The sequence below is a fragment of the Halichoeres trimaculatus genome, unplaced genomic scaffold (genome assembly GCF_033239565.1).
Source record: "Halichoeres trimaculatus isolate MK-OKI-2021-1 unplaced genomic scaffold, fHalTri1.1 fHalTri1_scaffold_15, whole genome shotgun sequence".
NCBI classification, from domain to species: domain Eukaryota; kingdom Metazoa; phylum Chordata; class Actinopteri; order Labriformes; family Labridae; genus Halichoeres; species Halichoeres trimaculatus.
In genome coordinates this window covers 27480718-27594001 of record NW_027437193.1, presented here as the reverse complement: position 1 = coordinate 27594001, position 113284 = coordinate 27480718, and the positions used below count along the sequence as shown (strand labels likewise).

The 113284-nt window shown below is 41.3% G+C and overlaps 8 protein-coding genes across 10 annotated transcripts; 5 read left to right on the top strand and 3 right to left on the bottom strand.

Annotated features, from left to right (window-relative positions):
• Positions 1-1605: 1605 nt before the first annotated feature.
• Positions 1606-16650, top strand: wdr47a (WD repeat domain 47a). Of its 2 annotated transcripts, none has more exons than XM_074688199.1 (17): positions 1606-1894; positions 3470-3639; positions 3900-3983; positions 4134-4218; positions 6573-6704; positions 6845-7021; positions 7110-7621; positions 7714-7831; positions 11043-11224; positions 11977-12222; positions 12308-12368; positions 12600-12757; positions 14076-14242; positions 14364-14534; positions 14618-14749; positions 15065-15283; positions 15380-16650. In XM_074688199.1, exons 2-17 carry the CDS (start codon positions 3482-3484, stop codon positions 15520-15522), a joined length of 2745 nt encoding a protein of 914 aa, XP_074544300.1. In that variant the 5' UTR covers positions 1606-1894; positions 3470-3481; the 3' UTR covers positions 15523-16650. The 2 variants fall into 2 exon arrangements, with proteins under 2 accessions (XP_074544300.1, XP_074544299.1); XM_074688198.1 differs by having other exon boundaries at positions 1611-1894; positions 14073-14242.
• A 206-nt stretch (positions 16651-16856) lies between these two features.
• Positions 16857-30538, bottom strand: gpsm2 (G protein signaling modulator 2). 2 transcript variants are annotated; one of them, XM_074688200.1, is made up of 16 exons: positions 30313-30538; positions 29399-29437; positions 26967-27305; positions 23393-23614; positions 22635-22770; positions 22395-22534; positions 22184-22307; positions 21809-21924; positions 21340-21495; positions 21137-21245; positions 20913-21042; positions 18620-18696; positions 18349-18537; positions 18089-18248; positions 17816-18009; positions 16857-17708 (listed from the first exon to the last, which is right to left on the bottom strand). In XM_074688200.1, the coding sequence occupies exons 3-16, from the start codon at positions 27029-27031 to the stop codon at positions 17532-17534; spliced, it is 1995 nt and encodes a 664-aa protein (XP_074544301.1). In that variant the 5' UTR covers positions 27032-27305; positions 29399-29437; positions 30313-30538; the 3' UTR covers positions 16857-17531. The 2 variants fall into 2 exon arrangements, with proteins under 2 accessions (XP_074544301.1, XP_074544302.1); XM_074688201.1 differs by lacking the exon at positions 26967-27305.
• A 403-nt stretch (positions 30539-30941) lies between these two features.
• On the top strand, positions 30942-44134 carry aknad1 (AKNA domain containing 1). The gene is made up of 21 exons (XM_074688642.1): positions 30942-31117; positions 31911-32151; positions 33964-35090; positions 35173-35269; positions 35549-35697; positions 37436-37495; positions 37636-37769; positions 37869-38073; positions 38742-38920; positions 40058-40207; positions 40390-40528; positions 40716-40810; positions 40891-41096; positions 41288-41402; positions 41532-41714; positions 41821-41909; positions 42914-43018; positions 43128-43220; positions 43431-43542; positions 43640-43808; positions 43898-44134. The coding sequence occupies exons 2-21, from the start codon at positions 31941-31943 to the stop codon at positions 44066-44068; spliced, it is 3789 nt and encodes a 1262-aa protein (XP_074544743.1). The 5' UTR covers positions 30942-31117; positions 31911-31940; the 3' UTR covers positions 44069-44134.
• Positions 44135-50201: 6067 nt separating this feature from the next.
• Positions 50202-62278, top strand: fndc7a (fibronectin type III domain containing 7a). Its single transcript, XM_074688855.1, has 14 exons — positions 50202-50258; positions 50760-50778; positions 50960-51217; positions 53087-53347; positions 53893-54150; positions 54368-54622; positions 55604-55858; positions 56543-56800; positions 58692-58949; positions 59205-59459; positions 60343-60603; positions 60726-60755; positions 61084-61120; positions 61751-62278. Exons 1-13 carry the CDS (start codon positions 50202-50204, stop codon positions 61113-61115), a joined length of 2457 nt encoding a protein of 818 aa, XP_074544956.1. The 3' UTR covers positions 61116-61120; positions 61751-62278.
• Positions 62279-76992: 14714 nt separating this feature from the next.
• On the top strand, positions 76993-84969 carry LOC141804293 (uncharacterized). The gene is made up of 18 exons (XM_074688641.1): positions 76993-77002; positions 77076-77210; positions 77424-77684; positions 77807-78064; positions 78158-78424; positions 78519-78776; positions 78872-79135; positions 79224-79484; positions 79565-79822; positions 80651-80911; positions 80997-81254; positions 81368-81637; positions 81723-81980; positions 82197-82457; positions 82575-82835; positions 83642-83902; positions 84349-84606; positions 84686-84969. Exons 1-18 carry the CDS (start codon positions 76993-76995, stop codon positions 84967-84969), a joined length of 4344 nt encoding a protein of 1447 aa, XP_074544742.1.
• Positions 84970-87638: 2669 nt separating this feature from the next.
• LOC141804545 (uncharacterized) lies at positions 87639-98274 on the top strand. Its single transcript, XM_074689017.1, has 17 exons — positions 87639-87801; positions 87884-88147; positions 88243-88506; positions 90414-90671; positions 90763-91023; positions 91638-91895; positions 91983-92246; positions 92549-92806; positions 93548-93811; positions 93894-94157; positions 94278-94547; positions 94661-94921; positions 95019-95279; positions 95362-95652; positions 97240-97488; positions 97561-97614; positions 97804-98274. Exons 1-17 carry the CDS (start codon positions 87741-87743, stop codon positions 98082-98084), a joined length of 4083 nt encoding a protein of 1360 aa, XP_074545118.1. The 5' UTR covers positions 87639-87740; the 3' UTR covers positions 98085-98274.
• An 848-nt stretch (positions 98275-99122) lies between these two features.
• Positions 99123-104685, bottom strand: prpf38b (pre-mRNA processing factor 38B). Its single transcript, XM_074689388.1, has 6 exons — positions 104266-104685; positions 103565-103633; positions 103157-103308; positions 102234-102294; positions 100812-101047; positions 99123-100525 (listed from the first exon to the last, which is right to left on the bottom strand). The coding sequence occupies exons 1-6, from the start codon at positions 104473-104475 to the stop codon at positions 99856-99858; spliced, it is 1398 nt and encodes a 465-aa protein (XP_074545489.1). The 5' UTR covers positions 104476-104685; the 3' UTR covers positions 99123-99855.
• Positions 104686-105329: 644 nt separating this feature from the next.
• LOC141804469 (EEIG family member 2-like) lies at positions 105330-113212 on the bottom strand. The gene is made up of 11 exons (XM_074688911.1): positions 112449-113212; positions 111047-111167; positions 110726-110755; positions 110215-110331; positions 109778-109824; positions 108172-108272; positions 107839-107934; positions 107528-107720; positions 107211-107347; positions 106466-106529; positions 105330-106193 (listed from the first exon to the last, which is right to left on the bottom strand). The coding sequence occupies exons 1-11, from the start codon at positions 112592-112594 to the stop codon at positions 106151-106153; spliced, it is 1095 nt and encodes a 364-aa protein (XP_074545012.1). The 5' UTR covers positions 112595-113212; the 3' UTR covers positions 105330-106150.
• Positions 113213-113284: the final 72 nt, after the last annotated feature.

Below are 113284 nucleotides of genomic sequence, written 5' to 3'. Positions count from 1 at the left end.
TTTTTTTTTTTTTCACAATTTTTTATTGTTGGGTGAGCTGGATGGATAAACCTGCTGTATACATTTATCATCCAATATTCACTTCGTGAAGATTTATCTGTATGGTTATTGATAGATTTCTAAAATACGTTAAAAGTTAGAAATATGTCTGAAGTTGTTTTAAAGTGTTTTCAATCCATAGATTAGACCAAGGGTGTCAAATTCATTGTTATTCAGGGCCACTTTCAAACCAAATTGATATGTAAAATCATATCAACATACATACTAACAACTCCAATCCTTTCCCTTTGTTTTAGTGCAAAAAGGTGCGAGTTCTTTCTGAAAATGTTAGTGTTAAAAGAGCTACAAAACAGCATAAACAACCTGGTATTTCTCAGGAAAATTTGCATAATTTTAACAATTTTATGCCTTAATCTATCTACAGAGACACTACATTACTCTCTCAATTTAATTTGATTATATGACCAAAATAAGTTCTTGAAATCATTTCAAATGCACAGTCATTTCCATGTCTGTGTAGTAATTCTGATTACCTGAACTGACACGCCTTAAGCTTTGCAAAGCCACCCCACAGAGGGTCAGGTTGGACCCTGTGGTGTGTTGGTGTTGCCTTGTGTATTGCATGTTTGTCACCCCTGGATTAGACTAACACAAGTCCTATGGTGATTTTATTTTTATATTGTAAAATATTACATATCTCATATTGTTGGTTACAATTTCCAAAAGAAAAGTTTAAAGGATCCTTCTCAAAATGTCTGTGTACCAGCTGACATATTCAATTTACCTGTTTTATCCAATGCCAGTGTAAACATCTGTTGAGGGGTTATCTGTTCTGAGCTAGAGTCAGGACAGTTAGTTAGGTTTGAACCGAAATCTAAACTGGAAAATTGTTATTATCTCAATCAGTAGTTGTGGGGCCTTTTGAACAGTGCTTAATGTAATTTTTGAAAATCAAGATCCAGTTTACTGTAACAGCTCTCCTGGCAGTTTAAGGGTGTGGCTCTTGTGGAGTTTGCTTAGTCCTCTCCAGTTCTAGCCTTTAATCCAGATCATTTTCATAGAAAGATGGACAAATGTAAATGTCAAAGTGTAGTCTTCATGTATCAGTGGGCAGTGATACAGCAGCTACATCCACGACTTACAGTCTACAGTTTTACAAAGAAGGTCTTGTTTCTGTAGGCAGGCAGTTGCACACAATTCTGGGGCCTGTCTCTTATGATTGTATAGGACCTTTTACCACATTAACCCTGATTCATTCTTGTATTTTTGTGTGTACTTCTCATAAAAAGGACTCTGTGCACTCCCTTTTAAATCCTTGAGTCCAGTGCCCCACCTGCAGGGTGAAAAAAACACCACTTTTTTTAGATTTATTTTTTAATTTCTTTTTCTTTTTCAAATTGATTAATTTATTTTTTGCTTTATATTGCAAAACTGTATCAGCATGAGACAATGAGTACATGAAGTTAAACCATTACAAGGTATATGCTGAGCCCCCACCCTCACCATTGCTGCGCACGCCCCTGTTTTTTCAATAATTCGAATCAACCCATAAATTATTCTTTAGAAAAATTGTTCTTTAAGTGTTTTCAGCATCAGCTGTGCTTATCTGCTGTCATGTAGCGTTCATCCTGCTCCTGATGTGAGGTGTCTGGGGGATGGATGGATGGATGGAGGCGGTGCTCCTGCAGGCAGCAGGCGGCAGGCAGGCAGGCAGGCAGGGCTGGGCTCGGCAGAAGCAGCAGCAGCAGACCGCAGAGGAGCGGCGCAGAAAGATCCAGAGAGGAGGGGATACACACAGACAACACAGCCATACGAAGCGGAACCGTCGTGACAGCGTCTGTCCGCGGCACGGAAACTCCTGGAGGACCACGTTTTCATGTATTTTTAGTCCCAGGTGAGTGCTGTTAGCGGCATATTTGTGATTTTGTTGGGAAGCTGTCAGTGCGTACCCCGCCCGGACAGCAGCTAACTAGCGGATGATGCCTCACTCCCCTCGGCCTGGCGAGCTAACAGTCCCCCTTCAACCACCGACGGTCAAATTAGCCAGCTTTGTGTGAGCTCTTATGGTAACTAGTTGTATATTTCTTTTGCTGTAATCCGCTCTCTATATTCAGGGCTTTTTACTGCGAGCAGTAGCTTAAGCTTCTTACACTGTTTGACTTGGTGCCAGTGTTATTAGCTAACATCTCTCATGCTAGCTTAGCAGGACTGCAGTGCCCCTGAGCTGGAGGGTGTTATTTCTAAGAAAGGAGTTTAAAAGCTGCTGGTTCACACGATTCAAGCTCACACACCCTGCTGGGTGTCTATGTTTGTAATATAAACTCCAATCTGCTATGACAGTAAAGATAAGATGAACATCTCCTCTGTTAAGACAACATGTGGGAGACTGTGCATCCTGTCAAAGAGAGTTCAAAACCCACTGTTCTCCTGATTCAACATCTGCTGGCCCATCTGTAAACACCATCTGTTTATGTGACTAAAACTATTACAGACACTGTTTTCAATAACCTTTGGTCAATGGGAGGATGTTTGACTCCTTTTATAACACAAAAACAGTCAGGTGCACAGTGCTTTGGTTAAATCAAATGCAGGAGAGCATTAATACGATTTAGCCTAAGACTATTTGGAGAACACCAGTGTTTCACTGCTTTAAAACAGGTTTAACATGCAAGCAAGGGTTTGCTGCTAATCACAACACACTGCTGTGTTGTCAGGTTATACATTTAAGATCTCCTGAAGAAAAGATTAAAAGACTACAAGTCCTTTTGGCCAAGTATTTTGAGTTTGATCAAGCTTTAACAGAGATAAAATGCAGATTTATACACTCAGGATCATAATGCTCTGAAAACACTTTTTGGTTTCACCTGTGCATATTTAAGAATCTACATTTTTTTATGCTTTTTATAGGAGAAACTTTACAGTAGTTCTGGGAAAAAGGATATCTTTCTAATTTTTGATAAATCTGTGGTCAGTGCTTTCAGAATCATGTTGGACAAATTTGGCTCAAAGTTACAGGCAGATCTATACCCCACTCTTTTGTGCTATATCGTGATCTTAAATTCTCTCTGAGTTTCATGAATTTGGTTCAAAATTGTTAAAAAAAAAATTAAAATATGGTTTTATTTCAATCATCAATACAAAACCACCATTGTCTTAAGCATCTCCTTTCATTCCTGTTTAACTCTGTCATTTGTGCCTTGCAAAATATAAAAGAAAATAAACACTGTAAAAGGTTTTTTAAATATTAAGATTGCTGTTTTGTCCTTTTTAAAAGCAGAACATCAGCATACAATGAATTATATACACTGCTGTACCTGCGAGCTTATAATAAATTCACGGCATGAATTGTTGGTTACCTCTGGGTGACGTTGTGCCTGCAGCATGAAGCAACACAGACATCGTTTAGTTTTATTTTTCATGAACATTTAGTATTCTCCATGATTTGCTCACTTGTGATTCTCATGTGCAGCCCGTCGTCACCATGACAGCGGAGGAAACCATCAATGTGAAGGAGGTGGAGATCATCAAGGTGGTCCTGGACTTCCTCAACTCTAGGAAGTTGCACATCAGCATGCTGGCCCTGGAGAAGGAGAGCGGCGTCATCAACGGGCTCTACTCAGACGACATGCTCTTCCTCAGGTACATGAAGTTAACAGTACAATCTGGAAACATACATCTCACTTTTAAGCTCTGAAAACTTTGTACTGCTCTGATTTAATGTCTTGTGTCGTCTTTACGTGGATAGTGTTTCACCACACCTCTGCTGTCGGTGTGATCGCTCTCCCTGTAAAGCTGCTCAGCTGGTGTCACTACACAACAATAGTTTGAATGTTTAAAACTGAAGACATGTTTCCATACACAGTCTGATTAATCAATAAGAACTGTTTCTTTTCTTAAAGGCAACTGGTTCTTGATGGTCAGTGGGATGAGGTCCTGCAGTTCATTCAGCCTCTGGAGTGTATGGATAAATTTGATGGGAAAAGGTTTGTTTATTTACAGGTGTTTGTTTTCTTCTCATATATATTTGACTCTTTTAGTAAAGGTTAAAGCCCTCTGGAGTAAAGTTAAACACAAGCAACACTGACACTGAAATCTTTCTGTCACTTTTACAAACATCCACCGTGATGTCTCAGGTTTCGTTACATCGTGCTCAAGCAGAAGTTTCTGGAGGCTCTTTGTGTGAATAATGCCATGTCTGCAGAGGATGAGCCACAGCATGTAAGTCACCACTTTCACGTCTCAAATCCACCTCTTATCTGTGTGTTTGTGGTTTAGAAAGTCTCAAAACTAACAACACAGACTGGAATTCTCTGTCTAGTGCACAGATTTTTAACGGTGCATTTTTATCTTCACTGTGACTTTCAGTGGTTGTTGTGGATAACAAAAGGTTCAATCTTTAAGACCAGGAGAGGAGCAAACTGTGTCTTTTTATATTCATGTTTGCTGAAACCAGGACTCGGTATGCGACCTGTACAAACCTAACAGCGTCTCTGTCAGTACAGAGAGGAGCAGGCAGGATGATGACATTTGCATGCAGGGCGTGATGTAAGTATTGGCTACTCTGCGGTGGATTAGGTTAGGTATATGCGCAGCTCTGTCACCTGTTCTTGAAGACAGTCTGTTTACCACCTGTGAATCCCATCCACAGATGAAATGATTGCATGACAACAAAGCAGCCATCTGCTGCCTGCTTGCTTTCTGTCAGAGCAGCAGAATGCATCTGTTTAGGCTTTTTGAGTCCAGAGATGCTTCAGCCAGTACTGAATAACACTGCATTTACAAGATGAACATGTGGGAACTTAAAGTGTTTAAAATCAGAAGCTGGAGTGGAAATGTAATAGTTCCTCACAGCTTCAATTGGTCAGTCTTTGTTTAAAGGGGAACCAAATCACAGCAAATGTAATGTCATGATTCCTGTAGACATCTGTGATCATTATACGGGATGCACGATACCAATCCTGGTATTGGGTATCGGTGCAGCAGTGTATCGTTGCCCATCAAAGCTGTATCAATATTGGTGGGGAGGAGCCGATCCATGGTGCCGATGCTCTTGGATACTTGATTTGGAATGTTACCTCTGATGCACTTTCTTTGTTTTTTACTGAATTATCAGTCTACAGGGTAAATAAATATTACTTAAATGAATATTAATTTCTGCACATTCCGAAGTTTCGTTTTTACCAAACTAATGGTAAACATTTAAATACTTTATAGCTTAAATAAATATTATCTTCAGTAATTCCTAAAACTTATTTTTTGCCTTTTACTTAAAACATTACCGGTCTTATCCCACAGTGGGGCATGCAGGTTATTATTTAACACTGGTATCAGGTCGTCATCAGTCGATACTATTCATCTTCTGATTGGCTCACTGTGAGACATCACATCCACATGATATGCACATGATCGCAAAGCACAAATCACAGACCACTTTCCTCATGAATATTAAAACGCCTTCCCTGCTCAGCCAATCATAGACGAGTACTCACATGAATATTAAATAGCCCTGTGCAGCTGCTAACATAAACTTACTGCACTCGTTCGAATACAGCACTGTACCGAACCGAACGGCCTTATGGAGCGGTTCGGTACCGATACATGTACCGTTACACCCCTAGTTGATACCATAGACTGTATATAGAGTGGACAGCGTGGCTCCGCCATTCACCGTTGTACGGTTTTAAGCCAAAATTCCCTCGTCACAGGCGCAGCCATTGTAGCAGTCGTGCAGCCAGAGTCTGCGCAGTAGAGACTGTGAGGAATTCTGGGAGAATCTGAGTGGGGTCGGGTGACAAAAATAGTAATTTTTTTTTTCTGTTGAGAGTCTTATCACTCCTTGGCTCTACCTCCCAACATATTTTACAATCCCCCCCAAAAATTCACAAGAAAGGCAGCTTTCAATCATCATTTAAAGTGATGTAAAGCCTGGTTTTTAACCTCTTATAACTAAAGTTTGACCACAGCCCATCTGGAATGACTGGAGAGATGGATTTTTTGACCCATACTGCAGCCGGCCACCAGGGGTTTTTGTGGCGACCTCACTTTGAGCCGAGCAAGATGATGTCCATTTTTTTACAGTCTATGGTTGATACCCAAAGCCATCGGAACCAGTTGGATCGGTGCATCCCTATTATAAACCCCTGAATATAAAACAGAGTCTGCAACTTTTCACTTAGACTTTAATGCTTATATCTTAAAATCTGTTTTTACATTTTTTCTTCTGTTTTTTTTGTTTTATCATATCTTATTATTTTTAATCTGCCTTTAAATTAAATTTTAATTGTTTTCTTTTAATATCTTTTCTCTGTAAATCTCTTTGAATTGCCTTGCTGATGTGCTGAGGGGTGTAGATGCTGCTTTATTTGTCAGTGGTGACTTCTCAGTAGAATTACTCTCTGATCCTGCTCTTGTTGGTCATGAAGCTGTCTTCTGTAGTCTCTCTTTGTCTCCATTGTGTAGCCAGATTTCAGTGTCTTTTAGGAGAAACAATGTTTTCTATCTCTGCTGTGCTAAGATACATATCTTCTCTGTCATCTGTTCCCATCTGTTGCCTTTTTATTTTTCTTTTGCAGCTGGAGTTCACCATGCAGGAAGCAGTGAAGTGTCTCCATGCCCTGGAGGAGTTCTGTCCCTCCAAAGAGGACTACAGCAAACTGTGTTTGCTCCTGACGTTACCTCGCCTAACAAACCACGCTGAGTTCAAGGCAAGAAACGTGGACAGAAATGTTTCAGCAGTAAAGACATTTGACAAGCGCCACCAGTTCTGTTTTTTTTTGTTGGAAAATGTATCTTTATGTCTCCTGTCAGTGTGTGGGTTGCTTATTTCTCTGCTGTTGTCCCCCAGGATTGGAACCCCAGCACAGCCAGGGTGCAGTGCTTCGAGGAGGCCTGCACCATGGTAGCAGAGTTCATCCCTGCTGACAGGAAGCTGAGTGAGGCGGGATTCAAGGCCAGCAGGGATCGACTTTTCCAGCTTCTCCTCAAGGGAGTGCTCTATGAGTGCTGTGTGGAGTTCTGCCAGGTTTGCGCTGCTAAAGCTGAACATAGATTAATGTGGTTCAGGGAAATTATAAGCTTCTGATGACATCTTAATTGTATCTGATGTGCAGAGCAAGGCGACGGGTGAGGAGATCACGGAGAGCGAGGTGCTCCTGGGTGTTGACATGCTGTGCGGTAACGGCTGTGATGACCTGGACCTGTCCCTGCTCTCCTGGATGCAGAATCTCACCCACACCGTCTTCTCCTGCGCCTTTGAGCAGAAGCAGCTCAACATCCACGTGGACCGCTTGGTCAAGCCCGCAAAGACCGGCTACGCTGACCTCCTCACCCCTCTCATCAGCAAACTGTCTCCGTACCCCTCTTCCCCGCTGCGCCGCCCACAGTCCGCTGACACCTACATGTCACGCTCCTTGAACCCAGCGCTGGACGGGTTGTCCTACGGGCTGTCTGGACAGGATAAAAGAGCGAGTGGGGGGGATGTGCCTACAGGTAAAGGCGTCTCTCCCATGTCTCACTCGTTTGCAAACTTCCACTACCCCGGAGCGGGAGGGCAGAACCTGACCCGGAGTCTGATGATGGAGAGCTCAGACTGCCACAGCATCTTTGAGGAGTCCCCTGAAACGTATGTCTGTCAATCTCAGCATATTAATCTTAGAGGATGTTTTGATTTTTTGGTTTCCTGTTGGATGATCTCTGACTATTTTCTCTCCTAAGATCAAGGACGGACACACCTGTGGATAAAATGATGGGTTCAGGTGGAGCTCAGACTCTCCGTCCAGCCTCAGCCCCAGGCGAGGATGCTCCACCTGCTGGTGCTGCTGACAGGAACGAGGTGATCATCTCTTCTTTAACTGGTCAGACCTGTTGTCTGTGGCACGTCGCTGAACTAGTGCTTTCATCTGTTATTAGTTATTGTTTTGTTTTCTCCGCTCACTGGGTGTTGGCTGCAGTGACGCTCTATATATAGGCCAGTTGTGATTAATCTGTTTCAGTATGCTGTGTGTCTGAGTCATCATCCTGCAAGTCCGAGTTACAGCCAAGCTTCTGTCGAGCCTGACTGTATTTTTAATGAAGCTTGTTTTTAGTTGTGATCTGTTTGCTGCCTGTGATCCACTTAAACCTTTGTGTGAAATGAAGAAGAGCTTTTTAGTTTGTTTGTTAGGACTTATTGTTCTTTGTACTGCTCCCTTTCCTTCATAAGTCTTTCAAATTCCTGCTCCTTTTTGGCATCTTTCCAGTGAAAACAGAGACACGATATTTAATATAGATTCAATGTGCATTGCTAATTCAAATATTATTATAGTCTCCTATTTCAAAATCTTAACCTTGAAGGAGCTGTGAGGAGTTTAAAAGTGATCTTCCTTCTAGATATATGCCTGATCAAAATCCACACTTTAAAATGAGATTATCAGCACCAATATTGCTGTTTACAGGTTATTTCAAAATACTACTTCTCAGCTTGCTGATTGAGATTGATATACAGCACGTCTAGGTTCCCATGGCAACACCACGCTGGTTGATGAAGTTTAATAGAGAGAAGAGAGATCTGTGTTTTTCTCTGCTGAAAACGATTTCTGTGATTAATTTTGTAGTGATGGTGGACACTGGAGCCTAACTGTCAAACAGAACAAGGACAGAAGAGCAGAAGAAAGACAAACAGGAGAGAGATAGAGCACAGGCTAAAGGCTAACATATGGGCTAAACTGTTTGTGATAATTAGGGATGCACGAAATATCTGTATCAATATTGATATCGGCAGATGTGTAAAAGTGGGCTGATATTTATTCATTAGCTGCCGACCATTTTCAGAGCATCTTGAACAATATTTCAAGACCCAAATAATCTTGTTTTTTTATGACTATGTAAATGCCAAAACTACCCAAGAAGAGTGGACTCTATTCTTTTATGGCTCTCTTCCTGTTTTTGATAAAAAAAAAACAGACAAAAAATACATTTTTGATTGTGTTCATCCCGGGCACCCCATCCTTTGAACCTCTCCATGGTGTTTTTTCTCACAATTGCATTGTTCTTTCTCTCAGAACTACCTCGACACATGTAGGTTAACATCAGTTATCAGCCATAGCAGCATATCGCGTGTACAAGCGGCAGAAATTAGCTTCCTTCATAGGGTGGTTGGGCTCTCCCTTAGAGATAGGGTGAGAAGCTCGGTTATCTGGGAGGAGCTCATAGTAGAGCCGCTGCTCCTCCGCATTGAGAGGAGCCAGATAAGGTGGCTCAGGCATCTGATGAGGACGCCTCCCTGGTGAGGTGTTCAGGGCACATCTCACTTGGAGGAGACCCCGGGGCAGACCCAGGACACACTGGGGAGACTACATCTCTCGGTTGGCCTGGGAATGTCTCGGGATCCCCCGAGAAGAGCTAGATGAAGTAGCTAGGGAAGGGGACATCTGGGCTTCCCTGCTTGGGCTGCTGCCCCGTGACCCAACCCCGGATAAGCGGCAGAAGATGGATGGATGGATGGCCATAGCAGCAATATTAATATCGGATCTTGGTATTGGACAAAATTTTCGTATCGGTTCATCCCTAGTGATAATGTCAATTCCAACCCACAGTCAGCAGTTATTCTGCAGTGGTCTGTTCAAACTTGAGAGTCTATCAATAAAATGAAGAGTGAGGTTACGTTAGCTCTGATTGGTAGATGACTGGCAGGACATAACCAGTATTTACTGATGTTACACATTACAGACATGTCTTAGAGCACCAGACTGCCAGCTGAGCTAAATATAGCTGGCATCCAAACTATGCTACAAACTTACAGCGTTTGTTTGTTGTCACTTTTCAAACTGTAAGTGTACTGATAAATACCTTATCTTTGTGCGTTGTACTTGGTAAAAAGTTATCTTCAATCAAGGAAATTTGTTGCGATCCGATCTCCTTTTCATTCCCTCTTTAAAAGTCACGCCTTCACGACAGTGTGCCTGAGACTCCGGGCCAGAAGGTGGTGAGACAGCCCGATCAAAGCAGATTCTCCTCACAGCATCTTTAAGTCCATGAATTTGTTCACAATCATCAAGGAGTACTATTTCTTATTACTAAGGCAGAATTTGCCTGAAGTTAGTATTTATTTTTTAGATTGTCATCTGCATGAAAATATCAAAGAGATCCTTTTGTTTATGGCTCTGAGTACAGTGTTAACAGCCAATGCTTAAATATTATTCGTTATACTTTTAAAGTTATTACCTGATTAAATAAACTAACTTAACAGGCTAAGAAACGGGAAGTAATGAGAAAAGGATGATTGATTTCATGTAAAATGAATTTCTCTTGGTCGCTTATTACTTTGGATACCCTTTAAAACATCGCCATCATGACCAAAACTTGCCAAAGTAGTTGAAGAGTCCAGTCAGTTACAAAGGAGACAGGATGGGATGTTATCAAGAGAAGAGAAGTCCTGAGGGACTGGTTAAAAGGGACACGTGGTTTAAGATCTCAGGGGCATAAAAATGAGTCACTGAAGCCCTGGTGTTGCCTGTAAACACAGTGTTAACACAGTATCTGTTCCTGTCTGTCTCATGCTTTCTATTCTGGGCCCCATGCAGCTCGGTGTGAAGTTAGTGCTTCTCCCTGCCTACCCCGTCACCCTGGAGACACATAAAGAGGCCAGGAACAGAAGCAGACTTTGGGTCTGATCTCACTGTCACGCTCCTGGCCCCTCTGTCTTGTTTTCATCTGGGCCCTCCATCCTTTTTTTTTTTTTTGAGCACTGATGGCAGGGTGCCAGCGTCTGTCCTTCCTCCAAAAATACAGTAGAGTCTTCACGTCAGATATTCGGCTCAGGAAGCCAAAGACAGAGAGGGGAAATGACCTGTCATCAGCGCTCAGCCTCATACTCCCTCCTCTAATACCTGAACTGACAGAGGAACAGGGCAGAGCAGGGTTCATGTTATCACAAAGCTGCCTTTGTGAAGTGTCTGTTAGAGCTGGCAGTGACCTCCTCTTAGTGTTAAATTTCTGAAATAATGAAAAACGAGGTGAGATGATTTTTCTGTCTCATGTAAGATGTCTTCTTTATTCTCCTCCAGCTTCGTGACTCCACAGAGAAGTACGAGGAGTTTTACCGGCAGCGTCTTCGAGTGCAGCAGCACCTGGAGCAGAAGCAGCAGCAGAGGCAAATGTACCAGCAGATGTTGCTGGAGGGTGGGGTTCAGCAGGAGCCTCCGCCCAGCGACATGCAGCACAGCCTGACGGAGAAGTTCCTCAACAGGTACAAACACATCAGTCCTCTAAAGTCGTGATCACCTGTCAAACCGTTCGACTGATTCTAAGATCTCACTGTCACACGAGGGCGGCTCTGTGCAGCTTGCTAATTACTGCTTGGTTTTAATATCTGTGCACAAAAGAGAAGCAGCTGTCTGACAAGTAGACATGTTAAGGCCCTGATAATTATGAGTCCCAGGTGGCTTCTCCCTGCATGACAAACACCTCCCCCCAAAAAACCCGCCTCCAGTCCCCTTCTGTGGTGAAAAGCTACAGCACGTCACATGTTGGGACTGTGGACTCGTGTGAGTTATGAACAAATGTTACACCCAGAGTCAGCTCCAAAATAGCTCCAAACAACAAGTATGTGAGAAGGAAAAAAAACAGGGAATCGTTTGATTTTTTTTTATGTGTCAGGGGGACAAAAGCGCTTTGATTGTTCCCTCACAGCCCCTGCGGTCCTGCCTCTCCCCTGTCTCCCCCGTCTCTGTATCCCCTGCATTATTCACAAGGGAAGCTGTGCATAATGACATCATTACTTTAGTTTTCTTTGTCCTCTGCCCTTTGTTGTTGTAACTAGAAATAACTATCATGAAACCCATTCAGAGCACAGGAAATCTAAAAAGTGAAATTTAAAATATCCCTTTCTTTCAGAACAGATGTAACAAAAAAATTATGTTAAAAACCTCAAGTAAAAACAGCATGATTAGAAACAGACAAGTGTGAATATTTTGTACATTTCTGTTTGTGTCTCCTCAGATCCATCCAGAAGCTGGAGGAGCTCAACGTTGGGATGGAGAATCTAGGGGAGGATGTGAAGTCTCTGGCTCAGCAGTACAATGGGAACGGGAACCCGCCTGCCTCTGAGGACAACAACAATCCTCCATCTGTGACCCCTGAGCAGAACAGGACTAGAGGGGGTGGGGTACTCAGCAGCACCCCACAGCACACAGTAGGGGGCCGCACAGTCCCACCCCCTAATGAGTCCCCTGTCATCTCTCAGAGGTGCCGTGTGGAGTCTTTACGTGTTTCATTACTGATCATTGTCTGGGTGAATGTAAGCGTCACTGTGTTTGTGTTTCTTTAACAGCGGGCAGAAGACCAAAGGTCAGGAAGACGGCTCTCCTGGCAGTTTGTCCAGAAGCAAAGAGGTAAACACAAACATATAAAACCAGTCTAAATTAAAACCATGTTGGTTAAACCTGCTTTAAATAATTCATCCCTCAGTATGCTAATTTAGCATTTAGCTAATCAGATTATTACAGTCTAAGCTTAGACATCAAGCCCGTGTGAATTTCAGAGTGGGAAATAAAAGTAGATTATGCTGCTAATTATATCACATCTGTGCACTGATTAGTTGTTGTATGTTTGTGTTTTTTCAGGGTGAGAAGGAAAAAAGCCTCTTCGTCCCCGTGCACACGCTGGAAGACACCCAGGCTGTTCGAGCTGTCGCCTTTCACCCGTCTGGATCGCTCTACGCCGTGGGATCAAACTCTAAAACTCTACGTGTCTGTGCTTACCCAGAAACTTTAGACCCAAGGTAACAAAGGCTTTTTTCCTCCTCACGATTCCAGCAAGCAATAAGTGAACGTTTGACTCCAAAAACCGTGGAGAGATGGGGTCTAAAAATCAATCGTTGTTACTGAAAGTTTAAACTGTAAACTGGGTTAGAAGTAAAAGTTAATGTTTGTCTACACCACAAGATCCAGTCATGGATTTTCTAAAAGAGGATTTTCCTGAAGAGTCTAGAAGGTCAAGTAGATCTCTTCAAGATTTATATGTCCATTTTTGGCCTCTTTTTTTCCCACTAAAAAGTTGATACTGGAAGTGAGATTTGAAACATACAGATACCATTCTCACTCTTATCACACACCCTGTAACACTTGACCTCTTGTGATTATATTATATCCAGTGCTATCAAGCAATTAAAAAAAAAAATCTGATTAATTACAGGATTTGTAATTAATTAATCAAATAAATCACATATTAATCTTGTATCTGCTTTAGGTCCCCAAATAAAGAATCTGAATTCTAGGACTTTATAAAATTATAGTGCATGACTAATCAAATGAAAACATGAAGAAGAGAAGAGTTGTAAACCCACATTTTTCAAGGGGCAAATATTGAAATGTCTGTGTTTGCTGCCTTTGACGTCATTAGATATCAATTCGATTGCAACCTTCTTCTACAGAAGTAAAATATGTTTTTCAGCGGGGAGAGGCAGGGTTTGGCAGAGCTTGTCAATCAAAATCATGCTGTAAACTACTGTGGGTGAGAGCGGTGTGCTCTTTGGATGAGAGCTCAGCAGGGATATGAGGAGAAGATGTGAAATGACAGAGACATAGCGAGATGCCTCAAGTCAGAAAAGTTCTGGCAGCTCATGCTCCAACTGAGGATGTATTGCAGTAGTTCAGAGAGAAAGAGCGGCGCCATCGTGAGAAAAGACGACAAAGATCATGAAGAGGATCGAAGGATGGAGCGCTCGAGATGAAAATGATCAAAAAAAAGTACGTTTTGTCAGTTTTTTGGATCAAAAACAGGAAGAGAGACATAAAAGAGGAGAGTCCACGCTTCTTAGTTAGTTTCCGTGTTAACTTAGTCATAGAAAACAAGAGTATTGGGGACATAAAAGATCGTTCAAGGTGCACTGAAAATGGCTGGCAGCGAATGAGTTAATCACAATAATTTTTATAATGCATCAATTTGCGGTGTAATTAATTAATCTAACTAATATGTTAAAGTGACAGCCCTAATTCTGTCATTTCAAGATCATTTTATTATCGACTACCCTGCTTTGGTTCCTACCATTTAGCTCACCTTGTCTCTCCTCTCTTCTCTTTTTTTCCTTTTCTCAGCAGTTCAAGTCTAACAAAGCAGCCACTTGTCCGCTTCAAGAGGAACAAACACCACAAAGGATCCATCTACTGTGTGGCCTGGAGTCATTGTGGACAGCTTCTGGCGACAGGCTCCAATGACAAATATGTCAAAGTCCTTCCTTTCAGTGCGGAGACGTGCAACGCCACAGGTGAGCAGAGCTGAGCCTGATGATGTCATGTTTGTTGATGTGATGTGTCAGGTGTTTAGCGTGTAAAAGGATGCACAGGGGTTTTTTAGAAGGGTTTAATCTGTGTCTTTGTGTCCCGCAGGTCCAGACTTGGAGTTCAGCATGCATGACGGCACCATCAGAGACCTGGCCTTCATGGAGGGTCCAGAAAGTGGAGGAGCCATCCTGATCAGCGCTGGAGCTGGAGACTGTAACATCTACACCACCGACTGTCAGAGAGGGCAGGGTCTGCACGCCCTCAGCGGACACACAGGTACACACATGTCAGAAGGAGTCCTGAAGATGAAAACGTTTCCCTCTGATTACAGTGTTTCATCTTATCACTCTGATGTTCAGGTCACATTCTGTCTCTGTACACGTGGGGAGGCTGGATGATCGCCTCAGGCTCACAAGACAAGACGGTGCGTTTCTGGGACCTCAGGGTGCCCAGCTGTGTCCGAGTGGTGGGAACTGCTTTCCATGGCTCAGGTATAAGAAGTGTCTCTTGATCACACCTCCATCTTTGCATCGTACTCCAAAGGCAGTGTTTATGACACAAATAAAAATTAAATTAGATTATATTAGAGTCTTTTTTTGTCATTGAACATTGGTACAAAGTACGTAAGCACAGCAAAATTAGGGCACAGCTCTCCGCTTGGTGCAAAATATTTGATTAATAATAAATAAAACAGAAATATAAAAGTGTAAATTAATAAAAAATTCTGTCTATAACATCAGATCTTTAAAACAAAATGATGCTGCTAACAATGACGACATGTTTACACTCACTCCTTTCCTCCACAGGCAGTCCCGTTGCTTCAGTAGCAGTTGATCCAAGTGGCCGTCTCCTAGCAACAGGACAGGAAGACAGCGCGTGCATGCTGTATGACATCAGAGGAGGTCGAATCGTGCAGGTGTACCGGCCTCATAGCAGCGATGTGCGATCCGTTAGGTTCTCCCCAGGAGCGCACTACCTGCTCACAGGCTCCTATGACACCAAGGTCATGGTCACCAACCTACAAGGTATGTTCCACCTGCTGACATAGTGAAAGAGTGAAGAGAGCTCCTTCAGAGTTCCCCTTAGTCTCATGATCTGTGACCTGCCTGTTTGTTTTTAAGGTGACCTGACCAAACAGCTGCCCCAGACTGTGGTGGGAGAGCACGGAGACAAGGTGATCCAGTGTCGGTGGCACACGCAGGACCTGTCCTTCCTCTCATCCTCGGCTGATCGCACTGTCACACTCTGGACGCACAACCCATAACACACTAACCCACACACCCACACACAAAACCAGTCTGTAAATCAGAAGACACACATCACCCCTAAAATAACACTCCAGCTCTATCGACACTGTCACACCCTTATAGCTAAAAATCACACACACACACACACACGGACACACAAACAGGTGACCGAGCCTTCCCCGCCTGTCTGTAGAAACCAAATGGAAACAAACCTGTGACACATCAGAAGCACACACATGTTGCATGACTTCCTTTCTCCCCTCACACCAACAGATCATTGATTATTCTGACATCCATCATCCTCTCATGTGTCAACAACCTACATTCTCACTCCTTTAACACACCTGTCAGTTACTGCATGACCTTCCCACTGAAGAGCTGTTTAGGTGAGACAGGGCAGAGTGCTTTGTTCATGATGGTGCCTTCTTTGAGTTTTCATTACTAGAAAGGAAAAAAAACAATTTGTAGAAAACAAAACAGTCATTTTTTCAGGATCAAATTTTGTGAGCTCATTTTGAGACCATTCCTCCTTTGCATATCATTTTCTTACATCTGGTGTTACGCTGCTATTGTTTTGGGAAAACGAGAGTCGACTTTCTGGTGTAAAGTGTAAATCTTCAGTGTCAGTGGTGAATTTTCCCGTCGAGGAGGCTGAACCTGTGAATCTGTCGATTAGTCAATTGCCTTCCTGTTGGATGATGTACTCATGTCTAATGTTACTGCATTACTACAACTCAAAAAGTGTAAATTAAGCTTGCGCATTTGTTGAAATTTGAAGTCAGTATTGCTGCGCTGAAGCTGTTCATGTCTTGCTACAGCTTGCTTGCAATGAAAGGTTGTTATTTTGTCGGCATCAAAGGGAAATAAAGTGTAATTGTGGTTGAGCGCTCTGGCATTTTTCAGCTCTGATAAAGCTTTGATTTGTAACTGCTGTAATGATTTAACACCAGTAGGGGGCAGTCGTTGCTCATAAGAAGGGTTTGACCATATGCACAATGAAATCTGAGAATGGCTGTTTGGATATTTATTCAGAAACAGTATTTTGGGCATATGCATTGAATTCTTTTCTTGTATTTTACATCCGCACTTTGTCTTCTTACATTGATTTACTTACAAGATGCATATTTAAGTTTCTCTGTTCATGTATAGTGTATATTGTTTTAACAAATAAGGCCAAACTAATGCGTACATAGATGTATTTATTTCAGTTGTGTTTATGTATGTACAGTTATAATAGTGTGTTTTCAAAATGCTCGTGGCTCTTGTATTTAGCCTTTATATTTCTTGTTTTTAAAAGTGACTTAAATTAATTCAAGCTAACTCGAGTCTGCTGGTACGTTCAATAAAGTGTCTTTTTCATAAATGTATGTCATGTGTTTTGTTAAGTCAAAACAAGTTTTTTTTTTTTTTTTTTTTTACAAACGAGGCTTTATTCCTCATTGGATAGTGTACAAAATAGTGTATCGGCTGTACATGGGTTAAATTCATTCTTTTATCAGTTTGCTTATCACACTGCTTCCCTTTCCCGCCCATTCTGACTCAAAAAAACACCCTCAACATATGAACAAAATACATGGACAGAGTATTGTACCCTGTGTGTCCACACTGACTCAGACACCAGAGTTACAACCAAACACTTAGCAAAGGGACGGCAGGACCAAAACAATCATAAAAAGTACAATAAATACAAACATACCTACAGTTGTGTATTGAAAAATACACAAAAGATGAAATGAAATTAGCAGGAGGACAGATTCATGACAAACAAGATTTTAAAAAACACTTTGTCCCTGAAACTACGGAGTTTGTTGGTCTTGTGCAAGTTGTGCGAAACAAATCTTCGTATAACTTGAGATTTTTTCCTGGTTTTGAACTACATACGACGCTGACAGTGCTTTGTTATGTCCAGAGGGATAAAGGTAAAGAGACACCAGGTGCTCCTCTGACTGATCAACCACGGAGCTCTGATGTTGTCCACACCTTCATGAGATAAAACAGCGACCAGTCTCTTCCCTAAGTGCTACATTCAGTTGGAGTCAGGCCTGGCTGTGGAGTGTGACGCTGACGGCAGGGTGACGCGCTGCTCGTCCATCCGTTTGGCCTGAGAGCGCATGATGAGGCTGAAGAAGTCCTCGTCTGGGACGGTCGGCCCGCGAACAGGAGGAGGAGGAGGGGCACAGCGCTGGTCGTCCAAACGAGACCCCTGATGGGAGTGAAGGACAAGAGAGCTCCATGTTAGAGCGGAACTCATTAAGAAAACAGGGATGCCTATTTGTGTCTTGTACCACTGTATTCGAAGCTGTGGGATACCTGGCACTTCACGAGCATATCAAAGAAGTCGTCGTCAGGCTCTGCGTTGTCAGCGTTGGCTATAAGGTGACTGAGAACTGCCTGGTTGCTGCTCTGATTGAGCCTGAGGCCAGGCAGGCTTCCTCCTGCTGCTGCTGCAGACTCCTCTAACCGTCGGCCCGGGGCACCTGAGACGTTCGCAGACTCTGATACAGCTACAGAGATGAAGAGTTACATCAGTGCCAAACTTCAGTTTCAGTTGTGGAACTTTTGAGAGTAGATTCACAGACTTACATTTCCTGATGGCTCTGGGAGGCGACGCTGAACCACTGCTCAAAGATAACCTGCTGCCCTTATCTTGTATTGAACAGCGCTGGTCGTCCATGCGGTTGCTTTGGAAGCGGCTGAGCAGGTCAAAGAAGCCCTCCTCACCGAGTGTGTCCGGACTGAGCCGCTAGTAAAGCACAAAGACAGGAACATGAGGGAGAATAATCCATCTGCTTTGACAAGAGCTGTGAGAGATCACGAGGTCAGGGTGTGTGTGCATTGTGTACCTTCTGTGGTCCCTGTGCGGGGGTCTGGCTGCTGTCCAGGGTGTTGCTGGTGTCCTGAAGGACTTTACTAGAACCACCAGTCTTGTATTTCTTCCCACGCAGGCGGCTGACGAAGAAAAGCTTGGAGGACGCCTTGGCTAAGGAGGGTTTGGACTGTTTGGTCAGGATGTCGCTGTTCCACTTCTGACCCTACAAGACAAGAGGATGAAGATAAACCACACCATCATCTGCATACAACATTCCCTCTATGTGACAGGGGAGGTGTTCTTACATTCATCTTGTCTGGAGTGAGTTTCACCAGCTCGAGGTTCTCCATGCTGTGTCGTCTGCTCATCCTGGGCTTTGCTCCTAATGCACAGAAACAAACAGTGGGTTTACATGCAGTCATTAACCCTTTCATATTCAGAATACTTTCAATAACCTGGGCTCGTATGCATGACAGGCCATTAGCGGGGAAACAGACCGTTACTAGCAGCCAAAAAAAAAGTTCATTAGCGGTACGCATGAGCCAGGTTAACGGGTCAAAATAGCATTTGCTTTAACGGAGGTAGACCCCATCATTACAGGCACTAGTGGCAGGATTACAGGGCCTGTTCGGCTGTTTAAAGGCAGACATTGCGTAATGCGTGATCCTTTTAGACAAAACATGTAAAGACAGTGGACAATCCTGTAGAAGGGTGGCAATGTTTAGCCATACAGCAACTTTAGATTTAGGAAACACATTTTTCCAGTGAACAGATGAGATAACGGAGACAATCAAAGCCCTTCTCTCTTTGCTTTTGTACATCTGGTTCCTTCCAAGATGTGTGTAGTGACATGCTGGAGTTAATAACTTCTTTAAAAGTTATTCATCAAGGTACCGGGGCATTGCTGCGGCGCTTGTTCCTCAAAACAGCTTTCATAAGGTTGCTAGGCACCGCCCTGTTGGCTATGGCTGCCTTTTGCAGCAGCTCTCTCTTTTTTGTCTGTTTCTTGTTATTTTTTCAACTCTTTACCGTAATCTTTGTATTTGGACTGGATCAGTACATTTTTTGGCCATAGACACCAAACTGGTTTTGTTGTGATATTTTTGCTTTTTTTTTTTTTACCTGCATTGTTTACATGTGAAATCAGCTGTTAGCAGCCTGTAGCATGTCAGTGCTAACTGGTGTAAGGCCTGATGTCTTCCCACAAGGTGAGGAGAAGGAGGTGAGGACGACGTGCTGGTTCTCAGGTGTGAGCTAAGAAGTGACGACATGGACCTGTCCTTCCATTCATCGTTATTGAGAACGTAAGATCTATCTCCAATAAGATGGACGAGCTAGCTGTGCTAACCCAGCAACAGAGGGGACACCAGAAGGCAGAGTAGCATCATGCTATTAACAGACATGGCTAACAGAGCTAACACCAGACACCAACACCACATTGGAGGAGCTTCACCTGCTGTGCGCAGACAGGATCCAGGAGACAGAGACTGAACAGACTGCTGAAGAAGCTCAGTCCTGGACCCTGTGGAGGTGGAGACTGGCTGAACTGGACAATGATGAACAAGCTGTCATCATCTATTTTCTTATGGACATTTTTGCACTTTCTATACACTTTCTTACTTTTGTTTTTCTTGATTGCTGCTGTGACTTTAATTTTATTGTACTTGTTACAATGAAAATAAAGTTCTTTTCTATTCTATCAATCTGATTTTATTTTTGAGGTTTTCTACTGTGCGCTCAGAAACACCACACGCTTTTACTCTGAGTTCGCCAAACTTTCTCTTTCTCTTTGTTTACCTGATTGACTCACTCATAATAGCTGTTCGTCCATGTGTATTCTTGAAATAAAATCTCCATTTCTCAGCTTAAAAAATGTTTTTCTTGATCATCTCTCAGTCACACCGTTATCGCTCACCAGGTTTATCACTGTTATTGAGTGGTAGACATGTGCAGTTTGAATTTGTTTCATGGGGTTTTCCAGGATGTTACCCTCGATTATGATGTGATCTGCACCTGCGTCTCTTTCATGGTGTTATTAGTTAAATGGACGATTATTTGCAGTCGTGCATGCAGAACCTTAGGACTAATGGTCTGAACGTGCATACGGGCCCTGATTGCAAAAGGGCCTATAAACCCAGAATATGCTCACATTCTGGTTTTTAAAAACCCGAAAACCACCTCCAGGGTACTCCTTTTCTAACCCTTATATTTGGACATGTATACGCCTATCAGGATATCCCCATCCAAAGGAAGATTAGTTTGTGTTCTGCGCATGTTCTGTTTGCTAGGAATTTTAGTCTTTGAGTACAGGAAGTCTGCCTTTCTGCTGCTGCTGTTGTTGTTGTTGCTATGGATGCAGCAAGAGGAAGTGAAGATGACATGCATTACGTCATGATGTTTTCTATGCGTCGAGATGTTGCCCTTGCGTCGTTACGGGAAGAACTCTGTTTGCTCACCCATGTAAACGGGTTTTTCCGAATTTCAAAAAACGGAAAATTGACTTTAACCCAAATACTGACTGCATGTAAACATAGCCAAGGTTGCACGATCTACACAGTAAAAGCCTCAAGCTTAACATTATCACCTGAACCAACTCACCATGCAGGTTGTAGTCTATGTCCTTGTTCTCTGACAGTGTGGAGTTATTTGTGCTGTAACTCAGACCCAGAACCGTTTGGAGATCAGATACATTCATACGTGCTGTCAGCTCTCCGCTCCTGTCTCCAGTCTACAGAGACAACACAAAACACACAGACACCAGTTAGAAAGAGGGTGACTCTTTGACTAAAAGATCATTCACTGCGATCATTTGACTCATGCACCTCCTTGCAGATCTCCAGGTGTTTCTCAGCAAAGTGCATGGCCTGGTCATGGTTCCCCAGCGCAGTGTGAGCATTGCCAAGACTCCAGCATGCACGACCTTCTCCAATCCTGCATCCAGCACACACAGAGAGTGGAAATCAGTTTGACATCAAGCAAACAACTGTGTAAATGTTAATATTTGATTCTGGATGTGTCTGTGTACCTGTCGTTAAGGTCCTGGGCTATGATGAGGTGTTTTAGGTGGTAGTCGATGGCTCGCTCATAATCCTGGAGGAGCGTGTAGGTGTTGCCCAGACTGTAACAGGCCTGAGCCTCCACAGCTCTGTCCTTCAGCTGCCTCGCCAGCTGCAGCGTCCTCCTGACAAACAGACAGATGTGCTGCTTTAAAACACTAAAAACATGGGCTGCAGTATTCTGCATGTACAACAGGCTGACTCTTTCTCATGTTAGACACAATGAAGGGAGGGCACTCTGCATTTCTGATGTCATCAATAAGATGCTAATGGAGGAAGAAGCTGATGTAAATTGAAGATCAGTGCACGCCTGATGGAGCATTTCCCTTAAAAATGATTTCATCTCACCACACCCAACAAACAGTGGATCATTCCCTCCTCCATCCTGTCCCTCTTGTCAACACAGTAAGTGATTTCAAAGTTTTGGATGTGACTTACTTATAATGCTCAGCTGCCACTTCAAACTCCCCCAAAAAGATGTAGGCGTTTCCCAGGTTGCAGTAAGCCCTTCTCTCTGCTGAGCGGTCGCCAAACTCTTTGGCAATGAGTAAGCGCTGCATGAAATCCAGAGATGAAAGAACAGATTTGATTATGTCTGAGAAAGCAAAAGTTTTAAACAGGCTAAACTAGGACAAAAACTAGGGCCACATTGAAAAAGTGATTTCAAAGTAATAAAAGTGAAGATGATAATAACCCTGTCTCTTACACCCCAGTTTTAAACAAATATGACTTCCTGGGATGCTCTGTGTTCATTCTGTCTCTAAACTACTTACAATCTTAAGACTTTGAAAATATATTTTTGTCATATCACACCTGTTCATGTGAAGCTACAGCTTTGCGGAAGTTTCCCAACAAATAGTGTGTGTTGCCGAGGTTGCCATACGTTCGTCCCTGAGCGGCACGATCCCCGAGCTCCTTCACTATCGCCAAGTTTGCCCTGAAATTGCACAAACACAGGCAAGAGGATTATGACTGGATTGTAGAAGACAGGAGAAATCAAACAGCACAGAGCGCAGTCACTTACTCATAGTACTCCGCTGCTTTTTGCAGAGCAGTCATGACCTCCTCAGGGAAATCTCCGGGCTCGGCTCCGCTCCAACAGATACTTTTTCCTTTGGCATGATACACGTTTCCAAAGTTATACAGAGCTCGCGCCTGACCCACCTGACAGAAATTAAGAACAAATATGGCTTCATTTCAGTAGTAAAGACTGTGTGTGTCTTTTACTGTAGTGATTATTATTTTGTACACCTTTCTGTCTTACCTTGTCACTGATGTCGTTTGCTATGTCTAAGTGTCTCTGACAGCAAACCACAGCCTCATCAAACCGCCCCAGCACCTTCAACGTGTTGCCCAGGTTTCCACTGGCTTTGGCCTCTCCAATCAAGTCACCAATTGTCCTACAATACAAATTACACAAATTAGTAGGGATGTTTGATACCCCTTTTTTTCAGGATGCTACCAGTACAAGTGCTGCCTCACCGATATCCAGTACCGATACTACTACTACTACTTTTGATACATAAAATTTAAATCAACAGTGACACATCATTTTGATCGAAGAAGGCACAGTCACTCTGACATTAAGTCCAAAATCAAAACAAACAAATCTCTAAGTTTACGCTTTTTTTAAACAAATATTAAGAAAATAATATAAAAAGTGCACAATGAAACTAACAACTGTCAGAGTTCAAGTATTTTTTCTAAGTTAACTTAAGTGCAAAAAAAATCAGTTTAACAGTTATCTGTCCCTGGTTCAATCATGTTGTCTGAAGAGGAGATGATCCATATTTGCTGTGGTGTTAAACCGCAGCAACTAGAGGCAAAGAGAACTTGCTTGAGGTCATATTTTCTTGCCTTGAGTATCGGTTGCTGGTATTGGCAGCAAGAGTACCGATACATTGAAAAAGGCTGGTATCGGCCCGATATCCATACCTGGTATTGGTATTCGCCCATCCCTAAAAATTAGAATTGTTAATCTGATTCAGTGATAATCTGTACAGATCCCTGTTCAGGTCCAACCTGGTGAGTGTGAGGTCGTGCCGGTGGAACTCCAAAGCCTTAGCGTAGTCATGGAGGTGGAAGTAGGCGTTTCCCAGCTGGCTGTAGATGGCACTGAGCACCTGCAGGTCCTCTGTGCCCACCTGGATGGCAGCTTCAAAGAAGGAGACCCCTGCTCTGTAGTCGCCCACCTTACAGAGCCTTTCCCCCTCCAATGCCAGCTCCAGGCAGGACACCTCCATCCTTCAGCAGAAACAAGAAAAATCTGTCTTCAAGGGTCCGACAAGCTGCTGTTCAAACTGAACAAAAAATACAATATTATGATTAAAAACCTCAATTTAAAGATGTGGTGGAAAGGTAGATCTTCCACGACTGAGAGCTGAAGCCAAATGAGCAAAGTTTGCACGCAACCAGAGCACAAAACCCAAATCCTCTTTCAAAGCAAAGGCTTTCAACAGGGAATGTTGTTTAGCTGCTTCCTTCCACCCACAAGAACAATGGCTCAAACAGCGGTTTGTTTGTTATGGTCACATCCTTTTGACATGCCTCAGAAAGTGAAGGGGGTTATTTTTATGGTCACATGGAGGAAAGGGTGGTTAGAAATGTTAGTATACTGATGTTCATGATCTTGTATGCTGCCTTTGCTTGAGAATAAGATCAGGTTTCAACATTTTGTGCGCTGCCTTTTGAGATCCAAAATGGTAAATTGTATATTGACTGTGTTTATAAAGCTCCTCCTCCAGTCTTTGGACCACTGACCTTCTTATTAAGAGACGAACACTGAGCCCCAGCTGTGAATGCCCAAGACCAGTTTTTTAGTTCATAAAAGCACCTTTATTCTTTGCTTTTCCAATACAGACGTTTTCATTTTGTTTATGTTTGCTCCAAGGTTTTGGATTTGTGGGTTGGTTTTTAAATGAGATTATGGAAACAGTAACATTTTATGCAGACATGAAAAGCTTTTCAGAACAAAGTCCTGCAGAATACAGTGGGGAAAATAAGTATTGAATGAGTCAACTTTTTTCTCATCACATTTATTTCCAAAGCTGCAATTCAAACAAAATTCCTACCAGACATTGGTATTAACTCAAATAATCCACACATGAAAAGAAATCACAACGTTCAGGTCCATAAATAATGATTATGTGGAATTAAGTGTGATAACACATGAAAAAAGTGTTGAACACGCTAACTGAGACTCATCTAATACTTAGTGGAGAAGCCTTTGTTTGCAATGACAGCTTCCAGACACTTCTTTTATGTTTGAACTAATCTCCCACACTGCTCAGGTGGGATTTTGGCCCATTCCTCTGCACAGATTGTCTTTAAATCTGGAATATTCTTTGGTGCCCTTTGGTGAACCCTTTTCTTTAGTTCTTTCCACAAATGTTCAATTGGATTTAAGTCAGGTGATTGACGAGGCCATTCTAACAGATTGATTTTCTTTTTTTGAAACCATTTGAGAGTCAACTTTGCCGTGTGCTTTGGATCATTGTCCTGGAGTGCATTGCCTATTGTTTTCTCTGTAACAATTGTACCTGCTGCCTCCAAGTCTTTCTGGAGCACTTTCAGGGTGGTCCTTGGCTCGTTGAGCACTCTTCTGACTATCTTTCTGACTCCCTGGTCAGAAATCTTGCAAGGAGCTCCTGTGCGTGGCCTGTTGATGGTAAGGTGGTGCTTCTTCCACTTGTGAATAATGGCCCCAACGGTGCTGACTGGAGTATTCAGGTGCTTTGATATAAGTCTGTAACCAGTTCCATTCTGATGCTGAGCAACAATCAGGTTGTGAATGTCTTCAGAGAGCTCTTTGCCTTTACCCATCATGAGGTGTGCCATATTTAACTGCTTGGTGAAAAAACGACCTTTTTTATAGGACCATCAATTTGCTCTAGCCCAGCTGATGTTGGTTTGCACTAATTGATAGTTCAAGTAATAATTACTGACAGATTTCAGGTGGTATGGTGCATTTCCTTGCCAAAGTATACAGCCTTTCCATGGTGTGTTCAATACTCCTTTCCTGTGTTATCATACTTAATTCCACATTATCATTATTTATGGACTTGAATGTCATGATTTCTTTTCATGTGTGGATTATTTGTGATAATACAAATATCTGGTAGAAATTTTGTTTGAATCGCAGCTTTGGAAATAAATGTGATGAGAAAAAGGTCAATGTGTCCAATACTTATTTTCCCCACTTTATCTGAAGGCCAGATGAAAGGAGTGTGAAACAATGAGCGGTGCCGTATCTGCTGATGGATTATCTCTAGATTAGGCTGCATATTCAACCTGAGCTCCTCAGTATAAACTTGTAAATCTGCCAACTTTTGTTTCACAGGAAACTGCATTGTAGGGTCAAGATTAGCTTCACACAAAGTGCATTCAGAATGTTTACCGCAAGATTTCCCCTGACTCAAGTTTGTGTCTGAAAGTTTTCCAAAAAATGACCCAGAAACACTGATATGAAGACAAAGTTCGGTCAACAATTCCTCTTGTGAAAAGAAAGCGTAGCCTGTTGAACAAGGAGGCACAGCTACAGTTTGTGAACAAAAACAAACCATGTTCTGGATACAGAATAAAGCTCATCAGCAGAGTTAAATAAGGAAAACCTCTTTGTTTATTACCAAGCTAACAACAACAACCCACTCAATAGCTGCAGCAAACACTAGCCTACCTGCCTCCTTTTGGTGGATTAAAACAGCAGCAGCACGTGGACCACGTGAGAGGCATTTAACGGGTTAAAAAATAGCATCCCTTCCTTGAGATATCAAAACAGTTTCTAATTTGACGTCACTTAAACACGTCACCAAACTTTCAAGGAGAAGCCGGTGATGTTCTCACAGCATTAGCCGGTCCATTCATGCGAGCGGGAAAACTGCTCCATCAGCATTTTGCAAACTAATCCGATTTTTCAGGCTCTCTCCTCTGACCTGGTCACCTGAGATTAGGCCAGTGGAGTGTGCAACCGGCAGATTACAGCACCTTGGAGGGCTGATAGGCTTTATTAAATGTATCGCACACAGGCAGACTCTATTGTGGGGACTAATGGAAGCATGTGATAGACGATAACCATCCTGACAGTCGTATTCATGATCACAAACAGACATCCTGAAGCAGACGGCATCTCGGCTCAGATAAATTGGACACACACGTGAAGAAAAACAAAGCACGCTAGTTATTAATTTTTCAGGGCTTGTTAAATATTGAAGCCAACTGGAGCAGGGCTTTCCATGTTTGGCAGGTCACACCTGCTCGCAGAGCTCTGTACCTGGGGATGTGGGGACAGCTGTCTGATGCTTTGTTTTCACAAATCCACCTGCCTTTATTCAACAAGACACAATAAGCGTGATGAAAGGGCTGCTCTTTCATCAGCTCCACTCTAATTTTTGACGGCACCGATCATGTGTGATCATTTCTTCAAATAATAACAACTTGTATTAATACTGACAACATATGTTTGAAGCATTGAAATGTTAGGATGCAACATTTTTTTGCTCTACCCACAGCTTTTTATGTTCCATATGAGGAAAAAAACACTACCAAACTAAGTAATCTACTCTACAACCACACTGAAGTTGAGCAGAGAGATTCCTACCTGTAGCGGACATGAAAGGCCTGCTCCTCAGCTCCCATGCTAACCACTGAGCCACTTGTATCCATTGATGTGCATAATATGAGGGACAATCCCAGTCTCGTTCCCGAAAAAATGTTTGCGTTTAAAAAACAAAAAATGAGAAAGCCAAAAAAGAAAAAAATAGTCTTCAATCAACACGGGCGAAACTAATCAAAAGTCACCCAGTGTGGGGGATCGTGTCCCTCACAGGACCTCTGTAAGTGTCAGACAGAGCTGCAGAGTCCTGAGCCTCAGTCCACACGGCTGCTCTTGTATACTGTATGTTTTGCGTCACTGCCCTTCGCTCTCGTCAGCTGCCCTCTGTGAAGAGAACACAAGATGCTGTATGTGAAGCCCCATTCTGGCCACACGTTACCACGGCAACACCAACCAAACAGCAGCGTGCACAAGCGGGGCAGGCGAGACGAGAGGGAGCAAGAATGGATGGGTTCAACACAAGCATGCTGTCCATCTTAGACAGAGACTCAGAGAAGTGTGTGTATGTGTGTGTGTGAACTCCGAGGCAGCTACAAGCAGAGCCAACAGAATGTAGCCTGTGCAAGCAGAGCTGGCAGAGAAGAAGTCTCCAGAACATGAGGAGTTCACTGAAAATGGAAAATACAACCTGTTGCATGGATTGCAAAGATCATGACACTTCTATTGAGCTGTGGGAAACAGTGAAACTAGGGCATGTTTGCAGCTTCCACCAGAGGAAAGGAGAGTGATAAGCAAGCTGTATGGATAAGATAGACGGCACCAAATGAAGACCAGAGCCTACCATGAGCTCATTTCTCCATGAGGTCATACTAACCACACCCTTCTGTCCCCCAAGTTTAGCCCCACAGCCCCTCCTCCACACACACACACACCCGAGGAAAACTGGAAATGGGGCTCATGAGGTTATGCATCAGTTTCAAGCTTCTTTAACTGAGTTTTACACGTTAATAAAGACATGGAGAACAAGCAGGCGGTTTAATTCCAAAACCTTTCATTGGCTAAAAGACTCAAGAAACACTGGGCACATGGCTACAAAGTTTGTCTTTGTCATTCTCCTTTTTTGGCTATTCAAACACATTTCAAGCTATAAAAACAGATCAAGAAACTGCATTTTATCATATAACACATACCAGAGGTTGACTAAATTTGTTCGTAGGAATATGAGACGGTTGTTACAGTTGTATATTTAACTTCCTCCATAAAGTACAGGGATAAAACACAGGAAGTTGCTTGAGTCAGATGTGTGGTGGAAGGTGATGGGTTGGTGTTAACCAAGATTACAGCTGTAATGTTTTTTTTCAATGAAACTGTCACAGTATGGGCAGGAGAAAAACAATCATCAAGAAATGGTGGGAATATTTTTCTGTTAAGTCACTGTCCTCTAAAAACTCACTGATAAGAGATGTTTTATTTTTAGAGAACATAAATACAATATTTTTTTGTTTATAAAGAACATGTCTTAGGAGGTGGACTGAATTCTGTCAAAAGTACTGGGTACCGATTCACGTAACATCAAAAGGTACTATGTTTAGGTACCTAGATGCATCTTAGTGACTGTGAGGGAGTGGAAGAGTAGGCAATTCTCCATGCTGGACATGAACACAGCATTGCAAGGATATATGTATTGAAGAATAAATATGTTTAATTACAAAAAGTTTTATCATTAAACAAACTGATATTTATTTACCACATAAACACAAAAAAGTACAAAAAATTGGTACCGTTAAGTACCGGTACCAGGGAGTGGTACTTCATTGTACTTTATTGTTTCAAATGTGAAAGGTACCCATCCCTAGCCAGTGATCCACATACTCACTAAAAACTGCTCTAGGTGTTTAGTACTTTTATAATCTAACAGAAAAATAAACAAAACGCACATGTTTGTTAAAATCCGACCTGCTGCTGTGTGAATGTGAACAGCTTCAGGACAAACCAAAGCCCAGAGCTTTTGGAGTCTGTTCAGTGCATGTTTCTGCAGATTACTATAATCACCAATTGGTGTGTGCCAGTGTTGGTGCAGCCTTTTCCACCGCTGCATGCCAACAGGGTGTGTTTAAGAGTTTTTTGTGCTCACAAAGGTACAGTGAGCAAGAACAAGTGTGCAGCAGGAAGAAGTGATTCATAAGTACAGATGCATGACAGGAAACATGTGGTTGCCTCTAAATAACAGTATCACTGCAGGGAACCAGTGACTCTTGAGCCACAAGAAGGAGATGATTTCATCTTGAACACAAAAGTAGATCTGTTTTCTTTGTATTTGGAGCCCATTGATGCCCTTAAATAACTACTACTACTACTACAACTGCTGAGAGCAGAATCTAATTATGGAAACACGTTTCTCTGTCACACCATGAGCCAGCAGAAGCCCATTCCAAAACACAAGGAAGAAATAAATACATATGTGCAGATATACTGACCGGTAACTCTTCCTCACAGGAATAGGATATCTTGACAGCCTAAAAACAAAAATACAATGGCAGTCAGTAATTTAGATTTTTGTCTGTGTATTTTTCTTTCCACATTTATGGACACCTTACAATGACAATACTGGATATTGCCTGTACATTATGCTGTGAGGTTTTGAATACTCTAAGTTGAAACATTAAGTCGATATTTGAGGTTGACATCAATGTTCGAACATTACATTTGAGGGAAGATGTGGATTGATATATAAAGCACCTTAACTGTCAAATGACAAGTACAACAACCATGTATGGAAACACTAAATGTATCTTTTAGACCCCTAACAAAGAGAAGATGAAATCTTATAAATAAACTGAAAACATATTAACTACACATTTTGAGTGTAACTGACCAGTCCACTGTCAATGTTAGAAGTGGGGAAAACTAGTCAGTAAATCAACTAATAATGCTTCAACGAAAGTATAAAGAATAGCAATGACCACATTAATGACACTCTCAACATGTTACTGTAAGAGGCCACAACACTTTCATTATGTCAAAACAAGAATGTGTAAAACACTTCGACACACAATATGCTCTGGGTTCTTTTATAAACTCCATTGCGGCGTACTAACGCATGTGATACTGCGATTCCCGAATCATTTAACATTAACAGTACGTGGTCACGTCTCTTCCACTGGCTTGTTCTCTATTTTTTTTAGGTAATTTTTGAGTTACACCTTTATTAAGGGGACTGTACGACAGAAAAAGTAAACACCACACTTTCGCTTTGCAGTTGTACTCCAGTGAGAAATTGAACTCCTCATCTCCAACAAACACAACTTCGGAGCGTATATTCAACCCTTTGGCTTGATAGAAGCCCATACAGCTAAAGAGAAGCTAGTTAGCAGTTAGCATCTAAACTTACGTTAGAGAATCCAGTTCGAACAATGGGGAATAGTCCTCTTCTTTTTGTTAATCTGTCACAAAAATAAAAACATACGACCGTTTTGAAAAAATAAAAAGTGGTCTTAGCTTTAGATCTGACTGCCGCATGTCAAAGTTACGAGCTACATTATCTTTTCACTACTGTTAAAGTTTTTAACTTCGATAAAAACGACTAATACTCCTGAGGCTGCCCAAAGGGTATTGTGTTTTCGCCAAGTAGCCAATCAGAGAGAGGTATTCAAATAATAGCCACGCCTTCAATAACAGTCATTGGTTTAAAACATTTGAATAGAAAAGACGTGACGTGTGTGCATTAATCAGTCAGGGGCTGTGACTGACAGCACAAATTTAAAATGAGTGAGACTTGGTTTAAACCTTTGAATGCAAAATAAGCACATAATAAAGTCTCTGTGTCATAACAGTAAAGTAAAGGAGTAAGTTGCTCCGACTTTAAGAACACTACATTTAACGTACAACCGATTTGTTAAAAAAAAAAAAAACTGCAACACCAAGTTCCTTTTGCATTAGCTCTTTTGGTAAAGGTTTCTCCCCCGTTACTAAGCAACTTCTCCCTGCCAGTACAGCTGCCAGTCCGGCTGCAGACGCTCAGAGTAAACTACATTATTAATGGTGGCAGAGAAACTAAACCTGTCCGAGAGACCATATGTCAAGGAAGAAAGACAGAAATACTGAAGCCGGTAACAACATGATGTCAGGAGAAAGAGCATGATTATGAGTCGGATCTACTTCTTGACGCAAGGCCGAGGGAACCGTCCATCACATATGTAAGTTACCACCAAAAATAACAATCATAACATCTGAATGTGAGTCTGAAACCTTATACAAGTTAAAAGCCAGTCTGTTGACAGAACAATATCTAAATGTGCATGATCATTGTAAACTGCACTCATCTTTGTTTTGTTTTGTAAACCAGTGCGCTTGTCCTTACTCATCTAGGCAACACATTGATTATCTCAAATGACTGTGAATTAACTATATTGTCTTTCAACCCCACATCAAAAATCTAAATGTGATTACATAATCCTGAAAAATTCTGGTGTACTTTTAACTGCAGTTAGTAAATGTTGTTCAAAACTTATAAATGCTCATTGTCTCAAGAGCCTGGAATAAAGGTCAGGATGGTCTTTACTTTAACTCTTAACATTCCTTATAAATTTAAGGACATTCACTGCTTGAACGTTCCTAAAATCATATTACATGTGATTGCTTTGCAGCATGACATATCTGCTGTTTTTCTTTCCCATTTTCTTAATAATATTCTTTGAAAGCCCTTTTTTGTTTATGCATAATACTATTTTTCCATTCAAGTATTTTCATTTTTATACACATGTATAAGGTACAGAACATATTGTGATGCTTTTTATAAATATGACTTTTTATTGCATGCCCCCCAACATGATTCAACACCTTGCCCACTTTTCTCACACCATCTCAGCACACAATGCTCTGATTGTTAAGTAATCAACACCTTTACACATTTAGATCTAATGTTGTCAGCTCATAAGTTGCGTTGCCAAGTGATGAACAGGTGCTCTTCGCTCTCCTTTCTCAACACAGATGACGAGAAGCTGACACTTCATCAAGAAAATGTTCATGGAAAGAGAACCAGAGGAGTCAGACAAGGATGTCCAGAGAGAGGACAAGCCCACGGTACTGTGGAAGAAGTGCATCCAGCAGAGCATCTTTGTGGACCTAAGTGAGGATGAGAGTCTTCATTTAAGTGATCTGGAGGGTTCTTTGGCCTTGCATCTGTCCCAAGCGGAGTCTGCTGCTTCTGAGGCCAGTGTCCATCTCAGTGGTGAGTCCTAGAGTCATGGTGGTTTATTCTTGTTTGGTGAAGTGTTTGTTGTACCAAGCCTGTCTTACACAGTCGAAAAACCAAGTAACAAGCTGCAGTTTTCATGCTAAATCAGGTGGTGGTTATTTGGTACATAAGCGTTTTAGTTTGAACAACTTAAAAGACCATAAAAACTGCAGAAAAACAAAAGAAAATGTTTTTTTATATTTGTCATGTGATCAAAAATAACCAATGACAAGTGCTGTTTGACAGGCACTGGCTTGTAAAGCAGTTGCCCCTTATACCGAGGCCGTAGTCAACTCCGATCTCTTATGTCTCTGTTTGGCTTTTTTTTTTTTATCAAACTCCAAATTTAAAGGGCCTAAAGTTAAAAAATAAAAAAGTGCACTAAGACAACTTGGTGGAATAGTGGGACATACTCCAATAGCTCAACTACACTGTAAAAAATAATTTGTTGATTCAACTTAACTCAGTCAGGTCATCTTGTTGCATTGACTGAGTTAAGTTAATTCAACATGAAGTGTCAAATAATTTAAACTCGAAAAAAGGTCAAGAGAACTGCAAAAGATGTTGGTTGAACTTAATTCATCAATGTTTTACTGTAAAGTAATCTATGTTGTGATGGTGTTTTGTATCCGTGAGTGAGGAAGAAACACAGTGGGTATGAGACCCTGCTGTACATTAATATGTTGTACAGAGGACACAGGCTGTCTGTGCTCAAAATGGCACAGAACAGCTGCTTATGCTCCATGGCAATGACCTGTCTGTCTTTTCTGCCCTAACACTAACCCATCAGCACATCTCATTCATTAGCATAAACTCTAAATGCACTGTAAAAAATGACTGAGTACAAGGGCCCATGCTCTGTGGAGCACAGATAGGCGGTCCATGCAGCGAAGCACAGAAGCTGGTCCATGCAGCAGAGCGCAGTCAGCCTGTGCCCCCTGCAGTGTGACATATCAATGTTCAGCAGGGTCTTAGGGGCCGTTTACATGACAACGGTTTTAGGGTGAAATGCGAAAGTTTTGTTGTGTTTCATTCTCGTGTTTACACGGAAACGGTGTTTCAGCCGACCCAAAATGCAAACTTCTGAAAACGGTCTTCAGAGTAGGATTTTTCTCAAACTCTGCCAGTACCATTGCCATGTTAACAGTAAGCCGGCGTTTTCAGTGGAAACGCTGACATCACACTCCAATTAGCGTGAGTGCATACAACAGGATAACAGGACAACAGTGTCGTTGTTACGATCATCGCGAACTAATGTGTTGTGCTTGGGCTGCTTAATCTGCTGACTGTCTTTCCACAAAATGTGCATCTGTTGCTTCACTTTTGCACTTAATAATCCCCAATACACCAGATGACCTGCTCATCTCTACTTCGGTGAAGATTTCCCAAAAGCGGTTTCTGGACAATACAGTTGTAGCGCCGACTATAGGCCTGGCATGTTTACTACAGTCTTTTCAGTCCCTCTGCGTTTACACGGAAACACAGATTTTTTTCACTGCATTTTAGCGTTTTCAGATGAAACGTTGTCGTGCAACGTTTCGTATCCACTGTTTCCTCCCCATTTGCAGTTACAAAACACCATCACACCAAAAAAAAAGATCTATGAGGACATAGATTTTTAAGTTAAAACATACTTTGTTGTTGAGATAATGCCAACTTATAATTATGTGTTATCACAACAACTTCAGTAATCTTTTTTCATACTGACTTAAAATAATGTGTTAGAACAACAAATGTGCAAAATCACGTTTTACAGTGTAATCTTCTTTTTCTGATATTCACATTGTTGTTGTTGTTTTTCTGCAGGGAGTTCAGAGCTGTCAGCCTTAGATATTTCCTCCTCAGAGTCCAGCACTGTAAGCAGTAAGAGTGAGAGACGGCAAGAGAACAAGAGCAAAGTACTTCATGTCTCCGCTCGAAGGCCAAACACCAGGCAAGACAAGCCCTTTTTAAAACAGCGGTTTGAAGACACGGGGCAAAACACCAGCGATGAGGATCAGGATGATCTACCTTATGATGGGGACCTCGGGAGTCGGTACTTTAACCGGACAGCAGAGTCTGAAGGGGAGAGGAGCTCATATGGAAGAGAAACTGTTCATGCAAGTCCTGATGCTCCAGGTTTGCTGGACTCTGATCAAATAGAAAGAGATTATTTATTTGAACGTTTTGACTCTGTGGAGTGTAAAGCTTTGACACAAGAAGATGTCAATGCAAAACAGAAAAATGCTTTTGATGCCTCCAAACAAAGTGGGTTTGCTCCATCATGCCCCACAGACATTAACCAGGTGTTGCTGCGACATTTCTCCCAGGAGGAGCTGCTCCAGTCAGGTCAGCTGATCGAGGCAGAAACCCTGCCAGAGGTGTCGCTGCTGGAGAGCATGGATGACACAGTTTCAAGCTTTCCTCCTGCACTCAGCAGCACACAGATTTACAGTAACCACACAGAGATCCCTGCTTGTACTTCTGAGGATGATCAGAGTTTGTGCTCTGGAGAGGAGGACGAAAAGAGGGATGAGTCACAACAAACCTGTTTAGAGGAAGAGGCTCTCAATGAAATTACTACATCCAGCTCTGGGAGTATAAATTCCAGACAAGAAAAGAGAGATACAAATGTTGAGGATGCAACTCCAGATAAAGCAGAAAAGGATGATGGAGCTCAGAGAGTCCCATTCATGCGCACCAGGTCCTTCACTGAGATGAAATACGGCCAGGGAAAAGTCCATTACCCACTCCCTGACTTCTCCAAGGTGGCCCCCAGAGTAAAAATCCCCAAAACTCCAAGTGGACCACCCAGACCAGTTCCCCAGAGCTCTGGCACCATGCACAGAACCCAGTCTTCTCCAGGGATGTTGGATTTGGTCAGCAGAGTCCTGGAGGATTCAGTCCAGATACCAGATATGTCTCTTATAGCTCAAATGAGAATTGGAGCTAATGTAAGTAAAATGTGTGTTGTTTTTTGACAGATAAAAATATAAAAAGAGTCATCAATATAAAATTATCATTCTCTTTTCTCAGACTCAGCCTGTGCAGTGTGAAGATGATCGATCAGAAGACTTCCGTGTGGCTCAGGGAGGTAATTTTCGATCCTTGGCTCGTAACCGCCCACCAACAGGTACGTCTCTGTGCCTGACATCTGATACCATGAGACGTTGACAAGTTCTCACAGTTTCCATGGGGACAAACAGTGTCAAATTACAACATTTTTCTTTGCTTATAAAACACATTTAGTGAAAACAAAATATATGTGTGGAGTTTAGGTTAGCATAGCCAAAATGTTTCAGACTGATTGCTATCTCATATTTTTAGCTCATAAAGTCAACAAAGACTGTAGGGTTTGTGTGTTTTTGATTTAACACATTTAGATGTGACTTCTTGCTTTGCTTTGTTTTAGAGAACTTTGTCAAAAAAGGAGAATCAAACTTTCAGAGGAATATTAAGGAGGTGAACACAGATTCCTGCAGGCAGCCTGAACACAGTCCCAGTGATGGGGAAAGAATGACTCAAGAGCTCAAAGACATTATCGGCCAGTTCATGCTGAAGGTGAGTTTAAAGATGTGCAGAATTTAACAACTGATGGGTTTTTAACCTGGAGGCTTCTGCTACTGGTGTATGACTGTGGTGTGGATCAGGGGCGGTGCCATGGGTGGGCCCAACAGTCTCAGGCCCACCCACCTTCTGGCAGGCCCAAAACTTTTCTTTGAAAATAAAAAACATTTTTTCTTTCTTTAAAAAAAAAAAAAAATCAGTTTTAAAGAGGAATTTTGTTACTTTATGCTCAGTTTGTCACTGTTAGATTCCCCATCTTTATAAAATGAGCCAAGTTTGGCAATCTTTGAGGCTGTTTGTAAAAAAGCTATGAATCATTCAGCCCCATGTTATACCCAACCCTGGTTGCATAAAAGACATTTAGTTTTAGATTTCTGCTTTTATTCAACCATAGTCAATGTTGCTGCTCTTACAGACTATCATACATGAAAAGTTGAGGTGGCGCAGCCCATTGGTGCATAATGGTGCGGCCACACCAAACCAAATTTGCGGCGCGATTACATACAAAGTCAATGCTAAGACGCGTTTAGCCGCCGATTTGCCTCGGGCAGCGCGATTCGCGCGTTTGGAGCGGCGCGTTTGGGCGGTAGACGCGAATTCGCTCGAGTTCAAAATATTCCCCCACGACGTCATTGTTTTGACGACGTTGGGGGGCAACTGCCGCCTGCTCCGGCTCCAACTCTGCCGGAGGATGAAGGAGAAAACAATCTGTGTGGTGTGTCATCATCCAGAGTTATACGATACGACGTGTGTACTCTACAGAGACCGGAAAAACAGGAGCAGGCTTGGTTAAAAGTCTCTGAGGAGACAGGTTTTGAATGTAAGTTCTGAAAACATTCGTTCCCAGCTGGATTTGCCTGCACGGGCTATCACTGAGTCCGACTGTGTTTTCCTCGGCAGAGTTTTGAGTCTGATAGAGAGGAGGAAAGAGTGGGGCAGGGGGTCAGCCAGGGAAAAGATGGAAGTTCTCTGTGCTCCTCTCTTTCCTCCACCCCTTCATTATCCCCAGGGAGACCTCCAGGAACATGGGTCGGGGGTTCAGGTGGTCGGGGGTACGGGGGGTCGGAGGTTTAGGGGATCGGGGATGAGATCGCAGGGAACAGCCAAGCAGGGCTGGTGGATTACCAGGGAGAGGCAGCAGGTATTGATTGTGATCTCCAAAGCTTTCACACACTCTCCTGTCATTCTTTGGAAACCACAGCTCATTGTTTTTCAGATGCTCTTTTGGACTTTCGGTCTTTAAATGAACGACCTCTCCACTCCGCATGCGCAGTACCGCGCATTCGCGTGTTCGCGCCTCAGCTTGTCAAAAAAGTCCAGCGGCGAGACTCGGGCGTGCACGCGACGCGTGACAGGCCATTCGCGAGAGTAAATTCGCGTGTTCGCGTTTGGTGTGGCCGCGGCATTAGAGCGCCACCCTTTGGCCAATACCATTGAGTGTCATTGTCGTCTGATGCACTACATTTTTTTTTATCAAATACTAAAAAATCAAATTGCAACCAAATCTGCTTTAAAACATACATAGTAAAAATACTATATCTATATATTTACTAATTTATGTAATTTAAGGCCCACCCAAATTTGGATTGGCCCACCCAGAACTGAACTCCTGGCTCCGTCCCTGGTGTTGATGGTTATATGCGACATCTAATGTGAAAGCACTTCATGGTTAGAAACTTGAAAAAGTGAGATATAAATACAGTTTATCTCACATAAATCTTCTTTAATGCAGGTGGAAGAATTCAAACTAAGTGTGAGCAACATGTCACTGAGCCCAGCAGAGCAGCAGATAGTAAGTGTTGTTTATTTGCAATTCTCTATTTAATGCAGATCATTTTCTATTCATGTCTCTTGGCATAATAATTTATAAGAGCACAGTAGTTTCTTTCTTTCATTTTCTTTACATTAAATGTAAAATGTGTCTCTGTGCAGATGCTGAGGAGCCTTCAAGAGGCTCAGGACCAGCTGGAGAGAAAGTACATGTGTATGAAGGAGGAGCACCGAGCTCTGGAGATGCAAAACTACATGGGCCTGAACAGGAATACTGGCACCTTCGACCCAGACAGGTCAAAAGAGTTTGATGTTGCACCTGTATGGATGTGTCAGCATCACCATCATGTATCCACTCATAATTATCTCGATGTGTGTTTTATGTGTGTGTGCAGGCAGGTGGAGGGAGACATATTCAGGATAGGGATGCACCTTGAGGACGTAAAGGAGGTGATAGACAGAAATGTGTGTGAGCAGATTTCTCCACCTCACTCCTCCTCCACACCCACGCCCATGAGGCAGACGCAGCATGTGATGCCCCGTCTCCTCTGTGAATCAACACCTTCACCTCCACCCTCACCTTCATCGTCCCTGCACAAGGTCAGAAACACAACACTGACACTTCCATTGTCTCAGTTGCACACAAGTCTTCACAATTTTTGTCAAGAGTCCTCAACTTTTTTGCACTCAAATGCTGTCCCACATTTAAACAAGTAAAAAATAAAGAATGATGTCAAACTATGCACAAGGGTTTCTATGCTGCTGATATGCAAACTTTTCTGATAAAACAACTGAGGATAGTTTTTTTCCAAACAGACACATCTAAACAGACAAAAGTCTCTAGAAATGCTTTAAAGCTTTCATTACTTTTCTCAGATTAGGAGATGCAAAGGGTTCAAGTTTCATTTCATTCCATTACAGCAACAGATTTTTTTGCTTGTATTAATTCTTGGTACCAATTGTTGTTTAGAAATGCATATTTTCCTCTACATGTACTTCTTCAGGACTTCAAAGGTCTGCACCACCATAAGGTTTAATTTTTAGCTTAGGAAAATAAATTAATTCTTATCAAACATTGGATAGATATTTTTTCTTTTTCTTATTTTTCATATGTTTAGTTTTAAATTACAGCATGATGTAGTGTGCTTTAATTAGTATAACCCTGACACTTTACTTTAAGGTCAGTCACCTCTGGGGGGAAATACTGAGTGTTTGTTCGTGAAACATGAACCTCACTGCATATTATCCAACTTGGTCTCACATTTCAGGGTCTGAGTTCATCTTTTTCCACTGCTGGGTTTACAAAGATTGAGAATGATGAAGATAAACAGAGAGAAGTGAAGGAGACAAGTGAGGTCCAGGGAGACGATGGACTTCAGGGATGTGATGAACTCAGAACGACTGACTCTCTGATGAGAAACAGCGGTCACAGCAGCTGCCATTCAAGGTACTTGTTGAAATATTTTAAGACCTCAAATTATATATCTCTGTTTGTTACAAGGTTATTTTTTCCAAAATGTAGACATCATCACCTACAAGTTCAGCATTTTTTGTGGTTAAATATTTTTATTATGAGATTTTTTTGTTTATGAGGTGGGTACAGAAAAGGAAAAGACAGTTTAGATACACAAAAGTGAACAACTTCGTAACTTAAACTGCTCATTCCCACCACAAGAACAAAACGCAAAAAGGATAGGACAATACACTCAATTTTCAAAGGGAATCAACAAGTAGAGAAATTATTTCACAGAGAGGAAGAGAAATTATATCACAAAGAGGAAGAGAAACGGAAAGCTGAGAGAAAAGGGAAAGAAGAAAAGAAAGAAGAAAAACACTTATATATCTAAATATATTCAAATTATGATAATAAATAAAAAATAAAATTACAAAATCAGCAACTAAGTTGTTTATTGGTTTTCAGCTTCAATATGTAAGGTATCTATATAAAATAAAAAAGGTTGCCAGATTTCATTGAAGGCCTGAGCCATTTTAATGAAAACACAGACGAATCAAGAAATCTCCTGGATACTGAAGAATAATCATTAGAAAGTATTGTTGAGTATGTTGCATGTTTGGTTTGGTGCCTGCATTTGTTTGTGCTAAAATAAAAGACGAGTTTTCCTCCCATGGACAGGGGCGCGTCCAGACTTTATGGACATTGGCTCTGATGGCTGGGGAATATGAGCACAAACATAAACATAAACATAAATAGCACTTAGTCTCCTTGTTTACATTATCTTTTTTCACTGTTACCATTAAAATAATAAAGAGTTATTTTTTGTGTATAATGTTTAAATTTTTAAAAGAATAAAAAAGAAAATCATAATTTACAATAAGACAACAAACAATGCACCTCCTTGAATTGCAGAAAAAAACTAGGATTAATGCAGCCACTCACAAAGTAAACAGCAGTCATAGTTTGGGATTTGGGATTACATTTCAGCTGGGCCTAGTTCCCCCGATGGCCACCCTTTGGACATGCCTATGGACCGTGGACAGATAAAGTTTCAGCTGCAGTATCGTGTTCGATTCCACTAGGTGTTTAACTTCCCCTGGTCAGGTTCTCCTCTGTGTTCTGTTTTAGGAGCCCTGAAGAGGGACCAGTGACCCACACAGCAGAGCCTGAAGAGGAGGAGAGCTCTGTCTTTTCAGACGCGTGTGACCACAGTAACATCTTAGCATATTTACATGGAGCCTACTCATCTTCAGGACAAAGTCAGGGGACACCAGACAGGTCAGTGTTCTTCTACTAATGTCCACAGAGAACAGCTGATGGTCTCAAACAGGCTCTTCTGTTATTGTTGCTTAAGACTGCTTTCTCTTGAATAATGCATGACCACCTTGTAACCCTGTAAAGTTTAAGTGATCTACTTGTTCATAGTGTTCAGACTCTAAACAGGTCCCTTGTTTGTGCAGTTGTAGCACCCCTGCACCTGCAGAGGGTGAGACTGATCCAGGTTACTGCATGAGTCTGTCTGTGGAGGTCTCCTTTTCTGCAAATGCATCCAGAGACTCAGGCATTCACATTCCTCCTAACTCCTCGTCATCATCCCAGGTCAGTCACAGCGATTAAAGAGATTTGTTTGTTTTCTATGTGCAGGTACCACTGTGGGGTCTAGAAAGCCTCAACACTCATATTTAGATTTAATTTTTGTTCTGCAACAGATTTTAAAGTGTAATTCAAAATTGTGAAAAGAATAGAAATAATTTTGATGTTTTTGGTTTGGTCTTCTGTGGTGCAGAGAATCATAAGCCCCGAGACGGACAGCGGATTTGGGAGCTCGTACTTGAATCACTCCGCTTCTGGATTATTTCAAACGAATCTGCTCAGAGACAGGTATAAATCTACACCACAAGCAGTAATAAACTTCAGATTAAGTACATCATCCAATTTAAATCCAACCCTCCTGCTTGCAGTGGTCAGTCTCAGAATGATGGTGTAAGCAGCACAGACAGCGAAGGCTCCTGCTCCAACCTGCAGACAGCCATCCATTCAGCCGGCCTCACCAGGCAGCGCTGGGCGAGCCCTCATCCATCTTTACAAACAGGGAGCAGTGGTGGAGCAGGGGCAGTGGAGAGGTGGGTGGAGAGGACCATCAAGGAGCCCTCCGTCCATCTGCAGGGTGAGTCAGCCTGTCTTATAATGCATGAATTAAGACCAAATTCAAACTCGCTTGCACAGAGTTTATAAACAAATTCCATCAAATCTGAATTCTTTGAATTAAGAAAATTAAGTGACTATATTCCCCTGCTGTTAGGTTTTTTATATTTTAATTTAGATTTCCTAATGTTGTCTTTGTTTCATTGGGCAAAGGGCCTGAATGCAGCCTGCCTGCTCCGCTCCATCACTGCTCATCTGAACCCGTCCTGAGCGCCACCATGGAGACAGAGGAGAGAGGCAGTTCCCAGAACCCCTGCTCCTGTAATAGGTAACTATTAACCTGAACATTAACCCCACTTTGAGGGTCAACCAAGAAGGAGGCAGTCATCCCCTTGTGATTTTTTCTCCTCTACACCGAGTGAACACCTGTATTCATGCATTTCATGTGTGTGTTCAGTGAAGCTATCCTGGCCTTGCAGTCAGAAGTGTCCAGGCTAAAGAGGGATTTAGAGGAAGGCTTGGTGCAGCTGCCACACCTGGCACAGAAGATGGACTTTCTCACCTCCAGATACAGACAGGATCGCCAGGAGCGCAGGTCGAAGACCAGAACTCGAACTCGGCACAGGCTCACCTGCGACAGGTGATCCTGCTTGTTTTAGGGATCAGAGAAGGATGGTTTACATTATGAGGACATACTGATTCACATTTGATCTCCTTATTGCAACCTCTGTCACTGTAACTTTTAGTTTGCTGAAGCCATCGAGTAGCAAACAGAGCAATCTCAGTTCAAGTCAAGTGAGGACTGAAGACTGGATCTCCTCAGATTTGGATCCAAGTAAGAGCAAAGGTACTTCAACAGCACAGTTTGCAGTCATGGCCAAAAGTTATGAGAATGGCACAGATTTTGGATTTCACAGGGTTTGCTGCCAATTTTTAAAAAAAAACTTTTGCCAGATGTTCATGTGGTATAATGAAGTACAATTATAAGCATACCACACATATGTCAACTTTTTTATTGAGGAATCCAACCAGTTTAAGCAAAAACTTAATATTTACAGTGTTGACCCTTCTTCTTTAATACTTCTGCAGTTTGTCTCAGCATATTGGATATCAGTTTCTGGGCAAAATCTTGAATGACAGCAGCCCATCCGCTGCAGAGCCACAGCTGGCTACAAGGTGCTCACTGCTTAGTGTATCAGTCCGCACGCTCGGCATGCCAGATACAAACAAACGCAGGTAGTCTGCCAGGACGAAGAGACACGATGAGAACTAGAGCCTTATTTAGCGGTGTTTTTGTGTGAAAGTAACGCGCTGAAAATTCTCTAAATGAAGCGTGAATGCAGACCAATATCAGAGTTTTTCGGTGGGATTCCGTTTATTTGTGTTTTTGGTCAAGTAAAAATGGCCCCGTCTGAGTGCAGAGGAAACTGGCAGAGGAGCAGAGAGGGGGTGTTTGGTGCGAGCGCTCTGGGCTTCTGCTGCACAAAAACACGGCTGTAGGGGTAATTTCTGCCCTAAACCTTGTGATAGGACCAAACTTGTTCCATCCCGGAGTATCACTTTAAGGTCATTTTTCATGTCAAGGAATGAATTGGCAATTATTTGCAGTTTATCTGATCACTCCTCACATTGTAGAGTTAATCCAAACTGCCACTAAAAGAACTGAGGCAGCAAACTTTGTGAAAACCAAATTTTGTGCCATTTTCAAAACTTTTGACCACGACTGTACACACAAAGTAAAATAATACAGTAAGAACCACCTGTCAGTTCTTGCTGCTTATCCATATGTGAGTGTGTTTGCATCATTTCCTCTATCATCTTCAAAAATCGGATCTGCAGGTACAGAAAGCAGTGTCACAAGTGCTTCTGAGATCATGGTGCAGTTCCAAAGTTTGTCTGCAGAGGGCAGGAGAGGGTTTGAAAATACACCGCAATCCCACAGAGGTCAGAGAAGGAGCTGACAACACACCATTTATTCATACTTTCTAGCATGTCACAAATCTGCAGTGTGTTTTATTTAACACTGAATGATGTTTCTGTTACACTCCATTAGACCCAAAGAGAAACAGCTCAGTGAAAACTTCTGAACGAACTAGCTCTAGAGGGAGAGAGGAGGTTACTGACAGCTGTCGGAAGCACAGACAAAGTGAGTGATGATATTGTCTAGAGATTTAACAGTTTTTAGGAACTCTAACCTTATTTTTTTATACGTTTATTTTGCCAAAAGAAACTTTTCTGCATCCTTTAGGGCCTTATTGAAGGCAGGGTAGAAAAAAATTCTCTCATTACAGTCACCATAATAAATCTTTGGTGTGTTCTAATGTTATACTGAGTGTTATGCTCCTCATATTTGCAGCAGACCTGAAGACTTCTCCTCCCAAAGAGAGGTGGTCTCTTTTCTCCTCCCCACCTCTACACAAACCCCTTCTCCAGGTCAGCTATGGCTCCTCCAGCAGCCTGCCTGCAAGGTCAGAAGCACTTCACATCACAGACATTTAAAAACAGTTTCAGATTCTGAGTTTAGCTCAGGTGTAACCCTGTTTGTGATGTTGTCCTCATATGTAGCTATAAAGTGAGAGAGCTGCCGGTGGAGTCCACATCCTATCAGAGAAAACACTCCACCCAGTCAGACTCAGCACTTCTGCCAAGTAACGTATATTTTCAACGCACACTGAGCCCGGTATCAGCCTCAGCTCAGACTGGCAGCAGGACGAGCAGACGTAGAGGAAGCAGGGTGAGATGTTCCCACACGTTGGCCCTCTGAGAGCTGCTCTGAAAAAGAGTCTGACGTTAGATCATTGGAAATGTCTTTGTTTTTTTTAGGATGAAGAGTTGAACAGGGCTCTAGACCAGGTCATCGAATTGGCCCGTCACATGAAGAGGACCACCGACAGAATGGCGAAGACACTGACAGCTGACCTGGCTGAGGCGAAACTGCAAAGGAAACTGTACAATATGCAGCCACTAGGGGGCAGGAAACACCAGACACTTTGACAAGCAGAGTACAGATCAGTTTACTCTGAGATCATCAACCCACCCAGCCCTGTGGCACCTGACACCTGTGGAGTATACTGTATACTGTAGCTTTGTTCTGAGCTGTGCACTTTTGTTGGTTTCCTGTTTGTATTAAATTCTTATGGGTGAATTTTACAGATTTTTGTATTTATACTGCTCAGGGTGATGCGGGGGCATACTGAAAGACAATTTTAAACAGCCCTACCTTGATATCCTCAGATTCTGTAGATCATTCTTTGTAGATAACTCAATTTTAAACACTTAACAGCCAGTTTCTCATAATGCTATTTACATTTGATCGTTTTTTTAAAACTAAATGTTTGAAAGACAAGAAAAAAAATCAACATTTTTATTAACAGCAATGAAAAACTTAAACATGTACACACACTTAGATCAAAAACTCTGTTCGATGGTAGATTACAATCAGTACAGTTTAACACTATATTAGTCTCTTGAGTATTTAGAAAACAAAAGGGAAAAAGTTGAATTGGTCTCTTAAGCAAGGGAACCACATAATAATACCACTCTGAAAAAAAAGGATAAAACAAAAGCTTCATTTTTTCCCCAATGGTTGATGGAGGTAATGTTATCGTCTTTCTCATTTTATCTGTTTTTAAACTTCAGTCTATAAACAAAGCCACAGGCTGGGGAGATGCAGTCAAATTAACAGAAAACCAGGTCAGATTGTTACCATTACATGGCAGGAAAATCCCCACCCATTTTACTGGTATCAGTTTTTTCTTTTAGCGAATACTCTCTTCTGACTCCTGTAATGCCCATCCCTGCTGGCCTGTGGGTGCAAGCGCCACAGTGTCTTCTTACCAAGTTACTGTTGGGTGCCTTTGTGGCCTTATCGCCTGCTGGTGCCGGGCTGTGCTCAGTTTTTGTTGTGGGGTATTGGCTTTCTCTGTTGTTCTGAGGGGGTATCAGGGAAGAAGATGTGTCCAAACAACATTCCTGGACTCTTCTTTGTGATAGAAGAAGTTCTTGTTGTTCACTTACCTGCAGGCCCCCAACAGAGAAGCCTCCTCCCCACATTTAAAAAAGTTACTTAAACCAAAGTCACTTTATGTACCATGCCTCACCATGCTTCATGTCTAATATTTCATTTTTATGGGATAATCAGGTCTTAAGATGATATTAAGTCTTACTCTTAAGTAGTCATCAAAAGACTTAGATTACAAAGTCCTTCACATGAAAATGGGTTGCCATCAGGTTGGAGTTAGGTGTCTCTGGTGTCCCTGCACTAATTGTCTTCAATTTCTCGCCCCAAGGATTTTATCCGCAGTTACTGTTTTCTGCTTGAGGAGACTATAACCATTTCATTAAAGTGCTGTTTTGAAAAAAGTAAATATCATCCCCTGATGGTTAACAAGTCACTCTCTCTTAAGGCGGACGACTTCCCTGAAACTGAGCTCTTGGATTAGCTGAGCATTTGATCCTGTCACCAGAGCAGCTCTTCTTGAGTCATGAAAGGTTAAGAGTTTGCAAGAGGTTCTCCTCATGTATCATACCTCCTCGTACCTCCTTTAAGAGTTAGTTGGACAACTGAACAGAAATCTAGAACTTACCATGAAAAGCAATCATTTAACTAAACACACTATTGGGGAAAAAACTGTTATGACTCAGAAACATCATCATCATCAGTGTTTCCTCGGATCACCAAGATTTAAAGTTAGGGCGCGGCCACACTGGCTATCCAAACCGTGCTGTGGTTTGGCCATCCAAACCACGGCTGTGCTGAGGAACAGCTCAGAACAGAGCGCTGTTCCCCAGCTGGAGAGTTCAGCCAGCCATCACACTACTCCTATATGAACCAGACTTTAGCAGGTATCAAACAGGCACAAGGCCCGCCTACGTCATCGTGAAGCATCTGTTTACATGAAGCGTGATCTCATTAGAGTCAGCACAATGAGACACAGAGAGCACTGTTACAACTTTAGAGACTTTTGGACTTACAGTAAGTCGTTTTTGCCCAACACAGCCATCTAACACCCCCCTAACACCCCCACTTCGTCTAAAATGATTGTCGAGAGATCATCACACGCGCTGTCTGCATGCTTGTGCTCGTGCATGAAGTAAACCGTGCTGAAGCCCACCTCTCTGAAGCGTGCCAAAGCAGAGAAGTGAATCGTGCTCAAGCACAGCGCGGTTGTAGTCACACTGGCCATTCCAGATCATTCCAGATTAAGGTCAAAAGCTTAGGCTGTGCCATAGGGGCCTATAGTTCATATAGTTCATCCCCCTCCTGTTTCTCTGCCAGGGACATCTTCATACCATACTACATACCTCTGTAATGTTGTTGCTGAAGTGTGGTGTGGTAGTGTCAGGTGTGAAGGATCAGGTACAAACCAATAGGGTGTTGGAATGGTTTTACGTTTATACATCCCAACCATCCACAATCAAATTTACTCTCCAGATGACACAATTACTGGGGTTTTTACTCTTTTTTTTGGTATGTCTTTTTGAGCAGCGACAAGCTGGAATAAAACAGGAGTAGTGAGGCTACTTTTAAAATATGAGTACGAAGTACAGATATTTGCCTGAAACTGTAAGGAGTAGAAGTAAAAAGTCATCTAAAAAAATAACCACTCAAGTAAAGTACAGAAACCTAAACATTTTAGTTAAGTGAAGGCAGGTAAATATTACAGGATTCTCCAAAACTTCACACATTTAGAGAGCACACACTTGATGATAACAAAAGACAGATCGCACAAGATTTCTCTCTCCTGATCTTACAGTGTGTGGTCTGCACTCCAAGGACACCACACACTAACAGACTCTTCAGCAAAGCTTCAGCTTCTTCACGCATAGTAAAACGTGACTTCGGTGTTAACGCGACAGACGTACGGGAAAAAGCAAAAATGTTTGTTTTCGAACTCTAGAAAAACACACATAAGAAAAGGGCTTCTGGAAAAGGTTGTGGAAACGGCGTGGATGTGGGCTGTTAGATAACAATGCAAATTGGAAGTGAGTAAAGTCATTCAGATAGATTTCTTACTTCCTCTTCAGTCAGTCAGCTGAGTCAGCTTGTGTCTTGATTGGCTTTGCTCCGGTACACCTGACATTACACGCTGTACCTGCTCGGCTCCTCTCAGAGCGCTCCACACACACTACAGGATTTTTAGTCGCAATTGTTAAACATGTTCATTATCTACGATCTCTGAATCTGAGGCCTTCCAAGCGACCCCGACCAGAAGAAATCACTCTTAACACACCCCACACCACAGAAAAATCACACATGTCTTCAGACAATCGGGCCTTTGCTAGTTTTGATCATAAGGGGGAAATCAGGACAAAAGTCAGCCTGATTGTCCTGTTGTGTGTACTCTCCTCAAAGGTCCCATATTCTGCTCCTTTCCTGCAGTTTAATATGGATCATTGATGTCTTCATGAAATGGTAGTAACATGTTTTGGTCCAAAAATCCAATAAATCAAGCACAGCAGCATTGTTTCCAGGCTCTCATAGCCCCTCTGTTATAGCGCCTCAGAACGCTCTGATTTAATGGGCGTGGCCTTCATATGTAAATGAGCCACCGCTGATACCGCCCCGCTCTTCCACGTCACTGAGAGTGGCGCCACGAGCTCCGAGTGCACAATGTTTAGAAAACAGCGAAGCTTGTTTACCGTAACATTACAGGCTAAAACAACAGGCTAACTGCAGCTACAATTAGCATCCTGAAGCTAACACAGAGACAGGGGGGACACTGAGGAAAAGCTCTTACATCTGCTCCACAGCACACAGCATTTAAAATACTCACATTTCCAGGGTCTGAGGTTTGTTGGTGGATGGTTGGTAATGCGCCTGGATTCAGGACCAGTCTATTCACTAGCCCTCTGTTGTACTGTCCAAAGTTGGAAAAGCAGTCGGCCGTGAAGTGACTAGCACACACATGCACAGTTTTACTGAGTGACTTCCTCAAGGTTCAGTGCTCGGACCGATTCTGTTCATCTTGTATATGCTTCCTCTCGGCACTATATTGAGGAAACACTCCATAAACTTTCACTGCTATGCAGATGACACTCAGCTTTACTTGTCAATGAAGCCTGAAGAAACCAACCGCTTATCTAAACTTGAAGCATGCCTCAAAGACGTAAGGTCCTGGATAAGCAGAAACTTCTTACTGCTGAACTCAGAGAAGACTGAAGTCATTGTTCTTGGACCTAAACATCTCAGAGAAGCTTTCTTGAACAACATCGCCGCCTCTGACGACATCAGCTTGGCTTCCAGCACCACTGTCAGGAACCTGGGAGTTCTTTTGGATCAGGACCTGTCCTTTAACTCTCACATCCAACAGGTCTCAAGGACGGCATTTTTTCATCTTCGCATTATCAAGAGAATTAGACACATCTTGCCTCGGAGCGATGCTGAGAAACTAGTCCATGCTTTTGTTTCTTCTAGGCTGGACTACTGTAACTCTTTTATCCGGCTGTCCTAATAAGTCTATTAGGACTCTTCAGCTGGTTCAGAATGCTGCCGCTCGGGTACTGACTTGGACTGGGGGGAGAGAGCACATCTCTCCAGTGTTAGCGTCTCTACACTGGTTACCTATAAAATCTAGGATAGAGTTTAAAATTCTTCTTTCGACTTACAAAGCGCTTAATGGCATCAGGCCATCGTATCTTAAAGACTTAATCATTCCGTATAATCCGTCTAGGTCTTTGTGTTCTCAACATGCAGGTCTTCTCGTTGTACCTAGGGTCTCTAAAAGTAGTATGGGAGGTCGAGCCTTTAGTTATCAGGCTCCTCTTCTTTGGAATAACTTACGGGTTGAGGTCCGGGGAGCAGACACGGTCTCAACCTTTAAGTTTAGACTTAAAACTTTCCTTTTTGATAAAGCTTACAGTTAGAGCTGGATCAGGTCTGAACCAGCTCTTAGTCATGCTGCTATAGGTTTAGACTGCTGGGGGGAACTGACACACAGGGCTCCTGTTTCCCTTTTTTTTCTGTCAGTCTACCTTCTAGTCTTAATGTCCTGTTATATTTACTGACCATACACCTCTCTGGGAGGGTCTGAGTTTGTCTTGTAGGTTCCTGGGGATCGCTGAATTAGATAGCCTGCTGCTGTGCTCCTGTCCGACACCAGCTGCTACGGCTTTGGATTTGGCCTGCTGGTTTCTCCTTAACTGTCGCCACAGCACCAAACTTCAGACTGCGTCTGTTTCTCTCTCTCCCTTTCTGTGTGTGTGTGTGTGTGTGTGTGTGTGTGTGTGTGTGTGTGTGTGTGTGTGTGTGTGTGTGTGTGTGTGTGTGCGTGTGCGTGTGCGTGTGTGTGTGTATCCCTACACCCCCCCCATTCTCTCTCCCACTCTCTCTCCTCTATCTGTCTCTCTCTAACCCCAACACAGTCGAGACAGATGTCTGTCTAACATGAGTCTGGTTCTGTCCGAGGTTTCTGCCCGTTAAAGGGAAGTTTTTCCTTGCCATTGTAACTTGCTAAATGCTGCAAAGTCCTGTACTCATGGTGGATTAAGATAAGATAAGACTCCTTATCTTGTCTTGATGTTGGGTTTCTGCTAGTAAAATTTTATTAACATTTATGGGTCTAGACCTGTAAATGTTTTTGTAAAGTGTCTTGAAATAACATTTGTTATGATTTGGCGCTATATAAATAAAGATTGATTGATTGATTGATTGATTGATTGAGGGTAGCTGGCACATTTCCTTCTCGTCTTCTTCCAAGATGGGAAGCTTAATCATATTACATACTGTACATCCCAGGGATCATTTAGCTGCAGGTTTACATTCTATGTGATGCAGATCTCAGTCAAGACAGGAAACAAAACAGTTAATTTATGCAGATAAAAGCAACAGTTGTGAAACAAAAAGCTTGAAAAGAGATGATGGTTTAATCTGCATCCTTTTCCCAACAAAGGTGAGCTTCCTTCTCCCCACCCAGACATCCCCTGGGGAGGAGTTACAGCCTGTGGGCTCGTTGGTATTTTGCTGAAACAAAACAGTACCTGTCCTTTCATCTGGCCAGGAGGGGGAGGGAAAAGTGGGAGTGAGAGAAAAGAAAGTCAAATTTAAGCTTGAGCTGTGTCTCTGAAGTCATTTTGAGAGACAGCATCACGCATCTTGCCTCCAGGCAGCCGACGAAAACCTGCGTGAATGGGAACAACGATGATGAAGATGCTGAAACTTTTTCTTCTGTTGGCCTTCACAGAGGTAAGACAAGCTTATTGTTTAACTGTGTGGGGATCATTTCTGACCATTCTCACTAATTATTTAAGTATAAAAACTCTTATTTGAACATCTCTCCTAGAGCATGCTTAACATAGTCAGGTGAATGCTAACACATATAGGAGAGCAGTTTTGAAACACAGGGGCTCTTTTGAGTGTCAGGGCTGTCAACAGGTGCGTGTGGCAGCCTGACTGTAGCTCAATAGACAAATTCATTCAGACCTGAAAGAAATACCTGCACTGACCAGTCCTGAAATCAGCGCTGAGTGAGGGTAATGTGCAGCCTGCTGCCTCTAATGCTCCTAGAACATGATACAGGTCATAATAGGCCTCAGGATATACTGCGAAATACCACCAGGCAGCTGCCGCTGGAATGATGTCCTTGTCTTTGAAAGATTATATTTCCTGAGATTTATCCGAAAGTTATGTCTCTCTCTTTATTATTATTTTTTTATTCATTCATGCATCGTGTTTTGTCTTTTTCAGATTTGTGCTGCTGAAAATGGTAAAATAATCTTTTCACATATTTCATAATGTTCTGAGAGATGTAAAAAATTTAAATTATCCTGTTTTAGAGATTTATTTCAGTTTGACTTCTGAAATGAGAAATATTTTTAAGCATCCCGTTTTTGACGTTTGATCCCCTTTTGAATGCATCCTTTTGTTTCCATCTCCATCTCCTTCAGACATCAACCTGACGGTAATGACGGTCACGTCCGGGAGTATTACAGTTCAGTGGAATGGTCTAACTGGAGCCATCTCCTACAAGATCACAGCAACACCAAAGAACTCTCTGGAACCATCGGTCTTCGCCCAGTTCAGCAGCAACACTGTGATGGCTTCAGTCAACTCGCTGTCCCCCAGCACAGCGTACAGCGTGCTGATAGAAGCCATGGACACGTCATCCCAAGTCCTTAGCAGTGCAGAGATAGAAGAGACCACTGGTGATGACTCTCAGATTTACTTTAGTCTATTAAGATGAAAATGTGAAGGTCTCTGCCGAACTTACACATTTTCCCCAGACTTATATCATGTTTACATGCATTGTAGTTTCAACTTTTAAGCTAATAAAATACTTCAGGCACTTTAAAGGAGCTGTGAGGAGTTTGAAAGTGATCTTGCAAAACTCTCCCTTAGATATATATTCCTGATTGTGATTCACTCTATAAAATGTGATAATCAGTGCCAATATTACAAGTTACAGGTTATTTTGAAAAACTACTTCTACTTCTCCTACGGCAGCGTTTCTCAAATTGTGGTCCATGGACCACTAGTGGTCCGTCAGTGCCTCCAAGTGGTCTGCAATGAGTGTGAGGAAATTGTGAGGTTTTTTGTGCAAAGTGTAGGGCTGCTTCACAAATTGATAAAATCTACAAAAATTGGTCCATAAAAGCACTGACAACCAATTTCAGTACCAATGCTTTGAGTTGTGCGATTATTATATCCCTTCCTGAGTATTGGAGCTGGTTACGTGGCATGTTAACAGGCCTTAAACTTCTTCAATGTGTGGGCACTTACATCAGGTAAAGCTAGAAAGTGTTGTTGTGGGGCTATTTAGCTGGTGGTGGTCCACAAAATTCTTCTGAGAGGATCAGTGGTCCTTGGTCTGAAAATAATTTGAGAAACACTGTCCTGTGGGACCGAATTGATTTATGGCACATCTAAGTCTCTATGACCACGCCGGCTGACAAAGTTCAGTTGCAAGAAGAGATAAACACAGAGATCTGTGTTTTTCTCTGCTGAAAATGATTTTTGCGATTAATTTCGTAGTGATTGTGGACGCATGAGTCTAACTGTCAGACAGAAAAAGGACAGAAGAGCAGAAGAAAGATAAACAGGAGAGTGATACAGCCCGAGATAAAGGCTAACACAGGAGCTAAACTGTTTGTGATAATGTTCATTCCAACCCACAGTCAGCAGTTATTCTGCAGTGGTCTGTTCAAACTTGAGAGTCTATCAATAAAATGAAGAGTGAGGTTACGTTAGCTCTGCTTGGTAGATGACTGGCAGGTCATAGCTAACCAGGATTAACTAACGTGTCACGCATTACAGACACGTATAAGAGCACCAGGATGCCAGCCGTTCTAAGAAAAGACAGCTTCTAAACTAAATACAAACTGACAGTGTTTGCCTGTTGTCATATTAGCCTACAGATACGTCGGAGCACCAGGCTGCAGATAGTGATATGTATAGCCAGCTGTTTGCTTGTTGTCACATTGTACACCGTATTGCTGCAAATCTGTGCTGATTTATACCTTGCCTCGGCACATTGTCTCTTGTAAAATGTTGTCATGAACAAAGAAAATTTGTTTAAATCCAAACTTCATTTAATTTCAAAACAAACACACACACCTCTAAAAGTCATTATGATAGTGTGCGGGTGACTCCGGGCAAAAAGGTGGCGAGGCAGTCCAGTGAAAACAGACCCTCCTGATAGCATCTTTAAAAAAAAAAACGTTCATGAGTTTTTAAGAAATTAAACCTTCAGAACAGTTTCACTAGAAATACTCTGCTGCCTGTCTGTTATTGATCATATCTAATTAGCTCCAGGGCACTTTTATAGTCAATTTTCTTAATCTTTTGAAGTTTGTTTGAATAAATAAATAATTTAAGAAGGGCTTAACTGCACAAGTTGTTGCTGTGATCTTACTGGTAAATTTAAATAGCTTCATTTTTAAGAAAAGTAAAATACTTCGTGTAAAAGCACAATCTATTGTCTCATGTTGGTGTCATAATACACACCAATTTTTCAGATTGAAATAGTTTTCACTGATGTTTGTTCTGCTAATTGTAATCCTTTATTTGTTTTCCAGCCCCTGAGGTCCCCGTCATTGATAAGGCGTACTCCAAACGCAGTGAAAGCGTCACTGTGGAGTTCACAGAAGTTTCCGGGGCAACCCACTACATCCTGAGGGCAGAGTCGGTGGATGGTGATCATTTCTCTGAGACGGTGGTGAGCAGCTCCCCAGGAACTGTATTGGACCTCGAGCCCTACACCCAATACTTACTGAGCGTTATGTCTGTCGACATCTGGCGAAGGAGCCAGCCTTCAGAACGAGCCAAGGCCCACACAGGTGGGAGCAAACCCTGGAGATTTGTCTAAGGAGAATAATTGCATCAACAACGATAACATATAGATTGACATTGATAATGAATGTTTCACTGCAACTTTCACTTGTCTAGACACTACACATAAGAAGCAGTTTACTCAAGATGATAATCATCCTATGAGGGGTGAAACGTAGCCCTGCTGTTGTTCCTGTTTGACAATAGCTTGTTATCTCACTCCGCCGGCCATAACGGCGTGTCATTTCACCGCCCATTGTCTCTGAGTCTCTACTCTTTGCTGCCATTGCAGGGGTATGGAAACCATATCCATGCCTCTGCACTGCGCTTTTCTCCTGATATGAAAAGCTAAACCATGAGAACTGGGTTGTCTCTCCTCCTGTAGGAGAAATCAATGAAACATAATCGCAAAGAATGTTTTTTCTATTCCACAGCCATAACTTTGAACTGGCAGGGAGAGAGTTAAAAAGTAGAGAATAAATTTAAGAGTTTAACGTGTGTTTTAACGTATTCTTTTAACACCCCCTTCATCTCTCCCTGTATCTGTTTTCAGTGGTGATGGCACCCAAGTTGAACACAAGCTCCCCTGACAATGGAACCATCCTCGTGACCTGGACCCCAGTGGAGCACGCTGTCCTCTACACACTCTGCATCATCCGAGAGGGCTCCAGCTCCCGCCTCAAACTGAACACCACTGAAACCACAATGACTTTTGATGGTCTTGAAGCTGGGACCACCTACTGCATCAAGGGCCTGGCCTGGGACTCTGAGGGTCGGGTCGGAGATGACCTCACAGTGTGCCAAATCATACGTAAGGACTACAAAAAAACGTCATAAACGTGGGAAAATCAATCAATAAATAACCACTTACATTTAAACACTGGGGTTTAAACAATGGACAACATGACAGATCCTCAAAAGTGAAGTGAAAACATCCCACATCTTTGTTACAACAACACACAACTCCAAAAGCCATTGATAAAAAATAGTCATCTAATTTCTTTTTTTCCCTAATGATCAATTTTCAGGTCCTTCGCGCCCAGATGTGATCCACATCCAGGTGACTCAGGGTCGGACTACTGGGATCACAATTTACTGGTCACTCGTGCAGGGAGCTGATTTTTACATTGCCTGGAGTACAAGTGGCCAAAACTGTACTTCGACGGGCAGCAGTTACTGTTTTATCGTGCCTGTGGAGTGTGGACAAAACAACTCAGTCTTCGTTGCAGCCATTAACGGAGGTGGTCCCAGCAGCCCCTCGCAACCTGTGGACTACATCACTTGTGGGTATATCACACGCAACCCCATTAAGTAGTTACATTTTAAAAAAGAAGTTTAGCATTTTGGGAAACGTTATCAATTTACGTAATGCTAAAAATTAGCATGAAAGACAGGAGTTTGGCTAAAGTTTGGGAAACCTAGTTAATCTAGCTAGCTAGCTGAATAAGTTACCATAAGCTTTACAGGAGGAAATGAAAAGCTGATGCTAGCAGCTCCAAAAACCACTATATATATATATATATATATATATATATATATATATATATATATATATATATATGTATATATATATATATGTATATACATTTATATATATATATATATATATATATATATATATATATATATATATATATATATATATATATAAAGGAGAGACCATGGACCGTGTACAATATTTAACATTAATGTCACCATTTGATGCGTTGTACTAGACTTAGCTTATAGCTAATTTACATCTGCAGTCCATTGGCAGGTCACAATTAAGTTGATAAATAGATAATTTACTTAAATTGCCCAGAGCAGAAGCAGAAAAGCTTCTATGCAAGAACAAACTTCATGGGTACAAGCTAGGATCCAAAAAGGTAGCTTGCAGAATAAGCTAGTGCATAACACAAAAAGTTACAAAAAGCTACCTCTACCTTCAATGTCCCAAACCTACTTTTGGGATCCATTCATTTGTTTTGAAAATTGGCAAAGCACAAAAACCTACAACTCTAACTAAAAAAAACAGCATGTCGCTTGAAACTTTCCTAAGGTGAAGCCAAGGGTGCTAGCAAACATTTTGTGTTGTTTTGGACCAAGCCTGGTTAGCTGTTAAGCCCAGAATTTGTTTGCATGCTAAGCTTGCACTAATCGTACTACTAATGTCACATGACTTTTAAGATGAGAGCAAATGGGCATTTTTCCAAAATACAGCAACTTATCTAAGTCCATATTTTTCTCAAAAAAAATCTCTGTCACTGTGTCTGTGTCACTTTTAGATCCATGTCCACCAGAAAACATCTGGGTGGAGGAGCCTACAGCTGGAAACGGCTCAGTGGTGTGGGATGAGGTGCCCTTGGTTGAGTACTACATGGCTTTCATAAAGAGGGATGACGGGACGGAGCATTCATGCAACACCACTGAAACCTACTGCCCATTTTCCAGCATGTGTGGCCACACCTACCTCACCACCGTCTTCCCCTTCAACGGGGCTGGCTCAAGCACCCATGCACAAGTTCGCAACTATACCACTAGTAGGGAAAACAACATTTTTCCAAAGTAAAATCACATCGCATGATACCAGTCACCAGATTTCCTCACTTACATCTTGGATAAGCATGCGGTGGCTCAACGACACCTGTCCAACATAACAAATGCCCACAATCCCTTTCTTTCCTACTGTGGTACATCTTCCCATTTTGAGTTTCAGGCATCATTATCTCAGGGCTTTTTGGCAGCTGAGTTTGAAAAAAACGTAGATGACGAAGTAATCTTGAATAATGGAACTGTGTCGTAGGGATAAACTTAGCTCAGAGCAGATATTTTGAGATACCAGGAAGAAAGAGACACATGTGTATCAATGTCACTCTACTGGCTATATTAAACTTGGGTGTGCCACTTCTCTTCACAATACCAGCTCATCTTATTTAGCTCTCTGGCATGGCTTCATTTGCCAGGAGCTACTGGTGACACCAGTTCATTTTGTAAAATAAGAGCTGTAGATGTAGATCAGAAAAAGAAGAGGCTGATTTCATTTTTATATAACTACAAGGTACATTTCTTTGAGAAGTTAGTGATGAAATGGACCTCCTAAACTTCAAACACCTGCAGGATGATGTGCTATGAAAACAAAGGATGACCTAACATAAAGTAATCTGCACAGTATCCATTGCTCAACTCATTCATCGTTGCATTTCTCCGTCCCTTCTCTTCTCCAGTCCCATGCTGCCCAGAGGATGTCAACGTAAAGCTTGTTTCTACGGAGACCTTGAAGATTACGTGGTTGGTGGTCAAAGGGGCGGAGCAGTATGAGACAACAGCAGCACAGACCAATGATGTTATCCGCTGTAATGACACGGCACCTGTGTGTGTGCTGTCGGACTTAAAGTGCAACACAGTTTATTCTGTGACTGTCACACCATGCAGCGACTTACGGGGATGCAACCGCACCTGTAGACCACACACTCATGAGACAGGTAATGAATGATGGTCGAAGGTTTGTGGAAACTTTATTTATTGTATCATGAAAACACACTTTTTTTTAATAGTTACTCATAAAATTGAGAGAAGGAGTTCTTTGAAACCAAGCAGCAGCCTCTGGTCTAAAAATACAAAGCCTGCAAGAATCTGCAGTTCTTTCAGATTCCACTTGAGGCTGGCTGCAGAAACACTGACGATCACACACCAAGCCAATAAGAAAACAAATCTTTACAGCAAAAATTAACAGTAGACTTCAAAGGGTTCTGATCCAGAGACAAGTTCACAGGAGAAAGGTGCAGGATGGGAGGGGGGAGGGCATCTGTTTGCATACCATCCAGGAGAGCAGAGAGCTATCAGCCTACCAAGGCCCAAGCAGAGGAGCTGAAAGAGTGAGAAAAATTGTTTGGGTCAGGCAGATTGTAAAATTTTACATCTGCTATAGAGTCTTACTGGTCATCTCTGGCGTGCCAAATGACCTTATTTGGTGGCCCATTACAGCCGAGCCAAGCTCACAACTTTTCCAAGGTATTCTCCATCCTATCCTGCCTGCGATTAAGTTTGCCAATGACTTGAGTCTGAGTGTTGACAGTAGGGATGGGTACCAAATTAGGAACTTCTATAGGTACCGACCGAATTCCGTCAGAGGTACAGAGTACTAACCTGACACGCCAGACGGACAGTTTCATTTATCCGCCACGGAATTATTTCACAAGTCCATCTGGGTAGCAGCTCTTCTGATTTGTTTTCAGAGGCAGGACTTTAAAAAAATCTGCAGCTGGTGATTGGATGACCGTTCTGATTAACACACTCACCATGGACCAATCCACATCAAGCCACGGTATAACGTAGTGTATGTGATTCGATGCTCCTGAGAAACAATAGATGATCAACTACTGAATCACGAGAAATAGCTGAGAAAAAGGCGTTAGACGACAGCTTCCGTTTTTATAAATTTAACTTAAGAATCAAAGGAACGCTGACAAGTACGAAAGTCTGCTGAAGTCACGTCTGCTCCCACAGCTCCCGCCTCTCTACCCCGATTGGGCCGGTTAGAATTTAGCCGAGTGAAATCATTGGTCATTGGTGCCTGGCAAGATGGATCTGCAGGAGTTCAGAAACTGAATCAGGCAGGTCCGTCTGCTCTGCAAGGTTAACAGAGTACCGATTCAGGTAAAATCAAAAGGTACCATGTTTAGGTTCCTAAATGCATCCTTGTGACTGTGAGGGAGTGGAAGAGTAGGTGATTTTCCATGCTGGACATGAACACAACATTGCAAGGTTACATATTGAAGATACTAGATAACCACAAAAAGTACCTAAAATTGGTACCATTGAGTACCCATACTGATTTTCAGGTACCAGGCATTGGTACCGTATCGTTTTAAATGTGAAAGGTACCCATCCCTAGTTGACAGTCCTGCACATTCCCTCAGTGATGGGCAGCTTGTCGACTGCCAAAAGTGCTGCTTGCGTCTTCTGAAGTTTGCGATTCATCAGGAAACCGTCAACTCCTAACAGCAGAAAGCCTTTTGTCACAACGCCAAATATATAGACATCTTCAACATCCTCAACGGAACACATCCACAAGCAAATGGTCCTCCAAGTATCCCAGGAGTCGATCGTATACTCGGCTGCAAACGTTCTGCTGGGGCAGGTGGGCTCCCCTTGCCCAGTTTCCTTGTCGAGAAAATTTGATCAATTGCGTTGTTAGACACAAGATTTTTTTTTTAAACTATTTTCTAACTATGTGTAGGAGTATCAAGCATTATACATAACATAGTGTCACAATGTTAACCTAAGATGAAAAAGAAGACACACCGACATCTGTGTTTTGGTCTAATGAATATAATCTTGTAACTCTTGATTTTCCCTGTCCCCCTGCTGCAGCTCCCTGTGCTCCAGAGATCTTAAACATAACGCAGACCAGTGGCCATACATACAGGGTCTTCTTTAGTAACCCCAACAATCCCAACACAAATTATACCATCACTGCCATTGGACGCCAAGACACACACACATGTCATGCAACAAACAACTCCTGTGATCTCACACAGCTGCCCTGTGGGTCAGTCTATGAGGTCATGGCTGTGGCAAAAACAACGGTTGGGAAAAGTCTACCGGGCTTCACTCACCTTTTAGAAACAGGTATGATGGTACTGTTGGTATTCACAAGAATTCAAGTCCAGGTGAAACATTTTTTGTTCATAAAGTGAAATATTTTGGTCATTCTGGTACCTGTAGATTTGACTCCTTTGGTATTACAAATTTTATACTGCTTCTCTTTAAAGGGAGTCACAAACATCATAGCATTTTTAATTCATTCTACAAAGAACATCAAATGAAGATTGAATAAATACCTTTGATTATCTATGATTATTTATTTTTTCTTTCTTCCCTGAGGTCCTTGCTGCCCCGAGTCTTTAAATGTGACTCAGGTCACCCAGGCGATGACTAACGTGACCTGGTCACCTGGCAGAGGCGCCCGCTCCTACATCACTTCCCTGACGTCCTCCCGGGGTAACGCAAAGTGTCACACACTAGACACCCACTGCCTGATGGGATGCATCACCTGTAGCACTAACTACACCGTCACTCTGGAGGCCATCAGCAGCTCAGGGCACAAGTCAGAGTGCAAACATCATGGATTCTCATCAAGTAAGGACAAACAAACATGAAGTCAAAAAAAGAAACTTTAATTGGGGATGAATGATAAGGTTAGATGATTTATGTCATTAAAATAAAACTTGAAGGGGCTGTGAGGAGTTTCAGAGCGTTAGCGCTATGTATGGATGCCTACTTAACTGATGTACGAACTGACAGTTTGCTTGTTAGCATGTTTCAAACAACAGAGCTTCGTAACTGTACTGCTTGGTAGATGACTGGCAGGACATGACCAAGATTTACTAAAGTTACACATTACAGACATGTCTTAGAGCTGCCAGCTGCGCAAATTGTAGACGACAACTAAACTTAATACAAACTTACAATGTTTCCTTGTTGTGTTGTATCAGGCAAAAAGTTGTCTTGAACAAAGATTTTTTTTAACTTGATCTCAATTTAATTCCAAAACAAACACACATGTTGTTAAAAGTGACATCTTCCCAACAGTGTACTTGAGACTCCAGGCCAAAAGGTGGCGATGCAGTCCAATTAAAACAGATCCTCCTCACAGAACGTTTAAGAAAATGTCTTTGTCACTTTAAGAGGTAATTTACTGGTGTAAATATTTAAGTCAGCAACTTAGAGTCACAGACAAGTCCAAGAAATGCAGGAATAAAACTATTACATGGAAAAAGGTATCTGTGAATATATTGTATGTATATTTATCAGGCATATAATACATTGGGCTCAGTTCTGAGTACTTTTATGAGTTATTTGCCATATATACTGTATGAATTGAGGGTTTGGATAAAATTCAGGCTAAACATTTGTAGTACAATTTCACTTTGGCTCCAGAAACTTAAACTTGAACAAACTGCGGCCAAAATCTAAAAATATCCAACATCTGTGACCAAACTCTGGTGATTCTTTCCTGTAGGTGCCTGTTGTCCCATAAGCGTTAAGCTCTATCGCAGAGCACCACAAACCCTCCGGGTGTACTGGCGTGTTTTTGGTCCTCTAGTCCTGGACCATATAGTAGAGCTTTACGGGACGGGAGCCAACTACACCTGCAAAGCAGCCCGCAGCAAATACTGTGACATCCTGGAGGAAACGTGTGGGGACGTGTACACAGTGGTGGCAGCACCAGTGGGAGTGGATGGGGTCAAAGTGAACTTCTGTCAACCCAGGTTGTACTCTGGTGAGTCCTAGACTGTTTTTGGTTGTATCCTCTCAAACATCAACAACACACAAGTTTATTCTCAGAGTTTGTGTTGAACTTGGGGGGAGAAAATGCTTTTATGTTTGTTTTTTTGTTTTCAGTCCCCTGCCCAGGAAGTAATGCTGGAATGAGTGAGTATCCTCTAAAAACTTTGTCAGTTTTTATCTGACACTAACATATTTTATTTGTCTGAATGTGCAATTACAAGAGTATTTTAGGGCGGCACTTTCTTATTACCTTTTCTTTTTCTTTTTTCTTTCTTTCTTTTTTTTTTTTTTTTTTGCTGAGTATAGCTAAGCTTGCAGAATGTAGATACAGATGTACATGTTCTTATAAATTAAAATATTAAAACTTCTGTTCTCGAAACTCTGAGTCTGTACTGACATGTCTACATGAAAATTGAAACTCCAAACTATGAGCTGCTTAAATCTTTGATTTCTCATCCATCTGCTTCCTCAGTGATCTCTCCCGGGAGACGCAGTGTCCGTTAACTGTGGTAAGTTTTGCTGTTATTGAACAGTTTTTCAGTAAACAATGCATTATCGTGTGAACACATTTTAAGTACCCACCAGGGGAAAAGTAACATGCATGTGCATGTGTTGTGTTACTGCAAACGTGCAACAAACACAGATGAGACCTCGGTTCACAGGACAAATCTCTTGTGCCAAAAGCTGAACAGCTTTTAGGGTGTTATGTGACAGCATCACGCACACTTTACTTGTAGTTTTCTGCTCCAACAACACATACCAGTGTTTGAGTACAGCTAGAGGAAACACGAACACGCAGCACGTGATCTCTATCAGTCGTTACCTCTGGGACTTTTTGTCTTTAAAACATGAAGAGGAGAATAAAGAGGAACGTGACTCAGGTTTGTTAACACAGAGAGCTGCTGCGGGAACGTGACTCAGACGTCTCATTGTGACGGGTTGGGTGGGTGTAATTTGATGAAATTTAACAGCTGGTGACTCAATATGACAAAGCAGTCTGCTGAGCTTTGCATGGCATCAGTTTTCTAGCACAAAGCGCCCACTAATTGAAGTTATGAACAATATAAGATGTTGAAGGCAGCTGTGCCTCCTTTGAGACCATGTTGATAATTTATCTTTCTTGTCTTCTTACCCCACAGGGGAGGCCTCCCATCACCACCAACCACCAAACATGAAAAAAGGAATGTGTTTACACCAACAGCAACTTGAAGAGTCAATATACACAGATTAAATATCACTCCTGTTTGGAAAAAAGAAGTACTGTGCAGAATGGGTGAATAAAAAATCCTATGAATATCAAAGAAAAGCTTAAAAACTTCAACATGACATAAAAAAAAATGTAAAGAGGATTTAAAAAAAAAAATGCAGTAATGTCTATGAATAAATTCTCCATAATACCTATTTTCAAAGTGGGCTGTGTGTTACTTCTCTTGCTGTTGGACTCAAAACGTCCTGTCCCTGAAGCTGATCTGATGCAGAAACTTCTACAGTGAAACTCCCTCAAACTGAAAATTTAACATAACCGTTGACACATTTTTAATCACTCCATATTCTAAAAATAAAGACTGTAGGACATCTCAAAGTAGGAGACCTCCATACGGTGGCCTGATGACGTATCAGTGGGTTGTAGAGCTGGTTGCTGATGCAGAATGGGGTCAGAGTTAAAAAGTGGGGCAGAGGGTGTCTTCTGTGTTAGCCTGGAGTCATGCCTGGTGAGCCCTGGTGGATGATACGTCTGATCAAATTGCTGGAGATAGATTCAATGTTTCCTCTGCTTTCATTGGATTTTCTCTCAGATGACAGACGATGACAATAAAACACATTGATCACATTCCTAAGTGTTTTGTCATCAATCATCATTATCAGTGTGTGTGTGTGTGTGTGTGTGTGTGTTTAATGAAGCCACATAGATCTGATCCACAGATGTATCCCATGTGTACCAGTAAGAGAAACTTAATGAAGTAGGTCTAAGTCATTCAGGGGATCGGTTACAGATGCCTCAGTGACTCACTTTCTTTGACCCTGTAAGTTGTATAACTAACCTGTAACTGCACACATATAGAGGGGGACACTGGTCTGACTGGATGGATGAGGAATCTTCTTTCTAAAAGCTCACAGAAAAGTACAGTAAGCTGCTAATCAGCCAGCTTCAAGTGAGGAGTTGCTAAGTCAACTTGAAAAAGTCAAAACCCTGCTGGATATGGATGCCTGATCGCAATCCACACTTTACAATGAGATTATCAGCGCCAATACAGGATATGTCAAAATACTACTTTGTAGCTTTCCAATCAGGTCGAGCAGGACTAAATTGATTTACAACACATCTAAGTTTCAATGAGAACACCACGCCAGCTGGCAAAGTTTAGTAGTGAGAAGACAGATCTGTGTTTTTCTCTGCTGAAAATGATTTCTGTGATTAATTTTGTAGTGATGGTGGACACAAGAGCCTAACTGTCAGACAGAAAAAAGGACAGAAGAGCAGAAGAAAGCTAAACAGGAGAGAGATACAGCCTGAGCTAAAGGCTAACACAGGAGCTAAACTGTTTGTGCTAATGTTCATTCCAGCCAACAGTCAGCAGTTATTCTGCAGTGGTCTGTTCAAACTTGAGAGTCTATCAATAAAATGAAGAGTGAGGTTACGTTAGCTCTGCTTGGTAGATGACTGGCAGGACATAACCAGGATTCACTAACGTTACACATTACAGACATGTCTTAGAGCACCGGGCTACATATGGACAGCTACTAAACTGCTGTACAAACTGACAGTTTGCTTGTTGGCACGCATTAAATAACAGCACTATGTAACTGATTAAAAAAAATAGTCAGGAATAAAGAAAATTTGTTCTAGCACAAACACGCCTGGTTAAAAGTCACATCTTTGCAACAGTGTGCATGAGACTCTGGTCCAAAAGGTGGCAAGGCAGTGCAGTTAAAGCGAGATTAAAAGTTTCTGACAAAATTTCTTAATTTAGAAATACAAAAACACATGCAAAAACCCCCAATCATGTCACTGATGGAAATGAGACACAATGAGCTGTCACTACAGTGTGGACACTAGGTAACCAAAAGTAATACTTAAAGTGATGCTTTCATAAAATCTCAAAAGATGTAATGAAAGAAACATGAACGCTGCATTTGCCCTGTTTAAATGATCATAAACTTCTGGTTATTATCTTTGACATAATTATTGACTGTTTAGGTGTACTAGCTTAAAATCCAAAGTTGAGGGAAATTAGTAATAAGTAAATGCTTTAAGCAGGTCATATCCCAGATTTTTGAAACTTAATTCCATAACATACTGTAGCAACAGCAAGCTAGTTTTGGCTTCTTATATCAAAGAATCACAGCATCACCTTTTTTCAGGGTGACTTCTTTTTAAACCATCAGAAGCTGTTTTTTTAGACTGAACAACTGATCTAAGCCTGATGAAGCATCATGCTGCTTTGGAATAAATGCTAATACTTTGTGTAATATGCTCAAGCGATCATTACAGACACGTTTAGCTACTACTATAAATTTGTAATCCCAGATGCTTGTTTCTAGCAAAGACCGTTCAACACATGAGGTAGCTTTGGTAACATCATCAATTAGTTTGGGAAATCTGGTTTTAGAGCCTTTCATGGTCATTTGCAGCATGAAAAAATGCTATCTTGATATTATTTTTGGATGACCAACCCGCAGAAAGAGGGATGAAGCTGAGTCACGCTTATTTTTTAGCCTCCACTTCAATAGTTCCTACATATCAGTGAAGTCAGCTCTTATTATACAAAACTCACGGTTTTAAGACCAGAGTTATAAAAAATCATCCCCTAATGGAGAAATGGGATATCCAGACCAGACCAAACCTGTTTTCTGCTGCACACACATTTCTTTTGCTGTAAAGATCAACTTTTAATTAGTGTGTTGGTGTTTTCTGGTGTTTCTGCAGACAGCCCCGAGTGGATGCTCAAAGAATTGCAGTTTTAAAATGTCAGCACCAGCTTCATTTCTGAAGACTGGAGGTTGCTGCTTGGTTTTAATATTTCTTTAATAATAAAATTGATAGATAATAATAATGATACATTGTGGTGTTCATTTTGTGATTCCTGATTCTACTTCAAATAAACTGGTCCTACAGACATGACACAGCAGCAGGCTTATGAGAGCAACCTTCTGATCATTTACACCTCAGCTGGAGTTTGAGGTGTAACAATAAGCTTATCTGTTCACTTTCTCGACAAACTGGTCACGTCTTTTAGAATTTACCTTAATGAGTTGTTTCTGCCACTATTTTGTCCTTGTATCAAAGTTTTCTTACTTAGGACAACCACATTTAAAAAGGAGTTAAGGAAATGTGTATTTCTCTCAGAACATCGTGTTCTTCCATGTGGAAGAGCTATTCAACTCTCAGGTGAATACACTTCAACATGATGGTCTGTACGTTCACAATAGGGCACACAGACCTGAAGACACAGTCGGATAGAGCTCAGGACAAAGGTGTGGACCTATTGTCACCAGATCTTTGTCACACAGTACAACATGCAACAAGCTATCACTTTCTTTTATGTAACCCCCTCAAGCTTTGACTGGGATGCTGGACGTATGAGGAACTGAAACTGCTTCCAGCTTAACACTGTATCATTCATATAAAGTGGTTTTTGCTTTGAGCTCACAGTAGGGGAAATTATGACACATCACGTCAATAAACAAAACTAATAAAAAGAAAAGCATCATTTTTATTCCACTATATTCAGATAAACCTCTTCACAGCTTCAAAGAAGTGTTATTTCAGACATTACGTTCATGTTTTCATATGACAATATCATAACTGCTTTAGGTCATCAGAGTAAATCCCACTCAGCAAAGATCTTGACTGAAGCAAAAAAAAGTTTCTCTTTAAGGATTAGTCAGACATTAAAAAACAAACAAACAAACAAACAAACAAAAAAAAAACTTTTTTTAAATGTCATATTATATATTGTACAGATGGGATTTTCAGTGGTGAAGACCAAAATGATCAGCTAAAAACTTCCTTTAAGCAATTAAACATTTCTCGACCTTTTTTTTTTACAGTTTTTGGTGTGCCCCAGGGATCAATTGTGGGACCACTTTTAATTCTGTGTTCTCACAGAACAAAACAGTGTTTGACAATTGCAGATGATGATCTTCCTGGCTAATCTACTTTTACAAAATTTAGTCACATTGGATCCATATAATGATTTAATATAAAATACCCAAGTATGCACTTTGGACCGGTTTTTCTTTTGACTTCATTGGTGATAAAAGATCCTGTTCCAGTAACTTACATGATGTGCGTTGTTATTTTAAGTCTAAAGATTCTGTGCTTTTGATAAAGCGCATAATTTACACTTGCAAAACCTTGACCATTCTGTGTACACTTCAGGCATCCTTCTTAACTGGATGATTAATATTGGATGATTCTTTTTTAAGGCTAACTCTCCTCAATCATTCAAAATATTACACACACATACACACACTTTCATGTTGCAGGTGACATATAAGTGTACGATATCACCTGGTAGCTTGTCTTTTTTGTTCAGAGGAGGGTACTTGTTTTTTTTTTTAAGATCTTTACATGTTTGCAGTGCTGTGATTACAAAACAAACCAACACCTAAAAGTTAAAAAAAAAAGAAAAAGAAGAAACATAAAGTAGGTCTGAGAAAATTCAACAAAATATTGCATAATATCGATGGGAGGCATCATACTGTAATGCTCGATGACAGAGCATCCTCTAAGAAAGGGAGATGTATCCAGGAAGGATGTAGCAGAAGGAACTTAATTCCCGCAGTCACTCAGAGGGTGATACAATGGAGCTCCCGTTACCTTACAACAGGTCAATCCTGTTTCCTACAAGGAAGTCGAAACTTTTAAAGAAATATTGATAATATGAGGTTAAAGAAGTCTGAAGTATTAAGTCTTATATTTCATTTAATCTTCAAAATTAAGTTATTTTGATACAAAAAGGTTTCAAATGTAATGACTGAAAACAGGACTACAATAATATCCCAGGAACACAGGGGAGATGCAGTTTGACTGTAAGGGGATGGGGGATTGTAAGCGCCCCCACCTCCACCAGAAAGAAACATACTTTGTTTCCTTCTCATGATGACAGGTAGCCCACAGGCAAGTACCTGTCCTCATTTAGGACGATGTGATTGGTTCCCTTTATGTTGATCTACAGCACTCGGCCTGCAAAGGTTTCAGAAGATAAGTTGTTTGGTGCAGACCCTCGAATGGATGTAACTCCCTGAACGATAAGATGAGGACGTTTTATTTATCAGTTTTCCTAGTGTTGGTCTCGCAGGTATGTCTTTTAAAAATTCAAATCCTCTTTTATATTGTGATAGCCCCATGCTGTATACTCTGTAAGAATAGTTTTTAATACATTAATTTCAACTTTCTTTTTTTTTTTTAGATTCAAACAGCTTTCAGCTCAGGTGAGTGCTGCTGGTACCATTAACTAGAGGGGGGGCATACAGAGATTTATAAATGATTGCACAAGATTTTGTTTTTTTTTTGTTTTTTTTTAAAATCATTGATATTTTTATTGTTATTACAAAGATGACAATACTAAATTTACAATTATATTAGTTTAATAGTTCTTATATGCAATTATTATCACTTAAATTTAAGTAAAATGAATAAAAGTTTTTAATATTTGATTTAAAAGATATAGACTGTTAACTCAAATATTGTGATAAAACACAAAACTATCACACTGACCAAATGCAAAAATATCATCTAAAGCCAAATTTTTCAAAAATAACCTCTCAGCTGGTAATGTAAACTAAAAACAGCTCCACAGAGGACTTGTATCTCAATGAACCTGCTTAAGTCTGGAGTGGTTCACCTCAACATACAGAGCCACTGCTCTACACTGAAGACTGGTCAGAGTCAGTGATCAGTTTTTACTCGACCACAAGAGGGCCACCACCCACAAATAATAACCATTCTTCCAACCAACCAAAGTGACGCTGTATTACCTAGCTTCCTTACAAGCTGTGTGACTGGGAAGTGTTAATACTTGATTCTGATTGGTCAAAAACACTGATTGAAAATACTTTTAGACAGCCTCATCACAGCACATCTTACGCACTGTGTGATTTCATGTTTTCCTGTTGATGTGATTGATTGATTGATGTGATAGCATCAGTTAGCAATATGTGGAACAATTTTTAGACTCAGTGTATTGGAATTGAACAAAACTTCGTTTATTAGTTGTTAATGGAGGACTTTACAATTGCAGGTAAATGATTTTGGGGGTATAAATCAAACATTTAAATAATGACAACAAAAACAAATCATCACATTAAAACTTGGTGTCTACATGTTTCAATGTTTAGCTGGTTGCATGATGATAAGTAGGACAGTCTGTCAAATAGAAATTGTGCTCACCTCACAAACCGTACATTATCTCTTACATACATGATAAAATATATTTTTTAATCCTATTCAAGCAATAAATCATTTTTTTATATGTATAAAGGTATACAAATAACATAAGATGAATTGTTAAAATCTGATTTTATATACAATTTACAGTGAATACATCACCCTACTTTCACAGAAATATTCAACCCTACTCTTATTTTTGTCAAAGTCGTTACAATAGGAGCTCTATCAAAAGATTTTGATTTCAAAAAGAATGGAAAAAAAACTTTAAATTGTAAATATTCTTTCTGCCTAGCCTTTGTATTAGAAAGTAAAATAACACATAATTGCTGAAACTAAAGACATCAGTTTTTTTTTTATTATTTATTCTCCCTCTTTGTTAGTTGAACATCCTTCGTTTGATAATCTATATAATGCGTTGTACTCCATCAAGACACAATATGCACACTGTTTCAACAGTTACATCTCATCTTTTTCAGACTGCAACATTTCCTCAGTGACCTCTCCCTCAGCATCCATGCTGCTGGTGGAGTGGAGCAATTATACTGGAGCTTCAGTCTATTTACTGGACTTAAGAGTTGTGAACAGCACCAGTATAGCCCCTTTGGTGGTGATGGCAACTGCACCAACCACACAGAAACAGATTCAGGGCCTGAGACCTGGACATGTCTACCAGGTCAAACTCAAGGTCTTTCAATATTACACTTTCGTGTGCCAAGACATTGTAATAGCAATGACAGGTAAAGACACAGTTTTAAAAAAGTTATCAGTGGCATAAATAATCATCCATTTGTTCCTTAATGCAATCGATTTTTATCCCACAGTGCCTGGTACTTCTCAGATCACTTTTTCCGAAGCTATTTCAAGTACATCTATAAAGTTTGAGTGGTCCAGTGTGACAGGAGCAGACAGCTACATCTTGTTTGTGGAGAAATTCTACGGCTCTCCTCCAGAAAAATACAACCAAACCTTCACAAATGTGAGTGGACAAATGGACGGTCTGACTCCGTCCACCACCTACAACTGTTACGTCATCTCCTCTAACAGTGCTGGGAGAGGAATCAAAGGCACTACAAAGGCCGTCACGACATGTAAGTTAAATCAAGATGCAGCTTGATTTATATCCAGAGGGTGTAGTGGTTTTAAAAAGCCAGTATGATTTTAAAAGCACCTGTTTGACGCCTGTGTTTTCTCCTGAAGTGGTGCAGCCACCAACAGGTGTCACTGTAGTAAAGACTGGAAAGAGCACAGCCAGGGTGACGTGGAACCCTGTTAGTAGAGTGTTGCGGTATCAGGTGAAGGTTAGTGATGAGGACACCAGCAACGCCCCTGTCATCAGCAACACTGCATCCACCTCCATGGACATCAGCAATCTGGAGCCCTGCTCCACCTACATTGTAGGAGTATCATCGTTAAACGGCTTCAACATTCCTGGAGAACCATCAGAGTTTTCACACACGACCTCCAGTGAGTATCTGAGCGCTGGAATGATGTGGTTTTAGATGTACACAATTAATTTAGCTTCCATCTTCTGGCAATATCTTTATTTGTGGTCAGATAAACATCACTACCACTGTGAGAGCAAAATTAACCAACATGTTTGACAGATGGGAGAGGATTACCTGATCATTCATGACTGGTTTAGCTCACAGGCTCAAAGTCAAATATATTAATGTTAACATCACAAGCTGATATATAGATAAAAGTGGCATACCAAAGCCACTTAAGACTTTGCATCAACAAAGTTATGATCATTATCATTTTGAAAAAGAAAATCAATCATAACGAAAATTTTGCATAATTCCACAAAGTGATGTCACAACTTGGCCAAAGTGATCATAAGAAACTAGAAAATTCCATCCCTAAGACATCAGAAATATGCTTACATTTCAAAATATAGTAACTCAGGAAGCGTATAAAATCTGACATCAGCCACTAGAAGTCCTTGTAAAGCTTTGTGTTCACATTTTTGTGTATCTGAGGTTTTTAGTTGGTATCAAAATCGAAGGCCAAGGTAAACCTCGCCAACTTTTTACTCATCTTGTTAAGACGAGATGCCTATTAGTAAGTCAGTCATGTTAAGCTAATTTTAGTAAATGTTAAGTTTAGTAAAACTTTTATTTAGAAACGCTTAAGAGAATAAAAAAGAATATTTTCCCGGAAACATTGCAAGGATTAACTTTAATGAGGATTAGTCTCTTACGAAGATTAGGCCAGATGTTGGATTTAAAGCTAGAGAAGGGTACTTGCAGTATCTGTTGATTTTGGCGCCCCCCAGTGGTAATTAACTTTGCTGATCTTTGATGAATTTGTGTTCATACTTTCTTTGATCTGTAATGTATTTCATGGCAGCTGTTATAGGCGTTTAAGATTTAAAGACAGATGGTTTGGTTCGCTTTGTCTGTTCAGCTCAGCCTGTACTTTTACCGTAGAAAAGTCTTAAAAAATGTATAATCCTGATATCCCCAAAGCATGAATATGAGAGTGATTTTATTTGTTGTTACAGACAGAAGCCTATGTGTTTTTTCCAGAGAGTGTCAGATCTCTTCTGAAAAATAAGTCAATATTATTTTAACGTTTTCCTCCAGCTATCAATCCAGTGACAGCCATCTCCGTGGAATACACCTGCTCTAACAGCCGGGTGGTTGTCAGATGGGGAACCGTATTTGGGGCAAACACGTACAGGGCCACGGCTATCGATGGCACAGGAGAGTCTCTAAACTGCACATCACCCACTGACAACTGTGAGATATCCTCGCTCAAATGTGGCGAGAAGTACGTGGTCCATGTGACGGCCATCTCTGATGACTGCGAGAGCACCTCCAACGCCTCGAACTTGTTTGAGACAGGTGAGCGGAGCACATGCTCATGTGGTCACTGTATTGTGCTGGTACTTATCAGTCTTTATCTCTTTTAAACGCTTGTATTGTTTATGCTTCATCGTACCATGTTTGTCTCTGACATGCATGTGCACGCCTTCTCATTTTACCTTTCACTGAGTCACACCTTCGGACAAACTCTCTTTATCACGCACCATCCCCTATAGGATTGTCCTGTGGGAAGCTGTATAGGTTCCTCCCATGGTGTCCTGTGTTTTTTCTCATGATGAGAGGTGTTACACACCCTCTCATTAGCCACCAGGGTCTGTCATCCAACACCAGTCAGTCCAAAGATTCCCCATTGACTCTATTGAAGTCAGGGAGTTTTTTCAAAGGTCAGCTGTGAAGTCAGTCGAGAAAGAAAGTGGAGGACACACACACACACACATGTATACACAGCCTTGGGAAACTATCTAGTGACTAGCACACACACCAGGCAAACATGCCTGTTGATGAGGTGTGTAGGATAAGGAATGAAAGGACAACAGTGAGGTCAGAATCATCTGAGACTCCTTTATGTAAGAGATAATGCTGAACGAGGTGTCCACAATCAGATGAATGGACGACGCAGAGGCGTGAATCACCCAGACCGTGGCATAAGGCCTGTGAATGAACACCACAAAGGATATTATCCCTGTTAAACCACAGTCACATTCCCAAAAAGGACCATGTATTTATCATTTCAACCCTTTTGCAATTATAGTCAGACTTTTAAGATTTAAGATTTTTTTTCCCAAAACCTAACATTTTTAAATTTTCAACTAGCACTACAAGTTTTGCAACTCAAATTAATCAACTGATCTCAAATCTGTTCTCCATTGAACCCTTATGGAGCTGCAGCTCAGGCTTGTTACTTTCCCACCTCTGTAGAGTGTGGTGTATTCACACCACCTAAAGAGGCATGAAGAAAAACTTAGGGGCTGTTTCCACGGCAATGGTTTTAGGGTGAAACGCAAAAGTTTTGTTGCGTTTCAGCCTCGGGTTTACACAGAAACAGCGTTTCAGCCGACCTAAAACACAAACTTTTGTAAAACGGCCTCCAGAGTGGGTTTTTTCTGAAATGCTGCCAACACCATTGCCGGAGTTTTCAGAGGAAACGCTGACGTCACACTCCGCTGCACACGAGTGCATACAGCACGACAACAGTGCCATTGTTACAATCGTCAGGAACTACCGTCTTGTGCTTGTGCTGCTCAATCTGCTGTATCTGCTGACTGTCTTTCAACAAAATCTGCATCTGTTTCTCCACTTCTGCTATTAGTATTCACCAATCGCCAGATTATTGGCTCAACTCTACTTCGGTGGAGATCTCCCAAAAGCAGCTTCTGGACAAGACAGTTATAGCGCCACCTACAGGCCTGGCATGCTTATTACAGCGTTTTCAGTCTCTGCGTTTCCGTGTAAACGCAGATTTTTTTCACTGTGTTTTCAGATAAAACATCATGCAAGCGGGGCCTTAGAGATTCAGGCACTACAGTGGCTTTAACAGCTACATTGTTAAGACGTTTACACCATCAGATCAACAATCCTTCCCTTTACAGAAAGCCTGAAAGCCTTTAAAAGTTCAGATAGTAATGTTTTTTCTTTTAGTCCTGTAGGGTTAATAATGCCATAGTTCAGGAGGTGAAGCAAAAGAAGTCTTTGACCAACAAAGTTAAGATGAGTGATACAGCAGACTGGTAAAAGCATCTCTCCCTCCCTGAAGTGCACGGTCAAACCTTGGGACTAAACTTAGTTACAATCACTTTATCATCAGAACATCAGAATAAAACATTTCCAGTTGTAAAAGGTAAAACTTTATTTCTGCACTAATGTTAGCTTGTTTGCTTTGTGTCAGTTAGTAAATTGTGAAGTTTTTATGGTCCCCAGTCCAACCACATGAGAACAAGTACTACATACTAAGCATTGTACAAGACACACTGATGAAAATACTTCAAATTACCATTTACAAAGTATTTGCTCAAAGACATGCAAAATTTAATGGTTAACTATGTCACTCTTTATTGTCATGAAATTATAGCTTTTTAATGATTCTAAATAAATGATGTGCAGAGTTAGTAACAACGTACCAATGCTACAGTTCAGTATTTCAGGTACAGGGTGATACTTCTTACCTACTATGACAGATCTGCCATTTGCTTTAACTTCTTCTCATATTAGTGTTTAATTCTGCTTTCCATTCCCCCAGTCCCCTGTGCTCCAGCTAACCCCACCACCATACAGGAGTGTTCAAGCAATGTAATCATCTTCACCTGGGAGCCCACAAACAACACCTTCTACTATGTGGCAAAGGCTGTGGACTCTGAAAACAGAGAGACACAGTGCAGGACAGCAGATAACAAATGTTTCTTTACTAACACGGCCTGTGGTCAGCACTACACGTACACTGTCTATGCAGTCAGCTCTGAATGCAACAGTGAGGAGAGCCCTCCTGAATTCGTCCGGACATGTGAGTAGAGTGTCATTGGTTTTGTTTTCATAAACCGAGGTCTCTGGGGGTGTTTTTGTTATATCAAGGGTATGTTTAAACCGTTTTTTGGATGATTATTTTCTTTTTTTTTTTTTTGCATCAATTTTTCAACAGTGTTGTTAAATTTGCCTTGGCTGCTAAATGTAATACAATAACAATCTATGTTTTAGAAATCGAAAGTCATCCCCCAAAACGTCCAAATTCCTTTTTTTTGTCTAACGTGAGATAAAATCTCTAGTGTCAAGCCCCTGTAGGAAATAATCCAGCCTGTTTCTGAGATTAAACCAAGCACTTTTAACCGCCCTCTGTGGAAACAAAGATGTTTATGACCAAGTCTGTCATTTAAAAAATATCTAACGAAGGGTTAACAACCAGAAATTGATAGTTATTTCATGAGAGCTGTCAATTATAAGTTGCTATTTTTTCCCCTCCCGCTCTCTAGCACCTTGTCTTCCGACAAACATAAAGACATCGCCCGACTGTAACCCCAACATGCTGGTCACAACCTGGGAGTCTGCGCTTGGAGCGTCTTGGTACACTGTCGAAGCTCAGGGGAACACAGGAGAAACCTACAGATGCACCTCCAACTCAACCAGCTGTGCAGTGCATGGGGTGCCGTGCGGTGAACACCTCAGTGTGTTTATTGTCGCCTCCAATGACAATTGCTCCACCAGCAGGGTGCTGGGAGAAGTTGCTCAGACAGGTGAGTACTCGGAGATTTGAAAGTCAGTTCATGAAACTACTACTTCTAGTTATTGAATCTAATCAAGCTAAGTTAAAAGCAATACTTCTGTTTGACACAAATTTTTACCTCCTCCAGTTCCATGTCCCCCAACAAATATTGGAGTATCAGTCAACTGCAGCCAAGATTCTGCCAGAGTAAACTGGACGACGAACATTGGTGCTGTATTCTACATTGCCATGGCTCAGGATGCACATGGAAACTCACACAGCTGCAATTCAATGGGCACCAACTGCCTGATTGAGGGTCTGCAATGTGAACAGAATTACACTGGTAGTGTTATCGGCACTAATCTGAAGTGCAACAGCACCATCGATGAGGAGGTCACCTTCATGACAGGTGAGAGTGATGTTTGGACACCATTCTGTTACTTTCCAGTTAGGCCTGGGCAATGTATCGATTACTTCGATTAATTCAAATTTTTATTTGCGGACGATTTAAAAAATAAAAAAATCGAATTTCTCTCCCCGCTATTGCACACCTTTGGCACCGCAGAAATTGCTGACTCTGCATGTGTGTGGCCTGATTTAACAGCTCACTAACAAAACAACAGAAACTAGAATGTCATAAAAATGTTGTTGTTTGTCTTTGACACCCAGCACCTTGATGGACACACGTTCCTTATGGTCCAAATCAACAGCGCAAAGAGTTGAATATAAACTAAACCTCTTATCAGTAAGCGTTCAAAGCCTTGTCCTTAAACACTCTGTTTTCTATCAGTCACTTTTCAGGAGTTAGTTAAAGATCTTTGAAACATTTATGAAGCCGGGACCCTTTTAGGTTCTCCTACAGAAAATTAAAACCTGCAGCTTTTCAAAGATAATACTCTGATCATTTTGAGACTTAGATGGTGAAGAAACATACATCAGTTTTTCTCTGAATATCCCCACTCTACTGAAGAAAATCCCCTCTTTTTAGTGATATGAATGGATTATGATTTGTGAAAATAGACAGCAGGGGGGTGGAGACAGGATTGCGCTGGGTGACTGAACAGAGCAGACATGACTGAGAAGTTGTTTGACTTTTACCTGGGGAAAGCTAAGTCCTGTCTTTCTCTGTAACTTCCTCTGTTAGCACAAATCTATCCGCTAATGAGCAGAGAAACATAACAAACCAGCAACAAGGTGCGCTCTGACAAGCAGGGGCGGGTCCAGACTTTTTAGACTGGGGTGCCCCGACCAGAATAAATCGCATTTATTTTTGATAGTTTGTTTGTATTAAAATTACAGGATGAATGAGGCTACAGCTTTAAAAAAACAATAAAACTAGACTAAAACAAAGCATTTTTAAAAAAAGACATTTAAAGTAGAATATAACTGAAAAGTGCTGTAGTGCACTAAAAATCGTACTCTAAAAGATTTTTAGCTGTATTTTAAAATTCAAAATGTATAGAATGGTGCAACTTTCAATGTGAAGGCAAACAAGTCTGCCTCTTTTAAAACTACAGAGTGAAGTTGTTGAAACAGAAGAAGAGCTGAAGCTTCAATTCCAGGAGTGAAATATTTGTACTTATTATTTTATTTAAAAGGTTGAAAAAAAATCATCAAAAAATCATAAATCAAACTTTTTGTGTAAAAATCAGAAATTACAGTTTTAGGCCACATTGCCCAGCCCTATTTCCACTACTTTTTCAAATATCTCAACAAAAACCCAAGTATTCCTTTCATTTTTTCCTGAGTCTTTTTTTTATGTGAGTGAGTACTCATGCGTATCCAATGGAGCATTTCTTTTTTATGGGAGTCAGCAAATTTGGGAGAGGCACCCATCTGCAGGGACTGAGCGTCGCCATATCGTCAACACATAGCGGAAAAGGCAAACCGGAAGTTGGTCTCCTTTGTCTATTTTTTCACTTTTTCAGCTGTACGACACCATGCAGGAACTCGGGCGCCCCTTAGAGCCAATAATACCGGATCTCAATGAAAACACAAATGAAATTTCGATGTAACCAGATTTTGTAGACGTTATGCTGTTGACATGTATTATGCACGTTTCACATGAAACGGTCATTCATGTAAGAAACAAAACAGAAAACAAAAATGTAAACCAGAAATACAACAAAAAATGGTTAAGAGACACAAACGGGGTTATAGAGTCTGAATTCCGTAAACCATAAACAGGAAAATAAAAACATATTTTGTTATGGAGCCCAGAATAAAATCTCAAATATGTCCAACTTTCAGTTTAATGAGAGCACCTTGGCGCCAAAAAAGTCAAAAAGAACACAAAGAATATTTTACCTTTTCTTTTTCTTGTGCTGTTATGTGTATATTTTTGTGCATCTTTGTTGGATGATTGCTGTATCTTAGCCCCTGGCTGCACCTATGTGTATATTGTTAATTGTACTTTGGTAATACTTAAAAAAGAAAAAAAAGACTCCAAAAAGAAAAGAATCTTCAGTATTGTAATAACTTTAATTGCACATTCTTACATTAAAAAAAAAAAAAAAAAAAAAAAAAAAAACATGAAGAAGACCAACTTCCGGTTTGCCTTGCCAGTCCCTGCAGATGGGTGCTCTTGAAATTTTGTTGTACGTGAACATGCAATGACTAAACAGACATTCAGAACTAGACATTCTGTTTTACTCTGCAAGGTGTATTAAAAGCATACTCAGAGTTAAGTGAAGTGAATCCTCTGCCTCATCTTCAGGCCCCTGTCCTCCAACCAACGTCATGGCAAACAGAGACTGTGACCTCAACAATGCCGTGATAGTCTGGCAGAACCATGAACCCGGCACCCTTTACACAGCAACTATAGAAGATCAGGAAGGCGCTCAGCTCAACTGCACCAGCAACACAGTCAACAGCTGTAGGATCAACTCTCTGCCCTGTGGGAGGAGGTACAGCGTCGACGTCACCCATTACGATGGAATCTGTCCAGCCACCTCCACACCTATCAGCATGGACTCAGGTAGGAAACTACGAGGGGGTTAACTGTTTCTCCATGAAAGAAGAATGTATGTTTAAAATCTTCTTCTTTTTAGTGCCATGTGGTCCTGAAAATGTCACGGCAAGCGTGGACTGTTCTACCGGCGAGCTGACGGTCGCCTGGAACATCTCGGTTCCTGCAGACAACTACACCGCCATCATCTCCAGAGGGATGGGTGAAACTGTGCACTGTAACTCCTCAACACAACAATGCACAACAGGCGGGTTATTATGTGGAAGCTCATACACTGTGACTGTCTTCTCCATCACTGGGACGTGCTTCAGTCTGCCGAGCTCAGAGGTCACCGTGCAAACATGTGAGAAACACACATTAGGCACTGTATGATGGTAGACATCAGGAAATACTGGATGTAGTCTCAAATTTCCATCTTATTTCTCTTTAGTGCCGTGTCCTCCCACCAATGTCTCAGCTGTACACACATGTGCCCCTCATCCTGTTCCTGTGTCCTGGGTGGCCAGTGCTAGCGCCAAACGCTACACTGTGGTTGCTGTGAGTAGCAAAGGTCACACGTCAGAGTGCACAACCAACACAACTTCCTGCAGTCTTCCTGGACTCATGTGTGGAGAAGTTTACACTATCAGAGTTTTAGGAGCTGATGACAACTGTAGAGGTCACCAGGGCAACACTGTGACTTTAACGACAGGTAACATCCCATCAATGTAAACACCAGGTGCCTTTTGTTTAGGCTCCTGATATAGCTCACAAATAAAACACTTAAATTAATAAATACATTAACAGTAAGTGATGTTTTATTTTCCTTTCCAGAGCCATGCTCCCCCATCAATGTATCCAGTCAGCTCATGTGTCACGCAGGTGCTTCTCAGGTGTTGTGGGCTCCCAGTGCCAACGCAGTCAGCTACACTGTGACAGCCACCAGTAACGGACCCCCCCTCACCTGCAGCAGCCCGAGCCCAAACTGCACACTGAGTAACCTCATCTGTGGCCAGGCTTACGACATCTCTGTAGAAGCCAGTGATGGCACCTGCATCAGCAACTACAGTGCCCCCTTCAGGCAAGACCCAGGTATGCAAACTAAATGACTCATTTCACATCTCATGTTCTTCGTAATAACTTTATGACTTATTCACACCCTTTTTTTCTTCTTCTTTCTGTCAGTACCGTGTGCTCCAGCAAATATCACCACAAACCTGATATGCTGCACCAATGACTTGACTGTCAACTGGTCCACAATTGCCATTCCCCTCAATTACAGCATCATTGCAAAGCCATTGACTGGAAATATTAGCTCAGTCATCTGTGACACAAGTGGAGACAGCTGTAATCTACAAGGTCTTCAGTGTGGATCGGCTTATAATGTCTCTGTCAAAGCTTCCTCTGGCAGCTGCTCAGGGCCATACAGCCTCCCTGAGACCGTTCACACAGGTAATGAATAAGTGGATAGAAAAGGATAGTTAGTTCAGTTATGTATGATCTTATACTATGACTGATTGATTTGCTCTGTGTTGTTGTCCTCCAGCACCCTGCCCCCCTCAGGACTTAACCGCCGTGTCAGACTGTGGCTCAAACTCTCTCCGGGTTTCTTGGAAAGCGTCCGGTGGTTCTGCCTCCTACATCACAATAGTGACTGGCCCAAAGGGCTTCATTGAAACCTGCATCTCAACAAACCTCACATGCTCCTTCTTTGGCCTTGAGTGTGCCAGTCAGTACAACATCACGCTGACTTCTCAGGACAGCCAGTGCACCAGCTCATCGAGTCAAACTGCTCTGATGACAGGTTGTGTTCACATATTGTAAAACATTTACATTTCATCACAAATATTTCTGACTCCTTCATGTGACGCGTACCTTTCACCTGGTCATTTCATTTAGGACCATGTGACCCTGTCAATGTGACCAGTGTCCTCCAGTGTGGTTCAGACATGGCTGCGGTGTCCTGGGCTGCTGCTCCTGGGGCTGTGGCTTACAATGTGCTGGCCAAGGACCACAGCTCACAGGATTATACTTCCTGTAGGAGCAATACAACTTCCTGTAAGCTGAATCAGCTGCAGTGTGGGAAAGTTTACAACCTGACAGTATGGACTGAGGGTGCCACCTGTAACAGCACAGGAAGCAGTGGAACAACACTGATGACAGGTAGAGAAAAGAGAAAACTAGACAGATTTAACCTTACAAGCTTACCTGTACCACCGTTGACCCTTCTTTTGTGATCTGTTCCTTTTAGCTCCTTGCTCTCCCATGGTCAAAAACAGCACTCTGATATGTGGCACCAATTCTTCCTCTCTGTCATGGATGCCGATGGCTGACGCCATAAATTATGTTGTTAATGCAACATCCACAAGTGGACAAAAAGTTCATTGCAGCTCAGCTACAGCTAACTGCACCCTCATGGATCTCATATGTAGTGAAACTTACACGACCACAATCACTGCACAAGGAAGCCAATGTGACAGTGCACCTGGCCCGAGCATTAACATTACAACAGGTAAGAGTGTACAGGAATGTATAAGGTGCTGTTTAGAAAAAAGATATATTTCAACACTATTTCATCTGCTTTTCTTTCAGCCCCTTGTTCTCCAACTATCACATCCACACAGTTTGATTGTGACACCAAGAAAGCAGTGTTCAGTTGGACTAATCCAAAAGGACAACTCAGGTTCAAAGCCCAAGTATCAGGAGAAAAGTTACAGGTTGTCTGCCCAACAATGAACACCAGCTGTGAGTTCCACGACCTTCCATGTGGCTTGGATTTGAAGTTAACAGTCCAGGCTGAGGGGGCACAGTGCAGCAGCCCCCCGAGTGTCAGTGAAATGCTTGAAACAGGTAATTGATCCTCTTAAGCACTTCTGAAAGATATAATCTAAATAATGCACTAAAAAGACCAAGAGTTAAGGGTCAAAACTAGATATACCAAAATGGATTTTTCCGGGGCCGATACAGATACCAATAATTTGTAGTCAAGGAGGCTGATAACTGATATTTGAAGCTGATATTAATTTGCAAAAGTACAAATATTGGTGTCAAAATTTTGAACAATACAACTTCATTCAAATACCTTTAAGCACGAGTTAATTAGACAGATCCCTGGCTTAGCATCATGTTTTATAAAGTTAAATTAAAACTTAAAAAAATTAATAGCAAAGTTTTCTACAGTAAATGAAGTTTTCCAAAGTTTCAATGTAACTGCAATAACTGTAATAACTGCACTGCTGATGGGCTGTTACCAGAGCCATGGCTCTGCTTGTAACCAATCAGATGGTACTGTGGGTGGGACAGTGCTGGGGACTGAGTAGTGACTGCAGAAAGCGGAGTGGCTGCATCAGAGCTGCAATGAAACAGTTTTAAATTTGTTCCTATCGGCCATCGGATTAAAAAAGAGGCTGATGCCGATATGCCACCAAATGCCAAATATCAGCCCCAGTAATTGGCCTGGCCGATAATCTGTCTATCCCTAGTTAGAACAACACATTTTACTGTCTTGAACAATGTACAGTTTTTGGGAAAGAAGCTTTTCTTGTCACAAAATTTGCCCAACAACAATTCCAAAACCTAACAGTCACCACTTATTAAAACCAACAGATAACCTTATCCATATCTCAGTTTATAGATTGTAGGTTGATAAACATCCTGTTTAATGTCTTCTTTCCACAGTCCCGTGTGCTCCTGAGAATGTTAGCGCCGCTTTGGTCTGTTCCAACCATTCAGCCCTGGTTTCGTGGGTAGGAAGCCCCAGTGCTACAGGCTACAACGTGACAGCAATGGGCCAGGAGGGACGCACACGCCAGTGCCACAGTAACACAACCAGCTGTCAGATACCTGACATCCACTGTGGTGAAACCTACAACGTCACAGTGACACCATTCTCAAAGACATGCACTGGAAACCCAAGTTCATCTTATGTCCTCAAAACAGGTGTGGGGAGACATGAAGTTATTCTTCCAACAATCAGATATTCTGAAGTTTCAGGGATGGCAGTGACAAACTTTTCTCTCTCCAGGTCTTTGTGCTCCAAGCAATGTCACTGTGTCTAAATCATGTCAGGACAGCATCGTCTCTTGGTCTCATGTACCGGGAGCTGACATGGTCATAGCAACAGCAACAGCAGATGATGGCCACACACACACGTGCAGATCAAACTACTCCAACTCATGTAATTTCACTGACCTCCACTGTGGAGAAACGTATAACGTCACTGTCGTCACTGTGGACAGAGGCTGCAAGAGCGAGCCGAGCTCAGCCATTGAGATTAAAACAGGTGAGAAGAAACCGCAATGAGGTCGATTAAATCACAATGAATGGAAAATATTCAAACCTAGATGCTGTGATCTTTCCTACATTTGAGAATTACAAACTTTTCTATTTTCCCAGCTATGTGTCCACCCACTAATCTGACTGCCCAAGTCAGTTGTGACACCAACGCACTCACCCTAACCTGGGACCCGAGTCCAGCGTCTTGGGTCACCTACAAATTAAAATATGAGATGGTAGGAGGCCAACTCCCTCCTGCAGTGAACACAACCTCTAACACCTCCCACACGTTGACCAACCTGCGGTGTGGACAGAGATATGCTTTTTCCATCGCAGCTCAGGAGGGACCCTGCAGCAGCAGATTCAGTCCACCCATCAACATCAGCACAGGTAGGAAGTGAAAACAGCTTTGTTTGTCGATTGCAGTTGTACTTTGGAGAAAATATCACACATAAACATTTTCCTCCTCTTTCAGCCCCTTGTCAACCAACAAACTTCTCCGCTCATGTGGACTGTGGGACAAACAGAGGGAATTTCTCCTGGGTTGAGATGGCTGAAGCAGGTTTCTACACTGTTGAGGTGAAAGGACAGCACGGCCACGTAGCATCCTGCTCTACTAACGACACTTCCTGCTCCATTAAACTTCACTGTGGTCGCTCATACTCAGCTTCACTGGTGGCGTCAACGGAGAGCTGCAACAGCACCAAACATGCCAACATTCATTTTGAATCTGGTAAGAGATTTGGAGACGATGTAAATCTTTATAAATGTAGTGATTGTTTTCTCTTGTTATGTGGGGAAGCAACAGCAGTAACTACCGTTGGTGACTGTGATCACTACAACAACTTTAGCCACTTTAGCCGTTCATTTTAAAATCTGAGGATGTTAGCATTTTGTGTTTACAAGCTGTGGATTAAACCTTCACCTGTAATTAAACTCTCTCCCACAGCACCGTGTCTCCCAGATGATGTCTCAGCTGACCTAGAGTGTAACACCAATGTGATGAATGTGACATGGACAAGGACACCAGGCTCAGATGATTACACCGCCTGGGCCATCGGCACCGATGGGCACAGAGCCTCCTGCAACTCCTCATCTGACTCGTGCTTAATTCATGGTCTGCAGTGTGGCAAGGTCTATGAGGTGGCCGTGACCTCGTCCTCCATTCACTGTGAAGTCCTCGCAGGATCCGACTACAAGGTTCAGTCCGGTCAGTGGAGCTCTTTAGAGTTTTAAACTCAAGACACACTTTTTATAACCATCAGTTATAACCTGCAAAATCATGTGACTTTAACGGAAATTTTGATCTCCATTTGATCACCACCAGCTCCATGTAAGCCTGAGAATACCTCAGTCCACCAGAACTGCAGCAACAACCTCGTGACAGTAATGTGGAAGCAGAGCAGCACAACACAGAACTACACGGTTAAGGCCGTGTCTGATTCAGGTGTTAACTCCACCTGTGAGTCCATGGAGAGCAGATGCTCCTTCCTGGACCTGAGCTGTGGTCAACAGTACACCTTCACAGTGATGGGACACACCAATGTGTGCATGAGCGAGATGAGCGCACCTATAGAGAAGCTCACTGGTAAAAATGAATAACATGTCTTAAAATATGTTTTCTTACAAGACAAAATCACTCATTACCTCCGCCAAGGAGGTCATGTTTTTCGGAGAGTTTGCCTGTCTGTCTGTGAACAACATAACTCAAAAAGTAACAAACAGATCTTCATGAAATTTTCAGGAAATATTCAAAATAGAATAAGGAAGAAGCGATTAAATTTTGGAGGTGATCTGGATCACTGTCTGGATCCAGGATTTTTTTTTAAAGGATTCTTCATCATTGTGAGATAGGGCCGTTTTCACCATATGTGTATACAACTCCACCATAAATGGTCAGATTGCTTTGCAAAACAATACAAGACAAGGTCACCATAATTCCTGACAGATGCAAAAGTACGATCCAGATCCTGCCAATATTCTGGATACTAAGATCCAGAATATTAAATATGAACTGGGTCATCATAATTTTCAGCACTGTCAGGAAATGAATTATCATACAAACCTGCAACTAACACCAAAATGTAGCAGCAGTCTGCTGAAAGGGAGTATAACATGAAAGTAGGACTAAAGTGTTGGTGACAATCACAATATGCTTAGTGGAGGTCTGTGCTCTCTATATGCTTTTCAGTAAGGTTTGTGCATCAAACATCAAGCTATCGCCAACAGTCAGTTAGCTTAACATACACAGCATTACCCTAAGAATTAGCATAACAAAGTGACCTTACCCAGCTAGTTAGCAGGTTAGCTTCTTGTAAGAATAAGGCTACACGTTTCTCCATGTTTCTTTTACCCGCTAAGCTAACTGACGTCTGACAATGTTCTCTTTCCTAGCCCCATGTCCTCCGTCCAATGTGTCCGCTCTGCTGAACTGTACCACACGCAAAGCTATGGTCAGCTGGAGTAGCGCAGCTGCAGCTTCGGCTTACAGTGTCCAGGCACTCTCTGCTAGTGGACACAACTCTTCCTGCAGTGAGATGGGCACGTCCTGTTACCTGGACAACCTGCTCTGTGGACAGGAGTACTCTGTTGTTGTGGAGGCGATGCACACTGGCTGTCCTGGCCCTGCTAGTTCTCCTGCTAGGCTTACTACAGGTGAGCACTCAGTAAAAGATAAACTACTTTCACTGGTCAGGACAAAACTAAGAGAGTCTCAACAGCTTAACCAACACATGATGAGAGGTACATTTTGTACGGCAGCTTCTGCACCTGCAAATTTACTGTGAGGTTTTGTTTCTTCAGAAATTTCAATAACCCACTTTACTATTTGACACAAATTGTTGCTCAAAATTTGACATTGTCAGAGACATGCAATTAAAACCAAGAAACAAAAAAAAACTATTTACTGTCTGCAACAGCAGCAGCCCCATTATTAACAAGAATTTTTGTGTCACAATCTTTTTATTCTGACTTTTCCAAATGTTGATCTGTGATTTTATAAAAAAATGGTAATTCCCTGCAAAATAAATGTATTCTTATTTCAACATGGGTTGTCAAAGCATACATGTAACTTAAACTACCATGTCTATTTTTTCCTCTAGAGCCCTGTACTCCCATGAATCTCTCTGTCTACTACAACGTGAGCTCAGCCAAGGTGATGTGGGCGGCAGGAAGAGGTGCCAGCTCCTACTCTGTTAAGGCTGTGACTGACCAGGGCTTGATGTCCACCTGTAACACCAACAACAAAACCAGCTGCCACCTGAACGGCCTGCAGTGTGGTCAGATATACAATGTGACAGTCATGGCACGAAACCAAGCCTGTAACAGTATGATCTCTGAAACACACTCTCTTATCACGGGTAAGTGACCCAACAGGAGGACAGATGCGTCGAAAAAAGCTTATTTGTATTTTCTAACTTATGTCTTTTGGTGACACAGAACCCTGCCCACCCACCAACGTTCAAGCCAACATGACATGTGAAGAACTTTCTGCAACTGTTTCCTGGGACCAGAGCAAACATTCAGTGGGTTACGTTGCTTACTTTGACAACCAGAACGGCCACTACACCCAGTGTGTTGCCTCACAGTCAGAGTTCCAGTGTGTAGTCTCAGGGCTGATGTGTGGCACTGTGTACAAAGTCTGGGTGAAGGCGCTGGGATGGCAGTACAACAGCTCTGACAGCCGGGTGGTCTCTTTTACATCAGGTAATGCATACTGGTGATAAGAAAAATAGACATAGATTTACATATATCAACTTTTTTTCCATCTTTGAAGGTTCTTAAGAAAAATTACCCAATACGACCAAACACCAGCCTCAGGTTAGAGGAAAATCAGTATTGCTTGAGGCGCATTGGTTCATCCTCCAAGGAACATGATTATTCCTTCAAAATGTAATGAAAACTAATTTAATAGTTATTTTGGCTAGTTAGACCTTGACCTTAAATACCTGAGTGAGTCTATGATAAGTGATACATTTTAGGTTTACAAAAAAGTGAAAAAAGTATGTGCTTTTTTTGTTTCATATTCTATTTGATTGCAAATGATACATCTGGAATGTACTTAATTTATAAGTTGGTAAGCTTTAGCTCTAATGAATTTTAAATATTTAAGGAACAGAAAAATACATTTTGGAGCATAATTTTGTCAACCGTGTTATGGATAAAAATTGTGACTATTTTTTCAACATAATTCCATATTATACTGAATTTACAGTTATTCAACATTTTTATGTCAGACTACACTCCCCAGAAATGTCCCTCATCATTTCTATCACAGTTTGGCCAAAATTTAAAAGAATGGCTCAAAAATCACATGTAACACAGTTGACAAAACATGTTTACACAGTTGACGGGACAAACCTGTCTCTAAGACATTAAATTTTGTAATAGGTAACACAGTTGACAGGTAACACGGTTGACATTTTCTCAGTTTTTTGGGTCTTGTGCTAACTGCAGACCTTGAGTATGGCACCACCTGACCTCCATCACCTTATATCTCTGTGTATTTTTATCATATATTTTTTTAAACATTTATAGTACGAAAAACAGAAAATGTTGGTAACACAGTTGACGAACAGTTAAAGCGCACCATGTAAAGACCATTATTTTGATGAAATATTAATGAGGAGGTGTTCAATATGCTACACTTTCTTCATAGTTCCCACCAGAAAGGATGTGACTTCAATTGATTTAAGTCATGTGACTTTGGAGCAAACCATTGCTGATTTTTAAGCCTTTTTTCAATGGGTAGCACGGTTGATGCTGATTTCACGTACACAAACAAAATGACTTATTTTATCGATATAAATGATCAAAATCATTTTAAAACACCTTTGTCATGTTTTAATGATTATTTTAAACAAATAATACTCAAAGTTATATTCACAAACATGTATTCCAGTGTTAATTTTGAAGAGCAAACTTGACATTTGAGAAATCAGACAGCACAAAAACTGCAAACTCTAACACATGATTTTAAAAGTGAAATATCAGCCAAATGACCCACTGTAAAATGGATCATTGCTTGAAATAAATACTTAGCAAAATTGATAAATATATCTCATGGACATGAAATGTACCTTTAATTATAGAATCACTCACCTGATGTGGTGGACTGGATGTCTGTTGAACCAGTCTTGCCTCTTAACAGCCCCACCATGCTAAAGAATAAATTAGCTAACAGCTTTTTTCATTTATTGGGGACGATATATTTTCAAAGTAGTGGACTCTATCAGACTATGCTTTTAAATAGATTATTCATGAGTTATTGTTTTATTTTTGTAGCACTAGAACGGATATATGGGATCTAAGTGTAAATACACAATATTCTAATGCTTAAATTTGCCTGTTGCGCTTTTCACACAGACACATACTGCATACACTTCTATCTGTGTATGCATGATCCAACTGGACTTTACCTTTGATGTTTTCAATCAACACATTGATGAATAAGTGTTAGGCTCAAATAATAAACAGTTACAAAGGTGCAGCTAGATGAGTCATGTTTTTTGAACTCCACAGGACCCTGCAAAACAAGCAACATTGATGCTTTGATGGACTGTGAGGCCCGCTCTGCTACCATGTCCTGGCTGCCCAGCGTGGGAACACAGTACTATGTTACTGAGCTGACAGATTCATCAGGCTACACCATCAGCTGCATCACCAACAACACCCACTGTGCACTGCACTCCCTGCAGTGTGGAGAGGAGTACAACGTTACTGTGAAGGCTATGGGAGATACATGCAACAACACGGCTCAGATGGCCGGACACCTCACGACAGGTACAGTATGTTAACACAATGTGAACACAAACACTGATGACAGAGGGAAATGGTTGTCATGTGGATACAATCAGCTCTGCACCAAAAGAAAGCCAAATTCAAGCCAACTCATCTTGTTAATGTCATATTGAATGTAACTCCATGTTCCCTCCAGAGCCCTGTGCCCCCATGAATCTCTCTGTCTACTACAACGTGAGCTCAGCCAAGGTGATGTGGGCGGCAGGAAGAGGTGCCAGCTCCTACTCTGTTAAGGCTGTGACTGACCAGGGCTTAATGGCCACCTGTAACACCAACACCACCAGCTGCCACCTGAACGGCCTGCAGTGTGGTCAGATATACAATGTGACTGTGATGGCACGAAACCAAGCTTGTAACAACACTGTCACGTCCGAGTCTGTTCGCCTCATGACAGGTTTGTCACATAGTCAGGGATAAAAGTGTCACAAATTTCACTTCTCAGGCGTATCCTAATGTTAAAATATACTTTTTTCTTTCACTAACATCAGAACCCTGCCCACCAACCAACGTCCAAGCGAATATGGCATGTGAAAAACTTTCTGCTTCTGTTACATGGCAGCGGAGTGACCTCGCTTTGAGTTATGTTGCCTACTTTGACGATCAAAACGGCCACTTTGCTTGGTGTGATGCTTTACATCCAGACACTGTCTGTGTCGTCTCAGGACTGAAATGTGGCACCGTGTACAACGTCTGGATGAAGGCACTGGGACAGATGTATAATAGCTCTGCTAGTCCAGTGTTCTCTTTTACATCAGGTAACAACAAAGTCAGTGGATACTTCTTTTTTTCTCTACTGTAGGTCTTCAATTCATAAACCTATTTATGATCTTTCCCTAGCTCCTTGTCTGCCCAGAGAGGTGGAAGTGGAGGTGGACTGTAACTCTGACGGTGCTGCTGTTGTTTCCTGGAATGCAACCCACGGCCCAGCAAACTTCTCCCTGACAGCAATTGTCAGTGGAAGTCTTCAAACTCTTTGTGAGACTCAGCAGAACAGCTGCAATGTGACAGGTCTAAGCTGCGGTGAAACCTACAATCTCAGCCTCGCTGTCAGTAACACACAGTGCAGCCTCACTGTGCCAATGCACTCCAACCTCACCACACGTAAGCCCTGTGTTTACACTGCTTCCTCACAGCTGGCAACAGTAATTTTGTTTTCATTTGTTATTTAACGCTTGATGCTTCCCCATCTCTTTCAGGTCCTTGTCCTCCTCAACGTGTGGGTGTCGCTCTTCAGTGTGGTTCCCACACAGCGGTCTTATCCTGGGAGGAGAGATCTGATGTTGAACTGTATGTATGTAGGGCCATCAAGGCATCAGGAGAGGACGTGCAGCATCGTAACTCTACAAACAGTACCTGTCAGTTTTCCAGCCTGGAGTGTGGAGAAATGTACAACTTTACTGTGACAGCGCACAGTCAGAGCTGCAGGAGCCAGGCCAGCAGAACTGTGTTCGTCCAAACAGGTACTGAAGAAACTGAACATTTCTGAGAGCCTAAACTAGCAACAAAAACTTAAGTCTTAACAGATCTTACACATACATTTATATATTATCCCATTTTCTTTGATTTCTTAGTTCCCACGTTATTTTTTACGCAAGTTTTTAATAAAATATGATCAAAGGTGTGTTAATTTAAATGAGAAAACAGCATTATAAGTCATTACATGTAGATACAAGTCCACCTGCAGCAACATGTACGTACTGCTTTTCATATTCAGGCTTCAGTAACAGTTTGTTGTTCTCTAAGAACATTTTAGATCATATTATTATAAACATCACACAAGACTAGTTTTTCATTGTAGTGTCCAGGCTTAAACATATGATGAGCATTCTCTATGAAGCAGTTATTCTCTCATCAAATGGAGAAGCTCTTGACTAGGGATGCACCGATCTGATCCTGGTATCCAGTATCGGCCCTGATACAGCCCCTCAAAGCTGGATAGGGTATCGGTGGGAAAGGATCGGTCCAAGCTTGACACTCAGGCTAAATTATGATTTAGTCTACAAGGTATAAAGTTTTAAAATGAAATAGTCAATTCTGTAAATTCTGAAGCATTTTTTAACCAAACTGCTGTTTGGGGACCAGAAAAGTTGGACCGGTGCATCCCTACTCTTGACCATCAATGCCAGAAAAAAGTAGGAAATGTCTGTAGGGATGTATGCCCTTTACATTTGAAATGTTAATGTACCAATACCCAGTACCTGGCAATTGGTACCAATACTCATCGGTACCAATTTTCTAGTGATGTTCAATACCACTTTTTATGCAGACCGATACCAGTACGAGTACTCCTTCTTGAGTACTCACTGATATCGAGTACCGATACTACTAGTACTTACATAAAATTTAAATAAACAGTGACAGATCATTTTGATCAAAGACAGCACAGTTACTCTGCCATTAAGTCCAAATAAAACACAAAGACATTTCTCTGAGTTTAGTACTTTTTTGATCAATATTATAAAATAATATTCAAAGTGCACAATAACACTTACAACTGTCAGAGTTTACATTTTTTTAAGTAAACAAAAGTGCAAAATAAAAAAGTTTAACTGTTAACTCTTCCTGGTTTATTCATATTGTCTGAAAAGGACCTGGTGCACATTTACAGTGGTGTTAAACTGCAGCAATTAGCAGCATCTAGTGGCGAGGAGGACTTGCTCAATGTAAGATTTTTTTGCCTAGAGTATCTGCTGCTGGTATCTGCAGCCATCTCGCGTACAGATACCTTGAAAAAAGGCTGGTATGGGCCCCATACCAATGCCTGGTATTGGTATCTGGCCATCCCTACAGTTTTTGGTACTTTTTATGTGTTTATGTGGTAATAAATATTCATTTGTTTGATAATAAAATCCCCCCCAAAAAAATATTTAAAATATTTGTTTCTCAATATATGCTGTGTTCATGACCAGCATGGAAAATTGCCTACTCCTCCACTCTCTCACAGTTACAAGGATTCATTTGGGTGCCTAAACTTGGTGCCTTTTGGTTTTACATGAATCGGTACTCGGTACTAAAGACAGAATTTGGTCAGTTCCCGTAAAAGTACCTAAATCGATACCCATCCCTCAATGTCTGTCACAGTTGTCTAGCTTTTCAGATCCTGAAAGCTCTGGTTTTGTCTGACCAACAGACCATGTATCGAAAAAAAAACAGCCTTGAAATCCCCCAATATAAATAATGAAAACTATAGTTACTTTGCATTTTGTGCTTGGAAAAGTGTTGGTCCCCTGTAGTCTTTTGATATCACTCATAAGCCGACATGTGACAGCTCTATCTGTTAATGGAGTAAAGAAACTTTGAAACTCCACATGCCCTATGCCCCCCTGGTGGACTAGTACTCATGTCTGTGCTCTCTTGCTCCTCTCAGAGCCTTGCCAGCCTGTAATCAAGACTGCTCAGGCATCCTGTCAGAGTGAGGACGTCCAGATCTCCTGGCACCGAGCACCTGGAGTGGAGAATTACTTGATAACAGCAACAGGAAGCCTTGGATATGTTGAGAGCCACAATACAACCCAGACCTTCCTGCCAGCTGCTTTACCATGCGGACAGGTCTACAACATCACCGTACAAGGACGAGGCAGCGAGTGTGACAGCATCCCCAGCAGTCCTGCCTTTGTCAAAACAGGTACTGTCTTACAGCAAGTACACAAACACAATATCTCCATACACTTTTGCTGTTTTCTGAGCACACATTTACCTCCACACTCCACCTCTAGGTCCATGTGTCCCTCAGGATTTGACAACCTATGTGCAATGTGAGTTCAACATGGGCTCTGTCAGCTGGGGATCAGCTGATGGCGCTAAATCATATGAGGCTGTGGCAACAGGGCTTGATGGCCACACCCATCAGTGTCTCACCAACACCACCTCCTGCACCTGGAACGACCTGCACTGTGGGGAGGAGTACACTGTCGTAGTGAGGGCGAAGGGCCACAACTGCACCAGCCTGCCCAGCAACAGCACAGTCATCCATATGGGTATGATATACGCTGTGTGTTCAGTCAAGAGCTGTACAAAAAAAAAGGAAACACCACTTTATACTGTTATTTAGATTTATATAATCTATTAGAAAGTGTAACGGACATAATTTGGTTGAAACTATAGTTATACGACGGTCCTCTGTTTGTTTCAGTTTCTTTAACCTTTGTGTTGCTTCAGATGTTGAACAACAGAGGTGTCCAAGCGTTTTTTCACAGAGGTTGCCCAAATGAGACACAGACCTTTGAGGGGTTGCATGAAGCATGTGTGCAAGTATCACAAGTGTTTCATCTTCCCATAGAATTTGAAATTAAAGATCTGCAACATGCACATTTAAAAAATCTAATGCACAAAACCTCAAAATCTGTCAGAGTGGCATAATTCCCTTTTAAAGTAGCTTAAATAGCCAATCACAGTAAAGGATTTTGGGGTGTCCAATGAAATTAAAGGGGCAGTGCCACCCCTGGTCCCCCCTCTTGATACACCTCTTTCTGTTGGTTAATGCAAAGAGTAAAAAACGCAAAATTACACTTTTTCAAGAAGAATCACTGAAATTATCTGCACCATCATGATATCTGCCATTAAAAAAACACTATTTTCTTTTTCTGTCCAGATCCCTGTGTTCCAGGAGGTTTGGTCCCCACTGTGGATTGTGATATGAAGGTGGTTTCTCTGAGATGGACTGGAAACAACAGGACAAAGTCATACATGGTGTCTGCCGAGGGAGGAAACAACACCATTGGGCTCACCACTAATGACACCACTGCTCACTTCTCTGAGTTAACCTGCGGACAGAACTACAGTCTCACGGTCACACCTCACAGCCAGCACTGTCCTGGAGGCCCCAGTGAACCAGCATTTGTACAGACGTGTATGTCAAACACACAATTATTCAAACCACAATAAAAACATGAGCACAAAAAGATCCAAATTTCATCTCCACGTCTTTCCCTCTCAGGGCCGTGTCCACCTGCTGGAGTGTCTACCACGCAGGACTGTCTCTCAGGCACTGTTATGGTAAAATGGCAGGCAGGCGGGAATGAATCAGACAGCTTTACAGCCAACATGCAGACAGACACCGGCATCACAAAAATGTGCACGTCTGACTCTAATGGGTGCAGAGTGCATGGCCTGACCTGTGGGCAGAACTTCTCTGTGTCTGTCACAGCCTCTAACCAGCAGTGTAACGTCACCTCCAGTCAGAGCACAACACTGCAGTCAGGTGAGGTTTGAAAAAAGGGATGGATGAGGTTCAAATAACAAAACTGATCTCAGAATAATAGAAAGGGTGCTGGAAGTCTAAGATTTACTCCCACCAGTGTAACACTCTAAACTTAATATTAAAAGAGCATAAAAACTATGTGATTCTATTTGATCTTTATAACTGACAAAAGCTTCTTTTATACCTAGATATTTAAAGATTGTTGATGCATTTATTTCATTTTTAATAAAGGTGATATTTAAGCTGTTGGGTTATTTAAAAAAATGGACTAACATCCTTTATTGTCTGGCTCTTCTCCGCAGCGCCTTGTGTTCCCACTAATGTCTCAGTGCTGATGGACTGTAGCAGCAACTCTGCTGTTGTGTCCTGGTCTCCCAGTCGTGGTGCAGTTAAATACTCGGTGATAGCTTTCAGTAGTCATAGCAACGTCAGCTGCATGAGCTCTAACCTCAACTGTACTCTTGACAACCTCACCTGTGGCAGCAGTTACACTGTTGAGGTCGTTGCCATGGCAGACAACTGCTCCAGTGTCAGGAGCCAGGCTGTGATGTTCAACTCAGGTAAGAGATGAAACACCAACAACATTCAGTATTTCTGTGCCAGGCATGACAAACATTTTCTTCTTTTGAATTAAATTTGTTGTCTTACCTCTGTCAAGCCAGTGACATGATGGGGGTTTAGGGCCAGAGTGAAAAAATTAAAATAAATAAATAAATAGTTTGAGATTAAAGTTGTTATGCTACAAGGTTGTGGTGTTTTGAGATTAAAGTTGTATCAACTACTACTTAAAGGTAGGGTCTGCAGGAATTTTTGTTACTTGTTAGTAAACACAACATTCAAACTGGACTCCACCTTGGCTCAGAGCCAGCGTCAGCGCACACCCACAGCCTCTTACCGTGACAACAGCTGTTTTTCAAACCAACTACAATAGTAGTGCCTCCGATTTTGGTCGAAATTCAGTAAGTAGTAGTCAGTTTGTGAAAACAGGCGATCATACACAAACAAAACAAGAACAATGAAATACTTGAATTTCACAGAGTTCATTTATTGGACAAAGAAAATAACAGTGCACCGTAACAAAGTAAAGTCACATAGCAAATTTAATAGCTGTCCACAGTACCCATGCAAAAGATGGTAAATAAAAAAATGTCGTAATTAAATAAATAAATAAAACAAAAAAAAAGGCATACATTGAATAGATTAACCACCAATCTATGCAATGTATGCTCAATAAATAAAAATACAAACAAAAAAGGCATACAATGCATAGATTAACCACCGCGCTGTCTCTTCGTTCACAGCTCCGTGCCCTCCAGAAAATGTGACTGCCGAGGTCTCCTGCTGGTCCAACAACATGAATATTTCCTGGGATGCCATGAGGGAAGCAGACCACTACTTGGTCTCAATTGTTGCGGACCATGGAGGAAATAGGGAGTCATGCAACACAACGGAAACTATGTGTTCAATAAGCAATGTGACCTGCGGGAACACATTCAGGGTTCATGTCAGCTCTGTCAGAGACTCCTGCCGCAGCCGGCACAGTCAGACCCACAGCATCGAGTCAGGTGAGAAAGGATAAGAAGCACTAATATTTGTAATCATCCTACAATCCAGCGCAAATTTCCTCAAAATGATTTTTCTTTCCAGCTCCATGCCAGCCCAAAGGAATTAGAGGGAACCTCGACTGTGTGACCAATTCTGCCTGGATATCCTGGGACCCTGCTCCTGGAGCAGACAGTTACACAGTGTCAGCTGTAGGGGGAGACAACTATGAAGCTAACTGTACCACTTCCTCTAACACCACCTGTGAGGTTGAAGACCTGGCATGTGGTGTCCTTTATAACTTCAGTGTAACTGCTAAAAACAGCAAGTGTGAGAGCCAGCCCAGCACCACCATTGACCTACAGACAGGTAAGAGATCTGTGACTCGGCCAGATTATGCTCTGTTTATCTGTTAATATCCAAACCTGAATGAAACAGAACTTCCTGCGTGCCTTAAGTTGTGTTAAATATATCCGTCTTCTCTCTCAGCCCCATGCTCCCTCGCTGGTATCACAGCAGTGCCTCAGTGCCACAATTCCTCCATCCTGGTCATGTGGGATCTGATGGAGGGCGGCGAGGGAAGCACTGTGTATACTGCCACCGCAGAGGCAAGGGACCATACCTACCTGTCCTGTAACAGCACAGGAACAAGGTGCTACCTCCATGGAGCACGGTGTGACCTCCATTACACCATTATTGTGTCTGCTTCGTCAGACCAGTGCAGCAGCATGAGGAGTCCACCGTACAGAGTCAGCATGGGTACATGGACTGTTTATGTTTGCTTTCTTTTTTTAATTCAGAAAAAAATACCCAGCATTCATATACATTTTCTTCTAAGTCAATCACCTAACATCCTACTGGTGTCTTCACAGAGCCGTGTCCACCCAGGAACGTGATGGTGAACGCCTCCTGTGAGGACCACAGCGCACTGGTGTCCTGGAGCCCCTCTCCTGTTGCTAAAAAATACCATGTGGTGGCCACAAGTGCCAACGGAGATGTGCAAACTTGCAACTCTACTTTCACTAACTGCAGTTTAACAGAGCTCCTCTGTGACCAGCACTACACAGTGACTGTGACATCCTGTCATGAAAACTGCTCCAGCAAGGCCAGTCAGAACGTAACATTCATTACAGGTATGTGTCCTCAGATACAGCAGACTCATCACTGCATGTGCTGCACAGATGATGACCCAGCAGGACTAAAGAGAATATTATTTTGTTTTCTGTCCAGGTCCCTGCCAGCCAGATGGTCTCTCAGTCACACTCCACTGTAATAATCAGTCTGCGTGGCTGTCGTGGCATCCCAGAGACAACGCTGTAGATTACTTTGGCTTTGCCCAAGCTGAAAATGGAGACATGCTGTGGTGTCACAGCCCACTTCCTCACTGTGAAATCCAGAATCTTGACTGTGGAGCAGTTTATAATTTTTCTGTCCAAGCTTCAGACGGGACATGCAACAGCTCCTTCAGCACCCCGGTACAGGGTGGAGCAGGTACAGAGGCAGCATCTGGCTCTCTGAAGATATCAGTTTTATACATGGAACAAAACAGTAAACTGTCTTCTTCTGTCTATAGCACCCTGTCCTCCTGACAACATTGAGGTTTGTCTGTTTCCAATGCAAATGGAAGTCCAGGTGATGTTCTTCAGTTGGACCACGGTCCCATGCAACAACACCGAGTACCAGCTCCAGTTGACAGGAAATCTGCTGGGAGACAACCAAGCCCAGTTTGATCTATCATCCTACTGGACGAGCGTGACGTTCTACGAGATCCCCCTTCCTTGTGGTTCAGAGTATACTGCTACAGTGAAGTGCAGGAGCAACGGGGTTACAGGTGACCCCTCTGTGCCTCTGAATGGAACAACAGGTAGACCACAGTAACTTAAGCTAATGGTTACATACCTTTTTGACAGACAATATGGTACTTAGTATTGATTTGTGGTAAAAATTTTGAAATGGTGTGAGTCCAGTTTTGAGACAGTGGTCCCAAAGCACAAAAATGTAAAAGGTCTCTCTTCTACTGACGAAGAGATTACCTGTTTGTTAAACTTATGCCACTTTAGGAACAGGTTCGTTGATTATATACAGTTGGATCCAGATTAGCGTTTGCATTTTGCCTGAGATTTGTTTGAAGTTGTTTTTGTCCTTACATGGTTTAGTCTGTGTCCTTTCGAGGTACTTTGGGGGTCATCAATGTTGTCTTTGTTCACTTTTTGGATGTTACAGATGTTTGTTGTAATCCTTTGATGTCACCTTGGAGATTTATTCTGTTTTTGTTTCTTGAAGTTTAGTTAGATCTTTGTAGTTTTTTGATGATATTTTCTGGTTACTTTAGTCTCTAATGTATATTTTTTGGTTTTGTTTGCGGTTATTTTACCTCTTTAGGTAACGCTTTATATTAAGGTCCTGTAATAAGCATTAATAAGACCTTTGTAAGTACTTATAAGATGCTTATTAACATTATTATTTGTTTATAAGACTATATAACTGCTTAATAAGTGTTTAATAAGGTCATTGTAATAGTGAATACAAGACAACTTAATCTATAAGGTATATGGAACCTAACCCTAACCCTCTTTGTTTTTTGTCTTCTGCTTTTGTCTCTCATGAGCCCTACCCCAGCCCTTCCCCTAAACCTAACCATTCAGGGCCCCATGCCTAACCCTTACAATGACCTTACTAAACACTTAATTAGCAGTTATATAGTCTTAGAAACAAATAATGTGAATAAGCATCTTATAAGTACTTACAAAGGTCTTATTGATGCTTATTACAGGACCTTAATATAAAGCGATACCCCTCTTTATCTCTTTAAAGTCAAACTTTTTCTTTTCAAGGTTGTTTTGTGCCTTCTGCATTCACTTTAGATCATCCGTAGCAATATCATGTTTGTGGCTTTTTGGTGTCTCATTGTAGTCAGCCTTTAAATATTGTGACTGTTTTCTTGATTTGTTGCAAGTTCAAATGACTCAGACTTTCAAATAGGTTTTTGTTGTTTTTTTTTTCTATGAGAGGATAGTCATTTGATGAGCTACACATAGATTTCAAATGGTGAAAATGGGTAAAAATCTTGAAGAACTATTGCCACACATACTTCAAAGGTTTTTGGAAACGAGTTTTGACAGGTTGCTAGTTTAGCTCGGTTAACAGGTGCCCCATGTACAGAGCCTTTGTTGGAGGGGTCATGGGACAGAGACCTGGTTCCAACATGAGTTTCTGTATAGCTTCTCCCACTTTTTGCTCCTCTGTTTCTTGTCTCTCCATGTTCTTCGAAACCTGAAACCCCAAATCAATTTGTTGTTTTCTTTTTAAGCCACTGGGTCCAACATAAGTTACAGTATTATTTTAATTAATCTTAAGACTGTGTTCGTCAAAATTAAGTTTCTAGCAACCCTCTCACACACATTTTTGACTTTCCTTGTCTGAATGCTGATGCTAGTTTGTCTTCTTTCAGCTCCTTGTCCACCATCAGGAGTCATATACAGTGGTAATAGCTCCTTCGCCACCATCTCATGGAACGCCTCCGTATTTGCCACCAAATACATGTTGTTTGACAGCAGTGTCACTCCAAACATCCTGCTTTGCAACACTTCAGCGCTGTCGTGTTCTCTGTCAAACATTGCTAATGCTAACCTGGTGATCAGATCCAGCAACCCAGCTGGAGAGAGTGAGGCAATAAGTGTCACAAATGGTCAAAACTCAGGTAGATACCTCTTTTATTTCACATTTTAATATAAAAAAAGAAAATTTAATGAACTAAGCTTTCTCCCTTCAGTTGTAAGCCAGGGACGTCGGAGGAGAGATCTTGATGAACAAATACCAGATAATGGTAACATTTTATTTTTAAGAGCAGATGTGAATGTAATGGGTCTCAGACCATACAGTTTATTATTTTACACATAGCTACATGTGGCTGAAATGAAGTAAAATTTAAATTTTACAATCAACAAAATACTTCTTTATTTTTCAGACAAGTTACAAGTGTGTTATCATGTAATTATGTAATGTTTCATCACAGGCCTCTCAGCTCCCCTCCTGCATGTCACACGCGTGACATCAACAGAGTATTTCATTGAATGGCCTCCAGTGGAAGCTGCTGCCTATTACAGTCTCCTGATCAGGAAGCAGGATCCCTCCAATGAGTCTCAGGAGCTGACGGTGTATGGTGAGAGAATCTTCGTGGACGAACTGAGCCCAAACTTGGTCTATTGTTTCTCTTTGTCGGCTCAGAACTCTGAAATAAGTGGACCAGAGTCGTTGCCTGTGTGTGTGCACACTGGGCAAGGGTTTGTACAGTAGAAAGGTAGAAAAACTACTCTGCACGTATCTCCCATTAAAATGTGATTAAAGTGGCAGCACCACTGACAAATCTCTCACTGTTACTCATTTACAGTAGCTGGAAAGCTGGTAGGACATGGGATTCATCAGGTCTGTTTATTGTTAGCTGTAGTCATGATATTAACACAAATAAGGACACTTCCAGAATAAAAGCCCAAAGGTTTCTTTAGATTGATGTGTTCATGTAAAAAAAAAAAAAAAAAGGTTTGATGAGGTTCTTTGTTTTCTGTGGGATGAGGTATATTTTATCTTAATTCTTCTTGTTTATTTTTATATTTCAACTCTTGTAAATACTATTCTAGTCAACTTAAAAGGTAATAATATATCAAGATGTGTTTAATATGTCAAGACTTTGTACTTTCGTGTCATTTCTGGATGTGTATTTAATATGGATAATTATTGTCAGACTTCATTTAAATAAAACTATTAGAAATACCCTCTGCATCAAGTCTTCATTACATCAACTGATTTACTTAAATGTCTAAATAGTACATGTAGGATATTTTCACACCCTTCTCAGGGTATATGCTAAAATCCTGAGGTTGATTTCTATACCTTTTTGAGACTTTTTCAAAAACCTTTAAAAAAGTTTTAAGACTTTATCGCAACTTTCAGTTGTTGTTGGCATCCACTTTTTATCAGTTCTAGTTAACATTTTAAAAAAATTTATATAAGCTACGGAGGAATAAAGCTTGAAAGAACAAATGACACTAAAGGCAGGTTTATCGACACTCCCACAAGAAACAGCAGTTATTGAATGTTTAATGTCCCAATCAGGGGACAGTTGCAAGGAGGAAAATAAATATTCATGGATATTTTTTGGGTCAAAGCTTGAATACCTATGAAACTTAATACCTTATAAAACCACAATTAAGACTTTTTAATACTTTTTAAGGCCCTTAATTTTCCCAAAATTGATTTATCAACTTTTAATACTTTTTAAGACCCTGCGGACACCCTGCTTCTATACAAAACAAGACAAAAGTTTGTTTGTAAAAGTGTTTTATTAGAAAATAAATGCAACAGAGCAATAACCCAAACACAGCACAAGCAAGGCTCAGTGTGTGTGGTAAAAAAAAAAAAATCACCCTTTGCAGACTGCCCTTTGGAGGGTTAATACATTCCCAGGCTGCCTAAACACAATAGTGGACAGAGCTGCTTCATGCAGAGGAGAACCAATGTAAACCCATGCCTCTGCTACACTCACACTGACACCTGACCTGTTTTCACCCTTCAAACATTCCTAACCAGGAGAGAAGACAAAGAAGTCGATGACTGAAGAAAGTCTGGATATATGCATTGGCTTTGTACCGGCTGAAAAATATGGTTATTCTTTATAAATAACATTAAAAAATACGAAAGAGATTTGTTGAGTGTCTGCACCAACTGGCCTCAACCCAACAAGAAGCAACTCTGGCAACTCCATGTGTAAATGCAGCCGCTGAAACAGTATGTACAGACCCACATCTTTCTGGGACAAAAGAACCATATAAAATTAAAATGCCATTTTTTTCCACTTTCATATTCAAAGTGAAGACTAACAATGGTCTATTGGAGGATGTAAAAGGCAGAGAAACATAAAGCAACATTACATTGGCCAAAGACAAATATTCCAGCAGTCTGGAGTGCTGACATTCCTTCCGTTTAGCACATGTGACGAACCAGACAGCTGGGTAAAAAAGGGATGAGAAACCAGAGGAGCAGGAGGGGTAATATTGCTGCTAGGTGACATTTACTCAGTGCTATGACTCCTTCTGCGTTCACTGTGTCTACTATGGTCGTTACTGGACTCCCGCTGATGATGGCTCCTCTCTTTGCTGCCACTGCGTTTGTGAGAGCGCTGTTCTCCGTCTTTCTCCCTGTCTCTGTCGTGGCTGCGATCTCCTTTCCTGCTCTTCTCCTCCACCCCGCTCTTGTGCCTCCTCTCCCTGCTTCGACTCCGGCTCGACCTTTTGGCCTTCCTCTCGTCTCTGTATCTGTCCCTGTCGTCTTTATGCCTCTTGTCGTCAGTCTCTCCCCTGTTCTTTTTATCCCTGGACCTCTCCCTCTCTGTGCCTCTATCTTTGTGGTGCTCCCTGTCCTTCCTCCTGCTCCTGTCATCACCGCCATCTCTGTCCTTGTCTCTACGTTCGCTCCTTCGTTCCCGGCTGCCGCTGCGACTTCTTTTGCGTTCTCGCCGTTCTTGGTTCCTGTCTGTGCTGCGGGAGCGCCGCCTCTCCCTGTCCCCCCGGTCCCCCCTATCCCTATCTCGGTCCCTGCCCTCCCTCTCCTTCCTCTGACGGTCCCGCTCCCTCTCCAGCTCTCGGTCGAAGCTGGGTCCGTGGCGGTCTCTCTCACGGTGGTGGCTCCTGCTCCTTGACCGTTTGGGTGACCTTTTGGGGCTGGGAGTTCTTCTGGGTGACCTGGGAAGAAATATATTGTTAGCATTTAGCAAAAACATTCTCCAGTTCATTAAATTATGGGCTACTTCCTTTCCTATTATTGATTTTAAAAACAACAACAAAATGTAGTCGATCACTTTTGGCTAATGCCCAGAATACAGGCTCATCTCCCTTTTAGTTCCTCACCTGTTTCCTGAAAGCCTTTGCAGTGATTCATACTCATGACTGACATTTGTTACAAAAGAAGCAATACGTCCTTGATAAAACTTGCTATGAGCTAAATGGTTTGAATCATTCACTGTGTTACCTTGAGCGGCGTCTTTCTCCTTGCTTCCCGGGCTCTGTGTAAGCGGCTTCTTCCTCCTGTGGCTCTTTCTGCGCAACTTTACGGGGTCTAGCCTTCATCTGCTGATCTATAGCCTTTTGGACAGGCACCGGGATGCGAGGGAACAGAGTGGAAAACCACTCCAGTTTGGTCAAAAAGGAGCGCAACATCTCTCCGACTGTCATCACACAGCCACCTCCTGCCTTCACGTCGAGCTCCTGAAGTCAAAACATGGAGAGATCCAAAGAAAACTCAGTTAGCACCACGAGCAGGTGTCAAGTAAATCTTTTCACCTCTAAAATCTTAAGTTAAATTAAAACAAATTGTGATGACCAAGTACTGAACCTTCACCTCTGTTCATCTAGCTTAATATCTCATATCAATCAAATATGTCTGGCTTTAGTTTGTAATTCTATCAAGTGGAAACAAATCTATCAGTATCACAAAAAAAAGTCTCATCTAAACTGGCAGGGCAGCTCCTGTGGTCTGTAGTTACCATGTGGACTTAAATTAATGGAAAAAAGTCTTTCAGCTTTCCTTCACTTCCTCTGCTGGAAAGGTTATAAAAGAGGTGGCCTGTCTTATTAAGGTTTTGGAAACGAAGGAAGGATGTGCCAGAAGGACAAAGAGAGAGAGGGGGGCTGTTATCTTTTGCCTACAGTTTCTAAACAGCACAATGCGAGCTGTTCAGGAGGCTGTAACAGAGTATAAAAGTTGCCCACAGTGTAAGCACAGACTGGAGCAGGGTTTAAGAGCACACCAGTTGAAGAGTTGTCAAATTTATATGATAAGGAACAGCTGCTTTGCACTCACACACGCAAACCAACAGTGCTGAGATACATTTTCCAATTCACCTGCTGCACAATGGGCATCTGAAGAAAAAAACAGGGCAATTAACCATTTGTGTAGGATTTCATATGATCAATTCAAATGCAACAGAACATTATGAGAGGCCTGGTTGCACAGTCTGGGATCATGCTTAAAAATATATATAGAGAATAGATGAATACTGTCTTAAGTCAACATGTGTTCTTAATTTGTGCATGTCCATTTAAATGTGTTTCTGTATTAACACGTAAATAACTCTTTCTTATCCCAAGTTCAGTTTTGTGCAACAAGTCCTGATTAAAACACAGGCATGCCTTACAAAAGACTGAATGATTTACTCAGCGCGTATAAGGTACTTACCCTGTTAAAAAAAAAAAAAATCAGCAGCAGAGCAAGTGATATCGCTACTCAGGTTTGGAGGGAAAAACTTTAGGAAAATTAAGCCAAATGAAGACAAAGGTGAAAAATCAGCTATGAGCATCACAAGGGAGGGGGACTGACAACTTTTAGTGTGTAGTTTGTAATTTTATGTTAAGTAGAGAAAGAAACATCAAATTATTACCCGAAGTGACATACCTCCTCATCATCCAGGAAACCATCGTACCAGTCAATCAAATCTGCTGGAGGCTGAGTGTATCTGAAAACAGAGAAAACGTTTGTTTTCTGTAGGACACCAGATTAGATATGCACAGAATTTAACTTTATATCCATGAACCTTTTGTATGTATCAGACACTGGCAAAGTATGAATCACAAGCTCTGAAATTTTATACGTCATGTAATTTACAGGGATCCTACACCAAATTACGGTAAACTTAGTGTCTTCAAAATGCACACAGGTTAATTCCCCATCAAAAAGGTTTTTTTTAACAATGAAGTAATAATGAGTGATTAACACTAGAGCTGAAAGGATTCCTTGAATGATTTGAGGTACACGATTACAAAAATAAATCAAGTAAGTTTCTCTGCCTCGAGGAATCGTTTAATTTTAAAAAGATCAAAGAGTGGTATTTCAAATAGAGCTGAGACCATATTAAGAGAGTTTTCAGACCACTCAAGCTACCTCTTATACAAAATAGCAACTAGCAATTAATCTAGCTTCTTTGCTGGAGTTTGGAGACTAATGGGTCATTCTACGAAACGGGTGCCATTTGGGTCCGCAACATTTGATGAGATGTACAAAGCACAAAAACTGTGTCAAAGTGTGTTTACAGATTTTGGAGCTACCAAAGCAAGTGCTCTTATTGACATGCTGTATCAGACAATTCTATTTCTTAAAGAGAAAAATTTTCATTTTAAAATTAACGGCTCTTAAACTAAACAAAAATGCATTTTATCCGATTACTCGATTAATCGATGGGATTTTCAGTAGAATACTCGAATACTAAAATATTCAATAGCTGCAGCCCTAATTAACACTAACGTTTGTTAATCTAATATTAATGATTAAGTTTAATCAATGATGGTGGTCAATTCAGGCAAGCACACTTAGAACTTTACCTTATGTACATGAAGCCAAGAGCTCTGATGTACGGAGAGTCTGTGTGAGTGATCAGACCCATCAGCTGTTTGCGGGTAAGCTTGAGGGTAAAGAGTTTATATAGAAGACAGAAAGCAGTAGACACTATACCACCAGTCCCAACTCCTCGCACCTGTAAAAAAGAAGGACGAAACCATTTTAATGCAACTAATAATTGACTATTATCCACAGGAAACCTCTCAGTGGTGACTGACCTTTCAAAAACGACCATCAACTAATATGGTGTCATAGTGTAATTATTTATTTAAGTGTGTAAATATGTCATAGATTAAAAATCAGTTTTCACAGATAGACAATCTGTTTTAAAGAGTTTGGGGTAGCAGGAGGGAATAGATGGGGAGTATAAAAAGGACGTACTTCCCACTTACCCCTCCGCACATTCCAGTCTGACCTGCAGTCTTTCGGCTTCCCTTTTCCCAAGGCTCAACATGAGTCACCTGTAAGCACATAAAAACAATACTTAGCTACAAACAACTGTTTACACGCACAAACACGTACCGGCTCGAATTTAACTCCTCTGACTTTCTGAACAACAAGCAACATACTGCTAATCCCAACCTCCCTGGTGACGTAACGTTATGTCAGAGGCTTTATGAGAAATGCGGAGACTGTCATGGATGTTCCCTATTTAGATTGTAGATATAATGTCCATTGATAGGATAAGGAGACCTGAGTTTTTCCACAACGCCAACTAATATTAACATTTCCCTAATTATATGGAACAATGTAATTACTCTTTTATTCGTTAATCAGACGTTACGGTAAATATTGATGTTAACAGTCTACTATCGACACCATGTTTGATTTAGCTCAATCGCTAATGTGATGTAGCTAACTCAAGAGTTGACGTTAGTTCGCGTTTTTATCAATTAGAAACACAAAAAATACTTCATACGTGATGAAATAGTTGAATGAATAAGCCTCATGTAGTGTTTTCTCCCACTGGGGTTTTCTAGTCCCAAGTCTTCTTGTTCAACGGCTGAAGTACACTACCACCATAATAAAAAGGCTTGCTTGCCTAGACATCACTTATACAGTTAGCATGCGGTTTAGCATTTGCTAATGTTACCTTGAAGTAGATTTCGTCCACCACTTCGTGATAGGTCTTAAGTTCATAAAGCTGTACTTTGAAATACGGCGAAGACAGAACATTTGTAAGAATCATGGGATTAAGGTTCATAGTCTTTTCGTTACCCCATAGGGGCAATACATTTCCATGTTTTCCAGTTGCAGGCTTGCTAACGGCCTGTGTTGGTAGCTGATTTCCGATGTTAGCCATGTTAGCCGAAGCCCACGCCACTAACTTAATTTACAGTAAGAATATTTCCGATTACAGCTCCATCAATAAAAGATATCGTAGGTTCGATCGATAACAACTCCGTTCGTTGGGTAGTTTGTTCTTTTTGGTAAAATGAATGAAAAAACTTCCCGCCGTCGTCTATCGCCGTTGCCAGGTGGAAACTGAACAGTTAAGTGAGCGAAATGTCTAATGTGACCTGACGGCAGCAAACCACCATTTCCGCTTTAAAATAAAAGCATACAAACAAACTTGCTGAAGTTAAATTTCACAAGTTTTTTTATATATACACATAAGGTTTCTGATCAGAAATACGCACATTTCAGATATACCGTTTGCTCATTCCTCAAGAAACGTACCGTTTTTTTTGTAAACGTTTCCTTTTTCATGAGAAGCAGGTATTTACTGTGAAATGTTTCATCACCAGAACCGGAAGTGGCACTGGTTATCTTGTCACTGTTATTTACTCAGTCTGTCAATTTTTATTGCCTCTTAAATGTCCCTTTTAAATGATCAATACGCCATGTCAGGGATCAATTTCTCCAGATTTACTATAATCCATTGTTATCCCTATTGGGTTTTCCAGTTTTATGCATTCATTGACACTCTTCCTTTTTTGCTGTTAATAATGGATATAATCTGTAAGAACAGAGCGAAATCCAGGAAACAGATTAAACCGGAGTCACCAGGATATGTTCTTTTTATTATAAAGTCTTAAATACTGAATAAAATAACAAAAAAACGTATTGTAAAATTTAACAAATTACATAAAATATCTTGAAAATGTGACACAGAGTCAAAACAGACAGCATATTATAGTTATAGCATTTCTGGTGGCAGAAAATATACATTTTACTATGCTTGACACATTTACAGAATTGCTTGTTAAAAATAATAGCTTCTTTTGGCTTCATCAACAACTGACATGCACACAATCTCACACAAAATAGAAAAAACACACAAACTTTATGGTATTTTTAATGCAGCCATCTCTCCACACCATCAGGTCAACAGAGGTGTTTTAGATAACGTTTGGAACATTATACAAACCACAGTTTCAGTTTCTGATTTGTTTAACAAATGGGGCTGGAAAAAATCTGTTGCCCCCCTTCACGCACACGCGCATGCACACACGCACACACACGCACACACACACACACACACACACACACACACACACACACACACACACACACACACACACACAAACAGTCCAGCCACTTGTGTTACAAGTATAATTGTGAAACTATGCCAAATGTATACAACCAAGAATACAAACTTTAAATAACAGACAAGCAAATCAACAGATCCAATACCACTGATGTAGGTGCACACGTGCCAAATTACAGCTGTGACCTTTAATCTACAGTCTTCAATGAGCATTCGAGGACAAACAGGAGTGTCAGTAAGCCACTTATCTCAGTCACGAAAATGTTCGGAGTGGCCTTTATCTGCGGTTCTCAAACACTAGGGGGCTCCCCCTGATCAACAAACACCTAAGGTCTGCAGCAGCAGAGAGATTGTGTAAGTGAAATGAATATCCTGGAGTGTGGCTGGAGCGAGTTCTAATGGCACCTTCAATACTCTTGTCTCAACTCCACCCGTCCGCATCAGTGTAATACGGCACCCTTAATGACAGACACATGGTTTCAGAAGGCTAGTGCTTGATCACCACCTGCTCAAAGGCTCCAGCTGCGACCCTGAAAGAGAAAGCCACAGTGGGTTACATGACAGGAAACAGAGGTAGTTATCAGGTTTGAATATAGAACATTCTTTTACATGCAGTCTCAAAACAATGTGAAATATACATTACATGTTACATGTTTTGAGAAAAAGACATAGTAATTTATCATGTAGTCAGTGAAATAAGTTTTTATTTTTAAACCTCTACTTAGCGTATTTCTAAAGAATGTACATGTGATGCAATTAGCTGCTGCGTGGCACCAACAACAGTTACATAAGTTACACCCACCTCGTGTGATGGCTTCCCAAGGCTGTACTCCCACCAGGACCAACAAACAAGCTGAGTCCCTCCTCTGCAGCAAAACACACACACACACACACACACACACACACACACACACACACACACACACACACACACACACACACACACACACACACACACACACACACACACACACACACACACACACACACACTGATTAGATTTAGGAATACTCCCAGTAAAATTTAGACAATGGAAATCAAAAGGGGATATTTCACGAAAGATGGAAAAAGAAGTTTAAAAACACATGAATGATATTTTATAGCTGTCTTAAGACCTTTTTGCTAGAAATATGTGAAACATATTTTTGTATGAAACATCAGGAAAACTAATAGGGGAGTCTTTTTCCTTAAAATAAAAACAGTCTTTCACACAATGGTTTGCAACACTCCAGTTTCAACTAACAGTGGGGTTAAAATGCCCTTGTGGTATTCATAGATATGAAATTCAACCTCCCATCTCTTATCCCTAACAAAACATATGAAACATATAAGCAGCTAGGCATGAAAATGCACATGCATTTCAGTCCAGCATGTGATCTAACATGCTCAGTATGTGATCATCATTCAGCTTTTCCGTAGAGAGGAAAGAAGAAAAACTAAGTTCTATTGCAACATCTCATTGTAACTTGATCCCATGAGCGGGATAGCAGGCAACCTTCCAAGTGCGCTTTCATAAGCCCAATAAGTTCTGGATTAGTTGCACACACCCTCTGCGCTGGAGTCCAAGTAGTCATGGCTGAAATCCTGGCTCTGCAGGATTTTCTCTATTATGTCATCAGCGTCCACCCTGGTAGCATCAACTCTCTTCAGCTGATTCTCCATTGAGTTCTGCTTAACTGGGTGTCTAATGGACAAAGACGAAACAACAGGGAGCATTTCACAAATGTGATTCAAAGACATAGAGCCATGTACATTCAACAGACCAATAAGCATTCTGATCTGACCAATCAGTGTGATTATAATAATCCTATGACACACAGAGGCTTCTATCTCTGAGGGCATTATGTAATGATCCTCTTCATACCTAGGGCCTTTGGCAGGGGTAGAGGGTCGTTCAGGAGCATGCTGGCCTACTGTAGACACTGGAGGAGTCGTCCTGCTCTCTCCCTGAGGATCACTGGGGTCCAGGATGCTGCCAATACCTGTAGAGGCAGATCCTCCTGAGGCGCTCCTCCGATGGCAAAGGTCTGTTAAACTGGAGTGATTGGAGCTGTAACCTACAGGACAGGAGAGGAAAACCAAGGAAATTAATATGTGTTGACTTCTGAACTCTTGTGTTGGTTATGATTTTGTTAGAAGGGAACAAATGCAGGCATGTGTTGGTGTGTTTGGTACCAGAGATTTTTGATTGCTGACTTGCATAGCTGGGTGTGCGAGAGTGACCGTACACCACCAGCTCCTCTGGAACAGAGATGGACTTCACTGGAGTTTCTAAATGAAAATATATGCACATACAGGTATAAACAAAGTATTCTATTGATGCAGCCTAGATTAATCATTATTGTTTCATATTCTTTGAAATGTCTGAGTATGAATAAATATCAAAAACGTGGATCATAAGCCCAGTAAGTTCTCCATTGAGGATCAATATAAAAATGTACAATCTTAAAAACATGTTTCTGTAAACAACAGAGAAATTAAAATTGTGTGTGAATCCTTTATACTTACCAGGGAGATAAAGAGATGTGTGGTCTCCTCCTTTTCTGTCCTCCAGGAGACACTCAGCTTCAGCCTGGGGGATGCCCAGAGACATGGCTGTAGATGGAGGACTGAAGAGAAAACAGAAGAGATGGAGATTTGACTGAAGCACTTTTAAGTTAAAGTTTTAAGATTACTTTGGAAGGGTTCTCTTTTAAATGATTACATCTATGAGCACCAAAATAGAAATTAAAATCACTAATATGCAGGTACTGTGCTGTCACTTTGGGGTCGACATTTTTTTTTCTAGGAATTTTTTTTGAAAAATAGTTATGAAAAATATTGATATCTTTTATCAAACAATATTTGAGACTATATTTTGATAGTTTTTGTTATATCTCAAGACATAACATATACTTGTTACTCTGCCTGAAATGTATGGATCAACATTTATAATGGATATGAGAAAATAAATTCATGAACCAGAGTTAAAATAGAAAGAGGAAGAGTCAATGGATGGAAGGAGAAAGAGGAAAAACATCTTTTTCTGTTATTTTTTTCAGTTTATCCTTGGTGTTTTACTTGGCTTAAGCCAATCATTGCTTCATAATGTTCAACTTGTACTGAAGTTCTTGCGTCTTAACTAAAAAATTGTTGAATAAGTTATTATTCCGATTTACATCCAGTGAACTTATTTTGGAATACATCTAAAACTGTAAACTTATACTTTGACAATCATCTCCCTATACCTTAGCAGAGTTAATTTGATTATTAAACTCAGATATTTAATACATTGGTGAGCAATCTTCAAAGCAGCCCCCCCTGATGTCACTATAAATAGTGTTTTTAAGAAGTCTGATTGTCACTTCCGGGTGGGCAGATATTAAAAATAAGAACACAGCCTCTCGCTATGAAGATGCTTTGTTTAAAGCTGAACAGAAGCCAAAGATGCAGACTCAAAGTAACAGACGGCGTGTGCTCAACAAAAGAAAATGAGCGTCATCTTTGTTGCACTGCTGTAAACCCCCACACACCATGAGTAACACTGTGTGGGATGAATGACTGTGCTCAACTTGAGTGTACACTGTAGACATCTCCTAGGCAGCAGTGTGTATATTATTACTTCAAGAGGGAGTGGTAACATGAAAGAGTGCAGGGAAAGACTTATATTGGCAAGAGAGCACTAACTGTTAGCACATGGTAAAGGCTTCAGAGAAGTTTGATGTTACATCACATCCTTGGTGACAAGCTGCTGATCCCATCAGAGCTGTATCACAGACTGAAATTAGTCATATTAAAGTCGGGTGAGGTTTGATTCTCTTTTAGATATGGCTCTGATAAAATCTCAAATAAAAAAATTAACACTGAGGACTTCTCACTGGGTAGGAGTTGATGAGATGAGGGTTTGTATTTTCAGTAGTGACAGACAGGATGTGATTGAGACAATATCTTCTGTGGCTGAATGCAAATTTCCTTTGTAACACGCAAACTTCCTTTGAAGCTGCTACAACTTTCAGTGTTTTGTATATGAGTAAAGAAGAAGATAAGTCAATATTCCTCGAGTCTAATGTACAATTGGAATTCATAATCAAAGTAGTGAGCAGTACAAGAACAGATGGTAAAACTAAGCTCTTACGTCTTGAAACATGGGTCTCCAGACATGAGTTGTGTGGTGATGACAACCTGTGACAGAAAAAAGAGGAATAATGTCAGATAGAGGCAGATAACCTGAGCAGCAGAAATATTCTTTGCCCTGTATATTATGGGTTCTTAGGGTGAGGTAACTCTGTGTTACGGAAAAAAATCTGTCAAGTATATGAACATTACTAAACCGTGCCCCGGGATGAATCCACATATTTCAAATTCATTCCCATGGCTCAGACAGTGTTAGTTCACATGCTCTGACATGTATGTTGACGTAATTGTTGGCTTATTCATACATGGATTTAATGCTGTTTACTTGCATAAATAAATCACTGGCCTGCCCCAAGTGGCAAAAAATGGAGATTCCTCAATAATTTCCAAAAGTCTGCAAGTGAAAAGTTGAGAACTTTGGGTTCAAATATAACCAACCTTCAGGATTGAGTTGTCCTGTCTTGTGTTCTTGGTGTCGTACCCCTCCAGGAGACATCGCCGTGTTGTGCTGCCAGATCCAGCAAACTCAGACAGGTTTAAGTCAGCAAAGCCCAGCTGCACAGTGACATGATAAAGTAAGCAGTGTAAACCTCTTGAAAGTCACTTTAAATAATGAAATATAGGAAGTTTCTGTTTAGAACTGTTTTATAATTTTGTGTCAGCATTTCCAGAAGTGTTTTGGCATCATAAGCTATGACCCGGAAAGAGAAATGAGAAAACATGATTTATCAATCATTCTTAAGGTTACTGGTTAACACAGTGTTGGTTTTGAATAATAGACATTTCAATCAGTAACCACAACAGGAAGCAAGCAACAAAACATTCTTAGGATAAAGTCACACAACGTCCCCTTTGTGGACTTGATGACTGTCACATATTTTCATTCTAGTGGATATCTGCTGTGTTTAAATAAAATGAAAATCAATAAGCTTCTAAAAAGAAGATTTACCTTTGCAAAACTTTTTCCACCTTTCAATTCCTGAAATGAAGAAAAACACAACACTGTTGACATCATATTTCACTGTTTAATCTTATCTCACAGAGTGTATTTCTGTGTAGCACATGTAACTTCTTTCAGTACAACTGCTGGCTCAGAAAATCATTTATGCTGCAGTTACAAATTAACTGTCCTGATCTCCAAAATCATTACCAGTGTTTTCTTTGCTCACATTAGTTTCCCGTTGAACCTCTGAACTGGGGTCTGGAATTCTGTACAGTGAATTTTTTGAGGTATGTGCAATATAAAGCTTGGAAAGAAACTGCCTTGTACCTTGCGCACAGACACCCGGCACACACAGGGGTCGAGTACACCTGTCCCAGCGTTGGCACTCATCTTACACATGAAAGAGAATCTTCTCTTCCAATGGACACTGTTGGCCTGGACTGGTTCCCTGTGAGAGAAGCACATTTAGGAAAACTATTTCATATAGATACTAAAAGCAGAGCAGATAATAATCATGTCTTCTCTATCTCTGATGCATTCACTTAGTTCCTGCAAACATTAGCTAACTCAAACTGCAATATTAATAGACCCACGATTTGCAAGAATACCTCAGTCTAATTTATGAGCTGATACAAACTGATCTGTGCGATTGCTTATCGATATTAAGCTTTTTTTCATTAACAAGATCCAAACTGGAAGGCTGACATTAGAAACATGTAGGAGATTTGGGATTTCATACACATTTTTAAATTTGACTTCAGAGCTTAAACACAGATTTTGACAAGCAGACTGTGATTGCTTAATAAAGTAAAAAATTATGGGGAAAGAATAAAACATATAAATAGAATAAAAACAATGGGATTTATGCCCTAGATATCATTGAAAATATTCTTGTTTTGAAAGTGGTAAAATTCCTCAGCTTGAGTAACTAGCACTGTGAAAACAGTGTTTACACGGTAGGTTTTAGGAACAGTTACCATGGCAGAGTTATGAGAGGTTAACATGTGCCAGTGTGCGTTTTTTCCACAGTGACTCATTTACATGCTGTGCAAGCAGGTATAATCACAGGGAAGGAGTTAGTATGCTTCTTGTGTGCATTGGAAGGAAAGAGTTTTTTCCCACAATTATTAAGAACAATGAATTAAAGGAGAAAACAACTTTAAGAAGCATTTTGTAAGATCTGTACTGTTATGTTATAATGATTATCTTTTATGTCTTATGTCTCTTTTAGTATTAATATTTTTTTAACTGTTGTTAAAAATGCCAGATAGCAGACAATACTAGCAACAGAGGGATGTATTGCAACGGCTTTAAGTGAACGTACAGGCGGTTGAATTTTGAAATAATCTTTGTAAATCTGTCTGCTTGATTAAAAAAAATAAAATAAAATAAAAAATAAAAAAAAAATAAAAAAAAAAGGGTGTCTTCTTGTTTAACTTTTCTCGACTCACTAAATTCTCTCTTTGCAGAAACAGCAGTTATCTACGTCCGGTAAGTGACCCACTGTAAACTAAGGCTGGGGGCGAGTGTTGGTTGAACCACTCTGTTACTACAAACAGGAATCAAATATGAGCGATTAACCAAACTCAAGACAACACATACTCAACAAATCCGATCAAGGCTTAACATAGACTTACAGTGATAAAGACCCAAAGATTCTCCCATGCTTGATATAGTCAGTTTGTTCAAACAGCCAGTAAACAGCTGCTATAAATAGCAGGATTCTTACCGAGACGACTCTTCAGCAAAGCCTCCATCCAAGAGTCTAACTTTACAGAATATAACTCCGTTTACGAAGGGGACTGACGACAACTCCTCCAGGTCAAAGTCCACTTTGAATTTAAATCTCTTTTTCTTCATAAGAATGAATGACATGCTGAGCTCTGAAAGTGAAAGTCTGGGGCACAACAAGTCCCTGAGTGAAGTGGTGAAGCTGACAGACAGCTGTACACTGACTTTCCCTGCTCTGCTCCCTGCTCTCACTCACTCAGCTGCTGCTGGTTACTTCAGTCCGCAGACACGATTCAAAGTTCAAATCTCCTCCCTTTGAAAAAACACAATTCACTACGTCAGGGGGATTCCGGTACTTGATTGGACACTGTAGCCGCAAAATTAAACGAGGCATACGGACATACCCAATGCACGACAGTGAACTGCCCGGAGCGCACTAAACGCCCACTGTCAGTAGAAATAGTATTTTCTGCGTCACCCACACAGGCTACAGCGAGTGAATGCACTACAGTGACACTGTTCCGTGAGGAAGAATGACTGTGAGAAATGGATGTGGGAAAATTAAGGAAGCCCGTGAGTGTGACAAAGAGAGGATGTGCCAAATGAGCAAACGAAAAAACTGTCACGAGACTCAGTTTAAGTCAGCAAACCTAAAAAACACTCACATATCCTGCAGTGTATGATGTAAAATACATTCTTAGTCTGAGAGGTTATTTCAGTTCAGAGGGCGACATGTCTCAGAATACAGCTCAGAATAAACCCTTTATGTGCCTATTTCATTGTTTGTTTGTTTTTAGTTACATCCTAAAATACAGAAACAATCCTTAAGAAGAG

Coding starts and splice junctions, on each gene's coding strand:
- LOC141804293 (XM_074688641.1), top strand. Junction 78,777..78,871: donor TCAAACTGCTCTGATGACAG/GTTGTGTTCACA, acceptor CATTTCATTTAG/GACCATGTGACCCTGTCAAT. Junction 84,607..84,685: donor AACACACTCTCTTATCACGG/GTAAGTGACCCA, acceptor TTGGTGACACAG/AACCCTGCCCACCCACCAAC.
- fndc7a (XM_074688855.1), top strand. CDS start 50,202: ATGGGAACAACGATGATGAAGATGCTGAAACTTTTTCTTCTGTTGGCC. Junction 53,348..53,892: donor ACGAGCCAAGGCCCACACAG/GTGGGAGCAAAC, acceptor ATCTGTTTTCAG/TGGTGATGGCACCCAAGTTG. Junction 56,801..58,691: donor ACCACACACTCATGAGACAG/GTAATGAATGAT, acceptor CCCCTGCTGCAG/CTCCCTGTGCTCCAGAGATC.
- wdr47a (XM_074688198.1), top strand. CDS start 3,482: ATGACAGCGGAGGAAACCATCAATGTGAAGGAGGTGGAGATCATCAAG. Junction 6,705..6,844: donor CAAACCACGCTGAGTTCAAG/GCAAGAAACGTG, acceptor GTTGTCCCCCAG/GATTGGAACCCCAGCACAGC. Junction 11,225..11,976: donor ACGGAGAAGTTCCTCAACAG/GTACAAACACAT, acceptor GTGTCTCCTCAG/ATCCATCCAGAAGCTGGAGG.
- prpf38b (XM_074689388.1), bottom strand. CDS start 104,475: ATGGCTAACATCGGAAATCAGCTACCAACACAGGCCGTTAGCAAGCCT. Junction 103,309..103,564: donor AGACTGGAATGTGCGGAGGG/GTAAGTGGGAAG, acceptor TCTTTTTTACAG/GTGCGAGGAGTTGGGACTGG. Junction 102,295..103,156: donor CTTGGCTTCATGTACATAAG/GTAAAGTTCTAA, acceptor CTCTGTTTTCAG/ATACACTCAGCCTCCAGCAG.
- LOC141804545 (XM_074689017.1), top strand. CDS start 87,741: ATGAAGGCACTGGGACAGATGTATAATAGCTCTGCTAGTCCAGTGTTC. Junction 91,896..91,982: donor ACCAGCATTTGTACAGACGT/GTATGTCAAACA, acceptor TTTCCCTCTCAG/GGCCGTGTCCACCTGCTGGA. Junction 94,158..94,277: donor CACCATTGACCTACAGACAG/GTAAGAGATCTG, acceptor CTTCTCTCTCAG/CCCCATGCTCCCTCGCTGGT.
- aknad1 (XM_074688642.1), top strand. CDS start 31,941: ATGTTCATGGAAAGAGAACCAGAGGAGTCAGACAAGGATGTCCAGAGA. Junction 37,496..37,635: donor GCCCAGCAGAGCAGCAGATA/GTAAGTGTTGTT, acceptor GTCTCTGTGCAG/ATGCTGAGGAGCCTTCAAGA. Junction 43,221..43,430: donor CTGTCGGAAGCACAGACAAA/GTGAGTGATGAT, acceptor TCATATTTGCAG/CAGACCTGAAGACTTCTCCT.
- LOC141804469 (XM_074688911.1), bottom strand. CDS start 112,594: ATGTCATTCATTCTTATGAAGAAAAAGAGATTTAAATTCAAAGTGGAC. Junction 109,825..110,214: donor AGGACAACTCAATCCTGAAG/GTTGGTTATATT, acceptor TTTCTGTCACAG/GTTGTCATCACCACACAACT. Junction 107,348..107,527: donor ACCCCTGCCAAAGGCCCTAG/GTATGAAGAGGA, acceptor TTTGTCCATTAG/ACACCCAGTTAAGCAGAACT.
- gpsm2 (XM_074688200.1), bottom strand. CDS start 27,031: ATGGATACAAGTGGCTCAGTGGTTAGCATGGGAGCTGAGGAGCAGGCC. Junction 18,538..18,619: donor TCACTCCAGACAAGATGAAT/GTAAGAACACCT, acceptor CTTGTCTTGTAG/GGTCAGAAGTGGAACAGCGA. Junction 18,010..18,088: donor TCCCAGAGCCATCAGGAAAT/GTAAGTCTGTGA, acceptor TCATCTCTGTAG/CTGTATCAGAGTCTGCGAAC.